General features: G+C 44.0%; 1 protein-coding gene and 1 non-coding gene across 2 annotated transcripts; both read right to left on the reverse strand.

Annotated features, from left to right (window-relative positions):
* Positions 1-6,536: 6,536 nt before the first annotated feature.
* Trnas-cga lies at positions 6,537-6,611 on the reverse strand. The gene has a single exon. It is a non-coding gene; the product is annotated as a tRNA-Ser (tRNA).
* A 45,809-nt stretch (positions 6,612-52,420) lies between these two features.
* LOC124556757 (regucalcin-like) lies at positions 52,421-98,729 on the reverse strand. Its single transcript, XM_047130758.1, has 6 exons — positions 98,594-98,729; positions 80,478-80,713; positions 69,477-69,680; positions 66,689-66,901; positions 60,940-61,052; positions 52,421-52,710 (listed from the first exon to the last, which is right to left on the reverse strand). Exons 1-6 carry the CDS (start codon positions 98,629-98,631, stop codon positions 52,474-52,476), a joined length of 1,041 nt encoding a protein of 346 aa, XP_046986714.1. The 5' UTR covers positions 98,632-98,729; the 3' UTR covers positions 52,421-52,473.
* Between the last annotated feature and the right edge of the window lie 45,450 nt (positions 98,730-144,179).

The raw sequence follows: 144,179 nt of genomic DNA on the forward strand, positions 1-144,179 counted from the left end.
AGGAAACCTAGCAGGCCAAGTAACTGTTCTTCTTTAACCAATCCATCTTGCAGGATACCTTCGGTTCAGAACATGACGTGCACGGAAGGCATTTTGTGCTGAACATCCATCGTGTTGATACCAGCATTCTGGTTCTTAGCGGCACTTTATTCAGAAGAAGAGAAAGAATTCGTCTGAGGTAGTCGGCATATGCTGTGCCGTTTAGACTACCATTGACGAAATAAGGGCCAATAATTGTAGTACCAAGCATCCCACACCAGACGTTAACTCTCCATTGGCGCTGATGTTCCACCTGTCTAAACCATTGTGGATTGTCACTGGACCAATAACGCATGTTCCTTGTATTTACCCGTCCTTTGTTTGAGAAGGAGCATTCATCGCTAAATAGAACATTGGAGAAGAAGTTCGTGTTGGCGAGGATTTGCCGCCGTGCCCACTGACAGAACTGTACACGATTCTGGAAATCATTCCCATGCAATTCTTGATGTACGTGTACATGGTAAGGATGGAACCAGAGACGTGTAAGAATACAATGTACGCTGGTTTTAGGAATGCCAATCTCGTGTTAAAGCTGTCGTGTGCTCACACGTGGATTCATAGCAACGGAAGCGAGAACAGTAGCCTCGGCAACCTCGTCTGTGCGAGTGCTACGACGATTGCGTTGTCGTCGGCTGAAACTTCCCGTTTCCTGAAGCGTAGCAACAAGACGAGAAAACATCCGTCGGGAAGATGGGCTCTTGTCAGGATATCATTCTCTGTACAGTTCCGCTGCCTGCGTAGCGTTTCGCCTACCTTCAACAACTACAACAATATAAGAAACGTTAGGTCGATGCAGTTTACAGGAAGGACAGCCTTTACTGTATGCCTACTCTACACAACAGTATTTAAAAGAACTCAACTATTGTACTAAATGTACCTGTACATAGGAAAACAGTATTGCAGTTACTGTTCTGCTTACTTATATTTCCCACAGATGAGTGGCGGCATTTCTACCTTCTCTTCGTTGGTGTACATTATACTCACACAAATCGTCAGCAGACGATGGTTGACGGAATGACGGGTGTGCATTCTACTTATGTTTACATTTGTCCTCCGTCGGCGTGAGTACGTAAATGAGTTCCATTACCCCGAGTATCTGCACTAAGCTCTGGGAGCGTCAACGTCATTGTTGTGTTATGTAGTTAATAACGTTGTGTTTCAGTGAATGGTACACTGTGATACACTTTTGAATAGGTCTTTAGGAGAGGAAATGAGTTACCGAATAAAAAATACAGGGTGCCATTTAAAAAAGTCATTCCGCTGTTCATATCTTTGTGGGAAACAAAGCTACAACGAAGGCAATCATGCTGATTCATGTCCCCCTGACGGCTAAAGTACATTTGCTTGAAATATTTTGTGATTTGGATCTGGACAAACAGTTATTTAGGGTGATCCAGATGAATGGCACTCCCTGTATAGCAACTGTTGTCTCTAGACAAGACAGCCTAGACACAATGAGAGGAAGCCGAAAGGCACGCGCTACGCTCACGCAGATGGGCGTGAGGTCTGAAACAGGATACGTAATGAATGCTATAAAGAAAAGTACGTAGCTTCTAGAATACTTAACTTTAATCCATCCTCTTGGTACATCTGGAGATTGTGGCGATACAAGTGAGACTCTTTAGATACATGCAATGTTACTAATGGCGCCTTGCTAGGTCGTAGCCATTGACTTAGCTGAAGGCTATTCTAACTATCGGCTCGGCAAAGGAGCGAGGCTTCGTCAGTATAGTCGCTAGCTACGTCGTCCGTACAACTGGGGCGAGTGCTAGTCCGTATCTCGAGACCTGCCTTGTGGTGGCGCTCGGTCTGCGATCACACAGTGGCGACACGCGGGTCCGACATGTACTAATGGACCGCGGCCGATTTAAAGCTACCACCTAGCAAGTGTGGTGTCTGGCGGTGACACCACAGCAACCTTTAAGTGTTCATAGCGGACTTTGTACTTCAACAGTAGTGAGGCGAAAGTGGACTGTATAGGAAAGATTGCACCACAGCACATGGAAGTTTTAGTTAAGTAACTTTTTTATGAATAAAGAACCCAGCTGATAATTGCGTGCAGTTTGTTTATAGATCGAGGACATCGGCCACCAACCAGCATCCTCTCCTTGCTTCCTATGGTACAGCTCTACAGAGACAACGATACGACATAAACCGGCTAACGAGGATTCAACATGTTGCATTACTTACTGATCGCCCCTGTAAATATAAAAGTGAATTATAGGTTGTTTATTCTGAAGTAGCATGTACTGCAGTCTTCATGCAGAAGACTAGAAAGCAAAGAATGTGGAATAGCTGGCGTAATGCTACTCCATTCCTCCAACCGCCTAACGTAAACAAAGAGTGTCATCTCCAGCTGCACAGGTCGTCGAACCTGCAGCGCCAACGCCGCGCCGTGTTACGTAATGAGAGGGAAGCCGTCGCAACGCCGCATCCACTGTCAGTAAATGGCGTGAGCAAACTCACAACAGCTGCGCAGGCTGACAGCAGCGCTTGCCAATTTGCCGTGGACAATCACTGCTGCTATCAATAGCAGCCATTGACATTCAGCGCGACCTATCAGGTCGGGGAACGACATAACTGAGTAGGTGGAAGGAACTTAAGGCTCATAGGACACTGCAGTCGCGCGGAGTGGCCGCGTGGTTTGAGGCGCCATGACACAGATTGCGCAATCCCTCCCACCTGAGGTTCGAGTCTTCCCTCAGGCATGGATGTGTGTGTTGTCCTTAGCGTAACTCAGTTTTAAGTTACTTTAAGTAGTGTGTAAGTCTAGGGATCGATGACCTCAGCTGTTTGGTCTCTTAGGAATTTACACACATAGAACAGTGCACGTTGGACTTAAAACATCTTCTTAGAGCTTCGACAATTCCTAGAGGATGCCACTATCGTTCTATCATTAGAGACTGAAACACATTATGTAAATACTCCGCAATAAGCCGCAAACAACAGATGTTAGAGGAACGACCACGTGACCGTGATCTACATTCAACATAAGCTCTCCCAGTACTGACTTCAGAAACAGCTGCTGTTGCCAGGTCTCCCGTATTTTACATAGATTTTCTCCTGTCTCCCCTTATTTTTGACATGTCTCCCGTATTTTGCAGGTGTAACCGTATTTTACCCGTATAACGAATCTGACGTACTTAATCATTTTTTTTTCTCGTATTTCATATATATACTAACATTTCCTTACTATTCAAGGATTATCGTTCCGTAATCAACAATAAATATTTCCAGTTTATCATCTTTGAATTCTCCCTTTTTCATGTTGGCAAGCTCGAAGCTTTTGTGACGAAACTTTCGTCTTGTCCTTCGGTAGCGCGTAGACTTGGAGCTCTATCTCAAAAAATGGTTCAAATGGCTCTGAGCACTATGGAACTTAACGTCCGTGGTCATCAGTCCCCTAGAACTTAGAACTATTTAAACCTAACTAACCTAAGGACAACACACACATCCATGCCCGACGCACGGTTCCAGACTGAAGCGCCTAGAACCTCACGGCCACACCGGCCGGCGCTCTATCTCAGATCAATGTGCAATTTGTATTGTATTTAGTTCATCTATTTAACAATGGGTATGGAAAGTTAAGGCAAGGATCACTCAGAGACATAAAGAAGAAGACAGAAAGTAATTTCATTGGATTCTATAATACTTCGCACTTTTACTTAAACATGTACTTCGATGCTCAACAAAATATGCCTGTTAATAATTTTCTTTTCCTTTGCCTCAACAAAGAAATTAAGTTCAATGCATTACGGGGTATTTTGAACACGTCTGAATTTGAACAAAATGATGAAGTGTATAATTGATACCGTAGTGTCAGACAAATTTTTTATTGTAAAGTTAATCTTCTTCGTAATGTTTGTCAGAGGTGGGTGGCGCTTTTTTGTGAATGTAAGAACAAAGAAATTCACGTGCCAAATTTGAAAAAAAGTGTTGTGCTTCGTAGTAAGCATTCCAGAATCCAATACCCATACTGAAAGTGTGTTTTCATTGATGACCAACAAATGTACTGATGTAAGAAACAGAAATCCTGTTGACCGTATTGAAATTAATTGCAGATTGTTACAAATTTCAACTTCTGTTTGTAGAAATTTGTTCAGATGTGTAAAAGATGATGTCACATTTGTGAATGAGGGCAAAGCAAATGCTAAATATGAATAGAGCTAGGATCCTATGAAATTTGACGTAATTAAATTTTTTGGTAAATATGGATTGTCCTATGATGCTATGAAAGTTGCTGTAGTTAAATGTTACGGTACATGTGGATAGTGCTATAATGCTACGAAAGTTGTTTTAGTAAACTTTTTCAGTATCAGGTACAATGATAAATTCTCGTTAATTTTAAACCTGTTTTGTAAAAGATGTTCCAATGTATAAACGTTCCGGGGAAACATTCATTATTTATGTACGCTTTTGTGTACAGTTGTATATAAGGGTCTCCTAAAGGTAAAACATGCCGATAATACCACGATGGGACCGGCCGCGGTGGTCTCGCGGTTCTAGGCGCTCAGTCCGGAGCCGCGCGACTGCTACGGTCGCAGGTTCGAATCCTGCCTCGGGCATGGATGTGTGTGATGTCCTTAGGTTAGTTAGGTTTAAGTAGTTCTAAGTTCTAGGGGACTGATGACCACAGATGTTAAGTCCCATAGTGCTCAGAGCCATTTGAACCAATACCACGATGGGATTATTTTGGCCATAATTTCCAGAACCCCAATATTTTTAGTTAGAAAATGTGGCAACCCTAGGAACAGCTAATTCACTGCGTGGAGGCGATGACAGATGCCGTGGAAGGATCCAAAATATCGGTATTTTCACTCAATTACACGAACCTCCCTGTGAAGAAGAGGCTGAATCTATGCGGCGGAAATAGATTAATTTGACAATCTTAAAACTGCAAAGGTAAGACTATGGATTCATCAAGCGTGAAAAAACATTGTGATTAACTTGAGGCTAAAATTTCAATTTAGATTTAAATAGCGTTGAGAATAGGATGCTAATCCGCTTTGGGCACATGCAATATTTCTGCGGCTTTACTTAGATAAATGGCATCCGACCCAACCTTCAGTTTAGCTTTCCTCCGCAGATGTCGCCCCTACCTTGTTTATTCTTCAAATGGTTCAAATGGCTCTGAGCACTATCGGGCTTAACTTCTGAGGCCATCAGTCCCCTAGAACTTAGAACTACTTAAACCTAACTAACCTAAGGACATCACACACATCCATGCCCGAGGCAGAATTCGAACCTGCGACCGTAACGGTAGTGCAGTTCCAGACTGTAGCGCCTAGAACCGCTCGGCCACCCCGGCCGGCGTTTATTCTTCACTGTACCACTGCATGCATCCGCCCTTGTTACTCTGCTACATTTAATTGTATTAGTAATGCAAAACGACAAATCTGGAATCCTTTAGTTATCCGTTCAACATGAAGTTACCAATCTTCCACGTCCAAATCACCAAAACCGGCTAAGCTTCCAAGTTGTTAGGAAAATGCAGTGACCCGTTATTTAAATCATTTGTAAAAATTGAACAAAAGTAAACTTTTCAATAATCGTTTTTGGATTATAATTCGAAACATGGAAAAAGCACAGTCGTAATTCGCTCCTATGTATGGTAAATTCAAAACATGGAAAAGCCATAGTCTTAATTTGTATTGCTTACAACAGTAATGTGGTTCCTTTTCCATTAATTACTTGCTTACCAGTGCAAAGAATACTTTGGCTTATTTGGCATAAAGAATGTGGCTTCAGCTAGTAGCCGAAAACAAGAAACAAACGTCTCCATAGCAAGGAAATGTTGGACTTACTGAATTGCTGTCCACCATAGTCCAATCCGAATCTCCTTATTATGTCCTTTTATACGTCCATATCTCTCTCACATTTCAATGCCCTGTATTCTTTCCCTCTTTAGTCTCCCTTCGTCCTCCAATTTCCACTTTTCTTTTTATTAGTTCAAAGCGATGTTCCCATGGAAGTGGAAGAGAGGGCACACGTCTGCCATAATCTATTTACACCGCAGCAGAAATAACATCTCAGAGGTAGATGGCGAGTTTGCGATGCCAAATGTGATTGTATTTAGCGTTCCATTCCTGTGATTGACAGCTGACGGAATTTACGTCTTGATTAAAGGTACACTGCTGCCAGGTTAATAATATGCAGGCTGAGCCCAAACTCGGTCGACAAAATTTCAGAGGCCATCAGAGGTATATTGGTATGGCGGATCCGAAGTTACCGGTGGCTCTTTACAGAGCAATAATGAAATAAAGTTTTATACGGTTTGGTACCCCATATACCTTTGTGTCTGTAAAACACCATTACAACAATGAAAAAGCCCGTAATATGCAATCAGCAAAACATTCTACACAACATGGAGAGTAATGCAACACAGCAATGTGGTTACCGTTGCAATGTGAACAGACCAGCGCAGTGCGTTGTGCCGTTTCTCCCTTGTACTCAGTAAACCATACACGAGGTGAAACTTCCTGGCAGATTAAAACTGTGTGCCGGACCGAGACTCGAACTCGGGACCTTTGCCTTTCGCGGGCAAGTGCTCTACCAACTGAGCTATCCAAGCACGACTCACGCTCCGTCCTCACAGCTTCACTTCTGCCAGTACCTCGTCTCCTACCTTCCAAACTTTACAGAAGTTCTCCTGTGAACCTTGCAGGCAAAGGTCCCGAGTTCGAGTCTCGGTCCGGCACACAGTTTTAATCTGCCAGGAAGTTTCATATCAGCGCACACTCCGCTGTAGAGTGAAAATTTCATTCTACATACACGAGGTGCTTGTATGCAAACTCTTCATGTGTAAATCTAAGCATAACGCTGTGTATCACTGTTAACGTACGACTAACATTGGCGAAGTAGCTAAACACAGACAGAGCTGAACAGTAACGCGAACTTGAAGACGAGGAGTAAAGTTGTTGTCAACAGCATGTACCATGAGTTCTTTGTTAACGAGGCATTTGCACAGTTGTGCAACTATTTACAGACCAACACAGATACAAAGATAAAAGGGGACGGAAAAAGAAATCAAACCAAATGCAGTTACCGTACTATGTCACGAACCACTAGAGATCACGTGTCCCTCAAATCAAAACACTCAAATCAAGCTTCGGGCTTCATTTGGAAAATCATAGTAATTCCCAGATCGCGGCAGCTTTCCGTCTCGAGAATTCCTCCCACAGTCGGCGCTTAATGTGAATTTGCATTTGGTTCCCATCCATTTCAGTAAGAAGAATACAAAATTGTGCGCTTGATAGGAATTCTTCTGAAGAAGACATACACCATGATGCCAAGGTTTCCGGACCTCAATCTATTTTTGTTCATAAGACATCAACTGATGCTTTACTCTTGGATTTTCTACGGACTGAAGTGCAAAAACATGGAATTGACATGACATCTGGTTCTCACTAATTTTCGTCGACAAACAGATCATCCTCGCCGAGGACGAAGAGGATGTGTCTTATATGTTAGGAACGCGTAAAGAGGCTGATGAGCAGTGGGCTTGAAAATTAACTTTACAAAGACTGAATAATTGGTTGTCGGAGGTATGGGAAGGAATCCTGTTATGGATGATGAATCTATAGCATAGTGTAGCCGTTCATATATGTATTTAGAGATAATCATTTCTGATAAAGGCGGAAGCAACTAGGAAATAATCGGGAGGACGACGGTTCAATCCCGTCTCCGGCCATCCTGATTTAGGTTTTCCGTGATTTCCCTAAATCGCTTCAGGCAAATGCCGGGATGGTTCCTTTGAAAGGGCACGGCCGATTTCCTTCCCCATCCTTCCCTCACCCGAGCTTGCGCTCCGTCTCTAATGACCTCGTTGTCGACGGGACGTTAAACACTAATATCCATCCATCCATCCAACTAGGAAATAAAACCTATAATAAGTAAAGAACAGATGACAGTTAAGCAGTTACACTTCTTATTTGGAATAAAACGACAACAAAAAATATGAAAAGGAGGATACACGAAACCGTAGTTTAGGAGACAAAGATGTGAAGAAACAAGGAGAGACAAAGTAAAAAATCAAGTTCTACGAGAGCTGATGGGAGCAAGAAAAGATATTATAGTCGAAATTGAAAATAAATGGCTATCATGGTATGGACACCTTAGAAGAATGCCATAGGAAAGATGAACCTCTAAAATATGGCACTGTAGACCTCCACGACATAGAGAACGAGAAAGATCCGGACTTTATTGGAACGATGGAGTGAGGCGTGCGGTGCAGGACAGGACCAAGCAAGAACAGGGATGGCAAGATAGAAGAAAATGTAAACTTGGATGCGAGAGACGCTGCATGGTGTAGAAAAAAAGGTTTCAACCATTTAATTACCGTGTAGGACCTCCTCTTGTTACTAACAGTCTTTGAGTACAGTTTTCTCACAATTTTTTTATACACTGAAGATGAGATTTCCTTCCATACCACCCAAAACTGTGGAAACCATGTTACTGGGTGCTGGCACAGATTTATTCAGTACACTAGCGTTGATGCAGCACAACACGCCTTTCGATAAGTTTCACGTCGGTGCTTTGGAGAAACCACTCAAGTGTGTCCACTTGCTTCTCTGTGAACCTCTGTGGACACAGAAATGTTATTGCTGTTGTAGACTGCATTTCGAAGATTTTTAAGTCTCTGCATCTCACCATGAGTTCTACAATCCACACCCATTTGAACCTGCTAACTATATTCAAGTATTTTGTCTTCCTCTATAGTTTTTATCCTTTACAATTCCTTCCTCCGATACATGAACTATTTTTATTTGATGATTCTGCATCTGTCATATCAACCTGGCCGTTTTATCTTGCCAGGTTATGCCATAGAATTATTTTCTCCCCTATTCAGTAGCTCCTCTTTCTCATTATACAACCTAATTCTCGCTTGCAGCTGTCAAATATTGTTTTTAATGTAATACAAAAAATTTCCACCTTTCGTCGTTCCCAAACAACTCAAAATATACCATGGACTGGCTGTATATAAATGGTCACATAAGGAAATAGCATTCCTTGAAAATACAGCTGCTCTTCCGAACTTCAGACGAGCATAAGCGTTCTCCAGACGACACAATATACAAGATCTTACAGCAGCGTAGACGCCTCAGCACAGTTCTGACCTGAGTGGGTATTGGAGTTATATTTTTGGCCATGTTCCTCCCTGTAACTTATATTTGCTTTCGGCAGTTTTAGTTAATTCTTTTTAACGTCACCATGATATGTCATGCATGCATGTTATCCTTCCTGCCGATCATGTTTTTGTCGTTAGCATCACGCCACTCTTATGTAAGGTGGGTGTTATCTGATTCAACTTTTATTTTAAATTAAAATATTAGATTTTTTTAATGTTTTACACTGAGGAAACGTGCTGCTACATCATTCTAGCAGTTCATTTTGTCATTGGATGCGCGTTTTACCTTTACCACATGCTACCTTCTAATAACGTACGCTTAATGCGATGTTACGTTCATTGTTGCCTTCCAGATGCATTCCACAACCCGGTTGTATACATTTAGATCTTAGGTGTTTAAACCACTAACCTTATTTTGTTACATGCAAGATACTGTAAAACTCTAAGATTTCTGAACGATCTGAATTTCCCTGCAATGCACATAACGGAGTCTCCACGCGGGTTTCCTAATCATTTAGGAGATACAGTTATGTGACTGTGTTAGACTGATACCACCATATAACTCCTGGAAATATTGGCCCCTATGGTAATCAACGCACATGTAAATTAATACCACAAGATTTTCGGTTATTAGGAAACGCGCCATTAGATATGAAACGTTTGTCTACTCATTTTTCTTACAACTAGTGACATTTTAAACATTTAACCTCTCTGATTAGTATCTTCTGAAGTCTCTGAAATACGCAATGCCCGAAACCATGTTACACAATTAGTTCAGCACGCTTAGTGAAAACTTTTTTTTTTTTTTTTTTTTTTTTTGTAATTTATAGATTTAGCCAGAATATCTGTGCTCCCTAAGGGCTGCGAAAATTCGAAGTATTCTTGCTTTAGAAAAGATATGGCGTCTTTCAGCACAGCTTCAGTAACATCGTTTTTAGTCTATTTAGTAAGGAAATTCTTCGTACCGAAGACTTCTACCCTGTGACTACAATTCGAAAATGATCTCGCCACAAAAACCACACATGACTATAACACCGAAACTCGTGTGATAATTTTGCTGTCTTCGAGTTCTTTCTCAGCACTTACTAGGTATCAAGAAACAGCATGATTTAAAAAGACTTTTTACTGTGACGTGACATTAATATTGCATCCAAGCGCTTTCTAGAAAGATATTGCAATAAGAAATGCCGTAGTTTTTTTTTTTTTTTTTTTTTTTTGCATTCTAATCGTCTCAGAAAATTTGGAATTTCACTGACATCGATTTATAAATCAAAAGCTTTGGTAAGAATGGTCACGAGTCACAATGATACATACAAAATCTATAGACTTGCATTCGGATCAGAGTAGAATCGGATGAGCACTCTTACACTATTACAGCGTCACGTTTAGAATTTCTATCTCTGTCGAGTCACCTCGCCGAATACGAACTCTTCCTGTTAGTAACAGGAATTCGTTACACGAGTGACGTTTCTAACATTCTATCATACTGAATATAACTACTGTAGTATCTAAGAGAACTAATACCCGCAATACTACCACATAAAGCAGCACCACAGAACATACGCAGCACAATATTTATGTGAACGAGCATTTAGTTCGTGTAGTGATAAGCGCAGGTTTCGCTAACTTTTTATGAAGCATCGTAGCAGATTAAGTCCATTTAAAGTGACCTAACTTGCAAAATTTCTTATTCACATATTATTTTAGGTTTAATTGAGTGTACGGACGAATTACGTGGCAGAATTACAAATATTAGTTTTCCCCATATACTTCTGTCAGTCTTGTTCTGAGCGGTAGCATGTTGGAAATGTTATGAATTATGAGAAATTCCTATTACTAATATTAAGAGTTCGTATACTCTGATGTGGTACACCTCCGCAATTGAGTGGCCAGTGCGTCGATTGCCGTACGAAGGACCCGAGTTCAATTTATGGTACTAGCCATGGAATTTTCCATGGCGGGATTACTGGAACGGTGTCCATCCAGCACCGTGATGCCAACTGAGGAGCTACGTAAATGAGAAATAACGCTTCCAAGGTCTGGAAAAGCCGACAACGGCAGGGAGAGAAGTGTGCCGACCCCATGCCGACACAGATACTACATCCGAATGACGTCATATGGCAGATGATGACACGACGGCCGGTAGGCATCGTTCGATGCTCTGTTTCTGGCTGCAGAGTGATCGAGTGATTCTAATTCGATCCAAATTCAAGTAAGTAACATTTGTAATTTGTATGTAAGTCTATAACAGCTCCAAAGGAACCATTTCGCTTGTTCCTTTTCCCTATTTGTTTGACTGGAACAAAATGGACTGGAATAAAATGGGTAGTTAATCATTTCCTCTGTAAGGCATACAACTTATTCAAAGTGTGTTGCCGTAAACTGCATTTGATATTTTGCTTTCGGGTGCAACGAAGTTTTATGATATCCAACACGCGAACACACAACGTGTAGTTAGCCATGGAAGAAATATAATTCTTTCAAACACACTCCGCAACGTTGAAATGTTTATCCTTACGTTTTATTGAAAGTTATATTGTACCTTAATCTTACCAGAAATTGGTACCTTTTATAAGGCAATGGTAACTTCGCTGAAATAAATAGAAGTTTTGGTATAAATACCGACTTGACTTTATTTCTGGTTCACATTTATGTTGTTTAAAACGCTTATTTAGGCAGACAGTCCGGGAACAATCACCAAATTTAGTAAATCTGTTGACTAGTTTACGTTTTCTTCTTGATCCATTGTATCACTGGATTTAAATATTTTTTCTTCTCCTGGTGTCATATTCTGTATTCTGAGTATTTCCTTTTGAACTAAGTCATTTTTAGCTAAAATTGTTCGCTCACATAACCAGTCTTGTTTACGTAGTTGCTCCCTGTAAGTAGTTACAGTTTTTCGATGAGTCTGTACTGCTTTGCACTACCCATCTGTTAAGATGATTTTGCGGGAGCGCGGATAAGTTCGACGTGTGCCAATTAAAAATTATATTCTAAACCGATCAAGAATGTTCTACGAGGTCGAAACCAATCGTCAACTTTCGAGAATATTCGTAACAACCCAAGAACATTAAAGCACTCTCTCAATGATGGTGATCACCTCGGATATTCGCACAACCACAACAGCTACCACTGCACAACCACTATAGTAGACAACGTGGGACTCAGGAGTAGCCGGCCGAAGTGGCCGAGCGGTTCTAGGCACTGCAGTCTGGAACCACAAGACCGCTATGGTCGCAGGTTCGAATCCTACCTCGGGCATGGATGTGTGTGATGTCCTTAGGTTAGTTAGGTTTAACTAGTTCTAAGTTCTAGGGGAGTAATGACCTCACAAGTTGAGACCCATAGTGCTCAGAGCCATTTGAACCATTTTTGACCTCAGGAGTAGCAGTAGACACGAGAGCCAATGACAGACGATGGACGGAGGATTCGTCAACTGCACATAAGTTATGGAAACGTTGGATAGGTAGTAGTTTTTAGCTTTTGATTCAGAAATTGACCTCAGGCATCAACGTGAGTTCCATACCACGCTAATGAAACCGCTGTAGCACGTTTCTGTCCTTGAGCAACGGTCAGTTATCCTGCTGAAAGTTGCCATCGCAATCAGGGAAGAGATTAAGCAAGATGATATGCATGAAGGGCAGGTGAATCCGTAATAACGCCCCCACCGGTGCATATTTCGAGCAGCCGTTCGTCTGTATTACTGCGTACCAGGGTACGACCATCGACCTGTGTAACAGAAACGTGATTCATCTGACCGGACGACACGTTTCCATTGATCCATGGTCCAGTTTCGATCATCCCGTGTCCACTGCAATCGTGAGACGCAATGTAGTTCGATCAACATGGGAACACGTAGGGATTGCCTGTTGCTGAGTCCCCTGTTCAATAATGTGCTCAGAACGGTGAGCTCCTAAACATTTGGCCCGAGTGGCCGAGCGGTTCTAGGCGCTTCAGCCTGGAACCGTGCGACCGCTACGGTCGCAGGCTCGAATCCTGCCTCGGGCATGGATGTGTGTGATGTCCTTAGGTTAGTTAGGTTTAAATAGTTCTAAGTTCTAGGGGACTCATGTCCTCCGCTGTTAAGTCCCATAGTGCTCAGAGCCATTTGAACCATTTGTTCGTGCACTGGTATTGTACTCTGTCGTCTGATCTCCCACCGGTCACTCTTATAGAAGGAGCGAGCATCCAACCTCCGCGTTCGGTGACAAGGAGTGGGCGTGCAAGACAATGTCGCCTACTCTTGGCTTCACCATCCATCAACCTATTTCCATAGGAGCCGACGACAGTAGCATGCAAACAGCACACCATCTTCTTCGTTTTGTAGTAGGCCTTTTCTAGGTGTCATGCCATTACAATGACCTTGTGTCGAAGACGCTTATGTCAGTGGAACTCCCTACAAGTGGCCCGTACAGCCACTAGAATGATTCTCCATTCATATTTCCTCCGCTTGTACACTTTCCTTTCCGCGGCACATGCTACAGTGGAACCATGTGATCTCGCGGTGTGGAGTGGTACGTAGAGTCGATGCAAATTCTACTTTGTAGCATGCGTAGATATCCGAACGATCTGAATTTGTACTCAACGCGCGTAACGTATCTTTCATGCGAGTTTACTCGCTGTTTGGCAGTACAATTGTGTGACTATGCTTAATTGGTACCACACGTTACCCTAAGGAAACACTGTCCCGAAAGGCTACCAATGCAGATTCAAATTAATAACACGTTATTGCAAATACCAGGAACGTATTTTTAGAAGCAAGACGCTTGTAAAAACAATCTTCTAACAATTAGTGACACTTAAAACATGTTATGACCCTGATTAGCCGGCCGGAGTGGCCGTGCGGTTCTAGGCGCTACAGTCTGGAACCGCGTGACCGCTACGGTCGCAGGTTCGAATCCTGCCTCGGGCGTGGATGTGTGTGATGTCCTTAGGTTAGTTAGGTTTAAGTAGTTCTAAGTTCGGGGGGACTTATGGCCACAGCAGTTGAGTCCCATAGTGCTCAGAGCCATTTGAACCATTTTGACCCTGATTAGGGCCGAACACATAATTAGTTCAGTACACTTAGTCAAAACTAACTCTTTTTGTGAACTGGATATTTTGCAAGAACATTTGGACTCCCAGAATTCCACGATAATTCCAACTACTCTTTCTCCTTACAAGATCTGGTATCTTGCCGCATCATTTCGGTACATCGTTCTCTGGCCCCCCGGATAGGAAAGCTATTCAAACATAAGATGTCTACCCTGCGCCTACAACTCGTAAATGATTTCACCATAGAAGGCACTTAGGATAGTACCGAAACTAATGTGACATCTCTGCCGACTACGAGTTCATTCTCAGCACTTACTAAGCATATTGATACAGCTTAATTTTTGAAGTCATCTTAATATACGAGGGTCATTTGAAAGGTCTTGCACTGGCGCATGCGTAACGGTTGAGGTGGCGTGGTCAAGTTGAAATTCAAGTCAGTTGTGAGCGAGGCTTTAGGCTTGACGGTTGTATATGGGTCCGCTGGCTTGCGTGGCTGTGTCGTGAGCAATTCTGTTTTAAAGCGGAAGCTGAAACCGAGTCATGTCGGACTACATGTAGTGAACAGCGTTCCTACATCAAAATGGAATCCCTACGTGGAAAGAGAGTTGAGTGGGAATAACGCAGTGGATCTTAGCACATTATCACGGTGGTCTGTTCGTTTCCGAGAAGGTCTGGTAAGCATTGAAGACAACCAAGACGTGGCAGGCCATCAACTGCAACAGACTTCACCTCTAACGTTATTGTTCATGACATTTTGAAAGAGGATCGAAGAAAAACATGTGAGGAAATTGCATATGATGCCACTATGTCTGTCATTTCAATTTACAGAATCATAACTGAAAAGTGAAAAGTTGCTGCCAGATAGGTTCTGCATGATGTGAGTGACGAGCAGAAAGCAGGTCGCAAAAGAACTGCAGAAGAATTGCTTCAGCGTTATCGAACAGAACGATAACAGTTTCTGATTGCACTTGATGAAACCTGGATACGAGATTTTGTGCTAGAACTGTAGTCTGAGTCGTCATAATGGAAACGTTTCGACTGAAGAAAAGGTGAAACTGATGATGATCTTCGCATATGACATGAATAGAGTCATAACTACAAATACAGTGCCCCAGGGGATGTCTGTAACAGGGGCGTAGTACAGGCTGTTTCTGCTAAATGTTTTGCGCCCAAAAATTCGTCAAGGAAAGCCAGACATGCTTGCAGCTCCTGTACGCATTTTTCACGATAACGCAAGCCCATACGTTGCCCTATCAGTGAGAGAAACGCTCGAAAAATATGAATAGGAAGTACTTCACAGTCATCATAGAGTCCTGATATGAGCCCACAAGACTTTAGTATGTGTCACGAATTGAAGGAACAACTCCGTGCAGAACATTTTGATGCAATTGATGAAGCTTCAAGTGAGATGACCCGAGTGATCAGACATCTCAACAAGAAGGTCCCCTGTCCGGAATACACCAGTTGCAAACCGTTGGGTAGCTGTCATAGACAAAAGTGGAGATTATACAGAAGGCTCGTAAAGGTATTTTGTTAAATAAATTATTTTATTCAATTCTCTCTTACAGTGTGCAAAACTTTTGAATGATCCTCGTAAATTAACAACAAGAAAAAATATGCAAAATACTCTGGTAACATCACACACAAAAAGAAAAGGAAAAGACAGCTCGCAAGAAAGAAGCTAAAAAAATTAGTTCAATTCATTTAGCTATGGAGAGTTCTTAAACCATGGCACTCTCTGCGGTACATGTGGTCTACTGAGTGTTTATCATGTTTAATATTGGATTCCGGAGCTGCATATAAAGATATAGTGAGAAGGAATACCACAGCTTATTTAGTATTCTAAGCGTTTCACTTGCACCGCCTGGGTTTAGTGACAGTCCCAAACATACGTTTCAGCTCTTCAGTGTTTCAAAACGCGTTAAATGTAGACATTTTTAATACATAGGAAGAGTAGGTAGTTCCATGGTGTAATATTAGAGCTGTAGAAACGACGTTCCAGACAATTCCAATCATAATTGCGAATAATCTTGGACGGTTATAGTCGTGAATATACGACACTTCCGTATTTTAGCTTTGTACGTCATGAACTCTCACTGAAGTATTCGACGTTAAACTCGTGTTTTTATGCAATGGCCTGCATGACATTCGCCAATCGTCCTCCATCGAGCTGCAGAATTGTAGTTTCCATGGTTTTCAGCGGAGATGATACTTGTTTGACCAAGTTTTGATTTACTGATACTGAATGGTACCATTGGAAGGGGTATTGTTTTATTACCAGCTGTAAAGTACGAAGGAAACTGATTTCATTCCTTCTAGTATTCGTGCAAAACTGCGCACGTAATGTTTATTTTTTTACTATGTATATAAATTTTTCACTTACCGTTTACATAGTTTATAATCATTCAGATTCTAGCTAACAAAAAGGAAGGAAGGAAGATCGCGTTTAACGTCCCGTCGACATCGAGGTCATTAGAGAGGGAGAACAAGCTCAAATTGTGTCAAGGATAGGAAGAAAATCGACCGTGCCCTTTCAAAGGAACCATCCCGGCATTTGCCTGGAGCGATTTAGGGAAATCACAGGAAACCTAAATCTTGATGACTGGACGCAGGTTTGAGCCTTAGTCCTCCAGAATCCGAGTCCAGTGTACTAACCACTGCGCCACCTCGCTCCATTTCTTGCTAATCGTTCTGTCCAATGCTGGTTAAGGTATTGAGTGTCAAGCGACAATTTCTCAGCACATTTTTGTTCACATGTTCAACAAGATCTTCTACCAGACTGGTAGACCAGTCACTTTTTTCCGCAATATATAAATTAATTTCCGTAAGTACAGGATTCACTGCAACTGAAGGTCCACAAATTTAGCTAAAAAACAACTACAGTAAGCCCGTTTTATTTACAACTCGAATTACTCGTTGTATTCATGCGGTGCGACATTGTTATATTTGACAGTCATTCTAAATTACCGAGCAAAGAGAAAACATCTATAGCAGGAGAAACGTTCAGTACTGTCGCACGGGAAATCTGTGTGCACGCTGATCGTAGTAAATGTTCATATTTTTCAGATATTCGCCCTGGTCTTGGAAACGATTCTTGTACTTAGCGCATTCTGCAACTGCCACCCACTAACAAGTCAACAGTAATACCGAGTAATGGCTCGACCCCCTCAACTTGCTTATCAATGACAGTTTAGCACGGTCGATATATTTCGGCCTTCGCACTTATCGTACATTTGTAAGACCAGTTACGAACTAGAGCAGGGAGATACGAAATTATGGGCCACTAGCACATGCAAAAAAGGGCAGTTAACGCTGCATGATAACGTTCCCTAACCAATAATTGGTGTGCCGCCAAACTCCCGCGCTTTACTTGATGATACCACTGTAAAGCTCGCCGTGACAACGGATATTACAAAAGTCGCAGGATTTAGGAGTTCAGTCAGCCTTTTAATTTACTGACTAGAACTATGAAATGAAAAAAGGAAAGAAACGGCTGCAACAAATGGTTAGTGACTCTCCTTGAACGATATTGTAATATAGCTAAGATAATACTGATTTGGGCATTACTGAATGAAGTAATTCCATTGTTACATACACTGCTTTCTAACGTATATTTCTTTCAAATCGGTTCCCTTGACCCTAAATCTATAGACTACATGTACACATTAATCGCGCTCTTAATGTCCTCGTAATGAATAGCTGAAAAACACAGAAAGTACACAACAGACAGAATCTCGCCAAAGCGGTCTTTGATACTGTAACGTGTAGCACTGTGACAGATAAATCATCACTGTTCCCTGTCAGAAAGGTAATTCGGCTGAGATCCTCAGCTCGAATTCAGAAGTATTGCAGCTCACGTTCTTGTCCTGTCATACAGATGCAAGTTTTCTGTGATTTTCCTAAATCACTTAAAGCAAATGACAACATCCTTCTCCAATTCCTGCCCAATGCAAGTCTGGGCTCCACCTCTAGTGATCTTCATTCTTACATTCGTTCACATAAGGACGAAGCGGAAACCTCTTTCTGTAGCAGTCATCAAGCAACGGGTATATTACAACATGAACTATCAGTCGAGCTGGGAACGTTAAAACTTGATCATCACCACCTCTATCAGCAACAGCAATAGTCTCTACTGCGGTATAAAGCCCTCCAATAGACTTTTCTGTACATAATGCTCTCCAGCTATACTCATTCATACTGTTCATGCACTTTTTTCTCAAAACATATTTTTGATCTGCTCTGTAAGACAACGCTGCGAAACCGTCTAGACGGCACAACTGTAACTACTCTAGCTGGTGGTTTCTCGACTAGAGAAAGAGGGATCTGGACCACGGAAAAGGAAAACGAATTCGACGTGCAGATCAATCTACGGTGGAATGGAGAGTCTGAACACCACGTACAGACATGCATGTTGAAAAGCACAATACACGACCAGCACCAATGACTGAACAACTAGCACGCGAAACCAACAGCACGGCGCAGTGCGAAAGCCAGATCCGAGCAGGTCTATATCAGTGTAAGCAACTGCTAGCCCACCTATAGCCGCCGGCAAGTAACTACCTAGATCAGCAGTTTTGCCCATATATCACTTGATGCATGCCTTCCGTGACAACTTGCCGTACTGTGTCGTGGGACGCACGCAAGTTCATCTGCGTCCATACCGATGTCTACTGGTGGTATACTAAAACCCGCCCCCCGGAAAGGCCATCGATTATGGCCAGGTATCTGGCGCGTCCTCAGTGGCTAAACCAGGGAGAGCGCCCTATTACCGAAGGAGGCGACGCCGATGCAATTGATTCCACCGGAATGGCGAAACATTGTAAAGACTGACATAATCGCTAGTCCACCTACACAGGCGGGGGCGAGGACGCATCCAAGGGCTGGCAGGGATGGGAGGACACTGCATCGGGAGTCACAGGAGCACTCACCTTCAGAGAAAGTAGGACGTAGGGAGTGGTGGGGGCAGCAACAGGTGCGCACGCATCCACAACTGGGAGCCTAGTACTGGGAAACGCCTGACTGAGCACGTCGCCTGGCTGATGCAGAGAAGGTGGCATCATGGGTGCAACATGTCACAGAGTCAACTGATAAGAATGATGGATCATCTACTCCTGACCGACATGTACCACCAGTAAATGTCGAAATTTGTGGCCCCACTACACCTGGTAGCCACCCCTGATACCGGCTGAAAGACTAGGCCCAAACAGCAGACCCACTAGAGAAACGCGGTGGGCCACGACAGTCCGGGGCATGCGACTTGCGGTGTAAGAAATCCAAGAGACTTACTGGCTAATATCCATCTAACGTTCCGCCGGACTGCACCGTTAACCGACGTCGCCCAATACGTGGCTAGAAACTAGACAGTGCATCGTCGCAGGATAAGGCAGGCACAGTGTTCTTCATTTGGGCCTAGGACATTTGCATGAAGTGCTTCACCTCCGAGTTAGAAGGCCGGTTAATCTGGGTAATAGTCAGATGCTGGGTACCGTTCTAAATGCAAAAATCCTCACTTTCACGTCACAAATTGCCGAGCGTTATCAGATACGAGAGTCCAGAGGGAACCGTCAATAGCAAAACATGACTGACAGTGCACGAATAGTTGACGTAGACATCACAGAACATATGAGAAATTGGATAACAAATCCACAACCAACCAGCACATTCTTCAGAAAAAGTGTCCCACAAAGTCAATAAGGGTACTTCTGGACTGACCAAGGCGAAAATTGACGCGATGGCAGTGCTCGGTTTTGTGCACAGACCGCGAAAGTTCACACAAGATGTTCACTATCGCAATCGATAGCTGGTCATTATAAGTGATATTGTGCCAAAGCCTTCACATGAGGCATAACCCAGTGCGACACATGTATCAACTGGTGTATGCGAGGATGCAATGCCAGAGGAATGACCAACTGACAGCTTTATTTCTCTGTGGTAAGCGTGAGACCCGCTCAATAAAGTTCAGTCCGGCACATAGTAAGCAAATTGTATACCACCCTAAATCCACTCCCAAAGAGGCGCTTTGGTCATCCCATCTGGGCTGCTGAAACGATTTTCCAGAAAGGTTGGTCAGTGGCCATGGCGGTCACTTTGTCCTGCGCCATAAAAAGAAAATTCAGCAGTGTCTGCTGCATGGTATCGACCAATGTAAAAACTATATCCTCCTATCAATCGAAAACTGGATCAGGTACCACTGACCACCGCAATAGTGCATATACATTAGCAGACTGGGCTGTGCACCAGTAACGAATATCATAGTAATAATTACTGAGAAATATTGGCCACCTCTACAGTCATTGTACAATCATATTTGGTAGCATAGAACAAATGCAGAATAGTGAAATCTGTGGCTTGTGGTCGGTGACTATAAGGAACTTAATTCCGTACAGGAAAACATGATACTTTTTAACGTCGAAAATTATTGTCAGCTGCTCCTATTCCACCTGTGAATAGTTACGTTGCGCCACTGAAAGTGCTTTCGATGCCTAAGCATGAAGCCCTCCGTGCTACCTGGGTTGTGGTACCACAGGACTGCACCTATGCTATACAGGGACGAGTCGGCGGCCAGGTTTAATGTTTCATTTTACATACAAGAAACCAAACTGAGAGCAGGAAACGTGTACAGCTCGAGGGACTGAAAAGCCCATTGACAGTCTGCAGACAGTACGAATTTGACATTCTTTTGGCCAAGCTGGTTAGGAGGACGGCAGATATGCGCAGCCTGGGGAATGAACTTAGCGTAATAAGAAATCTTGCCCAAAAGTATTGGAGCTCCTTCAGGTTTTTGGGGCTGGCAGGTTGACGATGGCTTAGATGTGCTCATGCGTAGGGACCAGGCCATCTTTGCTAAGTACATGACCAAAATAATAAATGTAACATTGGGGAAAAGAACTGCATCCAGAAGACACTTGAAAACCATCTGCAGATTCCACAAATGCACCTCTCATGTGAACCTCATGATTCAGATTCATAGACATAACTGGCATAACAGCGAATGTCCTTAATGAAATGCTGTAGATATCTTTGACAAATTGCTGGGGCATAATAAAATCCAACAGACAAGTGATGTAACTGGTAGCACCAAAATGGGAATGTTTAGCACTAAGAAACACTGAGAAGCTGCCTACAATGGCAACTACAGGTGTGCGTTATGCAAAGTCAGTGCAGGAAAAATACTGACCTCCGGTGACAACTTTGCAAAGAGCTCCTGTGATTGCGGAAGGGGACACGAATCCGCTATTCGTTGGGCATTGATTGTGTTTAAAGTCACCAAAGAAGCGCACAGCGTGATTTGGCTTCTGAGTCACCACCAAAAGGATGGTCCACTGACTGGACGAAGTAGGAGAAACGACACCGAAGGCTTGTCAACGCTGCAACTCGGCCTCGATGTGTCACAAATGGCTAAGGGAATGGGGTTGGGCGACAAAATTTGGATATTACTAGAGATGTATGGGAGATATGAATCTCGAAATCTTCTACCCGACCCAAAGTATTCTCGAACAGCTGGCCATATGACCATATTGAAGAGGCTAAATCTTGAATGGGGACCGATTGGGCCACGAAATGGACTTCGTTTACTATCTGGAAGCCAAAAAACAGGAAAGGCCTCTAGCAGAAAACTGTTCTGCAGCAACGCCGGACAAACCTCTAGTAACGAAAGTTGCCATTCCACGTTCTTGTAACACGATGAGACCGAGAACTGCCAAAAAATGGAATACACTGTTTACAATAATATGCAACCTGATATAGCGACCGTTGTAACACAGAGTAGCCAACAACTTGTATGGTTCTAATTGAATTAAGCTGACCCTTGTCCCCGTGTCTATCTGAAACTCAGTCGATCGCCCATCGATGACCATCGTGAGCTGAATGCAATGGAGCGATGCTTGTGAGGCGTCAGAGACAACAGGGAAAACAGTGGAACCTCCGACGACCACCCTGCGGCTCGCCGAATATTCACAAACCCACGCCAAATGTCCCACTTCACGGTATACTCCACACATGGAATGTACATGAAGGCAATTCTGTCTAATATGCAACAAATGATAAACAGGAGAGCACCACCGACTTGCCTATTCAGCGAGAACAGGTGGGAAAGGAGAAAGAGGCCGAGAACCCAAAAAACGTCGCGAGTGGGAATCACGACGCTTTGTCTTACTTGTACCCACCGAGCTCGACACGATCGAAGCGTTATGTTAAATAAATAATTGAGCGCAGTGCGGCGGGTGAGTTGTCTACTATACTGTGGCTCTCGTCCGGTCCCTGCTCGAGCGTCCTACGTGACGTCAAATAAGTGTTTTCCACCTCAGAACGAGGGGCGTTTGGGGGGCTGTGACAGCGGCGCCTTGAAGCCATTAGGGAGGGCTGCGACACTGTACTTTTAGACGAACAAGATGCTTTTGGGGGAAAGCTGTCCTTTTATCTCTATAACTGCTGTTGTATTGGCGAAGCGTGATCGTATCGATACAGGTGGCGGCACAGCCCGCGGGGCTTTCACCTTGGCGCCCGCCAGCACGGCATATCGGCTGGGCGCCACGAGGCATTTCGACTGAGCTGTGATAGCGTGTATTGGCTTCGGTTAGCTGGGCTGTAGGGTGATTTTTAGTAGGCGTGTGTACTGAACTCTGGCATCAAACAGGCATAGATGCTATATGCTTGCAGGTAATACAATTTTTTAAAACTCATCTCTGTCAAACACCAGCATCAAGTCATTTGAACGAATTTACCACCAAAAAGAACAAAGATTGCACCTTACACCCCAGCCTTTTCCCCCTGGATTGTAGGTGTAGGGTAGAATTTGAGTGTTCCTGTCGCTTGTTTCGAGAGGTGTAATTTTTTCCCCAGCAGGATAACACCAGTTGTACGGTATCGTCAGTTCCTGCTGAATATTAGCGCCCATGTGAAGCGCTATGCATATAGTTGTGTAATTAGGTTCGATCTTTGTGATTAATTACGTAATTAGGATCGATATTTGCGTAGTTTTGGAGTGGTATTGCGATATTTTTTTTTCAAGCAGGTTCTTCATCATCATCGCAAGACCAGTCACCTACAGCAAAGTCCTTGTGACGGGGGTCTTTCATCCAGCCTGCCATGATACCTTCTGTGTTAAGTACTGGCGTGCAGTAGGCCTTTATGTAGGATCATTTTGTCACAAAATGCGAGCTTAAACCTGCATTTGCGGGCGTAAATTTGTATTTACGTGCTTAAACGCGCGTGACATTTATATGTAGGTTCATTTTGCCAAGAGAAATAACACAAATTTGAGATTATGAATATATTTACTTATTCATGGTCTACAGCAATACATACCATTGTCATCAAGTTCGAAAAAATCACTTGCTTCTTTTGAAACTTACTGGCAGATTAAAACTGTGTGCCCGACCGAGACTCAAACTCGGGACCTTTGCCTTTCGCGGGCAAGTGCTCTACCATCTTTTTTTTGCGCATTTTGTTCGTTTTTGATCGTTGTGTTCTGACCCTCGGTTCTTTAAACTCTTAGTGTAGCATCATCATGCATTGATAATATACTGTCCGCAGCTCGTGGTCGTGCGGTAGCGTTCTCGCTTCCCACGCCCGGGTTCCCGGGTTCGGTTCCCGGCGGGGTCAGGGATTCTGTCTGCCTCCTGATGACTGGGTGTTGTGTGATGTCCTTAGGTTAGTTAGGTTTAAGTAGTTCTAAGTTCTAGGGGACTGATGACCATAGATGTTAAGTCCTATAGTGCTCAGAGCCATTTGAACCATTTTTGATAATATACTCACTGTTAGACCGTTGCAGTAGATGTCCTGGTAGGAGTGGGACGGAACATATTCTGTAGTCATAAGTTCCTTGATTTATGGTTTTGCGCTAGAAAGTTCATCCCATTCGTAGTCTGAAAACCGAACTTTAATATTTTTAGGCACATTTTCGAGCGCTATCACAACTGACAAGCTACTGTCTTGTGAAACTTCAATTCCTAGATAAAGACGTTTCGAACCGCTAACCGTTAAAACATAGCACGAGGTTAATAGTAAAGGTGACAGTGCACTGGAGATTGGTATCTTCTCATCCACAACAGCGCGGTTAGGCATCTGTTCTTGCACTGATGCTGGAATGTCTCTTGTGCTTTGCTCAATGGAAGGTGTGTACGATGGAGGTCAGTACGATGCAGGACCCTCCAGCGCAGCTTCTCAGCACGCTGGATTGGAGGCAGTTGTCTCTTGTGGGGTGGGAGCTTATATGCAGGTTTCACAAATGACAGACAGTTCCAGCAGAGACAGATGTTTGCATGCGTTGTGTAATGCATATTTAATGCAAAGCATTTATTTGCAGGACCGTATTCTTCCTTTTCTTATGTTCAAGCATTAATACTCGCTTCGATCCTACATGCAGTGAGCTGTGGATGCACTCCTCAGCTGAATACGTGCATGTAATACAGCTATTATAACCCACCCTTTCTGGCACCAACATCTCGCTAATTGAACCCAACAGCTCAACAAGCACTCATATCTTGGCCTCTTGTGGTGGTAACTCCAAACTAAGCCATTACTGCTGGAGGTAGATCATAAATTTAAACAAATTTACACAAATTTAAAGAAATTATATTCCAATTGAATGACATCATGTGCAGCCCTAGTGTGGGCAACACCATACTAACTCCTCTCAGCTGCAGGGGTAAGCTCTTAGAGCAAAATTCGAAATTCCCACCCATTTTCCAACAGGATGACGCGCCAGGACCCCATGGCGATCACACTTGATGGTGGTACTGCCACTAATTGTTTAAATAAAGTCTCAAAATAAAGACTTATGTCCAACACAGGCCGAGACCTTTACCTCCAGTTACTAGGAAGAGGTGGCAGTAGGGTGACTTAGGTTAGTGGAGGCAGTCCAACTGCCATTCCTTTCCCGCCATTTTCTTAGGCTAGTAGAGGTAACCCAAGCGCCCTCTCTTTCCCGCCATTTTCTCAGGTTACTAGAGGCAGCCCAATTGACCTATCTTCCCTCCCAAATTCAAACTTCCCACCAGAGGGGCGTGGCAGGGGGGCACGGCACTTTCCCACAAAAAGCCACCATCTTGGGTAGCGGTACTCGTGTCATCAGGTGACGTCACAGCAGCTATCTTGAATGACGCCAATCGCGTCATCAGCTGACGTCACGTGACGTCACGTACTTGCGTCGTCAGCTGACGTCACGGCTGCCATCTTGGATAACGGTACTTTGGGGTAGTGCTGTCCTAGCCCCCCTACTCATATTATGTAAACTGAAGGTGGAGGGGGAAGAAAGGAAAGTAAAAGAAAGGAAGTGATGGCATCAGCTTCAAGGAGACTTTATACGGAATCAAAGTAGACGAGTGAAACATGTATGCTGGGCCGGGAACTGAACCTGGCTGACCTGGTTGCTAGACATTTGCGTTGCACCCAGATACAGTGTTTATCGCAAATGCACAGACTGTCTCGGCACTCTGCCCGGTCGACCCACAGTCCCACCTAGCACCACCTATCTGCAGTCCCTGTCCATGTCCTCCATGCTCGCTAATTTTAGATTCACGCCGGACGTCGAACGATATTTTGTATTCGCACTGAAGGTTGTGGATTCATGGTCTAACGAGGCGAATCAGTTATATGAATAGGTGGGTCTTCTTTTGAATACATCTGAAATCAAATGTCGTCAAGGACAGAAGAGAGAGACAAAAAGAAGGAAGAAAGACACAAAAAGACAGAAGAGGACAGAGAAACGACGGAAGAGAGAGATAGGATAGCGGAATCAAGAAGGAAAAATGCCGAAGCCGACAGATAAATGTTTAGAAAAGACCTCGACGGCTTTGCAAGGGGAAATTATGAAAGAGTTAGCTCTGTTGATGAAAATTTAGATGAGGTTTCAAAGACAGTAGAAAGCGTTGTGACCAGGCTGATGCAGGCTCATAAAAATTAAAAAATGGGAAAGAGGCCAACAACTCACTTTCTGAGAGGATGCAACCTTTGGAGCAATGGAATGAGTCCGAGATTATGGAGCCGGTGCATTTCTCTGAAACAGAGTATCTTGTGTCACTATAATAAATATTGCGACCGCAACCCGATTAGCCATTACTGCTCCTAACAGAGGATAGGAAAGGCGTGGATAATGAGCAGCATAATTGTGCGAATTCAGAATCATGTGGTGTTCCGTCAGTGATAAAGGACAGGGCAATCACGAGAGAATCGTGTCAGTCGTTGACATCCATGTCGGGCAGGACTTTGATAACAAACATTTATTCCCTCTGAGGAAATTGCTCACGCACGAGTATTCTGCAGGTGGAGACTTGTACATCAAAACCTAGGTTGATGATTTAAAGGAGTCTACTGAACTCTTGGGCAGCCCAGAGATAATTAGATTTCATGACGAATCACGTGAATGGAGAGATTATAGCGACAGGAGACAATTCAATACATATGCAGAATGCAAAGCATAAATAATGAAAGTATATTGGTCGGTCACAGAATAAAAGGCTGTGATTAAGTACAATAAAATCCCCACCACTAGCAGCAACGTACTTCCAAGTCTGTTCTCAGTATTTTCACAGGATCTTGAAGAATAATCAGCACCTCGTCCATCCACACAGACCTGGAATACTCATGCAACTTTTCGCCAGCACAATACAATAATGGCGTGTGACGAGGGCCTCCCGTCGGGTAGACCGCTCGCCTGGTGCAAGTCTTTCGATTTGACGCCACTACGGCGACTTGCGCGTCAATGGAGATGAAATGGTGATGATTAGCACAACACAGCACCCAGTCTCTGAGCGGGAAAAATCTCCGACCCAGCCGGGAATCGAACCCGGGCCCTTAGGATTGACAGTCTGTCGCGCTGACCACTTTTTTAAAATCTAATTTTGTTCGCTTTTGTTCGTAGCATCTGCTCGGGGCGGACGTCGTAAGACACCCTTTTAAGTTCGTTGTTGATCGATTAACTCAGTTTATTATTATTATTATTATTATTATTATTACAGAGGGGAGCTAACCCTCTGACAGAACACGCTGAGCTACCGTGCCGGCACCACTCAGCTACCGGGGGCGGACGGCAGCACAATGCAACCCGAGGACTTTCTTTGCATTGAGAAGACTGACCAGGAGCTTTAAGCTGGTTTTAATCGGGCTGAACGTGTCTACGCGTAGACACGTTCAGAGTACCAGGTAGAAGGACTGGTGGCGCGCGTAAACACGTTCAGAGCACACAGGGACAGGTACAAAGGCGCAGGCGTTAACACGTTCGGAGCAGTTAAGGGGTTAAGTTTTCAGTACGAAGAACAAAAGTAGTGGACATGTAAATTTCTCTTCAATTCTTCTTGTCTTTTTCACATATTCTTAAAGAATTTCTTTTTTAAGTTATAGTACACAGATTTCTGTTATGAGTGGTAAACTCACGCTTCTTTTTTAACATACAAGTTACATGCTATGTTAATGTACGATGTATATCCTCACGTTGTTTCTAGTGATGAAGAGTCAGTTAGGTAAAACTATTTTTTTCCATGCCCATTATTGTAAAGGAAGACTGTAAAAGACCGTTTTATAAGTTTAATGACTGGATGGATTGGAAAATTTTCTGGGATGCCAAGCCCGTCATGAATGAGGATTAATAGTTAGGAATTTTTTGTCATTTTGTTTATGAGAGAGACCATGTGATGATGTGAGTGACGATACCGGTTCATTTCAGAGCAACCTTTTTGCTATTTCTTTGACGGTCTATTGGGCTGTGTGCCGGAAGTTAAACCGTCGCTCCCTACTCGCATTTCCAGGGTAGACTTTTGTGGTGATAGGCAGCCCTTTGGTAAATCTCATTGGATAAACCATGTCGCTGTTGTGGGTGGGCTAACCTTCGCATAAATCGGAAGACCCCACAACATCGACCTTGTGTGTTGGGGAGCGGCGTCAAGATGGGCCGTGATGTCACGCCTGACTCACCTCATCCCGCATATAAATCAAATACGACCACCTGGCTCTTCTGTGCTCACTTCTTAATGCCCAACACCTGTTGCAGGCAAGCTGGCAAGGGAGCAACGTGTGGTGTCACCGCCAGACACCACACTTGCTAGGTGGTAGCTTTAAATCGGCCGCGGTCCATTAGTACATGTCGGACCCGCGTGTCGCCAGTGTGTGATCGCAGACCGAGCGCCACCACAAGGCAGGTCTCGACATACGGACTAGCACTCGCCCCAGTTGTACGGACGACGTAGCTAGCGACTATACTGACGAAGCCTCGCTCCTTTGCCGAGCCGATAGTTAGAATAGCCTTCAGCTAAGTCAATGGCTACGACCTAGCAAGGCGCCATTAGTAACATTGCATGTATCTATAAAGAGTCTCACTTGTATCGCCACAATCTCCAGATGTACCAAAAGGATGGATTAAAGTTAAGTATTACAGAAGCTACGTACTTTTCTTTATAGCATTCATTACGTATCCTGTTTCAGACCTCACGCCCATCTGCGTGAGCGTAGCGCGTGCCTTTCGGCTTCCTCTCATTGTGTCTAGGCTGTCTTGTCTACACACAACACAACGACTCTGTTTTTGCTCCAGAACCTTGGGTCACCCAATGAGATTACGTCTTTTCGCCTAGTGCAGGCTACGCGCGAACCTCACAGTCGAAAATAACACGGTTTAAGTCCAGTAAGAACTTCGTGAAGGTAAAATGTGCATCGTGTATGCACAGAGGGCAAAGTCTGCTTTTTTCTCCGACTTGTTTTAAATTTTATGGCATTTCTCGACAATCACGTTGGCAATAGTACTCGATGATCGAGAGAGACGGGAACTGATGGCCATCCGTGGATGTCTGCAGCACTGTCACGAACTGAAGCATAGGTAAGCTTTCGCAGTCCGCGGTAGCGCGATCCATTATCTGAGTAGTTAGCTTCTCATACGTATTGGATGTGCTGTCAGAAATTCTGACTTAACTTCAGTTTTAATTTGGGTTCTTCAATCTTGCATCAGCGAATTGCGCAGATAAGGATATCTTGCTGCTATAGCATCCATACAATCTTCCTTCCATAGGGCTCATCCCACAGTTTTCTGTTAGCCGAATTCGAGGTTTGATTTATTTTGCACCACTGGTCATTAAAATTGCTACACCACGAAGATGACGTGCTACAGACGCGAAATTTAATCGACAGGAAGACGATGCTGTGATATGCAAATGATTAGCTTTTCAGAGCATTCACACAAGGGTGGCGGGACTGATGACCTTCGCTGTTTAGTCCCCCTTAAACATCCAACAACAAGGGTGGCGCCGGTGGCGACACCTACAACGTGCTGACACGAGGAAAGTTTCCAACCGATTTCTCATACACAAAAAGCAGTTGACCGGTGTTGCCTGGTGAAACGTTGTTGTGATGCCTCGTGTAAGGAGGAGAAATGCGTACCATCACGTTTCCGATTTTGATAAAGGTCGGATTGTAGCCTATCGCGATTGCGGTTTATCGTATCGTGACATTGCTGCTCGCGTTGGTCGAGATCCAATGACTGTTAGCAGAATATGGACTCGGTGGGTTCGGGAGGGTAATACGGAACGCCGTGCTGGATCCCAACGGCCTCGTATCACCAGCAGTCGAGATGACAGGCATCTTATCCGCATGGCTGTAACGGATCGTGCAGCCACGTCTCGATCCCAGAGTCAACAGATGGGGACGTTTACAAGACAACAACCATCTGCACGAACAGTTCGACGACGTTTGCAGCAGCATGGACTATCAGCTCGGAGACCATGGGTGCGGTTACCCTTGACGCTGCATGACAGACAGGAGCGCCTGCGATGGTGTACTCAACGACGAACCTGGATGCACGAATGGCAGAACGTCATTTTTTCGGATGAATCCAGGTTCTGTTTACACCTTCATGATGGTCGCATCCCTGTTTGGCGACATCGCAGTGAACGCACATTGGAAGCGTGTATTCGCCATCGCCATACTGGCGTATCACCCGGCGTGATGTTATGGGGTGCCATTGGTTACACGTCTCGGTCACCTCTTGTTCGCATTGACGGCACTTTGAACAGTGGGCGTTACGTTTCAGATGTGTTACAACCCGTGGCTCTACCCTTAATTCAATCCGTGCGAAACCCTACATTTCAGCAGGATAATGCACGACCGCATGTTGCAGGTCCTGTACGGACCTTTCTGGATACAGAAAATGTTCGACTACTGCCCTGGCCAGCACACTCTCCAGATCTCTCACCAATTGAAAACATCTGGTCAATGGTGGCCGAGCAGCTGGCTGGTCACAATACGCCGGTCACTACTCTTGATGAAGCGTGATATCGTGTTGAAGCTGCATGGACTGCTGTACCTGTACACGCCATCCAAGCTCTGTTTGACTCAATGCCCAGGCGTATCAAGGCCTTTATTACGGCCAGAGGTGGTTGTTCTGGGTATTGATTTCTCAGGATCTATGCTCCCAAATTGCGTGAAAATGTAATCACATGTCAGTTCTAGTATAATATATTTGTCCAATGAATACCCGTGTATCATCTGCATTTCTTCTTGGTGTCGCAATTTTATTGGCCAGTAGTGTATTTTCCAATTAACTTCTGTTTAACATTTGTTTCATTTAAGAGTAAATGAGATACTGCTAAAAGCCTATTACTTTTAAACAAATTTTGTTTCATTTAAAAGTAAAATTATATTCTGTGAAGGGCTAATACCTTTTGACCCATCTTGTTCTAATTTAGAATAAGTAAAAAGTTTTTGAGAGTAGACCTGAGCGACAATACAGGGCTCTCAAGTTGTCCTATGGCTTTCCTGGTTAGGTAGTACAGAGAAATCCTGGTATACCATCAAGTTGTGCTATGTCCTGTCCGTGTTATCCTTTGCGTATTGCGGTAGAAGCAGTTTGAGCACACACGCTCTACCACGTACAGGGTGGAAAAAAATTGTGACACGAAATTTTAATCCTGCATAGCTGATGCCAGTAGGAACCAAAATTACTAATGTTGTATAGGTCGACAACGTACAATTTTTAAACTACGGAAACTTGGCGCCACGGGCTCCGACTGGCCGCGGAATTGCCCTGTAGCCGGATGCTCTGGACAACGCATAACCGCGAATGCTTTGCTTGCCGGAGATCGCGATGTATCCAAGACGGCACGCGCGCTCAGTGGTAGCGCGCCAGCCTTCCACTCCGGGGGCCTAGGGCGAATCCACCGGGACACCGATACATCAAAAAAATGGTTCAAATGGCTCTGAGCACTATGGGACTCAACTGCTGTGGTCATAAGTCCCCTAGAACTTAGAACTACTTAAACCTAACTAACCTAAGGACAGCACACAACACCCAGCCATCACGAGGCAGAGAAAATCCCTGACCCCGCCGGGAATCGAACCCGGGAACCCGGGCGTGGGAAGCGAGAACGCTACCGCACGACCACGAGACGCGGGCTACCGATACATCAATTGTAGTTTCATGATAAGTCGTACCGGGAAGAAACCTATAAACAGCCGTTAGTTCGCGTAAAGAAAGTCTTTTACAAATTGCGTCGGCCCTGAAAAGGGCCTTTTTTGTAGCTAGGACATCGTTTACTTAAAGCAGGTGCTCGAACTGGCGACCCTCTGACGCGACACAAGCTTGGTAACGTCGAACGGTATTTTGCCGAAGTCTCTCAAAGATTCCTGGCATTGCCCTGATGTGACTGGCGGCATGCTTAATGCACTGCATTAATTCCTCTTCGTTCTTAGGTGGTTCGCGTCCGGGTTCGTGAACTAGAACCTTGAAGAATCCTCACAGAAGAATGTCCGGTGGCGTAAGGTCTGGTGATCTCGGGGGCCATGTTTTACGAGCACCTCTGCCAATTACCCGGCTGTCGAAGAGTTCATTTAAATATCCGCGCACAGCACGACTGTTATGTGCGGGCGCCCCATCACGCTGCAACCACATGCGTAGCCGTATGTCCAGGGGAACATCTTCCAGCAGGCCGGGTAGAGTTTCTTGCAAAAAGTGAAGGTAATTTGCCCCGGTAAGTCGAGGAAGTAGAAGTGCCGGCCCAATCAAATGGTCACCCATATTGTCCGCTGAAATGTCGAGCGAAAATCGTTCCTGGTGTCTGTGGACGTACGTGACGTGAGGATTTACCCTTGCCCAGTAATGAACGTTTAGAGTGTTTTAATGGCGATCCCGAAGGAAGGTGCACTCGTCGGTAAACAACGCAGTGGCGGGGAAGTCGAGATCTCGAGCAACATGTCGCAGAAACCATCAGCAAAACCCTAGCCTGTGTTCATAGTCCACCACGAGATTTAGGCCTTGGACAGGGTGGAAACTAAATAGATGGCGGCCGTCATCCCTCACAACCCTCGAGACTAACCGATGAGTGGCCCCCATGTCGTGTCCAACTGCTCGAGTACTTGTCGTAGGTGCTTCCTCGATGCGTCGAGAACAGTCTCTTCAAATGCAGCATCCCGTCGTGTTCGAGGTCTTCCAGTATCACCATGATATCCCGATAACGAGCGTGATTCGCCAAGTCGCCGGTGAACTGCTGTAAAAGTTTGCGGGGGTGGATGGCGTCTTGCTGGGTACCATTCCTCATACAACCGTCGAGTTTCATGCGCATTACCGTCGGCTAGTCCATAAACAAAAACCATATTTCGTTGTTCCTCGAACGAATACTTTGTCGCCATGCATACTGTATGACTAAATCGCACGGGACGTGTGTGTGCTCCAAAGCGAAGCTTAAGTGTCAATGCGTCTGACGTGAGGTGGAGACAAACAGCAAGACCTATTCGACATGTGTGCGTATCACTTTGGAACAGTGAGGTTGCGAGGGACGTTTGTTTGTGTGAACCGACAACTATAGCGCTGCCCGTCAACCGACGGACGGCAACAGGGCAATCCCACGGCCAGTCGGAGCGCGTGGCGTCAAGTGTCGGTAGTTCTAAAATGGTGCGTTGTCGACATACACAGCATCAGTAATTTTGGTTCCTACTGGCATCGGCAATCCAGGGTTACAATTTCGTGAGAGAGTTCTTCTCCACCCTGTATAGTGAGTTTAATATAAGAGGACCGCCCTTCAATAAACACTATGTGATCAGAAGTATCCGGACATCCCCAAAACATACGTTTTTCATATTAGGTGCGTTGTGCTGCCACCTACTGCTAGGTACTCCATATCAGCGACTTCAGTAGTCATTAGACATCGTGAGAGAGCAGAATGGGGCACTCCGAGGGACTCACGGACTTCTAGCGTGGTTCAAATGGTTCAAATGGCTCTAAGCACTGTGGGACTTAACAGCTGAGGTCATCAGTCCCCTAGACTTAGAATTACTTAAACCTAACTAACCTACGAATATCACACACATCCATGCCCGGGGCAGGATTCGAACCTGCGACCGTAGCAGCAGCGCGGTTCCGGACTGAAGCGCCTAGAACCGCTCGGCTTGAACGTGGTCAGGTGATGGGATGTCACTTGCGTCATACGTCTGTACTCGAGATTTCCACAGTCCCAAATATCCCTAGGTCCACTGTTTCCGATGTGATAGTGAAGTGGAAACGTGAAGGAACACGTAGAGCACAAAAGCGTACAGATTGACTCCGTGTGTTGGCTGACAGAGACCGCCTGGAGTTGAAGAGGGTCGTAATGTGTAATAGGCAGACATATATCCAGAACATCATACAGGAATTCCAAAATGCATCAAAATCCACTGCAAGTACTATAACAGTTAGGCGGGAGGTTAGAAAACTTGGATTTCATGGTCGAGCGGCTGCTCATAAGCCACACATCACGCCGGTAAACGCCAAACAATGCCTCGCTTGGTGTAAGGAGCGTAAACTTTGGACGATTGAACAGTGGAAAAACGTTGTGTCGAGTGACGAATCATAGTACACAATGTGGCGATCCGATGGAAGGGTGTGGGTATGGCAAATGACCAGTGAACCTCATGTGCCAGCGTGTGTAGTGCAAACAGTAAAATTCGGAGGCGGTGGTGTTATGGTGTGGTCGTGTTTTCCATGCAGGGGGCTTGCACACCTTTTATTTTGCATGGCACTATCACAGCACGGGCCTACATTGATGTTTTAAGCACCTTCTTGCTTCCCACTGTTGAACAGCAATTCGGGGATGACGACTGCATCTTTCAACACGACCGAGCACCTGTTCATAATGCACGGCCTGTAGCGGAGTGGTTACAAGACCATAACATTCCTGTAATGGACTGGCCTGCACAGAGTCCTGACCTGAATCCTATAGAATGCCTTTGGGATGTTTTGGAACGCCAGCTTTGTGCCAGGCCTCACCGACCGACATCGATACCTCTCCGCAGTGCAGCACTCCGTGAAGAAACCAAAAGTAAATGTGATACAGGAAAATCACTAGCAGGCGAAAAGGTGTTGGACGCCCACGTCTCATTACAGAATATGGAGGTCAGAGGTTTGCTCGCCCTGTAAAGCAGAATAGTCGGCTATTTATAGCAGCTCTGCTGACAGAGACTAATGCTGGTGCAGTGCTTTGGAGCTCACCGTACAGCGCACAATGTTGAACATGGGGCTCTGTAGTAGACCACCCCTGCTTGATCCAAGCGGATGCAATGTCACCGTCAGTTTCGACTGTAGTTGGCATTGGGTGATCGAGATTGGACTGTGGAGCAGTGTGAACGTGTCCCCTGGTCGGATGAATGACATTTCTCATTATACTAGGTCGTTGGTCGTATCTGGATACACCATCATTCAGGTGGATGGCTGTTCGTCACCCACACAACGGACGGAAGCAGGCGGCGGCAGATGTTGTGGGGGACGTTCAGCTAGTCTTCCATGAGACCTGTGATTGTAATCAAATCCACCATAAGAACTGTGGACTATGTGAACAATATTGCGGACGACATGCATCCGTTTATACATGGTGTCGCCCCCATCGGCAGTGCGCTGTTCCAGCTGGATAACAGTCAATGCTACAAGGGCAGAATTGTGATCTGTGGTTTGAGGAGCTTGATAACGAACTTATGTTGGTGACTTGGCCACCGAATTCGCCTGATGTGCAGCCGATGGAACATATCTGAGACGCTGTCGGGAGCCCGCTCCGCGTCCACAAGCACCCGGCCAGTGATTTACAGTAGCTGCACATCCCTCAGGATTCCTGACACGCAGAATAGCAGCTATATTGCTCTCCCAAGGTAGATCAACTCGGTATTAAGTAGGTGATTATTACGTTTCGGATCCTCAGTGTGTAACATAATTATTTCTAAGTGTTGGATTCCCGCTTGATGTACGACCTCATATGTCGTGGGTGATGAATACATATAAGGTCCAGTGACTGGTTATATGGAAGACATGTCCATAAGCTTCCCAGAATAAATAAATTTAACTATCGAGAAACCGCTTTGATGGGAAGATTGCATGTATAGGTCCCTACGATCTAGATTCGTTCTGTGCGGGTTCTCCGCTGTTGTTGCTGTTGCTGCTGTCGTCGTCGTCGTCTTCGTCGTAAGGGGTAACACCACTGGAGATTTTTCGAAAAATCATTTTTATTGGCTTAAAACGTGCTTTGTACCTTCCAAAACATGAGGCAAAAAGTCTAATTCCTGAAAAATGTGTTCTGTGGAATTTTGAGGTCCTCCTCTAGTGCCTTACATGATCCGACGCGGCCTTCCTGCACCAACTCGATACCCCTGTAGTGTCTGGGTATAGTTAGAACCATTTCAAAGCAATAATTAGTTACCTTGGCGTCAGCAAGCATCAGTACCTGTACGAAAAAGACAATTCTTTCGCTTCGAATCTTGATGTGTGCAGTATTGATTTTGGATGGAATTTTTGTGATTTTATAGCTTACAGTTTTGTCTCTCAAGTATTAGTGAGTAGTAAGGAAATGTACTAGGGCAGAAAAGGTACGAACACACGGCGTCGATGTAGTATGTCATCACAGCATGCAAAAAAAGAAATGAAGTAATCGTAGACAACACAACACCCAGTCCACGGGCTGAGAAAATCTCCAACCCGGCCGGGATTCGAACACGGGACCGCTGCATTGGAGGAAAGCACGTTTTGGTTCTATATTGTTAGTTCAATTTGTCCGGGGCGGACGCCCGATGACACCCGTTCAGGTAGTTCGTTGATCTGTTCCCTCAGTTTTTTTACTACAGAGCTAATCCAATCAGCAAAGCAGGCGGACGTAGCATGCAAAGAATAGATATGAGGCTGAGAGCAGTTCAGAAGGAGTCAGTTGCCTCTGCTAAGAAACTGAAAGACAGTGACCAAAATTTTGATATGAATTATGAGTTGAGCTAAAGGACTACAAATTTTCTTGCCGTTCACTCTGTTATTTCGCAACACCTGGAATGTAAAACGTGCAATGCGGACATCACATTGCAAGAAGGATGTCCTCAAGGCTTAGGCTTCATAGTAACTGCTGCTTGTCCATACAGTCCAGTGCCCAGAAGTTGGTATACCAAGTAGTAAGTTTGTACGGAGCGCATATTAAATCAACAGTCGAATCGTCCTAGCAGTGTGCCTGCTTGGAATAGGGCTAAATGGAATTGTTAAGCTATGTGCGTTCATGGAATTGCCACGACCGATATTTCAATCGTTCTTTTATAAACTCTTGAATATGATTTCTATCGCAACGGCAACAGTACGACAGATCAGTCCTGGTAAGAGTTTTCTAAAAGTAGAATTTTTTTATCTGTTCATGTTATAACACATTTCAAAACTTCAGGCGCGTTTTTCTTGGAATATGATCTTTCAAAACGGCATGCACCATGATTCCAACAATTTTCAGACTTTTTAATGAAAATTTAACCAAAACTTTGAAATAACATTTTAAAGAACCACTTACGGATTTTCAATTACTTAATTTAAACAATTTTTATTAAGAAATGACTTTTTTGTGAAAATTGAACGACTTCTTTCAATTACTCGCCAGTTGCACAAAAATCAATATTTTTGAGATCCCCTATGTGGTTTCCTAGCTACACTCAAGTAGATTAGATACATCTTTTGCATTTTCCAGATTCAAATTGGCACCACTTATAGTGCCTGTCGCAAATCACCACAAATTCAATGTGCCTCGGGAGAATTTCTACAGGCTCACCATTTTGTAATATTTTTCGACATTCTGTTTTCCTTTCACACAAGACTATTCTCCAGACCAATATCTTCAGAAAAGACTTTCTGCAATTTGACTTACGTTCGATGTTAACAAATTTCTCTTTTTCAACAATGCGTTTCAAACTATTGGGAGTCTGAATTTCATACTCTTTCTATTTCAATCGTCACAAATGTCATATACCAATTTTAGTGTTTCATTTGATAATCTCCATCCCTCAGCGTTAACTGACTGAGTTCGACCTTATTACGTTACCCTTGTTCTACCGTTGTTGACGTTAATCTTACAACCTCTTTCCAACACACAATCCAAATCCTTTGCCTTCTCTGATTGAATTACAGTGTTATCGGCTTAGCTTTAATTTCTTCCCCCTGGACTTTAACTCCATTCCAAAAGTCCTCCTTTGTTCCATTTGCTGCTTGCTCAGTGTAGAGATTGAATAACATCAATGATAGGCTACAACCCTGTTTCACTCCCTTCTCAAATTCTGTTTTCCTTTCATGCCCTTCGATTTTCATGATTGCAGTCTAGCTTCTGTACTAGTTGCATACAACCTCTCACTTCCTGTGTTTTATCCCTTCTACGCTCATAATTTCAGCGTATTCCCGTCAACACTGTTTAAAATATTCTTGATATCTACAAACGTTCTAGACGTAGGTTCGCCTTTCCTCAGTCAGTCTTCTAATATCACGCATAAAGTCAGTATTGCCTCTCGAGTTCATACATCTTTCTGGACCTAAATACGATATTCCTCTATGTCGGATTCTGCATGTTTTCCTTTCTTCTGTGCGTAATTCGTATCAGTATATCGCAATCATAATTTACTAAACAGATAGTACGGTAATATTCACATCTTTAAGCACCTCACTATTTTGAAGTTTGAATTATTACATTTATCTCAAGGTATGGGGATATTTTGCCTGCTCATAACTCTTGCACACCAGGTGGAATAACTCTGTCATGGCTGATAATCTTCATCCCTCAGCGTTAACTGACTGAGTTCGACCTTACTCTGGCGTGAGTATCAGTAGCTGTGAGGGAACGTTCTCCACTCCAGGGGTCCTATTTCGGTTTTGGTCGTTCAATGCTGTCAAATTATTCTCGCAGTATTATGTCCCCATCTCATCTTCATCTAATTGGGCTTTCCTATCCATTATATTGTCTGCAAGTTCGCTTCTCTTGTACAGCTCCCTGTGTATGGGGTGGTTATTAAACTTTCGCTATCAGAGACTGTGTATACGGGAAACTATTTACCGTACATGTATCCAGCTTTACAGGAAAGTTTTTGTTTTTACTGACACTCAGCCATCTCAATATTGGAATGTCAATTATGACGATACAAACGTAAGGGCAACACAATACCCAGTACCAGAGCGAAGGGAATCTCCGACAAGGAATGTTGTTCAGACTAGGGACGGGACGGCGAGGCGCGGTGACTCGACTGCACTGGGAATTCTTCAAGTTTCCAGTTCTCAAGCTATTATCCAGAAGTTCACAAGAAACCGCGCCGCGGCACGTGTCGACTACATGCGCCGGGGTTGTTATCTGAATTGAATGCTGACACTACACAAACACGCTCGCGGCTGGCTGTGCTCGTAACTCACATGTCTCCGGTTTCATTCGAATGAAGTTGTGATTCAAATCAACATGCAAACACGAAAACGAACGTCACGGAACTGGCAATACTTTACGGAGAACGGAGGTAACGTTTGTTGCAACATCTATTTTAAAAAAATATAACAGGCGTGATTAGAGAGCTTAAATTACCCAATTTATCGAGCAATAAAACACCAACGTCCATGCATATAGAGGCTCGTTATTCTAGAAATGCGAGTCAGACAAAATACCCGGGTATCTATGTTATACATTTAAATCGCACAAAAATGAATTCCGTCAAAAAGGTCGGATAGTGCGCCAAGCAGTCCGCCAAAATCAGATTTTTTATATCGGATTCCGATAACATACTAAATACCCCAAAATCAAAGGCATCCAAGCTTTTACACGGTACGATAGGTTATATTACTGGACTAATGTTCGAGAAAAACTTAGATCCTTCCAGGAGCACTGATCTAAATCTTACGTTTCGCTTCATACAGGGAAGTAAACGGCAACAAGAACTAGATGTAGCACTAGTGGCCATAGTAAAGCACTATTTTCAAACACTCTTAACGGTAGAGGGGAGTGGTTTTCACGTTTTGTTACACTGCTGGACCCAAAATTTTCCCTACAAAATCGAAAAACATTATACCACATGACTGAAGAAAATTATCAGAGAGAGACTGTAAACTTGAAAGTGAGAGACTAACCTGTTTCTTTAACGATCGATATTTGGACCTCACTGAATTGTGAGGCACATATGTCTATAACTTGTCATTTCGTGAACGGTAATTGGGCCCTGAAAGCTTTAGTCCTGTAGACAGTCTGTTCCCCAGAAAAGCATACAACGCTAAATACCGAGTGGTTATAAATGGAGTGCAGTTACCCACGGGGGTCCAGTGTGAACTGTAATTATCGTATGGCAGTGACAGTTGGTAGACACGCTAATGCGTTAGTGCTGAACCGATTTACGGCCGGAAAAATATGAGTTTCAGTTTTGGCCAACAGGTGCAAATCTGGCGCTGTAAACTGCATGCAAGATGGTATAGCATCCACGCTGATATTTGACAAGCCTTAACGTGTGTGAACAGATTGGCTATCGAGAAGAGAGATTGTGTTTTGTTAGTGAAACTGTTTTATGTGAACTGCAGCAATTACAGTGCAGCACTGAGAGAGTATCGCAGAATGAAAGGTCTGAGGAGACGCCCGATGTCATTAAACGCTTAATGATGGTAGTGAAGTTAATAAACGTTAGAGAGCTTGCTGTGGCACCTGGAAGAGGTCCGCCCCGGTAGCTGAGTGGTCAGCGTGACAGACTGTCAATCCTAAGGGCCCGGGTTCGATTCCCGGCTGGGTCGGAGATTTTCTCTGCTCACGGACTGGGTGTTGTGTTGTCCTAATCATCATCATTTCATCCCCATCGACGCGCAGGTCGCCGAAGTGGCGTCAAATCGAAAGACCTGCACCAGGCGAACGGTCTACCCGACTGGAGGCCCTAGCCACACGGCATTTCCATACCTGGAAGAGGATGGCGCCCTATTCTTGAGGAAGTTATTGACGATGTTGCTATTGCCTTAACAGAGCATGTAGTACGTGCCTTCGGGAGTGCTAGTGCTGGTACAGTATCGCGAGAGTTGTCTATCCCGTACTCAGCAATATGTAAAGTTTTGCGGTCTGTTCTACAATGGTGACCGGACAAGATTAAGACGGTGCAGCAACTGCAAACTCTCGATCGGCAGCAGTGCTCTGAATTTGCTCTTCGGTTTCTGGCATGGAAGCTTATGACATGTGATCCGGTAACATTCTTTGAAGTGACGAAGCACATTTTACACGACAAGGTGCAGTAAATACACAGATGTGCCGAATCTGGGGTACTGTTAAAAACCGCGTGTTCCACTCGCCATATGTGACTGTGTAATGTGGATTCGTAAGCTCCTTTCTCCTGGGTTCGTTATTTTTTAGGAGAGTATACCCAGAGGCCTGTCAAGTGTACCGAGAAGTCTGCACGTTATCGACACCTCCTTGTACAGCATATGGTTAATGCTTTGGAAGAGCGCCGCTGTGTGGAAGCCATTGGTGTTTCATGCAATAGGAGGCTCACCTAACGAAAGATTTGCTTAATGCAATCTTTCGCGAACTTGTTATCTCCAGAGGTTTCCAAACGCATGGGCTGCTGGATCAAAAAATGGTTCAAATGGTTCTGAGCACTATGGGACTCAACTACTGAGGTCATTAGTCCCCTAGAACTTAGAACTACTTAAACCTAACTAACCTAAGGACATCACAAACATCCAAGCCCGAGGCAGGATTCGAACCTGCGACCGTAGCGGTCTTGCGGTTCCAGACTGCAGCGCCTTTAACGGCACGGCCACTTCGGCCGGCGGCTGCTGGATCGCTTGATGTGTCCATGTGAATTTTTACTCTGGATCTATCTAAAATAGACGCGTTTACCAGGGAAATGTTCGGTCTCTACCTGATCTGAAGGCCAGTATAAAGGAACACATTTCTCAGATTCCACCAGAACCGTTGCGACGACCTGTTTATCACGTCGTTTTTATGCATGTAGCATCTCGTCGTCTCCGGGCTCATACTGAACCAGTTGTATAGGGGATGGTTAATCATAAACCAACATTAAGAGTCTCTCACTTGTTTAACGTTTCGCCGGCCGATGTGGCCGTGCGGTTCTAGGCGCTTCAGTCCGGAACCGCGCTGCTGCTACGGTCGCAGGTTCTAATCCTGCCTCGGGCATGGATGTGTGTGATGTCCTTAGGTTGGTTAAGCTTCAGTAGCTATAAGTCTAGGGGACTGATGACCTCAGATGTTAAGTCCCATAGTGCTGAGAGCCATTTGAACAATTTTTTTAACGTTTCCAGCCCACGTCTCGTTCCTAATCCATTACATATGTAAACATTTCTGTATGTCTTTCTTGCATTCACAGCGCCAGATCTGCGCTTGGTAGACAAAAATGAAACTATTTTCTTTAGGATAACCCGATTCCACATTAACAAATTATGATATCTACCAAGTTTCGGTGCCATACTATAATTACAACACACACTGGACTTCTGTGCGTCACTGCACTTCAGTTATAACTACTAAGTACTAGGGAGGCGTTAGATAACGTGGTTTGAAAATGGAGCATCGAAAACAAAATGGTATGCATCACAACTGACAATGCCAGTAACATGGCGGCAGCCGTAAAGCTTATTCACAGTGGTAGCAGAGATATGCGACAGGTGTCTTGTTAAGCACTGTGAAAAGTTCTTTCAATAGTAACGTTGAGCTCGGCATTGTGTGGGAAAATTCCAGAAAGATGGTCAGTTACTTTAAAACTTTCTAATGAGGAAACCTGTACATCAGTTAATTCAGGAAACCGAAACCCGAATAAATTGTACGTTTTACGTGCTACAACACCCACTGGAGCAACAGGAGCGCTTTGCAGCCCGTTCGTCATCTTTGTAGTCAGGTGTTCAGAACGTCATAGTGGACGAGTGGCGAATTTTGTACGAATGTTTACGTTTGCTGGAGCCTTTTGAATTGGTAACACGTAGTATCTCAACTGAAAACTATACCTCTCTTTCGAAAATTCGCCGGCCGCTGGTGGCCGAGCGGTACTGGCGCTACAGTCTGGAACCGCGCGACCGCTACGGTCGCAGGTTCGAATCCTGCCTCGGGCATGGATGTGTGTGTTGTCCTTAGGTTAGTTAGGTTTAAGTAGTTCTAAGTTCTAGGGGACTTATGACCTCAGCAGTTGAGTCCCATAGTGCTCAGAGCCATTTGAACCATTTTTTTTTCGAAAATTCTTCGAATAATCAGATAGCTAATACGAATTTTTTTCCAAAGGAAAGTGCGTTACCATAGCAGCGCAAGAGCTGCAGCAGCATCTACACAACTCACTAATAGCCAGGTTAGTATGCAGAGTATATGTAGTTGCTACCGTGCTCGATACAAGATTCAAAACGTTGCCATTTACGAATCCGACGGCGGAGGTTCGAGTCCTCGCTCGGGCATGGGTGTGTGTGTTTGTCCTTAGGATAATTTAGGTCAAGTAGTGTGTAAGCTTAGGGACTGATGACCTTAGCTGTTAAGTCCCATAAGATTTCACACACATTTGAAAATTTTTTTGAACGAATCCGATTCATTAAAACAAAGCCGTTGCAGGCCTAATTGCAGAGTTCTCGCACGTGCCGGTGACCTCAAGACCTACTCATTCACCCTTTAGCGATATTAACAACGAGTGTCATTTGGAGTGAAACGCCAGTAATTCCTTATTGACTTCTTACGATGAAGAACTTTCTTGTAAAAATCTAAAGAAAAGCGGCTGTGATAATGCAGACCTGTAGGTCTAGTGATATTTGGAAAAACCGTACCTGCAACGCAAAACAATCCTATACAGTTTTGGAAGGAAAATGAGAATAGTTACCCAGTTCTAGCTGTTGTGAAAAATACTTCGCAATACCTGCAACTTCTGTTCCCAGTGAGAGAATATTCTCCAAAACAGGACTACTTTTAAACAAACAAAGAAACAGTCTAAAAGGCCAGTTGGTTAATAGAACGATATTTCTAAACAGAAATCAATGGCAGCAACGGGAAGTAAAAACGCGTTATGATGAACTGTAGCTTTTTTGCTTTTTTTTGCAATAAGTAAATGTTTGCCAGCAGTTCCTGGGTATAACAGCTTATAGCAACGGTTTTCCAACCCATGGACCGCGGTGCACTTGTGGACTATATACTTACCTGGCTGTGAGCGTCGATCGAAACCGAAGACAAGATAAAAATTCTCGGGAACTTTTTTTTCTTTTTAAATTTGGAGGCTTAGTTCAGTGACCGTTTACAAATTAAAGTTAAAGCAATTACAGCCCTCGTTCAAAAAATTTAAGTCTTACATTTTGTGACCGAGGACTGTAATTGCTTTAACTTTAATTATCGGGAGCTTCAGATGTTTCACTCATCAGTCGTCAAGGTCAGAGAGTACAGAATGAAAAAAGAGGTGAAACACCCTCCCGCAAGGGTATGGTCCATTCTGTCATGTCGAACCTACGCAGTTTTCTTGGATCAAAAGAAGCTGCTAAGAAGGACTGCCAGTACTTTATTTATTAATGTTGAAAATTACCAATGACGTGTTCCACCAGGAGTGTACCTCCCTGATGACTGCGCTACGGAGCTGGCGCGCGGCCTTGGCTAGCTGCTCGTGGCGTAAACTCGTAACGTGCCACAAACCGATCGTAATTTGTCGACTTGGTATTTTCTCGGACACAAGCGTCCACAAGAACGACTTTCTTTAATATTACACTCTTAATATCCTCACGCAAGAAGAAGGAAGGACGGTTGGTGTTTGACCACGGCTAAGATTATGACAGATGGATCTTTCAAAAATGGCTCTGAGCACTATGGGACTTAACTGCTGTGGTCATCAGTCCCCTAGAACTTAGAACTACTTAAACCTAACTAACCTAAGGACATCACACACATCCATGCCCGAGGCAGGATTCGAACCTGCGACCGTAGCGGTCACGCGGTTCCAGACTGAAGCGCCTTTAACCGCACGGCCACACCGGCCGGCCGATGGATCTTTGCTCGGATTTATTACTGCTGGAGGGGAAGGAAGTGACCATGGCCATTTCAAGCAATCGTCCCAGAATTTGCATTGGAGTGACCTGCGTGACCGCAAAAAACCGGTATGTGAATGGCCGACCCGATAATTGAACCCAGGTCTCTCGAATGCACTTCACCACTTCGCCCGGTCCTAGTGGTGATATCACTGAATTAATATTCATTGAGACACTTGGTGGACTTTTCGAGGAACTGACTATATGAACGAGCCTTTTCTTCTTTACTTTTTTTGGAATATGAGTACTGGACTAGATTAAATGTAGATATTCATCTTTCTTGCACAGTATGTTTTACTAATGAAGCCTACTGACACACGCTCGGGCACACACGCATATTACATATACAGGGTGATTTTTTTCCACCATGTGCAAACTCTAGGGTTTGATCCATCAGATGATAAGGAACAAAAAAACCTCTAATGAACTTCTACGGAAATGCATGATTTCCATGCTAGAGACAATTTATTCAATCGTACAGTGTTACAGAGACTGCGGTTTAACACATGCTGTACAATGCAGCAGAGTTACAGTGTGTATTGAAAATGGTTTCCATGTTCCTCAACACATGCGTGTACGCGCCGTAGATTGGTCTGTCTCACACGTTCACGTCGGCCAGTGTCAAAGGCGGCATGAATACGCTACTCCAGTGTTCCACATCTGGAATGGGCTCTGCATCCACGATACTTTTGAGACTGCTGCATAACCAGGAACTGCTCGGGTTGAGATCTGGTGAACGAGCAGGCCATGCAACTGGATCCCTCGTCCGATCCATCTACCAAGAAAGATAAGACTGAGATGCGTCCGGACGTTAACGGCAAAGTGGGCTGGAGCATCATCGTGTAGCAGACACATAACCCTTCGGATCATCAATGGTACTTTACAAGCAGGAGAGGCAAAGTTACCCGCAAGGAACGCCGATGGTTCCGCCCTGTTAAGCGACGCGGAAGGAAGACTGGTCCCAAAATACGGTCGCCAATTATCCTGACCACACTTTCCGGCTGCACCGATGCTGATGATTCGCTGTCACCATACCATGGGGTTTCTGCATACTGTCCCACAGATGACTCTAATGAAAGCTGAAGATATCACTCCGCGTAAAGGGGGCCACATTTGTGAATAGGATGGGTAACGCAGATCCCTGAAACGTGGTTGTCTGGTGAAGAAACCAGTGACAAAACTGCTCCCGATGGGGAAAGTCTATCACTAGTAAGCCCTGCACAAGCTATAAGTGATAAAGGTAGTAATAATTGTCATGGAGAATGTTCCACACGGTCATCTGGGTTATCCTGTACTGGCGGGCAAGCTGCCTGGTACTGACACATCTGTCGCCTTCCTCAGTGTTAATCACATTTTACTCCAAGTCTGACGTCCGAATATCTCGGGTACGTCCTTCACGATTCTGTCTCAGACAAATGGCGAAACACTGTTTCAAACATTGAATGCTGTGGTTGTTGACGGCGGGGATAGGTCTCCTGCCCGCCGCCCGTTGCCATTTGCCTTTCCGTAAAGCTACGTTTTCCTAGCTGCAGGAATCTGTCGCAGCGTGCTGCGGAATACGCTCGTGTCTTCCGCTGTGGGATGCGGGTCACATGGTGCTGTGTGAAACGTTTTCCTAAGCGCAGCGCGGTGCGCGTCAGAACCTACAAAAATTAAACTTTTTTTTAGAAATTGGCAACTGCGCCTGATAGAGTGATACGAGAAATACCTCCTGATACCTTTTTTTTAACTCAATGAAAATTTTGTGCTATTGAAATAGATACATATTAATGATTTTAAGAAAATTTGATTTTTCGCGCTACTCGATATTTATCACGCCATATCTCCTAAACTAAGTGTCGTACAACAACATAATTTTATAGTTGCCTTCAGTAGCATGTTTCGATAACATCTGAAAATTTTCTCGCCAATAGAGTCGGTAATAGTGAAGTAATAAATTAAAATGTAACGTCTGACGTGGAACTTCTACCAAACCAACGTCCAAAATGTAGTAAGTAACAAAGTGTTTCCCGTTACATTTTTTTTTTTTTGGGGGGGGGGGGGGGGGTGAAAGCGATAAAAAGTTTCAGAAAGGTTTGAAATAGTTTAGACGAGAGCAGTTTCGTGCGGTTCGCTGGCGCGACGCTATTCCCAGCTCACTGCGAGGAGCTTTCTGCTAGGCCCTGGGCAGTGCAGCAAGACATTAGCAGCGAAGACAGTAAAGGACAAACATGCAGCGCACTGCTCGCGCTAAAAACTTAATTTTGGCCCTCCGAAAGTACATGGAAGTTAGGGAAGAGGAGGAGGACTGTATGTTATTGGAAAGAGTACTCAGGAAGCACAATGTAGTGAGACGAATGTTCTAGCATCGTGAAGAAGAAGCATATAAAATTTTAGTTGCAGAACATTTGTTCGACGATGCGGAGAAGTTTATGGCATTTTTCAGATTCACACTCAACCAGTTTCATTATTTTCTTTCGTTAACTGAAACAAACTGAGAAGTAATTCCTGTAACAGAGTGGCAAAAGTATTACATTGGACATAATAAAAAACTTTTACATTTATTTACATCATACTCCACAAGCCACCTAATGGCATGTGGCGGAGGGTTCTTTCTCTACCACTATCTCATCTCTCCAACCCTGTAGCACTCGTAAATAATTTCATTCATTTTTCTTCCGATTTCTGACAAAATTAAGTCATTTTTTCCACTCGACGTCGGCCATATTCCACAAAGTTTGCTTTTCGAAAACCACTTCATCAGTTGTTCATCTTCTGAGGCAGAGAAGCGGTCAGCTGACATTTGTGGTGATTGTTAAAATTTGCCTGTTGCTGCCTGTGCGCTCGAATAAAACAGTGGAGCTGTCGTTTCGCTGCTGGACAATTCGACTACACCCGCTCCTCCGGCCTAGTAAATCGATGAGACGTGCGGGACAGACTCCTCCCGAAGTACGCAAACGTTTCTCTCAGGTGGAGCCCGCTGCCCCTCCGTATTGTCCGCACCGTAGGAAAACGGTCTCACATGTTTACATTGTAGAGGGGATGTTGAACGGGGATGGAAACTGTCAGGATGTGCCGTATTAAAACTCGTCCGAGATTCCCAAGTGATTTATTATTTCCAGCTACAGTGCCCCCATTCCTCTCGGTCTGCGTCACCGGATCCCACAATGCTGAGGACACCACTATGCTGTCTACGAAATGGCTTGGTGAGGAATGGCTGCCTCAGCGACCTGTGCAACGCCCAGCCTTGTACGGCTGCGGAGTTGTGACGTCAGGATGCGTTTGCAGTCGACTCGGCGGTCTTCGCCCCTGCCGCTTCAACGACCTGCTCAGAAGCTGCATGGCGGCCCACGGCGTGATTCCTTGCCAGCGTGGCTAAGATCGCGGTGACAACAAGCCCCTGCGATCCGGAGTCCGAATCTGCGGCCCTCGCCTCAGGATTCCTCCAGCGTGTGTTGGGAGCCAAAACGACTGCCAGCACTAGCGAGCCACTTCGTGGTCTGCCGCTGGCTGGCTGTGGACCCCGCGTTGGCCTGAGAGGGTCGAACCAGAGACCTGCCGTGGACTGGAATGCTGGTGCCCCATCTGCTGCTGCGCGTAGCCGGTGGTGTGACACGTCCCGCTGTCCAGGAGACCTTTCACACTTGAATGACTCATTAGCGAACCAGCGCCTATTTTTGCGTGGCTGTGCATCTCAGTTTTGCTAACGCGCCGCACCAAGTCACGTACTCTTAACACCTAGGTTGGACCACTGGGCCCCTTCTGCTTGTAACTTGTGCCATGCAAACCTCTGCATTTACTATTTTCAGCAGGTCTACGTCCCTGTGACCTCCATTCTACTTGCAACCGCTGGAAGTGTAACCTACTGTCAACAGGCCCGCGCCTGGCTGTAACTTGTGCGCTCCGAAATCTTGCACCGAAGCTAACTTTCTCCCATCTTAAACGGTGGTATTGCTACAGCACTGTGCAAGTGAGCAGCGGGGTTTCGCACGCATTTTACGCAGCATTCTGCGGGAAATTCCCGCATCTAGGAAATCGTAGCTTAAGTAAACACTATGTCGGCAAGCTCCCAATTCGAATAGGGAACTATTGTTACTGGGTCTAACCTTCTTCTTAGAAAATATGTGGTCCGCAGAGATTCGAATATGGAACCATTTCCCATTTATCTTGACCACTCTAAATAACTGTTTGTCCAGAAGCAAATTACAAAATGTTTCAAGCAAATGTTCTTTAGCCGTCAGTGGACATCAATCAGCATCATTGCCTTCGTTGTAGCTTTGTTGCTTTTTTTTACAAAAATATGAACAGCGGTACAACTTTTTTTAAATGGCACCCTGCATTTTTTATTCGGTGATTCATTTCCTCTCCTAAAGACCTATTCAAAATTGTATCGCAGTGTACCATTCACTGAAACACAATGTTATTAGTTATATAACACAACATTGATCTTGACACTCCCAATGCTTTACTGCAGGTACTCGGGGTAACGGAACACATCCATGTACTGATGTTGACAGAGAACAAATGTAAACATAAGTAGAATGCACACCCATCACTCTGTCAACCATCATCAGTTGCAGAATTGTGAGAACACAATGTACACCAACGAAGAGTACGTAGAAATGCTACTCATCTATAGGGAATGTAAGTTGGGAGCACAGTAATTACACTACTGTTTTCTTATGTACAGGTACATTTAGTACAATAGTTTAGTCCTTTTAAATACTGTTGTGTAGAGTAGGTAAAGGCTGTCCTTCCTGCAAACAGCATCGACATAACGTTTCTTTTATTGTCGTTGTTTTCGTTGAAGGTAGGCGAAATGCTACGCAGGCAGCGTAACTGTACAGAGAGCGATATCCTGACAAGAACCCACCTTCCCGATGGATGTTTTCTCGTCTTGTTGCGACGTTTCAGGAAACAGGAAGTTTCAACCCACGACAACGCAGTCGTAGCACTCGCACCGAAGTTACCGTTCTCGGTTCCGTTGCTATGAATCCACATATGAGCACACGACAGCTTGAATACGAGATTGGCATTCCTAAAACCAGTGTACATCGTATTCTTACAAATCGCTTGTTCCATCCTTACCATGTACACCTAAATCGTGTACAGTTCCGTCAGTAGGCACGGCGGCAAATCCTCGCCAACCCGAACTTCTTCTCCAATGTTCTATTTAGCGGTGAGTGTTCCTTCTCAAACAAAGGACAGGTAAATACAAGGAACACGCATTATTGGTCCAGCGACAACCCATGATTGCTTAGACAGGTGGAACATCAGCGTCAATGGAGAGTTAACGTCTGGTGTGGGATGCTTGGTTCTACAATGGTAGTCTAAACGACACAGTGTATCCCAACTTCCTCAGACGAATTCTTCCTCCTCTTCTGGATAAAAAAAAAAATGTCGTGTGACTGGGGCCTCCCGTCCGGAGACCATTCGGCGGGTGCAAGTCTTTCGATTTGACGCCACTTCGGCGTCTTGCGTGTCGATGGGGATGGAACGACGATGATTGGGACAACACAACACCCAGTCCCTGAGCGGAAAAAATCTCCGATCCAGCCGGGAATCGAACCCTGCCCCCCTTAGGATTGACATTCTGTCGCGCTGACCACTCAGCTACTGGGGTGGACCTCTTCTGGATGACGTGCCGCTAAGAACCAGAATGCTTATGTGGTATCATCACGATGGATGTTCAGCATATAATGCCTTGCGTACACGTCGTGTTCTGAACCGAAGGTATCCTGCCAGATGGATTGGTCGAGGAGGAACAATTACTTGGCCTGCTAGGTTTCCTGATTTAAATCCTCTGGCTGCGTTAGAGACGAGGTCTATCGCGATATTATAACAAGTCCAGAGGATATGCAGGATTATATTTTGCTTGCTTGTAATTCTCTTCAGTAGGCAACACTTGAAGCAGTAAATCATTCTTTCATTCAACGAGTGCACCAGTGTATCGGCATCCAGGGTCACCACTTTGAGTACCTTTGAATGTTCTACTCCTTGGAGATGATACAGACAAGTGAAAGTCAAATTTTGGTTCTGATTTTACTTGGTTTTCATTTGTTTTCTGAAACTCCAGCAAGTGGACGAGTTTGTGATCCCAGGCTCAAAGTTATTGTTGTGTTATGTAATTAATAACGTGGCGTTTCAGTGAATAGTACACTGTGATACAATTTTGAATAATTCTTTAGGAGAGAAAATGAATTACCGAATGAAGAATACAGGGTGCCATTTAAAAAAGTCATACCGATTGTAAAAATAAAGCTTCAACGAAGGGAATCGTGCTGATTGATGTGTCCCTGACGGCTAAAGAACTTTTGCTTGAAACACTTTGTAATTTGCATCTGGGTGATCTTGATAACTGGGACACCCCGTATATGCATAGTTACTGGGGTCTAACCGTTTTTACAAAATAGGTGGTCCGCAGATCTAAAATAATTGGGAACCGCTGAGTTACAACATTCCTCTTTCTTTTTAGAAAGTTTAGATACGTGCAGAACGTGTGATTGTTTTGAAGTAAAAATTCAATGATTTTTGTTTTCTGGGATACATATTTCTAGTTCAGTAAAAATTGATAAAGGTAATACACTTTGAGCCAATGCAGGAATTGCAATTTCAAATTCTTCCTTGCACTTAAGCAAGATAACGATTACGACTGCTCTGGCTCAACGCTTCGTTGTTCAGCAGTCCGTGCAGTCTGTCAGTGTGTAGCAACGTCGTTAATTTCTCGAGAGTGCCCGAGAAATTCGCGAGAATTTACCTTAGAGTCGCGCGTTTCTCGAGTGCGATCACAGTGCATCCCTAGTTCAGACTGTGCGCTTCAGTATTTGCATTGTTAGTGGTGGTAGTGTCATGACTTGCCGTTAGGCGTCGGTACTGTTATGGCGATGTGGGGTTGAAACACAACCATCAATGTGCGTTACAGTTGCTGACAGCCAACATGGGTCTGGACAAGGTGAGCTAGTCTCTACTCGTAAAGCTGTTTTATCAAAGCTCTTCGCGGGTATCGACGCACGAAAGGAATACAGAGAGATCCTATTCTGCACCGGCGTTGAAGATCCTGATTCGCATTAACTGGCGATTTTCGAATTGCTCCTGGGAAAAGCCGACGTCGGATTAAGCCACAGGCTGTTGAAAAAAGTTCAAATGGCTCTGAGCACTATGGGACTTAACTTCTAAGGTATCAGTCCCCTAGAAATACTTAAATCTAACTAACCTAAGGACATCACACACATTCAAGCCCGAGGCAGGATTCGAACCTGCGACCAAAGCGGTCGCGCGATTCCAGACTGTAGCGCCTAGAACCGCTCCGCCACCACGGCTGGCACGCTGTTGAAGTTATTATTGCTGTAACTGCGAATGCTGGACGCAATGTGCTACCTGCAAGCAGTGCACGAGCTGTGTCACGACAGTTGAACATTTCATGGCCCACCGTTGTGTCGGGCAGCATGAGAGCAATCTGAAGCTCAAGGTTGTCGCGGATGCAGATGGCTGTCACACTGAGTAACGTTTGTAACCTCGAACGTAAACATTCTACGCAATTAAAGAATGTTAAAATGTGTTTCTTTCAGCGATTTATTGGTTATTTCTCTTCTCCATGTCCATATAAATGTTTCCACAAAGTTTCATTGTCCTATGATCTCTTTTTTCATGGGGGGTCCTCTCAAGTAGCGAAAGTTTAATTATAACCACCCTTACTCTTCCACTTTTCAGCCCCCCTCCTTTTTTGCTTATTACTGGCTGTCAACCTGAGCTCTTGATATTTTTACATTCGCTTCTCTGCTTTCCGAAGGGTCTTCTTAAGTTTCCTATATGCTGTATCTTTCACTTTGTCATACATGCTTCTACAGACTTGAGTTTCTTCTCAGACGTTTTATACCGCAATGAAATAAAGCTTATCTTTCCACAGTGTGTGAAATCTCGTGTGACACTCGATTAAATATTATGACAAAACTGAAATGAATTCAGTATCAACGAGGAAAGGGTGGTACAGGCAGGTAAGAAAATACAATCAGGCTGCGTTAATGTTATAGGGAAGAGGTTTTATTATTTGTACAGTACGCTACACAGAGAGTTAGACGTCGCGCACAGCGTTGTACTGCGCACGGCCCTTCACGCCGAGCCCGGTGACTCGCCAGGTGCAGCCGGCCAGCGGCTGCTGCGCCACTTCCTCGTCGCTGAGGCCAGAGCGGGATGACGTCACGTACAGCTGGTCGAGGTCGGGGCCGCCCCACGACACGGACGTGGGCCGCTGCACCGGCAGGTCCAGCTTGAACTCTACTTTCCCAGTCCGCGGGTCCATTCGGATCACCTACACAAGCGCCCAAAGGATTAGTCAATACGGGGGATGGCCACAGAGGGCACTCCTACTGCACAATGTATATTGAATTCGCTAGCAACCGTTTAGCGCCATTATTAAAAATAAATACGGCCGAAAGAAGTAATTTTAGACTGAACGCTCCCCTAGTTCACTCATGACGTCTCAGAACGAACTAGCCTGGTACTGTTTTTAACCCTGTTTAATCCCAGTGCTTGACCCAAACGTACATGCAAAATGTTGGGATATCACCCACAAACAACTGACTGATAGCGTTGTTGACATCTTACTGCACCGTACATCCTGGACATGATGTTATGGTTTTTAACTGCGGATATTCTAGGTGTATTCCGCAATTCATTTTAAGTGACATCATATTGTTGTCGTAGATATTTTTGTACCATGGATTTTTATCATATTGACTTTCAGATCTGAAGATGATCATCACACACCGAAATTGATAATAAATTGACCAAGTTTGAAATAAGGTCCTGGAATTAAAGAGAATTACAGCTTACGTTCCCAGATTCGCTGTTTTTCCTCATTTCCTCATTTCCACAATGCCACAACTAGTATATCCTGATAATCACGGAAACTACAGAAAACTAACTCAGTTCTGATAGCAGTCTCACGTCTGATTTCAGGTGTGGCTATGTTGCTGCGGAAATGGAATTTCTGCAGTGGAGAGGGCTATAGATAAGCCGTAAGGGAGCGGCACATCTCATTAATCCCTAAATCCACCCTTTTGTAGGACTGCACTTACATTAAGTAGCATATTACAAATACATGAAGTAACTTGTGGTTGTAACTTCGCAAGAATGAAGCCACTATGAAGGTTAGAGGCGGTGATGCATGATATTGGTTTGTTGCTAGCAAGTCTCAAGGCTGTGGGGCATGAAAGGACCAAATCCATAGAGCATTCTCAACAACAATAATACAAATGCTGAAATTCTCTCTGATAACTTGTTGTGCACCGTACTATCCACCCGTTAACTTTGGCAAAACCTATTTTTACAACTGTCTGCAAGAACGAAAATTAACCTCATACTGGCAATAGACAACAGTGTTAGGATTAACAACAAATATCCACCGAATTCTTTATCATGTTTGTGTGCTTGGTATATTCGTGTGGAGAAATCTTAAACGTTACACCTGATACATACCACCCAGACTTTTACAGTATAAATGAGCATACCTTAAAAAATTACCTCCTGTTACGAGATTAATTATTATGAAACATTTTCATTACACCATCATTCAAGCATACGCAGATCTTTGCTGAATTATGTCCTATGGAAGCAGTTCCATGCTTTCAGTACTTTGATATACTGAGAAATCTTTCTACCAGCAATATCAACGTCTTTGCAACTGCGTTGTGTTACGATGAAGAATGAATAAAAGGAAATGAGGGTCACGATGAACTTCTAAAATCACACTAACTAGTGGGGTACAAATCATGGGTCCGGCAAATTTCCATCCGCGTTTAAATCAGAGTGACAAACACGAGGAAAAGACAGTGCCAGAACTAATTTCTGGTGACAGATTCCTGTATGCATTTCAACAACTAACTATAAGAACACCCATCTTGTTTCCTCAAAGCTGTCTTTCGAGACACAGCAGGTTCATCCTCAGACGAAGAGGTACAATACGTTTTATACAATGTGGAGCTAGTCGCTGGGATCGCAGATATATTGTGTAGTTCGTGTAGTTGTAAGTACGGCACTTAAAAGCACTCCTATACACACTAGCGCAGAAAAAAATAAGACTTAAATGTTGTTAAATCAGGTGCACCTAACAAGGGGTTCATCAGACATGTTAATCATGGATTTAGGTGAGTCTTAGGTATGATGTAGAGGGACCTGTCTTGAGTACCTGGCCAACAGATTTTTCGTACGACTGCCCCGAGTTTCCACCAAAATCGACTTGAAGTTTTATGCTTATCTCCTATACCTGTAACATTAGTCACGCCAGCGAGCGTAGTGCAGCGAATAAGGTTCACGACTCCCGCACTGGTGATCCAGGTTCAGACTGCTGTGTACGACTTCGTACACAACGGCAAGGAGAGGTGGGCAACAGAGTGGTGCGGGAGCTGTCGTCGTAAGACAGCTGGACAAGAAGAGAAATCATTAGCGAACAAGTTAACATAGTTAACAGAAGATTTACTTAACTTGTATTTTTCCAAGTGCGCCAAGACTCATTACAAATAATGCAGCAAGAAACAAGAGTCCTCCTGATACCATAGCAACAAGCGTAAGGCTCTCTGATCTAAAGTCCGAACGATGGTGTCAGAGTCGCGAATAGTGGCACGTGTACGGGTGGGTTATGTAGCTGCCACCTCATATGTCGTGGTGACAGAGGAAACTCGCAGTCCAGGGCCGCTGCAGCGGGCTTGCACCATTACGTCCGCCGGATCCCGCACGACCGTTATCGGCGTCTGACGGAAACTTGCAGTTCCGTTGCCAAATTTGAGACGCCCATACATTGGTATAAACACATGGTACCGCACAGACCCTGCCCGTGTAATTTTTGTAATTTTTTTTTTTCAATTTCATTGTACAGAATATCATTAAATAGCGTAGGTGACGCAAAATTACTCAAAAATAGTCATTTTCGCCGTAGTAATGTCATTATCAAATCAGTCATTACGGCAGACTTTCTTCAAATGTTTATTCCGTTAGTAGTTACTAGTTAAACTTCCAAATATTTGGACTACGTTCTCTTCATATGTTTCCTAGATACGACTTCGCCTCTTGTTTTCCCGCATTCTTCATGGACCGTTATGGGATCCCCAGGAGCTGAAGCAGTCAGCTGGCAGGTATCGCCAACATCAGTTGTTCACAACGTGACATCACTGCAGTGTGTCTCAACAGAGTACAGTGAAATAAAAGAAGAAAGCTTTTCTACAGAAGGACAACCACAAGGAGATACATCAGAAATAGGGGAGTCTTATGAGCAATCAAGATGCGAAGTCACTAACGCCCTCAGAAACACCGAAAAATTCCTTCGCAGTTTGAACCTTCTTATAAATATACCTCTGATACGATTTCCGCTAATTCCACTGCAACTGGAAATGCTACATCCAATGCAATACACCATCTGTTGGCCGAAAGACGAATCATGGTTGTGGGTGATTTAATAGGCATAATCCATTCTTCATCAACGAAATTACTAATGCAAAAAAGATTATTTTTGAATGATTTTGCTTTACATATACCATCTAATGATATTCTGTACGATGAAAATGAAAAAAAAAAAAAAATGTACACGGGCAGAATTTAAACACTGACCGCCAACGTGTTCGCGCTGAACTTTAGCTGCTGCGTTACGCTCGCTTATCGAAACCTGAGTAACGTTATGGATATTGGAGGTACGCATAAAACTTCAGCATCGATTTTCTCGGAAACTAGAGCCCATCGCAAGAAAAACCGCTAGCCGGATAGTCGGGGTCGGAATACATCCCTCTACAACATAAATGCTGTACTTACAACACATAACGTTGTCACGATCCTAGCGACTAGCTGTACCTAATATACACCGAGGTGTCAAAAGATCTGAGCTGCAATAGCAACATTTAGAATTCATCTTCTACAAACACAGAAATGGGGCATTTAAATTACGTAGAAGGAAGACACAAAGACGATGTTACATTCCCATAACACTTCGAAGATGCAGGCTTCCAATTAGTCTAGGTAGAAGGAATATGTAATGGTTGTCAGAAACAGCCTGAAAACCTTAGGTTGTTTCCCGGGAGGTTGTGCTAAGAAGTAACCGTTAAGGAACAATTCGATACGTTGCCCCGTTTATGAGTTATATAGCATTGAAGTTAGCCAATGAGGTCGCTGCGCGCGCAAATTCAAGCAGTTGCACGAACTAAAATGCGGCAATGTGCAGAAATCTTTGGTTCATGAGTCACCAATTATTCAAATGCTCATTACCAATTGAAAGCTTCCATTTTCGGAAGTGATAAATTAAGTTAGGTTTGAGGAAATCAAACGAAGAACAAGTTTGGAAACACTGTCTGGCAGGTTGCTTGAATTCGCCCGCGTGACAATCTGGTTGGTTAACTTCAATGCTAAATAATTCGGAAACGGAGCGATGTATCGAATTTTTTTTCTTAGCAATTATGTCCCAGCACTACCTCCCCTGCAACATCCTTACAAGCTTTTCAGACGGTTCTGACTAGCCTGTATAGATGGTTTACGTATGGGGAACAGACCTGAGGACAATGCTGTAAAAAGAGAAGTCTAAGCAGGTTTACATGGGATGGGATATACAATGCTGCGAGAAGACTGACAGGGCACTGAAATGCGTAACTGGAAACAAGGCCCCTGGAGTAGACGACATTCTCTCAGAATTATAAAGATCATTAGAAGATTATTCTACCTAGTGTGCAAGATTCAGGAGACAGGCGAAACAGCTTCACACTTCAGGAAGAATACAAGAACTCCAATTCCAAGGAAGACAGGTACCGACAGGTGTGAATACTACCGAACCACCAGTGTATAAAGACAATACTGGCACTACAACTTACATGAGAAGTTAGGTTGAAGGTGGGAAAAGAAACCTGGCTGCAGTTACAATGATGACACAATACATTAAGACTACCTGCTTAATAGCTTGTTTGCCTGTCTTTCGAACGAAATACATCACTGATTCTGCGTATCAGAACTCCGACAGTTTGTTTGTGGGTTTGTGGAGGCATGTGGCATTACATGTCTACACTCAGGTCATGTAATTCAGTAAATAACGGGACGCTCACTTGGGTATGTGGTGATGGCGCCCGATAGAGACGCAGATGGGATCCGGAGAATTTGCATCAGGCAACTTCGGTCTGCAACACATCAACGTGAGTTCACTATTGCTCCTCAAACCACTGTAGCACGCTTCTGGCTCCGAGACACGGACAATTATACTGCTGAAAAATGTCATCGCCGTCGGGGAAGACATCAAGCATGAAAGGATGCAGGTCCCATGCAAGCGGAGGAGATTGTCCCGCACAACATAACACTGCTCCCACCATCCTGCGTCCGTGGCGCGCTGCACGCCTCGAGCCGCCATTCACCTCGATGACTGTGTATGTGGGGGCGGCCATCGACCTAGTGTAGCAAAAATTTGATTCACCCGAAGAGCCGACGCGTTCCCGTTGTTCGACGGTAGAAATCCGATGGTCCTGTGCCCACTGCAGTCGTAATTGGCGATGTCGTTGGGTCAACATGTGAATACGTAGGGGTGGTCTGCCGCGGACCTACGTGTTCAACAATGAACGATACACCCGAAGAGCCGACACGTTTCCATTGACCGACGGACGTATCCTGATGGTCCTGTGCCCACTGCAATAGTGATTTACGATGTCCTTGGGCCTTGTTCAACGATGTACGATGAACGGTGTGATCCGAAACACTTGTACATGCACACCAGCACAACGGTCTTTCGGCAGAGATGCCACAGATCACCATTCATACTACTTTACAGAGCAGACAAGTCTCCGTACCTCACGTTCTTTGGAGTGGTTCAGAAGGGAATGAGGCAGTGTCGTAGCGTTCCATAGCCATATTTTGGGAGTTCAGCACAGTGAATTTTGTGTACAACATAACCACATATAAACTGCAAGCATGGGGACGCGTAGGGGCGTAAATTTCGGACCTTCAGAACATTATGACTTTAGGCTGAGCTGTGGAACTCGCTGTCGATCTGTCTAACTTCTACCACAGATCTCGACCATTTCTACTTCTCTTAAGGAACTTACTGTTTCATGCAAATGTTGGTAAGGTAAACAGGTATGTACAACTAAAAGTTATAACCATTCTTTATTTTTTCTGTTTAATAACTGACGCCCTACAAGCAATCAAAGTAGCACAAAGGGTTGCGTGAGGTGTGAGACTTGGTGCAGTATATGCTCCAGTCTATAGCTCACACCTATGATAAAATGTCATATACTAATGGATTTTAATTTGCTTAGGATACCTTATGTAATATACAAATTCGACGGGAGTTACTTATATCCAAGGCATTTGACTACTGCCATGACAGGTAGTTCTTACAGCCCAAGCTTCAACATCTACTTGTAATAATTTCTGTGGCGCTGAAGAGTCCAACTGGAAATGTTCTTGATAGAATACCCAAACTAATTTCATCCATGTGTATGTGCAACCAAAATATGGCTGTAGCCACCGTCTTTAAGCCACCAGGAAGAGAACTATTCACTGTACACGTACGACGGATGTCTGCGTAGGTTAGAAGTGGGTACCGTAAGATTTTCTTTTAACGAAGCCTTTCTGGAAATGATTCCCATTTACAAGTTTGTTTTCTTTTTGTACCATGCCGTTTTTACAAAATGTGTTAGATATATGCATTACGTAAGAATCTCGTGGTACAAAGAGAAAAAACCCTGAAAATGAGAACCATTTTCTCAAATGTGTTGTGTAAACTATGAAGAAAAGAAAATCGTGAAAGGTAGCAGAAAAAATATTTATAAACAAAACCCATGTTTTCACAGTGGGAAGCTTTCAAAAAAACATTTATAATGGACTAAATCAATAACTTACAGTGTGCCACACATATTCTGTTCACCTCACATTTCCCATCACTTATGGAGCTTGGAAACAGTTTGCAGCAGCTAGGGGCCTAAAGAATAAAAGCATATCGCTTTCTGAAAACAAGTACTTATAACTGTCAGTGTATGATTCTTAGAGACGTTGAGATCTTTCTTTATCTGTTAGGTTCAGTTTCTGTGGCACTCTCATTGCAGTCTAAAAAACCTGATCCTTTTAAAAACGTCCTTCCTTACGTCCTTCGATGTCCATTTACACACATTGCATATATCAAAACAATTTTCCAGTATATCACTCAGCTGTGCTGCAAGTTGTCGTATTGTGCAATGAAGCAGGTTGCTAGCACTTTAGCAACGAACGTAAACTGTGCACTTTATACATTGACAGCTGAAAACGCGTTATTTTACGATTTTTTTTTACTATCACACATTTCTCTCCCAGGATGCCTATCCTTGTCACTGTTTCTGAACTGCAAATTTCGCAGTGAAAATTGTGCTGCGATTCTACAGTTTAACTTTGAACTTCACTTGCAAAATGGTTAAAATGGCTCTGAGCACTATGGGACTTAACTTCTGAGGCCATTAGTCCCCTCGAACTTAGAACTAGTTAAACCTAACTAACCTAAGGACACCACACACATCCATGCCCGAGGCAGGATTCGAACCTACGACCGTAGCGGTCTTGTGGTTCCAGACTGCAGCGCCTAGAACCGCGCGGCCACTTCGGCCGGCCTTCACTTGCACCTCTAATCAGATTGGTCTATTGTCTTTAACTGCAATCGCGTGTGATTTATGATTCCAGAGTGGACAAAGTGGTACAGTATGATCACACAATTACTTGTGAGGTACAGAGCACAAATCCAAGCCCCGGAACTTCAATTTTTTCCTAGTTTCTTAAATAGTTCCTTGAATGAGGCCCTAGTAGTTTTCATTTTCCATACCTGATCATCTGCTCTAGGGTTCAGTCGCTAATGACCCCAACACCGACAGGATTTAAACTTTCTTTCCAATTTGCTAACGAGGCGAACAAAAGCTGAGTTTGGTAACCTACATTTAAATAATACAAGCACCTGCCGTTAATATGATTTCTTCGACCTTAAAACTTAGCCCCCCCCCAAAAAAAAAAAAAAAAAAAAAATGTGCAGTAAAATAATCAGTGCTATATTATCAGTATCCCTTCAACTCTTCTCGTACGCCGTGATGAATGTAACTGGTTTCTATTCGAAGGATAGGGATGGAGTTCTAAGAAATTATTTTTCTAAGTACTATGCCCCTGAGAAAGCCGTCAAGACATGCGTTGACAAAAGTTTTGCAACAAAAATCAGTCTCTCATGGTCAGTGGTTGTTATTCTGTGATACGAAGTGATAAAACGAATATATCTATAAAACAGTGGAATATCCATGCTTAGAAATTTCTACGGATATTCACGAGAACTTACGTGGATAATATTCGTGCCAAAGCATTTTACGAAATTTATCTGAAGTGAAGACAAAATTTTATCTTAGCATGCATTTCAAAATCAATACAGTGTTGACTCCAAATTAAAAAATGTACCCAGCTTCTACTCTTACCAACTCTTGAATATAAATATACTCTCCCTGAAGAAGGAGAGGGTCATACGAGAGACAGAATGTGGTCCTATGAAATATTTTCATTCAGTTAAGGTACTCACGCGCCAGCCATTGAAGAGTGCGATCCACAGTTTCCCTTCACTGTCAATGGTCATGCCGTCCATTACACCCTCAATTCCGGCTTCGGTTATGTTGAAAACAATCCTTCTGTTACCTGCAACATTAATGAAAAATAAATTTATTATCCATCCCAACGTATTCGGCATATGAACGAATGAAACAATTGGAGTAAAAATAACATTACATACCGCCTACAAAAAAGGAACGGAAAATTTAGGGAGAGAACTTAAGACATTTAAGGTTTTTCCGTCTTCAGTTTATTGTAACCCATGATGGAAAAGAAACTCTAGGTTTGTCTTAAGTTGTTTTAAAATAATTAATATAATTTACGTAAATTTTGCGTAAAATATTTGAAACTTACGAAGACAAACGTAACGGCATAGAAACTTCTCAAACGTCAAATGCGCACATTTCCAGCGTGGAGCAATATAGCTAAAATTATTAATACATTTATTTTACTGACCGCTGCTAACAAGGAACTCCTTGAGTGTGAAGTCGCAAAAGGCCAATGATGTTTATGGCAACATTGGCTGCTAATGGCAGCAGGGCACGAGACTGGAGATATTCAAATCTGAGCACAGCACGAGGATATGGAGCGTAGTCGTTCTGCTTAATCCAATAGTAGCTCACAACAGTGTTACAGTGGTAGTGGTGTTAATACAAAGCAGAGCAATGGAAACGATAAAAAAAAGCAAACATTGCATTATATCTATCACAAAAGTTTCCGAAGTTGACATTTCGTCAGAAAGGAATTCGAGGAATATCGCAGAGTTAGAAAGAAGTGGCAGATGAAATATTAGGGTTTCTGTAAGATGAGTCAGTGGAATGTGTGGTGTCATATACGCTGGACTGTGCGGACAACACACACACACACACACACACACAACACAACTTTGGAAGGGGATACGCAATAAAGTAAGAACTAGCATTTTTCACGTAAGCATGGACATGTAGTGTTTCATGGTATTATTAATTGTCTCTTTTACTATAAACATGATAGACTGTCAAAATTAAGCAGCGTACACTCGGTGCTCATTACGCACGAGATTTATTACTTTTCCACGTCGATTTCAGAGAATTTTTCTTTTCTAGGGCTCCGTACCTAATTCGACGAAATCGTAACCCTTAAACACTGAAGCGCCAAAGAAACTGGTATAGGCATGCGGATTAAAATAAAGAGCTATGTAAACAGGCAGAATACGGCGCTGTGTTCGGCACCGCCTATATAGTACAAGTGTCTGGCGCAGTTGTTAGATCGGTTACTGCTGCTGCAATGGCAGGTTATCAAGATTTAAGTGAGTTTGAAGGTGGTGTTATAGTCGGTGCACGAGCGATGGGACACAGCATGTCCGAGACAGCTATGAAGTGGGGATTTTCCTGTACGACCACTTCACGAGTGTACCTTGTGTATCAGGAGTCAGGTACAACATCAAATCTCCAACATTGCTGCAGCCAGGAAAGATCCTACAAGAACGGAACCAATGACGAATGAAGAGAATCGTTCAACGTGACAGAAGTGCAAGCATTCCGCAAATTGCTGCAGATTTCAATGCTGGGTCATCAACAAGTGTCAGCGTGCGAACTGTTCAACGAAACATGATCGATATGGGCTTCCGGAGCCCAATGCCCACTCGTGTACCATTGATGACTGCAAAGCCCTACGCCTCGCCTTGGTCCATCAATACCGACATTGGACTCTTGATGACTGGAAACATGTCGCCTGATCAGGCGAGTCTCGTTTCAACGTGTATCGAGCGGATGGTCGTGTATGGGTATGGAGACAACTTCATGAATCCATGGACCATGCATGTAAGCAGGGGACTTTTCAAGCAGGTGTACATCTACATCTACATCTACATCTACATCTACATCTACATCTACATCTACATCCATACTCCGCAAGCCACCTGACGGTGTGTGGCGGAGGGTACCTTGAGTACCTCTATCGGTTCTCCCTTCTATTCCAGTCTCGTACTGTTCGTGGAAAGAAGGATTGTCGGTATGCCTCTGTGTGGGCTCTAATCTCTCTGATTTTATCCTCATGGTCTCTTCGCGAGATATACGTAGGAGGGAGCAATATACTGCTTGACTCTTCGGTGAAGGTATGTTCTCGAAACTTTGACAAAAGCCCGTACCGAGCTACTGAGCGTCTCTCCTGCAGAGTCTTCCACTGGAGTTTATCTATCATCTCCGTAACGCTTTCGCGATTACTAAATGATCCTGTAACGAAGCGCGCTGCTCTCCGTTGGATCTTCTCTATATCTTCTATCAATCCTATCTGGTACGGATCCCACACTGCTGAGCAGTATTCAAGCAGTGGGCGAACAAGCGTACTGTAACCTACTTCCTTTGTTTTCGGATTGCATTTCCATAGGATTCTTCCAATGAATCTCAGTCTGGCATCTGCTTTAGCGACGATCAACATTATATGATCATTCCATTTTAAATCACTCCTAATGCGTACTCCCAGATAATTTATGGTATTAACTGCTTCCAGTTGCTGACATGCTATTTTGTAGCTAAATGATAAAGGATCTATCTTTCTGTGTATTCGCAGCACATTACACTTGTCTACATTGAGATTCAATTGCCATTCCCTGCACCATGCGTCAATTCGCTGCAGATCCTCCTGCATTTCAGTACAATTTTCCATTGTTACAACCTCTCGATACACCACAGCATCATCTGCAAAAAGCCTCAGTGAACTTCCGATGTCATCCACAAGGTCATTTATGTATATTGTGAATAGCAACGGTCCTATGACACTCCCCTGCGGCACACCTGAAATCACTCTTACTTCGGAAGACTTCTCTCCATTGAGAATGACATGCTGCGTCCTGTTATCTAGGAACTCCTCAATCCAATCACACAATTGGTCTGATAGTCCATATGCTCTTACTCTGTTCATTAAACGACTGTTGGGAACTGTATCGAACGCCTTGCGGAAGTCAAGAAACACGGCATCTACCTGTGAACCCGTGCCCTCTGAGTCTCGTGGACGAATAGCGCGAGCTGGGTTTCACATGACCGTCTTTTTCGAAACCCATGCTGATTCCTACAGAGTAGATTTCTAGTCTCCAGAAAAGTCATTATACTCGAACACAATACGTGTTCCAAAATTCTACAACTGATCGACGTTAGAGATATAGGTCTATAGTTCTGCACATCTGCTCGACGTCCATTCTTGAAAACGGGGATGACCTGCGCCCTTTTCCAATCCTTTGGAACGCTACGCTCTTCTAGAGACCTACGGTACACCGCTGCAAGAAGGGGGGCAAGTTCCTTCGCGTACTCTGTGTAAAATTGAACTGGTATCCCATCAGGTCCAGAGGCCTTTCCTCTTTTGAGCGATTTTAATTGTTTCTCTATCCCTCTGTCGTCTATTTCGATATCTACCATTTTGTCATCTGTGCGACAATCTAGAGAAGGAACTACAGTGCAATCTTCCTCTGTGAAACAACTTTGGAAAAAGACATTTAGTATTTCTGGCTTTAGTCTGTCATCCTCTGTTTCAGTACCATTTTGGTCACAGAGTGTCTGGACATTTTGTTTTGATCCACCTACCACTTTGACATAAGACCAAAATTTCTTAGGATTTTCTGCCAAGTCAGTACATAGAACTTTACTTTAGAATTCATTGAACGCCTCTCGCATAGCCCTCCTCACACTACATTTCGCTTCGCGTAATTTTTGTTTGTCTGCAAGGCTTTGGCTATGTTTATGTTTGTTGTGAAGTTCCCTTTACTTCCGCAGCAGTTTTCTAACTCGGTTGTTGTACCACGGTGGCTCTTTTCCATCTCTTACGATCTTGCTTGGCACATACTCATCTAACGCATTATGTACGACGGTTTTGAACTTTGTCCACTGATCCTCAACACTATCTGTACTTGAGACAAAACTTTTGTGTTGAGCCAACAGGTACTCTGAAATCTGCTTTTTGTCACTTTTTCTAAACAGAAAAATCTTCCTACCCTTTTTAATATTCCTATTTACGGCTGAAATCATCGATGCCGTAACCGCTTTATGATCGCTGATTCCCTGTTCTGCGTTAACTTTTTCAAATAGTCCGGGTCTGTTTGTCACCAGAAGGTCTAACATGTTATCGCCACGAGTCGGTTCTCTGTTTAACTGCTCAAGGTAGTTTTCAGATAAAGCACTTAAAAAAATTTCACTGGATTCTTTGTCCCTGCCACCCGTTATGAACGTCTGAGTCTCCCAGTCTATATCCGGCAAATTAAAATCTCCACCCAGAACTATAACATGGTGGGGAAATCTACTCGAAATATTTTCCAAATTATCCTTCAGGTGCTCAGCCACAACAGCTGCTGAGCCAGGGGGCCTATAGAGACATCCAATTGCCATGTCTGTTATGGTGTGGGGCGTGTGCAAATGGTGCAAATGGCTCTGAGCACTATGAGACTTGACTTCTGAGGTCATCAGTCCCCCAGAACTTAGAACTACTTAAACCCAACTAAGCTAAGGGCATCACACACATCCATACTCGAGGCAGGATTCGAACCTGCGACCGTAGCGGTCACGCGGTTCCAGACTGTAGCGCCTAGAACCGCTCGGCCCCACCGGCCGGCGGACGTGTGCAGCTGAAGTGATATGGGACCTCCGATACGCCAGATACGACTCTGACAGGTGACAGGTAAGTAAGAATTCTGTCTGATCACCTGCATCCATTCTTGCCCATTGTGCATTCCAGCAGGACAATGCGACATCCCACAGGTCCAGAATTGCTACAGAGTGACTCCAGGAACACTCTTCTGAGTTTAAACACTTGTGCTGGCCACCAAACTCCCCAGAGATAAACATTATTGAGCGTATCTGGCATGCCTTGCAAGGTGCTGTTCAGAAGAGTTCTCAGTCCCTCGTACTCTTACGGTTTTGTGGACATCCCAGCAGGATAAATGGTATCAATTCCCTCCAGCACTACTTCGGACATTAGTCGAGTCCATGGCGCGTCGTGTTGCGGCACTTCTGCGTGCTAGCGGGGGCCCTACACGATATTAGGCAGGTGTACCAATTTCTTTGGCTCTTCTCTGTATTATCACTTTGCTGTCCGTCCGTCTCTCTGTCTATCTATCTGTCCATATGTGTGTCTGTCGGTCCGTCTGTTAAGATCTATTTATGTTAGAAACCGGCAGAGTTATCAAGTTGAAATTTATGCCAAATAGAAAGGTCTACGGTCCCTTGGCGGTATAAAAGATTCAAGCTCCTAAGTAAATGGAAACAAAAAAGAAGGCCGTCTGTTAGGCCCCTTTTTCTCAGGAACGAGCAGAGGTATTAAGCTGAAATTCATGTCTAACACTATGGCCTATGGTTCCTTGGCAGTATAAAAAATTTAACCTTTATCAGTGCAATCAAAGAATATGGCCATGTATGTCTCAAATTTTGATACTCGAAAACTCACCCATCAAAACCTAGAGTTGAACTAAATATATACATAATTAAGTTTGTATAGAACCCTCAGAGCCCGAGTACTAGTCGCATATGTCCGGATCTTGTTGAAGCGAGGAATCCGTGAATAATCAGTGTAAAACCGGGAAACAACGGTTCTTGGTCATAGGATCCCATGTACAGTAATAGTCTACAGCTGTTCACCGTCATTACTGTGATTCGAGAATGCCCCACATGTCTGCGACTTGAGAAAAATTCTGATTATTGTCCACTTATGCGTAGAAGAATTACTAAATTACGAAGGACTTCTAATTAAGTATCACTTACTGATGTTGCCAGTATCGACGTCGTAGTCGTACGCAGCAATGACGTAGCTGGAAGTGTCGGAGTAGTACATGACGTTGCCGTTCCAGGCAATCCCGTTGGACACAGAGACGGGTGACACCTTTGGGACAGCTGTGCGGGAGTCTGTGTCCAGCAGGTACAGGGTAGCCTGATCCGGTGTCACTTCGCCAACAACCGGCTCTGGGCCCATCGTGCCTGTGGTAAGAAAATTATCTCATCGCAGTGCGAGCAAAAGATTACCAACAGTGTCTGTAGTATAGCACACAGTACAGTTTTCGGGTTGAACACTTGCAAAAGAGTCTTATGCGCTAATATGTTAAAGGAAAGTTTCAACCACTAGTTTCACTACAGCATAAATTTGACACACAATAGAAAGAATTAAAGTCTGTTACCATCTGGACGGAAACTTAGCTGCAGATTTAATTACACATTTTCGAAAGCGTTAAGTACCTTGGATCAGTCTATCATTTTCATAACTGAGTGGCGAATGCCACAGCATTCTGATAGTTTCGTCGAATCTAGACGATTTCAGAGTTGCAAAAAAGAACCAACTGAAGATATGTTTACTAGATTCTAACAACAGTCGTATTATTGAAGTGCAGCCCTGGAGCCCTCTATTCACAGTTCACACATACCTGCTGTGGTAGAATGGACGGCCAATGGGTACACAACACGATCACCTCAGTTGGCATAGTTGGTAATTTAGACAGCACTGCTACATTCCTTACGTGTTGAAACCGGTCGCTTTGGCCTATCTATGACGTCTCCGTGATGTTAACTCTCAGCAAAATAACGCAAAACCACGTTTCGCTCATGAAAGAACGCCGCACCACAATACAATGGGTGTTCTACTGCTTCCCCGACCAGTACGTTTGCCAGATCTGTCACCCACTGAAAACATTTTATCATAGTTTGCCGAGAAACTGCCACGCCACTATTCGCTAGCGGCTACAGCTGATTACATCTGTTATAGAGTTGAAACAACATGAAATGGCGTATCCCTATCTGTCATTCAAGCTCAGTACAACTTGATGGTAAGCCAGGTTGGAGCCATAGTCGTTCCAGAGATCACAGCTGTGTGTAGTAAATTTATCACGCTGTGTACCCCAAATCCCCTACAGAATTACACTGTCCAGTTACATTTTTGTGACCTCTTGGCAAAATCCTGAATGAGCACCTTTTGCAGCGCTTACCGCTAAGAGGCATTATGGAAGGTACCGACAGCGATGTGGAGCCCTGCCGACTCCAGGGCCGTGGCCAACTGCGCTAGGTTCCTCGGTTGCATTGATCAAGCTGGTAGACGTGATCGTGCTGGGTAAAAACGAACTGCATGTATGGGTGGGCGTGGTTCCCAAGGATAGATGCATACTTATGTTGGCCGCTTGTGCCTTCCAAAGTGACATCACTGAGGGAATGTCGTGAAAACATTCCGCAGACAACAACGCTCTCTACTCCGGCCAGGTATGCTTTCAAACGTTTCACGCCGTACACGCCAACGACCATCTGTCCGACGGAGCATAAAACGTGATTGACTGAAAAGGCCACCTGTCGCCACTCAGTGGACGTCCAGTTGCGTTCGTTCCAGTGAACAGCAGTCAGCAGTCTGCATGGTTCGTTGACCAGGCGCCTGATGTGGAGGCCCATTCGCCGCAATGTTCCTGAACAGTTGTTGAGGTGACACTGTTGGTAGCTGCCTGGTTCATCCGGACGGTCAGTTGCTCAACAGCTGCTCGTCTGTTAGCCGGCACTCGTCTCCGCAGCCGTCGTTCATCCCTGTCATCTATGCTCCGTGGTGCACCACAAGTAGCCTTGGCGCATGTCTTGAATAGCACCATTTTGCCATACACAATATACTTTAACCACAGCGGCACGCAAACAGTTTACAAACTTAGCCGTTTCGGAAATGTTTGCACCCTTGGCCCGAAAGTCAATGATCACCCCTTCGGGGCGTCTGATAAATCACTTCGTCTCCGCATTACGACACCGACTGCTCTGTTCTTCGCGTCCCAAAAAATGGTTCAAATGGCTCTGAGCACTACGGGACTTAACTTCTGTGGTCATCAGTCCCCTAGAACTTAGAACAACTTAAACCTATCTAACCTAAGGACATCACACACATCCATGCCCGAGGCAGGATTCGAACCTGCGACAGTAGCGGCCGCGCGGTTCCAGACTGTAGCGCCTAGAACCGCTCGGCCACTCCGGCCGGCTCTTCGCGTCCCGCCGACACGCTTTATACACCCTGCACTGCTAGTACTGCTACCTTACAACTGTGAATAATTATTGCACGTTGACGTCGGGCATATGCGATGGTCATATTAATGTGATTGGACCGTGTAATAATGCATTCTTACTGCTATAATGTATACAACCAATTAGTAAAATTCCTAGCACTGCAGTTTTAGCTGCCAGCAGTATAGTTATGTCGAAACTGAAAACAAGCGTCGAAGATAATCATTGTAATTGCTGCCAGTTACATGAAACAGGTAAGTCATTGGAATAGCTGTTATATTTATGTCCGCTAATGGGGGAAGACTATCGTAGTACTTCCTAAAAAGACTAATTTTTATTTTGGATGTATATTCAGACACTTCTTGACTACTTATGTTTTAGAGAAGTTTGCAAGACTTCTAAAGACGATTGCGGGCTGTCAGTAGGACCTCAGTAGAGTTTCCCCAAGCTGAGAGTCGCTACTACGGTGTAACCTGCCATAAAAGAACAGGCAGGTATCGAGGTTCTCGCTGTCAGCCGCCCATCGAATCATACTCACCCGCCCAGACGCGCCCACGGATGTCAGCCTTGCCGTCGTTGAAGCGGTTTCCCGGCTTGTCCTCTTCCACGGTGTCTATCTCCTCCAGGCTAGATGGCGTCTCGCTGACTCCATCCCAAGTCATCACTGCCAGCGTGTGCGACACAGTAACCACGAACTTGTCAGTCGAGTCACGCAGTGGTATAACCAGCGTCACGTTGTTTGCTGTAATACATACGATCAGACATTTAATGATGCGCTACTTAAATAACGAGAGTTCATTTCAGGGAAATTGTTACTGAGTTAAGAACGTAAATGCTCCTGAAACAGACGAAATTGTAGGCAACGTGCCTACTTTTATTTTTACTTTATATCTTTTAAGATTTTTCGGTTTCCATGAGGCCATTGAGCCAAATCCACTGGTTCATATAACACTTACGGCATCACATAAGTAACAGCATGAAAATAGAACGATTTTCATGCGATAAAGTGAAAAAGAAACTCTACAGACTATCTCCTATTCTAGGTAAGAGATGTAGCCATGTTTCGGATCTAGTCTTTCGAGATTTATTCCATACGCACAATTTAACATATCTATTCGAAACGTATAAATCATTTCTGTATCATCTTCGCTACGGCTATCATTTGATTACCTTATTCTTACTAATATTCTAAACACTGTTCGAATTCTACGAAACGCTTGACTAACCCCATCTGTCAGATTATCCGCGTTGCTCACTGAAGTGGTATAAACGCAAAATCTTGTCTTTCCCTGGCAGAGGTCATTAGTGATACGTAGAAACAAAGATTAGAGTCAGTCTCCTGTTTGTGGATGTGAAGTGCTACGTAAATAATGTGGGATGGTGTAATTTAGCGCAGAAAGAAACAGGACGTACCCAACGTCATGTAATCATCAAAAATGGTTCAAATGGCTCTGAGCACTATGGGACTTAATTTCTGAAGTCACCAGTCCCCTAGAACTTAGAACTACTTAAACCGAACTGACCTAAGGACATCACACACATCCATGCCCGAGGCAGGAGTCGAACATGCGACCGCAGCGGTCGCGCTGTTCCAAATTGTAGCGCCTAGAAGTGCTCGGCCACTCCGGCCGGCATATAATCATCAACAGAGCCGTGAATGTGGACTGAAATAACAGAATTAAAACAAGAATATACTGTACATTCACTGGAAAGTGACTTTCAATAGTGTTCATTTAATGGATAGTTCACTTTGGTAAAGATCTGGTGCTCCGGAACATTTTCCAAGCTACGCAAAGTGTGGATAATGCAGTGAAGTGTTTCGCACAGACTGTCTCATACTGAGATTTAATATTAGTAATTGTCTGTTAAAGTATCAACAGAGAGCCACATTAACTGCGTTTATTTGAACAGTGAATTAGTTTTCCTTTAAATTGGGCACGTAGCTTTGCATCATATCTACAGCCAGTCCTAGCGCCCATGTGCCAGTTATATTGAAATGTACACCCAGGGTGACTGGAAGGAACAAAACGATCACATGCCGCAGACAAGTGTAATTTAAGCACCGGTCATAACATCTCCATCGTGATACTTACTGCGGGGCAGGACGCTGCTATTTGGTGAACTAACTTCCCGCAAAAACCTTAATAAACAGTGTGTGAACACTCACCGAGTGAAATCCTGTCTGCTTACACACACCACATAGTAATTTATACGACGGCGAGCTGAAAAGTGATGTCTAGGGATTTTTTATGCCAAAACTCTCAAAGGCTTTTCAACAGAACAAACTTTGTTAATATTCTACATATTTATGCTTCATGTCTACATATTTATTTCTCAACATAATCACGCTGGCGACGAACAAGATTCACCCAGTGTGAGTCCAGTTTGTTGATATCTTCACTGTAGAATGTTTGACTTTTTTGACGGAGCCACAACCTCATCTCTTCTTGCACCGCTTCATCACTATCAAAGCTAAGTCCTCGAATGTTTTCTTTAAGTTTCGGATACAGATGAAACTCGAATGGGTCCAAGTCGGAACTGTATGGAGGTTGTTCAATGGCAGTGAATCCAAGGCGTCGGACTGTTTCAGGTGCCGCAGCGCTTGCGTGTGTTCTGGTATTGTCATGTTGAAGGAGAGGGTGCTCCTTGTGTGGACGAGTTATTCGAATTCGAAACCCTATTACAGCACGCTGTTTCTAACACAGAGACAGCCGGCTGCGGTGGCCGTGCGGTTCTAGGCGCTGCAGTCCGGAACCGCGAGACTGCTACGGTCGCAGGTTCGAATCCTGCCTCGGGCATTGATGTGTGTGATGTCCTTAGGTTAGTTAGGTTTAAGTAGTTCTAAGTTATAGGGGACTGATGACCTAAGATGTTAAGTCCCATAGTGCTCAGAGCCATTTGAACCATTTGAACACACAGACACAGTTAGATTACACACCGCGCTAGAATTCGGAGCCCTCTAACGGTAGAGGGTTGCAAATATGTAGACATGAAGAATAAAGATGTAGAATGTGGATAACGTATAATTTATTTAAAAATCTTAAGTCTTTTCACGTACAAAATTCTGAGGCATTACTTTTCAGCACGCCTTGTGTGCATGCTGCACAAACTGCACATGTTATTCATACTAGATGTGTTTCCACTGTCCGCCTGCTTAGCTGGATGGTAACGTGCTCGCCTCATATGCGAGCGGGCTCGGGTTCGATTCCCAGCCGGAGATTTTCTCGTGGACTGGGTGTTTTGTTGTCCTCATCACCAGCGTGCAAGTCGCCCAATGTGACGTCGAATTAAGACTTGGACTTGGCGGTCGAACTTCCCCGAATAGCGGCATCCAAGCCAAAGATACGATACGCTTATTTCAATTTTTTTTCTTTTTGTGTGTTTCCACTGACTGTCTACTACGTTCTTCCTATTCTGCTTTCAAACATGCATATGAGCAGTGAGCAATGAGACAGCTTTAGTCCAGTACTCTTACGGGTTTGTGCACTTACTGTTTTAGGGAAACAGGTGTTCCTAACGTTGACCATGAAGGCTGCGTGTGTAAGGTACCATTTCAGGATATTTGCGCGCACGTTCGATAAGTGTGAAATCCAAGCAAGTATATACACTTAGAGTTTGTCGTTATAGCTCAGTATGAAGTACTAATATGATTCTTATCTGACACAGAAGTTGGCTACGGAATACGTTAGCTATAAAAGATCTTTGATCAAACTGTGCCTGATAACTGTGGTGTTGCACTAAGCTAAAATAATATTACTTTGCAAATTAATGTTGTCACATGGTACAGTATTTCTAAGTAGAATCTTTGGAGATAAGTCACGAGGAGAACACGGCAAGTGCCATAAACCGATTTCCCAGTAACTTCGCTCAGTGAAAGAGGAGTCAGATCAAGCGAAAATGACTCTCGGCGTATTCGCAGATACTCGACCGCTTCTGAGAGGACGAAGGACAAAGTTTTCAAGGTACTTTATGTGCCTTTCAGCTAGCGATAGAAACGGCCGAAATTGTGGGACAATGGTTAGCGTTGGGGCTGCGCAGTTTTGCGCTCCGTGTTCGAAAACCGATTATTGTATTTATTTATTTTCTTTTATTTATTAACTTCATTTATCTGCTCACGTCTGCAGAAGATTACTACAAGAATGTTTCTTATCAAGTTAGGGTATGCAAGGTAGTTACATTAAGTGAAAAATTACTACTGAGTTTCACAATAAGTGTCATTATATGGGTATTTTAGGGGGTTACAATCTGTTTAAATTTTCATGCCCTTATGTTTCATTCTTATATAGATTCTTATATTAGTTCTTATATTTTATTCTTCAGGAAGATTTGGTACATTCGCTTGGGTGCTACCGATTGTAGAAACCTTGGAAACACAGGAATTCGAAACACCACAAGCATCGCGCGAAGGCAGATTTGCCAAAGCGACATTTCAGCGTACGAATGCCAATAAGATTATTGATGATTTTCCGCGCTGACAACAGTTCCTTAAAATATACTGCAGGAATGTCACCGAAAACAATATCTAATAATTTTCTCATTTGTATATTTATTTATTTTTTAAATTCAGTCACCGGACGTACAATTAGCAGATGAGTAACAAGAGCGCTACTCCAATGTACATCGGAAATACTTGTGTAGTAATCTTCTATGAACATGGGTAGATAAATGAAAAAAAATAAAAATAGGGTTTCGAAGACGGGTCGCAAAACTGTGAAGCCGCGACGCTAGCCACTGTGACAACGCTTTGTTGTACTATGTACTCGCTAAATGGTAGATAAAGCACCTCGAACACTTCGAACATCGTTTTCTCAGAAATGGTTGACTTTCTACGAATAACTCGAGGCACGTGTTCCTTATTTTAAGCCCTCTTCCATCTAGCGAAGTTTCTGGGAAATCAGGTTGTGGCATTTGCCGTGTTCTCCTCGTCAGCGGTAGAAGTAAAGTGTTAGGAAGTTTGATTTTAAATTATCTTACTGACTGGCAGGCGCTTAACAGATGAAGAGTCGTTTCGTCTGCTATCATTCCCTACGACAGTGCTGAAAAGACGGACAATTTGTCAAGGCATTCATAGCACTACGTCTTCTTAATTCTCGGTACATAAAATGGATACATACAGGCCTACACATTTCTGGTCGTCATCATCGTCATTATTTATTGCATTAACGGGTCTTTAAGGTCTACAGCAGGAAACAAAAGCAATAACCACTCTACAAAAGGAGAATATATATATATATTAAATATTATGAAAGAACATATTAAATGGCTCAAATGGCTGTGAGCACTATGCGACTTAACTTCTGAGGTCATCAGTCGCCTAGAACTTAGAACTAATTAAACCTAACTAACCTAAGGACATCACACACATCCATGCCCGAGGCAGGATTCGAACCTGCGACCGTAGCGGTCACGCGGTTCCAGACTGAAGCGCCTTTAACCGCACGGCCACACCGGCCGGCCGAACATATTACAGTACAAAGGAGGCATATCAGTCACAACAGAGGAAATACCTACTGCAGATGATAACCCAACTTTTGCCAGTCTCCAGCTTCATCCTCCACTGTTGTCGGCCTCACTTCTTTAATGATTTTTAATAGTCGATCCTTCCATCGCGTACTTGGACGTCCTCTTGGGCGCTTTCTTGCAGGCTGAGAAGAGAGGACTCGGGGTGGGAGAGCTCTATCAGCTCGACGGATATGATCAAATCACTGTAGCCTCTTATGCCCTAATAATCGGCCAATGTATCACTTTCCAAACCGTTGGTATAGGTCGTCTTTCGTTCTTGATTCCCATTTACCTTCCATGATATTGTATCGTCCAGGTTTCATAACTATATAAAATTACCCGGGGTACTAGTGTCATGCACAGCTGGATCTTATACTTCTTTGATATCTGTGGAATAATACATGATACCTAATTGTTGTCGTCTGATAACACTATCCACTACACTACCCGGGCCGTCAGTGGCATACGTTTTCTTATGGTAGGTTAATTTGTATCGGTATCTAACGGAGCAAATGTCATAATATTTTATGCTTTACCTGTGACATTTTTTATCCGCAGAGGACGTTATTGTTTCAGAATCGTTCAGAATTCAGCGCTCAGCACTCGTCGCTTAAAGTCTCCACGCCTTGCAGCTGTTTCTTTAATCGTCAGGTCGAGTGGTTCAAATGGCTCGAAGCACTATGGGACTTAACATCTGAGGTCATCAGTCCCCTAGACTTAGACCTACTTAAACCTAACTAACCTAAGGACATCACACACATCCATGCCCGAAGCAGGATTCGAACCTGCGACCGTAGCAGTAGCACGGTTCCGGACTGAAGCGCCTAGAACCGCTCTGTCACAGCGGCTGGCCAAGTCGAGTGCAGATTCACTCCCTAGGCTATGTTTTTTTAAAGATATATGCAAATATTACCCGTGATAGAACTCAAGCTTACCAGACCATTTATCTGCGGCATGACAACAGCTGGAACCAAATTTGTGATCACGATGTTTAGATGGGTTTCTTGAGAGATGAACTCGATAATGATTGAGGCATCACCACGTGACACTCAATGGAAGAATTATTGTACGGAGGACGATCTCATTTTCCATAGTACTAAGTTGTTGGCTAAACGCTAATGAAGTTGCCGTGATCTCTTTGTGAAAACTGCGATTCCGTCCAGTCCAGAAGTGTTACGGAAAGGGATTCAGCTAAGCAGTTCATCTCAAATATTTCCGGAACAATTTATGATATCTTAGTTTTTTTTCACCCACATGAATTGTGAGGAAGTCCTAATCAAACAAGGTATAGAGTCTGTTCATAGCTATTGTAATTACAGAAATATCTGTACTCTAATGATTTCTGATATTAGTATTGTAGAATTCAACGGCGTTTCACTCTTTACATTCCGTTTACTAGTTTCGGGATATTTACAGCTTAGAATCTATCCGTTTTAAACTGGAGCTGCTGCTCATAATGCATCTGTTAGCTTTCGAGAAATTGCGAGTGCTTCTGGAATAAGGTAGCGCAACGTTGTTCGCTCTTTGCGCGCAAACAATTCCAATACACGTCATGTGTCACTTCTCCGACACGTACGAGAAAGACAGACCGCGACGCGTACGACACGAAGGTAGGCCTGAGCTCGCTCGGTTGCTCATCTCAGCAGAGAAACTACGTTTCTACACTTGTTAACTCGTAACTCGGTGTGTACGAACAAACGATAATTGCATCTTCTACTGGAATCTGCTAATACGGAGTCTTACTGTCATTAGTCCTACAATGATCGGAAGTCCATAGGCCTACTTATAATTTGTTACGGCTGTACTGGGGCGCGATAAAATTAAAATCATGCCAAAATGATTGTTAGTTGTATAAGGCACCAGCTCTTGTATGAAATGAGGACTGTTAAGCACCGGATGGTGTGGTTGAGCGGTTCTAGGCACTACAGTCTGAAACCGCGCGACCGCTACGGTCGCATGTTCGAATCCTGCCTCGGGCATGGATGTGTGTGATGTCCTTTGGTTAGTTACGTTGAAGTAGTTCAAAGTTCTAGGGGACTGATGACCTCAGAAGTTAAGTCCCATAGTGCTCAGAGCCATTTGAACCATTTTGAACTGTTAAGCAGAAGAGACTAAATGCTGCAAACAAGCTATTATACCATTTATATCGAGTCTTTTGTTGTACTACCGTTAGTCAGAAAGACTCCATAACCGCAGGTTCCAGAAGAAAATGCAATTATTGTTAGTATGTACAAGCCCAGCTGCGAGGTAAAATGTTTAGAAACACATTTCGTCTGCTGAACTGAGCGAGCGAGAGATTGTAATGTGATCCTTATATTAGGAGAGGAAATTTTACTGTGCAGGTGAAGGTCACTGGTGAGAATTATAAACTGTAAAGGAAAACGAGTTTCCGGCTCGAAATTTAAATCTCTCACTACTTTTGCCTTCGGCCAGGAGTCTGGAATGCGCCCGGGTACAGTCTTTTGAGGTACTGAACCATATGTTTTGTGGGAGTCACTGGTATTGAAGATCCTTTTGGATCACAATGAAGTCCTTAGGCAGACGGCATATAATGAATCTCTTAAGTTTGCTGTGCGCTGCCCTGTTCCTGAATGAAGGAAATTGGCGTACATCGGCAGCACTCACGTTTAGCAAAAGTAATGGGCAAGTGTACTCAGTGGTCAATACGTCAAACGCAGGTTGAGAAACCTTGCCAATAAGTGCCCTGTAGTATGAGTAACGGACTGGCTCAGAGCATGGTGTAACCGGGACTAAACTCCCCCTCAAATCGAAAACCTGACAATTGACCGAATGATCACCGACTGACAGAAGGCTACGATATGCGTAGCTTTCAGTTGCAGCGTGGAAATAACCAAGCGCGCAGAAACACATTAGAAATAGGTTACTTCTGCTAGATGCCACAGGAGAACCACATCAGGCGTATGATGCCTTACGTCCCAAGTACCAGTTAAGCTAAAAACCGATGTGGAAATTCTGTATGGAAAGCGTACGCGGTTTTGGAAGCCAAGGATGCTGGAGGGCTTCAGATCCGGAGACGTGGAATGTGACTAAAGTATTGCCTCCATGATCTGAATTTTTAGTTAAGCAGAACGAATCTGTTTTACATATTAAGGGTTGTGTTGTTACTACAGCGTAAATGAACTGGGTGGTAGCAGTTGAGTATATTTTGATAGCGATTCGTATCTATCTGGTGACTGCTCACGCGTGCCACTACCCACAAAACGCCTGTAATTTTCTATCAGCTGCTGCTAGCACGCATTATCTGTACACTGAAAGTTTTTGCAGACAGTGATTCTGCTCTTCTTTTCCCGTACCGCACTTCAGAATACTCTCAATGCGGAAGGATATGGACACATTTTACAGTATTGTGTACTGCGTACAGTAGAAGAATAATTCGGAAACAATGATTATATCGGCATGATAACGCAACCTGTCCAAAAAGAGCATCAGTGAGGCAATGATCGTCGACAGTAACATTCCTGAAATGGACTGGCCTACACAGAGTCCCACCTTGAATCCTACGGGACACCTTTGGGTTGAGTTAGAGTATCAAATTCTATCCATTCCCCAGCATCCACCATCATTATGTTCTCTGGTTTCAGCGCTTGAGGAGGAATGGACTTATATTCCACCACAAACACAAAGACATATCACTGGAAGTGTCTTCAGCAAAGTTCAACCCGTCATAGACTGTACACATCCCATATTGAGAGGAGTAGGACGTTAAACGGGCCGACTTGTAGCAGGGGAGGCACCACATGGCATTTTAATTTCCGCTGGCTACACTTTTACAAATAAATTCATAAAACTTTGTCAGCATGACCTGGAAGAATTTAGGATTCACATTCATAGCAACGGAAGTTCAAAAAAATAGCAAAATAATTTTTTTTTTACATGCGAAATTTAATCATTTTTTCACTAACTATTGGCTGCATTTGTTGCTGTAGGTACACTTTTCTTCAATAGTAAGAGAGATTCTTCGATGAATTTTGCGCAGCATACAAACCATACTTACAGGTGTGTGAAACTCTAGAATTTATTAAGTTATGAAAAAATGCGTAAGCTGTTACATTTTAAACTTCATGTTAACAAAAAACTCAAATTTTATAATCAATTATCTCAATTTTCACCATAGTTTTTACTAGATTTGGAAAATTCTAGAGTTTTGCATTAAGGAGTTTGTGTTTAATAAGCATACCAAGTTTGAAAGTAATAGGATATCAACTCGCCCTGCTAGCCGCTCGGTCTAAAACGCTGCTTCCCGAGTCGGAAGGCGCGCCGGTCCCCGGCACGAATCCGCCCGGCGGATTAAGTGTCGAGGTCCGGTGTGCCGGCCAGCCTCCGGATGGCTTTTAAGGCGGTTTTCCATCTACCTCCGTGAATGCGGGCTGGTTCCCCTCATTCCACCTCAGCTACACTGTGTCGGCGATTGCTACACAAACACCGTTTCCACGTACGCGTACACTATAATTATTTTACTACACAAACATTTGGGGCTACACTAGTCTGGTATTAGACGTTCCCTGAGGGGTCCTCTGGGGGCCGAACCGCACAATATCCCTGGGTTCAGTGTGGGACGGTGGTAGGGTGGGTGGACTGATGTGGCCTATTGTGGGGCTGTGAATCACTGAGGGTTACGGTGGAACGAAGCCTCTCCGTCGTTTCTAGGTCCACTCTTTAATTTATACATACAATAGGATATTTATTTTGGATGACACATATACCTAAGTACAGAAATTTGTGTTTTGCGGAAAATGGCCATTAAAGTTTCTGCTGTTGTCATTAATTTAGAACTGTCCAGCAACATAAGCAGGTTCTTTTTCATTTTCTAAATCAGTTTTCTTACTTTTTACAGTCATATGATGCGCTCTTCTTGATTTTATCACCTCCAAAAATGATTTATCTGCTTGCACTACACGCTCTCTGTCTACCGCATACAAAGCTTTGGCGCAGTTCACTCTGGGCTTAGTTCCCATTTTCTCGAAAACCTATTTCATGCTTTGCACACCATCATTAAAACATGAAACTGCTTCATAAACACCAATAGCAAATGCATTTTGTCCCACAAAAATGGTTTCTGGCAGTCTTTTCCACACACACATTGGTTAAAACTTTCATTTGGGTTTTGGGTACCATAACATTTCCAATATTAACGGAGACAGTATGTTAACGTCAACAATAATATTAGACGAACCTTCAGATTCATAGCCTCCATTTTCATTAGTACCAAAAACAAGTCTCCTTCTTGAAGAACTCGGCGGTGGTTTGTTTACCGGCTCTGAGAGGTTGCAGTCTTGAGCCGCTGGTGTAACATTTGTCGTAGCACCATTTACTATGTGTCTGTTGCCCTGGTGACGTTGTTTACGGTTTAAGCAACGAATTCTAGGCATATTGTGCGATAATATTGCACAAACGAACACAAAACAACACAGCCAAATGAAAATCTTTTCTAAATTCACAACACCAAACTGCAAGCCTTTCAAAACAGAGAACAAACAGAATCGGCGATTTAAACAATGCACGTCGATAGCAGCAGAGAAAGTATCGATTTCAATAGTCCTTTATTTCACGTATAACAATCTCTGGTGCAAATATAAATATTCGAATTCCACAGAGCGAACTACACTTACGTATGACAGAAGAATGCTGTGCAAAGGGGTGTGGCGCTGCATCTTGATACACTTAACACCAAATAACGTGCCTTATAATATCTCAAATATGTATGTTCTATACATCGAACTATTCAGGAATATGTACGCTACTAAATAGGCATATTTCGGAAAAACCGTTTTTTTTTTAATTTTTGACGTCCTGCCCTCGTTAATGTCCGGTAATAGATGCCAGGATACTTTTGACCACATAGTGTGTGGACAATCTCTCTTCTCTCCAAACACAAATAGAATTAAAAAAAGGCAGCATCCTGGTACAAAGCAACGTTCACTTTTCGCTGTGAGGTGTCTTAGAGAGTGTATCTGTTGATGTAAATGTCATTAAATTTATATAAAATTAGCTTACTTATCACGAGATGGGTACTCACGAAGCTCGACTTTGTAGTCCTTGCCGGATCCGGGATCGTAGCGGTGGACGTATTTCCCAGCGATATCGACGAAGTAGAGCTGCTGATTTTCGACGTTCCAGTGCGGACCCTCGCCGTGTGTGGCGGGGCTGGTCACCGTCGTGGCAACGACTCCCTCCTTCGTGGGCCCGTGATGGTGGCCTCTCTGATGCTGCGACCGGCGAACGTGTTGCGGCCGCGGGAGGTGAGCCGCGCCACTAAAAACAGCCATCCATCACACGCTTCTCACAGTATCTGCCCGTCATTTAACGTGCAATCAAATCCAAAGTCATTAACTACCAATTTCTCTAAATTACTACGACTGATTTACACACTTAAACTAAGGTGGCAGAAGTCATGGGATACCTCTAATTTCGTGTAGGATCTCCTTTTGCCCGGCGTAGTACAGAAACTCCACGTGGTAGGCATGGACTCAGCAAGTCGTTGGAAGTCCTCTGAAGAAATACTGAGCCATTCTGCCTCTACAGCCGTCCATAATTGCGAAAGTGTTGCCGGTTTAGGATTTTGTGCACGAACTGACCTCTCGATTATGTCCCATAAATGTTCGATGGGATTCATGTCGGGCGATCTGGGTGGCCAAATCATTAGCTCGAACTGTCGAGAACGTTCTTCAAACCAGTCGCGAACAACTGTGGTGCGGTGACATAGCACATTGTCATCCATAAAAATTCCACCGTTGTTTTGGAACATGAAGTCCACGAGTGGCTGCAAATGGACTCCAAGCAGCCGAACATCCAGAGGACCCAGTTCATTCCATGCAAACACAGCCTACACTATTATGGAATCACCACCACCTTGCACAGTGCCTTTTTGATAAAGCAGCTCTTACGAACTGAAATCGGGACTCATCATACCAGGCGACGGTTTTCCAGTCGCGTAGCGTCCAACCGATGTGACATTGTCACAAGACAAAAAAGGCGCTGCGTTCCATTTCGTGCTGTTATCAAGGGCACTCGCGTCTGTCATCTGCTGCCGTAGCCCATTAACGCCTAATTTCGCAGCACTGTACTAAAGGATGTGTATATCTTACGTCCCACATTGATTTCTGCAGTTATTTCGAGCAGTGTTGTTTGTACGTTAGCACTGACTTTTCTACGTAAACGCCGCTGCTGTAGTTGGTCGTTAAGTGAAGGCCGTCGGCCACAGCGTTGTCCGCGCTGAGAGGTAAAGCTAGAAATTTGGTATTCTCGGAATACTGAATTCTCTAACGATTTCCTAAACTGAATGTCAAGTGCGTCTAGCTCCGACTACCATTCCGCGTTCGAAGTCTGTCGACTCCCTTCGTGCGGCCAGCGTAGATCCCGCAGAGTGGTTGGAGGATCACGTCGTTCATAAACAGCACTTTTCAATCTATCCCAGGCAAGTTTGATAGAGATCAGGTCTGGAGAACATGCTGGCCACTAGTCGAGCGATGTCATTATCCTGAAGGAAGCCATTCACAAGATATGCACAATGTGGGCGCGAATTGAAGACGAGTGCCTCGCCAGTATGCTGCCCATATGGTTGCACTATCGGTCGGAGGATGGAATTCACGTATCGTACAGCTCTTACGGCGCCTTCTGTGGCCACCAGAGGCGTACGTCGGCCCCACATAATGCAATCCCAAAACAGCAGGGAACCTCCACCTTGCTGCACTCGCTGGACAGTGCATCTAAGGCGTTCAGCCTGATCGAGTTGCCTCCAAACACGTCTCCGACGATTGTCTGGTTGAAGGCATATGCGACACTCATCGGTGAAGAGAACGTGATGCCAATCCTGAGCGGTCCATTCGGCCTGTTGTTGGTCCCATCTGTACCGTGCTTCATGGTGTCGTGGTTGCAAAGATGGACCTCGCCACGGACGTCAGGAGTGAAGTTGCGCATCATGCAACTTCTTGCGCACAGTTTGAGTCATAACACGACGTTCTGTGACTGCACGAAAAACATTGTTCAATATGGTGGCGTTGCTGTCAAGGGTTCCTCCGAGCCATAATCCGTTGGTAGCGGTCATCCACTGCAGTAGTAGCCCTTGGGTGGCCTGAGCGATTCATGTCATCGACAGTTCCTGTCTCTCTGTCTCTCCTCCATGTCCGAGCAACATCGCTTTGGTTCATTCCTAGATGCCTGGACACTTCCCTTGTTGAGAGCCCTTCCTGGCACAAAGTAACAATGCGGACGTGATCGACACGCAGTATTGACCATCTGGGCATGGTTGTACTACAAACAACACGAGCCATGTACCTCCTTCCTGGTGGAATGACTGGAACTGATTGGCTGTAGGAACCCCTCTGTCTAATAGGCTCTGCTCATGCATGGTTATTTACATCATTGGGCGGGTTTTGTGACATCTCTGAACAGTCAAAGGGACTGCGTCTGTGATACAATATCCACTGTCAACGTCTATCTTCAGGAGTTCTGGGAACCGGGGTGATGCAAAACTTTTTTCGATGTGTGTATTAGGCCTGAGGCAGATAATTGCTCCTTGAACGGAGAAGAAATCCAACCGCTGTTAGTGGAGTACAGTTGTTGAGATACCAGTTGTTAGTCAACATAGGTCTTGTTTCACACCTTCGTAAACTGGTTAAATAGGCGCAACGATGCGTGAGATGAAACAGATTAAGACACTAAGTCGGGTTACTACGAAATATCTATTTAATGCACTATGATGATCTAGCACACCATAATTAGCTGCAGTGAAAACAAACCGATGTATAATCACTGTACACAAAACGTACAGAATTATTCTATTCCTCTATGTCAACAACAGCGGGTATGATTGGAAATTGTAGTAACGCTCAATAGTTAATTTCAAAGGGTCGTTATTACCACAGTCAGAGTAAATTAATGTCCCTATTGAACATATCAGTCGCAGGAGAGCGGAACACTTATCTGAAGCCTTTTAAATTTCCAGATATGGTTTCCTAATCAAAGTAATACCTACCAACCGTTATGTACATGACCTTGGAGGATTTAGCAACAACATCATGACAAAACTTATAATTGGGTACGCCGAAACAAAATTCCAATCTTCCCGCTTACTGATAAATCACTTCAGCAGTGAAGCCAACAAATGGAACAACTATTAATACACGAATGACACTATGACAGTAATTTTTAATGAACGAACACAATTGCAGAAATACCTGATTATTTTTTGTGGTATTGGACAACTCCAACCAACAACGTATTAGTGAGCGAATTGCCTCTTTCCGCAGTGGTGGTACGCAGCCTGGCAGCAATGTTCGTCTCAGTTTCTTCCTCAAGCGGTCTAGGAACCTAAATCTGGATGGTCAGATGGGGATTTTAACTAATGCCCTTCCGAATGCGAAGGAAGAAAGAAAGGAAGGAAAATGAGACTAACGTACCATCGACGAAGTCATGAGAGACGGAGAAAAAGGAAGGATGTGGAAGGAAACTGGCCATGCCCTTTCGTAGTAACCATATCAGCAATTGCTTAAGCAAATGAGGGAAATTATGGAAAACCTTAACCGGGATGTCGTGACGAGAATTTTAACTGCCGTCATAACGAACACGAGTCCAGAAACTCGGTATTATAGATATGTAGAACCAATATCTGTAAGTACAAAATGCATAAAAAACCAGGATAAAGTAACATTAGGACGTTGACTTCCCGCTCTTTTATAGCTGTAGCACCACAATAGTGCATTTTCGACCTATTGTTAGTTTTTAAATTCGACGTCTCCTACCTAGCACCGATATTTATCAGACTTTTTCAGAACGCGAAATAATAGCAAAAAAAAAAAAAAAAAAAAGGAATATAACGTTTGTTTTCGCTAGCAACCAACCACTCAAATCGGTACAGTCAGCCAAATACTGTGGTATGTTCGCTAGAACCGATTAACAGTGAAATGAAAACATGATGCAAAGAACCGATAGGTCTGTTGTTGATAAACGCTAATTTCTTTGCACGATTATGTACATGTGTAATTCACTGTCGAAAAACAAATTCAACACGCTCAAGGACATGGTCGTGTTACTGACAAGTGCGGTGACATGTCGTTCATCACTGTAGGAGTATATGATAATAAATCCAGGGCCGGCCGCAGTGGCCGAGCGGTTCTAGGAGCTTCAGTGTGGAACCGCGCGACCCCAACGGTCGCAGGTTCGAATCCTGCCAAGGGCATGGATGTGTGTGATGTCCTTAGGTTAGTTAGGTTTAAGTAGTTCTATGTTCTAGGGGACTGATCACCTCAAATTTTACGTTCCATAGTGCTCAGAGCCATTTGAACCATTTAATAAATCCAGACCAAATGAAACAAACATGTCGGAGTAAAGGGTGCCCAAACAGTTTCATCACCCATCGTTAGGGACAGCTCGGCCCGAAACGAGGATAAACAATAAAATTTCAGGGTAGTAAAAGCCAATAGGATTGCTTCGTTTCGGATGAGCATTACAATTTTGTATCTTTGTGGTTCTGTGGGCGCTATGGAAAACATAACGAAAGCTGAATGTTTGCCTGTGAATCACTGTGGGAACAATTTTTCGGCAAATGATTAACGGAATAGTGTATTTTTAAACTTAAGTTATTTTTGAGGGAAGGGGGAGGAAATAACACCTTGTCCATATTTCGAACACGTGAGTTTTCATGTTGCTGGCTTCTGATTCTGGAACACTGATGCATTGTAAAATTCACCGAAATTTTTTTTTTGGAACTTGTAGCACAATTTGTATTGAATAGTGATCTTGGGGAATAGTGTTGGATGCTAGAACTGAGTACTCAGCGAGACGTAAAACATGAAGTATGGAAATTATAGTACAAATCACAGTCGGGCACTATAACATAGATGCCCATTATCCATTTTGCACAAAGTTCATTAGCGCTCTTTGCGTGGTGCGATATTAATCTTGATCGCTGAATTTACGAATGTGTTGTTAACCATTAGGTCAAAGCTAAATATTTGTGACCAGCAAGAATATGAATATCATTGCTGCTCGCTTTCGTCGTAGCAATTTAAATTGTGCTCTTAGGTTCCTGCCTGAGCACACCCTTGGAAATAGCGACATATCTGAATCAACACCAAAGTATTTCTAACAAGCTAGGATACAAACAACTTGGTGGTCGTTTCATCACGACGTATTCAGAATGAACAGCAAAGTATTCGTAACAAGCTAGAATACAAATACCACTGCTACTCGTTTCACTTGCAGAAGTTTCATGCTTCGTTTTTTAATTTGACTGAAGTGACAAAATCGAAGAAACTCGTTCCTGAGGGACCACGCCCTTGTAAGGAAATAACGAGCATACTTCTATTACATGAATAAGAACGAACCAAACCTGTTAAAAACGCGAAAAGTGAACGTACTTTCTATGATACCATAACCACATTACTCTAGCCACAAGACTATGTCATTCGCAACCATATTTTTTCCTAAAGACTGTTTATGTTTGGATTTCGTAGACGCTCCTTATGGCCGATGTGTCGTTACATGACATTTAATTGCAATAAATCGCACCTAGAGTGACGTTCGTGATAAATTTTCGATGCACTGCTATAACACGCAGGTTTTAATACAGAACCAATAGAATATGATGAAATCAAATACGGAGTCTCCGAAATAGCAGGCGAACTAAGTCACGTCACCCGACCTGAATGCCGTGAATTGTTATTAATTATTCTTGGTTGGGGACGAGTTACCTCTATTTATAAGTGTTACATCAATACACAGTGTACGCCCCTCTGGTGGCAACACAGACGAGTACTCTCGCATGCTAACGATCGTAAAGATGTCGAATGGTATCCTGGAGAACAAATAAGTTCCCGCTTTATCGTATACCATTGGTGTTCAATTGGCGAGAAATGTGGTGATCTTACTGGCGATGGCAGTAATTGTACTCCGCGAAGAACACGTTGAGTCGCAGCAACTGTATGTGGATGTGAACTGTCCTGTTGCAAAAGCACGTCATCTTCATGTCGAAGAAATGGCAGTATATGGGGCTAATAGCCCGTGAAATGTAGTGGGCACTCGTTACTGCAGGGTAAGGAGCAACAGCAAATGTGACCGCGAGTAGTAACTGGTGGCCACCCGCCCTGAAGCCTGTGATGGGGCCTGTGTGTAATGGGTGAATGCACTGTGGAATAGGCAGCTCAACAGTTCGACACCGTACACGTGTACGTCCATCACTCGCTTATAGATAGAACCTACTGTCATCACTGAAGACAACAGAGCGCCATTCCACTCTCCATCAACTCTGTCACGACACCAGAGTAGGCATGATCGTCGGTATCGTGGTGGCGGTGGTACCATGGCCAGAGCCACAGGTGATTTTAATCCAGCTGCAAGCATATGATTCCCAGGGGTCTCTGATGACACGGCAGGTGCAACATGTGCTCAGATTTCGTCCCTGCATAATGTTCGGTCGGTCTCCGCTGCCAGCACAATGCGTCACTCTTAACGTGTTTCTGTACTACACCGCAGTTCAGCACCTGGTGTGCGGGTGTGGAAATCTTCCACAGTTCACTGAAAGCAGCGACACACCACCGATACGTTATGCCCAAATCGTGGAACAATCCGTCGATACGTCCATCCAGCGATCCCTTTCAAATGGCTGAAGTCCTTTAACTGGAGTAGGTACTCGGAGGTGTTACATGATTATACCCTACAATGAATGTTGCACACGTTGCTCACCTCTAATCTCAGCTTACACAGTCACAACGGAAGGTGTACACTCAAGCCTCCTGAGCGCCATCTGATTGCCGATGAGCGTGGCAAACTACAATCTCGCAGTATGCACATATAAGGGGCGATCAAAAAGTGTCCGTCAGCGGGTTTGCTGCGCCGTAGACGCAACGGAGTGAGACTCCACTGCTGGTATACGAGCACCGACATACAGGCAAGGGATTAGTGTGGCACTCTTGTCTCACGAGCATGCGTGCGGTAAATGTGGATATGTGAACTAAGGCGACGGTATTACCAAACGCGGTTCTCTGTGACAGGTTATACGGCCACCAGAACGCAGAGTGTTGTTTGCGTTTAATGTTGTTACCAGGCCTGCTAGTGTAAATAAGGCGTGTGGACAGTGTCTCACTGAGTGAGCCCTGAAGGACACCGAGATGCCGCGTACTCATGAGAGGCTGAGTTATCAGCACTTGACACAGTTTCAAAAGTGCCTCATTGTAGGTCTCCATTTGGGTCACTGATCGAATCATGCAATATCCATATCTGTGTGGCATTCGAATGTGACAGTGGCCCAGTGTTGGCCTGCATGGGATCATGAGGCCAGGAACATTCGTCGTCAAGGTTCCGGTCGACTACGACTGACTACGCATGGGGGGTCTTGGTAATGTATCCAAGCACATCGTAGCCCCTCACATCTTCGACTAGCGCCCTAAAACAAGTAATGGACTCTTTGCAACACTTTGTCATCCCCTACTAATGGTCGGAGATTAGCAGCAGCAACACTAGGGAATTACTGTCCCATGAGTAAGCTGCCTTGACCACCGGAACACACGCGGCTGCTCTTGGAGCGGAGCCGTGACAGGGAGACATGACTGCTAATGTGTGGCGTCGCACTATGTTGAGCGATGAATAGTCGTTCTTCACTACCCTGGATGACCATCATCGGTGACCATGACGGCGACCTTGGCAGAGGTCCCTTTCTTTCAATGTTTTGGTAAGCTACAACGCTGTTATTCCTGCGTCAAGGTGTGGGGAGCCCTTGGTTATGACTTCAGGTCACAAATGGTGATGATTGAGGGTACTGTACAGGTAGAACGGGACGTCGCAGGCGTCCTGTGACCTCATGTGTTATCTCTCATGTAACTGTATCTTTGTGCCACTTTTCAATAGGACAATGATCGCCCACACAAGGTACGTCTCTGAACTGTCTGCGTGATGTTGAGGTATTCCTGCGATCCCAGGATCTGTCCCAAAATCATGGACGACACCTCAATGCCAGTCGGAGTATCTAGGATATTAAGTACACTAGTGGCCATTAAAATTGCTACACCACGAAGATGACGAGCTACAGACGCAAAATTTAACCGACAGGAAGAAGATGCTGTGATATGCAAATGATAAACTTTTCAGAGCATTCACACAAGGTTGCTGCCGGTGACGACACCTACAACGTGCTGAAATGAGGACAGTTTCCAACTGATTTCTCATGCACAAACAGCAGTTGACCGGCGTTGCCTAGTGAAACGTTGTTACGATGCCTCGTGTAAGGAGGAGAAATGCGCATCATCACGTTTCCGACTTCGATAAAGGTCGGATTGTAGCCTATCCCGATGCGGTTTATCGTATCGCGACATTGCTGCTCGCGTTGGTCGAGATCCAATGACTGTTAGCAGAATATGGAATCGGTGGCTTCAGGAGGGTAATATGGAATACCGTGCTGGATCCCAATGGCCTCGTATCACTAGCAGTCGAGATGACAGGCATCTTATCCGCATGGCTGTAACGGATCGCCGGCCGCGATGGCCGTGCGGTTCTAGGCGCTTCAGTCCGGAACCGCGTGCCTGCTACGGTCGCAGGTTCGAATCCTGCCTCGGGCATGGATGTGTGTGATGTCCTTAAGTTAGGTGTAAGTACTTCTAAGTTCTATGGGACTGATGACCTAAGATGTTAAGTCCAATAGTGCTCAGAGCCATTTGAACCATTTTGTAACGGATCATGCAGCCACGTCTCGATCCCTGAGTCAACAGATGGGGACGTTGCAAGACAACTACCATCTGCACGAACAGTTTGACGACGTTTGCAGCAGCATGGACTATCAGCTCGGAGACCATGGCTGCGGTTACTCTTGATGCTGCATCACAGACAGGAGCGCCTGCAATGGTGTACTCAATGACGAGCCTGGGTGTGCGAATGGCAAAACGTCATTTTTTCGAATGATCCAGGTTCTGTTTACAGCATCATGATGGTCGCATCCGTGTTTGGCGACATCGCGGTGAACGCACATTGGAAGCGTGTATTCGTCATCGCCATACTGGCGTATCACCCGGCGTGATGGTATGGGGTGCTATTGGTTACACGTCTCGGTCACCTCTTGTTCGCATTGACAGCACTTTGAACAGTGGACGTAACATTTCAGATGTCTTACGACCCGTGGCTCTACCCTTCATTCGATCCCTGCGAAACCCTAGAGTTCAGCAGGATAATGCGCGACCGCTTGTTTCAGGTCCTGTACGGGCCTTTCTGGATACAGAAAATGTTGGACTGCTGCCCTGGCCAGCACATTCTCGAGATCTCTCACCAATTGAAAAGTCTGGTCAATGCTGGCCGAGCAACTGGCTCGTCACAATACGCCAGTCACTGCTGTTGATGAACTGTGGTATCGTGTTGAAGCTGCATGGTCAGCTGTACCTGTACACGACGCCCAAGCTCTGTTTGACGCAATGCCCAGGCGTATCAAGGCCGTTATTACGGCCAGAGGTGGTTGTTATGGATACTGATTTCTCAGGATCTATGCACCCAAATTGTGTGAAAATGTAATCACATGTTAGTTCCAGTATAATATATTTGTCCAATGAATACCCATTTATCATCTGCATATCTTCTTTGTGTATGAATTTTAATAGTCAGTGGTGTATCAGTTGCGACAGTTGTGGGCCACCTTGCCTCAGGACAGAATACGATAGCTATAGAGCTTCCCATGCCTTACACAAATGCCCAATAACCTCGCACGGGAGACAAAGGAAGCCACACGTCAGACGAGTCTATGGAAACGTTTTCCTTATAGATATGTTATACAGCAAGCATACACATTAGCGCCGGCCGCTGTGGTCTCGTGGTTCTAGGCGCGCAGTCCGGAACCGTGCGACTGCTACGGTCGCAGGTTCGAATCCTGCCTCGGGCATCGATGTGTGTGATGTCCTTAGGTTAGTTAGGTTTAAGTAGTTCTAAGTTCTAGGGGACTGATGACCACAGCAGTTGAGTCCCATAGTGCTCAGAGCCATTATACACATTAGCACTGACGTGCAGATAATTTGCGTACAGTCCAGTCACAAAAATTGTTAGGTTAAGAAACATAATGAACTACAATTGGCAAGCAAGCTTAATCAACCAGGGTGAATCTTTCACTATGCACCAGAGTGTACACTTTTTAAACACTTCCTGACACGACAAGTCTCGAGTGCCAGATCATCACTCGTACCCGGTCCATTGCCGTCGCGCATTACCTACTGAAATATCCTGGCAAGGCTGGCATAACTGAAGCTGAGAACAAGGTCGTATTTCGCACCTGAATGGCTATGAAAGGAAGAGCAATGACCACGAAGCGCAGAGATGGTATGAGTTCCAGCCCAGCACATAGCTTAAATCTGATGAACATTTAAGAAGATGGAGGTAGAATTATAATTTACCCTGTATACATTTCACACAAGAAACAACATAGTGTGATACAACAAATAGATGGATATGGAAACTGGGCAAAAGCAAGACGAGTAAATGAAAAGGAGCCACATACCTTCCTCCCTCGCCCCCGCGTCCCATTCACAAATATAAAATTAATCCTATGGACCAGTCTCACCGAAGAACACTGAAAATACTAAACGGCGCCAAGCCCAAAATGGCGACGCATTATCATATTTGAACAGCTGGAAATTGACACGAACAATCGAGAAGTTCCAGTATTTCACTATACCTACCATCCTTAGGTCTTTCTCCTCAAACAAGACGTTTGATCGGACTCATTCATATCTCCACCATTTTCACGTTAAATAAGGAATTGTACTGCTCGCGGGCCCTATACAAATATTCTCATCTAAAGTTATTTCATCGGTTTGTGTGTGTGTTAGTTTGTTTGCTTATTCGATCAAGGAAATGTCATTTTCCTCAGCAACGCTTAGAGAAGCCCGTGTCCGTGTCGAAAAATTTCGAATTCTTTATCTGAGATCGAACCGAGGACCACGTCAGTTACCAGCTCGAGAACACAGCTGAGGCTGTTTTGAGCTGACCTCAATCTGGTGTAGCGATCCGTCCGCTGCGCAATCACGCCACATATCCAGGCCGGTTGTAATGCCCTCGGTGCGAGAAAACTGACGAGGTAACAAATTCGTGTGTATACAGTCCCTCACAGCCTCCTCTTTTCAGAACTCTGCTTACATCGAACTATACTACTTAAGGCATGGTTGCATCCGAGGAGGAGGCTGTATATTCAGCTTTTGTCATTTATATTATAACAGCTTAAGATTTCAATCATATTTCACTGATATTCGTTCCCATTTTTTGTTAATCGAATAATTTTACTGTAAGATAAACCCATAATTACAGCACTAAAAGATGCAGTGCATTCGCGGCAGTCGCAGGACATCTGATATCATCGAACACTGTTTTGGTTGTTTGTTTCATAGCGTAGGAAGTCACAAAATTTTAATGTTATGGAGGGCAGTTACGCGATTTGACTCCATAGGCAGATAGTGTTAATGCAATTTTCTCGTGAGAACTGTGAGAAAGTGCAATTTCGTCCCTGGTTGTCAGGTTAATAACAAGGATATTTATCGTCTGTGACGTTTTAATAGAAAGATGTAATGAACGTAACAACCTTAGATATATTATATCTGATAGAATGCGAAGTGTTAGCGTTTCTTCAGACGTTTGCTGCGTTAGTGTTAGAAAGCGCGGGATCATGGGCTGTATTGTGGGAGCCCAGTCAGGAGGAACAGATTTGCACTGGCAGCAGTGAAAGCGTAGCAACGCTTCAGAGAGTCCAACGTGAATCAGGTATTTCCGGTATATTACACTTTTTATTCCCAACTACACTTTTACGTTCGATACTAGTGCACCTATGAGGATGTAGTAACTAATTATTTTCTAGAGGTGGCTGTGGGATCATTTACGAAATAGCTGCATTAAGTTTTCTGTGTGTGCACAGCATATTAAGTTTAATTTTTTCTCCAGCTGCGTTTGCACTTCAGGTATACGTTCCTGGATCACGCTGTCTAGAAATCTGCGTCTGGTCCAAAACAACTCTACGTTTTCTGGTGCAATTTCACTCTCGGTTTATCAGGCTGTCTTGTTTTCTATCCAACAGCGAATCAGTATTTGTCACATTTGTCAACACTTTCGCAAATTTCTTCATCCTTTTCTGTTTCAATTTTTTGTCTGTTTTCTTGCAATACATGTGCTAACTTTACTGTGTTATTTCTCACCGTCTCCACACCAGTTAACATCTTGTATAGACTTGATCTTTCTGTTGTGCTGCCAATATTTTCGTAAGTATATCAATACCTTTATTCGCCAGCACCGTTTTTCCTGAGAAATTTATTGAACACGATTCTAGAACAGAAATCACTGTAATACGTATGTTCACAGACTTTCAGAGAACACAAGGAAGTTACTGAGACCCTTAAACTTACTAGGTAAAACAAATGAGTGAAAAAGACGTGTCATTCAGTATCACGCTCTGTAGTCAAGGAAATCAGTGTTGACGGAGATATCTCCCCTACGTAACAGATAAGTGGTTTCTTCACAAAAATGAGACTGATACTGGTCCTGTCGGATATCGGGAACGACGATGAATGAGAAGGCGTCTCAATTGGCTTGCATTTACTTCGAAGAAAACGATTTATTGACAAACATCCAACGTGGTTTCAGAAAATATTGTTCATGCGAAACACAACTAGCTCTTTATTATCACAAGTCAATTAGTGCTGCATACAGGGTATCTCAAATTGATTCCATATTTTTAGATTTCCAGAAGGTTTTTGGCATCGTTGCTCAAAAACGGCTTCTAATCAAACTACGAGTCTATGGAATATCGTCTCAGCTGTGGGGCTGGATAGGTGACTTCCCATCAAGAAGGTCACATATCGTAGTAACTGACGGAAGGTCATCGAATAAAACAGAAGTAATAGCTGGCGTTCGCCAAGGAAGTGTTACAGGCCCCCTGCTCTCCATTATCTACAAAAACGATTTAGGAGAGAGTCCTCTTAAATTGTTTGCTGATAATGCTGTCATTTACCATGTAATGTCATCAGATGATCAAAGCCAATTGCAAAATGATTTAGAAAAGATATCCGAATGGTAAGAAAGGTGGCAATTGACTCTAAATAATGAAAGGTGTGAAGTCATCCACATGTGTACTACAAGGAATCTGGTAATCTTCTGTTACACAATTAATAACGGACATCTAAAGACTGTAAATGCAAGTAAATACTTAGGGATTACAATTACGAATAACTTAATCTGGGACAATCACATAGATAATGCGTAGGGGAAAGCCAACCAAAGACTGAGATATTTAGAAAATGCAGCACGTCCACCGAAAAGACTGCTTATAATACGCTTGTCCAACCACATCTGGAGTACTGTTGTGCGATGTTGGATCCGCATCACATAAGATTGACGGAGGACGTCGAAACAGTTCACAGAAGGACAGCTCGTTTTTTATAATCGCGAAATACGGGAGAGGATGCCACGGATATGACACACGTATTACGATGGCAGTCATAAAAACTGCATTTTTCGCTGCAGCAGGACCTTCTCATGCAATTTCAGTCAACTACTTTCTCTTCAGCGTGTGAAAATATTTTGTTAGCCCCAACCTCCATAGGGAGAAATCATCATCATAATAAAATAAGGGAAATCAGAGCTCGCCCTGAAAGATTTAAGTGTTTCATTTTCCCACGTGCTGTTCGAAAGTGGAACGTTAGAGAAATAGTTTGAATGTGGTTCGAGTAACCATCTGCCAGGTACTTAATTTTGAATTTCAGATTAATCATGTAGATATTGATGTAGTGTGGTTCGGCTGTTTCTCACGTTCCTGTAGACTAAAACTGGGCTTACTTTCCATCTCTTCTACGAACATCATTCAGGACGTCCTTCAGACAGGAGTTAAAATAGCCATATATGCTATCGAAGACTATTGGAGATATGACGTAAGATATTCCTTTGAAGAGTTACAACTATAATCGCGGAGTAACAGTCCTTCTGTAGTTGCAAACACTCACATATCTGCTGCTAAGTATGGAACAAATTTCTTTCTGGACGGTGAGCTCGTCGAAATATCATCTAGTAGCCTCGCGTTACAGGAACATTCATATGCGTTAGACATATCCTTCAAGAATGTCTCTGCGACGTGAAAAGCCAATATAATACCCAGATAAAATGTAAGAACATGCTTATACGTTATCATTGGTCTTCCTGCCGATGGATTCTGCTGTAAAATAACGTAGTAATTTGTAACTGGTTGTTATGTTTCCCGTCCCGTTTGCGGCAGTGCGAGAAGTCAAAGAATGATTTCCAATAAAATGTAACGTCCGCCCATTGCTTTTCTAGATACTGGACCTCATAACTGGCTTGCATTAATCTGAAAATAATTTATCAGCATTCGTTTGTCCCTGCGCCAAATGGACCAGAGGGATCTCAAAGCTTCCCAGCACGAGAGCTCTGTGCCCAACGGCCATAAGCGCTGAGGCATGATAGCTCCGTTCTCTTCTTGCTGTATTATTCCGAGTTTCCACAGTGAATGTTGTGTCACTTTTTCTCTTATGATCTGGGGTCTCAGCTCCAATAGTTATCACTCTTTCCTAGTAGTGACCTTGTTAGTACATCTCTTACCCATCTCATAGCGATTGGCGATGGCGACGTAAGACGTTCAAATGGTCAGCATGTAGGCATGTGTAGGAGTGGCTTCAGTAGAAAAAAATGAAAGGGAATAAGGGAAAGAAAAGGAAAGATGCTTGCAGTTGTCGAAAGTGAAATAGTGTTCCGCGATTACCCTAAATGACTACATTCGAATGCAGACATGATCCATTCACCATCGCCCTCTACCCTAGATCCCAGCCACTTCTAGCCTTAACGTCGACGGGACGTTAATCACTAAGATTGCTTCCTCATTCCCGCCGCAGAGTGTGCGATAGACGTATGTTTCTGACAGTCTGCCGAGCTGCCTATTAACATAGCAACGTGAATAGGACTCGTTCGCCGCCACCGACCCTGGAGCGGACATAAGAACTCCTCAATCTCAGTACTGTGGTCACTTGCTGGAGGCTTTATTCCTTTGTTCTACTTCCAGTGTGCCGTCGCAGCAACTCGAATTCCTTGTAGTTAGCCTTGCCAGGTCTGACCTTCGGGGCGCCTCGCGCGTTCCCAACAATTACAAGTAGTGCACCTTCTCGCAGGTACTGTTTGCGAAGTTCTTTTAATTTAAAGTCTAGGAAGAAACATTCGTATTCCACAGGCAGCAAAGAAGAGAACAACAGTTAGTTTCTGCATGCTTGCGGTTACTTTGATCTCCAAAGGAGTCTAAACATATTGCCATTCACAGTGCATTGAAACAACTACTACTGTTTGTACAAGTATTGTTTAACACTTCTGGATGCACACACATGTTTGCTTATAAACTGTTAGCAGAGATCCTTGAACTGTCTTAAATGAACAAATGTTCTGAACACTGGGAAACTCAGTAAAGAAATATCACGACTTAACATTCTTTCCGCAGAACGATAAGCTAACAACGTTGTTAGTAAGGTGTTTACCAAGCTTCGTTCGGAGAGCAGAAAAATCGCTTTTCTGAATGTGCAGTCAATCATATCGGAAGTTCCATCGACTCTTATCTTAAGGGTGATTAATATTTCAATTGCTTCTTATCAGATGTTATCGAGATGGAACCTATCGTGCCACAGGAAAAAAGAGAGATCTCTCAGCGCTTATTTCGTGAAAAACTACGTTTAATAGTGTATAAAGAAACAACATACACTAACGTTAGTGGAAATTCCAACACCTAGTGGGAAGAGCCATAGTTTATTCAAACTCTGGGTAGATTTTAGGGATTTCACGTCATACTGAATTATCATAGTCAAGCGTTATGTAAACTTCCATAATCTGAATAAATTCTGCATTGTCATCTACTTGATGTTTGGTATAAAACTGATTTCAGTCACATGTATCCTGCTTGGTGGGAAAATCTTTTACAAGTGCTAGTGCAGATTCTACAGATACATGATTATAATTTTTTACATCCTCGTTCTACTACCACATGTACTGACATGACGTACAGTACGATTGCTTGAATCATGAGCCAACAAACGCAAAACGTTTTTTATCTTTTGGATAAATTAAAACAGATAGCCATGCCCGCCAAGAAGGCTATTCGGTAACCAAAGACCTCTTCATTGGGCGATACCAAGGCTGTAGTCCGTATTCTCGTCGTATATTCATTGTGTTACAGAGGTAGATGTGGTTGGTACGGTATACCCAACTAAAAAGCCGGCCGAAGTGGCCGTGCGGTTAAAGGCGCTGCAGTCTGGAACCGCAAGACCGCTACGGTCGCAGGTTCGAATACTGCCTCGGGCATGGATGTTTGTGATGTCCTTAGGTTAGTTAGGTTTAACTAGTTCTAAGTTCTAGGGGACTAATGACCTCAGCAGTTGAGTCCCATAGTGCTCAGAGCCATTTGAACCATTTGAACCCAACTAAAAACTTCCGGTGTTGAATCATGGTAGAGAGTATTTATTAGGCATTGGACTGACTTGCAGCGAGCAGCGGAAAGTTGTGAAACAATCATGAATACAGTATCAATCTTCACCATACAGCGGGGTATGCGCTGTTTTGAAACCACGCAGCAAATTAAAACTGTGTGCTAGGATGTTCCTTTCATGATTATTATCTAATACCTCTGTACGACCAGTTTGGATTTATATTAACGTTGATAATTGCCGGAAAGTCGAAGAATGGTTATTATGTTAAAGTTAAAAGCCTCGACATTTGCGATGTTTCTTGTTATTATGTGCTTAGATGGTATAAATGACTATAGCGATATTAGTGGCGATGAAACAAAAACTTAGTCTAATTTAAATCGTGTTACGGTTCAAAATGGCTCTGAGCACTATGGGACTCAACATCTTAGGTCATAAGTCCCCTAGAACTTAGAACTACTTAAACCTAACTAACCTAAGGACATCACACACACCCATGCCCGAGGCAGGATTCGAACCTGCGACCGTAACAGTCCCGCGGTCCCGGACTGCAGCGCCAGAACCGCTAGACCACCGCGGCCGGCTCGTGTTACGTATCTGAATTTAGTTTACGTGCAGATCATGTCTGGAAAATAAGGAACTTAATACCTTTTCTGAACTGGGACCACGTATTTTATTCTACTATATCCAGAAGATACAGCTTACGGCAGTGGTGCCATCCGCATCAGTACCGATCATGAGTTTTTAGTTTCAATTTTCCGATTTAGTGTTACTGGCAGTATATTATAATCACCTAATCAGAGACAAATTTGAATCCGTGGAATAGCAGGACCATTGACAACTGACACAAATTCTATTCGGTATTTATAATTACACACATAATCAGAAGAGTATGTTAAAACAGACCGTGCACTCTGTCACAAGCGATGATATATTTTGATATCTGTATTGTGAACAAACACTCTCAGTTTTCACAATGCCAATTAATACACTACAAGTAACGCAATATTTTAAGCAACGAAAACATTCTTTACGTTCTTCTTGTCTTCATAAGCTTCATTATGTTGTTAGCTTCTTTTTACGCTGTAGTCGAGAGTAAATCTGATGAAAAGCTTCCTTCGAAATTGAAGTTCGTTAAGTACAAATAAACTTATCGAGAAAAATCCTTACTTTAGGATTATACGCAATTTACGACGCAACATCATGGTCAAATAACGTCTATAAATGATAAATTTACTGGACATTTAAACCGGAAGCGTTTGGATAAAATTCATTTCCAACTTTCTTGATGTAAGTGTGTCTAAAGGGTTCCTGGTGGATTCCGGAGTTCTTTAATTATTTATTAATTTTTAATCCTGATCCGACCTCTGAGTACAGGACTTGATACACTCTGAGTTGAGAGAAAATATTTGTTGTAACAGTTAGTAGTTGGCAAGAACGTTTCTAAAACGTAACTGTCATTTTATGTAAACGGTAAATAAATAATAAATTACATTCCCTAATACAATATTTCCTACGAAGTAACACAGTAGAACGTGGTCGAATGGCTGAGGGTTTATTTTGCAGTTCAAAAAACATGATATTACGATCTAAATGACTTACCAGTATAACATTTTCTACGACCTGATTAAGAGGAATCTAATTAAATTGACGTCAGCAGGAGCTATGATCAGCAGTAGCACGCAGTGGTGCAGCGAAGTCGGCCGTGCCAGCTTACCACAAGGTGCAGAGGAGCAGGAGGTAGCCGACGAGCATGTTGGCGCGCTGCGGCGGGCGACTGGAGAATGCGGGCAGCGCCGAGCCTCGCGCTGCATAAAAGCGGCAGCGGGTTCCCCCACCTGCCGGCTATCGCCGACGACGTGCTGCTAACCTCCGACGAATAACACGCCCGCACGTCCTTCCCCTGTACACATGTCTTATTTGCGCCCGTGCTCGAGGTCAGAAAACCACAAACGGGCGGTAGTGCTGCAGCGAGGTGTACGTAGTTCGAGTGCTGAAAGTACATATCCAGCGGTCACAGGCCTTGCAGACCACGCGCTGCATCCACAAACTGTCTACATTCCTTTCTGTTCTGTGCTCGGTTCCTCCATACGTCTTCAGTTTCCAGGGCTGTCAGATCCTCTGCCCGGTTGTCCATTCAGCGCTGCCTTGGTCGTCCCATGGGGCTTGTGATGCTTAGTTTCTCCTCAAATGCTTTCTTCACCTGCCTTTCTTATGACGTACAGGCTACATGGCCTGTCCAATGGATTCTTTTGCTTCTCAGCTTCTGCAGTATTGTTGGTTGTTGCAGCAAGAGGTAGATTATCTCATTCCTCCTCCTCCATTCTCCTTTATCTAAGATTAGTCCCAACACCTTCGTCATAACTATTCTGTCAAATAGTAATAGATTTTCCTTTCGCATTTTGTCATGCTTCAGGTTTCTGAACTGTACATGGCTGCTGGGCATATTACTGTGTTATATACTCTCATCTTAGTATTCGCTGATATTGATTTTGTGCTGAGAATCTCCTTCAGGGAATACATACATTTCATTCTCACTGGTATTCTTTTCTTGATGTCCATTTCTATGTTGTTGTTGCTGGTAAACCGAGATCCCAAGTACTAGAACTGGTGCAATCTCTTGAACCTCATGCTATCTATCTCAAGAAATTCTTGCTGCTCTTGTATACTTCCTAATTGCTTGAACTCCGCTTTGACTTGATTCACCTTCAGTCCAACCTTCTGCGCGTAGTGGTCTATTTCCTGGTACATTTATTTCAACATCTGGATTGATTCACTCAGCAGTACTATATCATCTGCATATTCTAGACAACTGAAATTACCATCCATCTATACTCCAGCCCATTCCTGTTGCCTACAGTCGCTTATAACTTTCTCAAAGATTACACTGAACAAAACACATGACAGAGCATCCCCTTTTCTGAGACCTGTCTCAATCTCGAACCTTTATGACGTGATCCCTCGGAAACGCATTGCTGGCCTTTATCGATGCATACAAGTCAGCACCATTCTAACTAGCTTCTCAGGGATTTTGAAGTCACGCAGTGCATTGCATAGGCTATTCCTGTGGATGCTGTCGTATGCGCACTGAAAATCGACGAACAGACTATAGACGCTTTTATTATATTCCCAATGTTTTTCAAACAATTGTCTTAGGATGAAAATGTGATCTGCGGTTTGATCAAAAGCCAGCGTGGTATTCCTGTATAACGTTCTCTGTGAATGATTGTAATTTTCTCGGGATTACGACAGCACATTACAGGTTACATCAAACAAGCTGATACCTCCGTAGTTGCCACATTCCGTTTTTCTTCCCTTCTTGTATATAGAGCATACACTCCTGGAAATGGAAAAAAGAACACATTGACACCGGTGTGTCAGACCCACCATACTTGCTCCGGACACTGCGAGAGGACTGTACAAGCAATGATCACACGCACGGCACAGCGGACACACCAGGAACCGCGGTGTTGGCCGTCGAATGGCGCTAGCTGCGCAGCATTTGTGCACCGCCGCCGTCAGTGTCATCCAGTTTGCCGTGGCATACGGAGCTCCATCGCAGTCTTTAACACTGGTAGCATGCCGCGACAGCGTGGACGTGAACCGTATGTGCAGTTGACGGACTTTGAGCGAGGGCGTATAGTGGGCATGCGGGAGGCCGGGTGGACGTACCGCCGAATTGCTCAACACGTGGGGCGTGAGGTCTCCACAGTACATCGATGTTGTCGCCAGTGGTCGGCGGAAGGTGCACGTGCCCGTCGACCTGGGACCGGACCGCAGCGACGCACGGATGCACGCCAAGACCGTAGGATCCTACGCAGTGCCGTAGGGGACCGCACCGCCACTTCCCAGCAAATTAGGGACACTGTTGCTCCTGGGGTATCGGCGAGGACCATTCGCAACCGTCACCATGAAGCTGGGCTACGGTCCCGCACACCGTTAGGCCGTCTTCCGCTCACTCCCCAACATAGTGCAGCCCGCCTCCAGTGGTGTCGCGACAGGCGTGAATGGAGGGACGAATGGAGACGTGTCGTCTTCAGCGATGAGAGTCGCTTCTGCCTTGGTGCCAATGATGGTCGTATGCGTGTTTGGCGCCGTGCAGGTGAGCGCCACAATCAGGACAGCATACGACCGAGGCACACAGGGCCAACACCCGGCATCATGGTGTGGGGAGCGATCTCCTACACTGGCCGTACACCACTGGTGATCGTCGAGGGGACACTGAATAGTGCACGGTACATCCAAACCGTCATCGAACCCATCGTTCTACCATTCCTAGACCGGCAAGGGAACTTGCTGTTCCAACAGGACAATGCACGTCCGCATGTATCCCGTGCCACCCAACGTGCTCTAGAAGGTGTAAGTCAACTACCCTGGCCAGCAAGATCTCCGGATCTGTCCCCCATTGAGCATGTTTGGGACTGGATGAAGCGTCGTCTCACGCGGTCTGCACGTCCAGCACGAACGCTGGTCCAACTGAGGCGCCAGGTGGAAATGGCATGGCAAGCCGTTCCACAGGACTACATCCGGCATCTCTACGATCGTCTCCATGGGAGAATAGCAGCCTGCATTGCTGCGAAAGGTGGATATACACTGTACTAGTGCCGACATTGTGCATGCTCTGTTGCCTGTGTCTATGTGCCTGTGGTTCTGTCAGTGTGATCATGTGATGTATCTGACCCCAGGAATGTGTTAATAAAGTTTCCCCTTCCTGGGACAATGAATTCACGGTGTTCTTATTTCAATTTCCAGGAGTGTATGTAAGCGCAAGCTCTCAACTCCTTTCTTGATTAATTCTCCTGTTATTCTGTCCTCCCATTGGGCCTTGTTGTTTCTGATGTTTCGATTGCAATTTTCACATCTTCTTTAGTCACTCCCCATTCTTCTTCATCTTTTCTTCCGAAGGAAATTTCGTATTCGATGTATCGTCAACCAGTGAAGAAGATAAAACTTCCTGATTATCAAACTCTGCCCCAGTTCACTGGTTTGTGTTCCCTAGTGTAAGCAGTGTTCTATAGAACAGAACGTAAGGCAAAGTAATTCTTACTGTCACAACACGAGCACCGAGAAAGAACTTTGATTTCAGACTTCACTATGAGATATACACATCCCAGCCCTCATGAGGAATAGTAACCTACTTGAAATCGAAATAATCATGGTCGCAACACAAACCAAAATCTCGGGAAGATAGTGAAATTTCTGTGAATCAAAAGTAGGGCTGACATTAAAAATAATGAAATAGTTGATAGTTCAGTGAAAGCATGTGCTGAGATGGATATTATAAAAATAATTAAATGCACAAGCAAGAACAAAAGACCATTCTTTTCGGATGAGCGATAAGATTATGGGAAGAATAAGGTCATGTACTGAAAAGTGGTTAAGGTAATTGTTATCTGCAATATAGAGGAACATACGATCGAATCCCTGCTTCTACACTGATAATTTAAAGTAATACTAAGTTCCACAATCCAAGGAATATGCAATCAGAAATCTCTTAAACGGAATGCATGCACAGACGACAAATCAAAACTGTTCACGCGTCTTGATTAGCTCAGGTACCTTCGGTTTTATACAGCACGCACCAGTCGTAACGCAATACGCACTGGCAATAGCGGCAGCACCACGTTTGGTAAGAAATGATGATTAAATCAAGACACTAAGCTGTCGACAGGCGTTGATATATATCAATGGGGACAGTTGAAAATGTGTGCCCCGACTGGGACTCGAACCCGGGATCTCCTGCTTACGTGGCAGAAGCTCTATCCATCTGAGCCACCGAGTGCACAGAGGATAAGGCGACTGCAGGGATTTATCCCTTGCATGCTCCCCGCGAGACCCACATTCACAACTTCATGTCCACACACTACATTCGTAGTGCCCCTGCCCATTAAACTCATTAATCGCGGCAGAAAATCTTACCGAGTCCCGTAAGAGTTCGGGCAATGCGTGTGCATTATGTAGGAAATGTGGGCCTCATGGGGAGTGTGCAAGGGATAAATCCCTGCAGTCGCACTATCCTCTGTGCCCCTGGTGGCTCAGATGGATAGAGCGTCTGCCATGTAAAGAGGAGATACGGGGTTCGAGTCCCAGTCGGGGCACACATTTTCAGCTGTCCCCGTTGATGTATATCAACGCCTGTCGGCAGCGTAGGGTCTTGATTTAATTCTCATTTCATTCTAAGAGAGCTGCATGGTCACCGATGGTATCTATTCTTTACGTGTGGTAAGGTCTCATGGGACCAAACTGCTGAGGTCATCGGTCCCTAGCACCAATTGTAACACACTATTAGCAGTGAATATTTTCCCGTCTTATTGTAACGATGTTACACATAGGTATTTTTAATTATCCGTGATAGCGTTTGACTACCGCATATTACTTTAATATCTATTACGACACCTTTATCTGTCTGAAACGTCTAGATGCTTCTGCCATGAATAAATAATTTAGAGAAGATCTGTGTAATTATGTGGAAGCCGGTTGGGAGCGTTTGAGGCTGTGGAAACGACAGAATTAATTAGGTAGAGTTCGCTTTTCCTCCATAATATATGTAACTTTACTGCTGGTTGATGTATTGCAAGCGTAATACAAATATCGTCGAAATACGCCAGCCATGATTCCAGGATGTCGCAGCATACACAGGTCACGAGAGGCAGCGTCCTGTCTCTCGTCCAGTGCAATGATTTCAGTGCACGTGAAGCGGCAGTGAGGTCCGGCGGTCAATCCCGCTGTGCCCGGAAGTCGAAAGTATTGGCGCGAGAAAGGGATAATTGGATCGCTTCGAGGACCGGCCTGACGAAACGGGTCGATGTCTCAGCAAGACAACGTGTTAGTTGACGCTGGTACAGAACGTCCGTTTTTAAATTCCGTCCAACTCAAGAATGAGACCAATTTCTCTGGAACAGTTCTCTACCGCTTACGGGATGCTGCCCTTCGAGCCCATAGGACTACTAATTAAGTGGCCCTTTCTAATGATCAGAGACTTTATAGGCTTGTCTTCGCTGAATGGAATGTAGACCGTGACTGGCACCTCATCACAAAGGCGCACATATGATCGTTTGTAAGAGGTAGGGTGGGGGGTTAGACCTGGGGATGTGGTGTATTTTTAATATTTTGGTAGACAAATGACGACTTGGAAGTAGCCTTAAAAGCGTTCCATTTCCGACTCTGTTAGAAACCTGAATAATTCAGATATTAACACATATTCTTGAAAAAAAAAATTCTGACTACATTATATTTTTTCCTTTCTCTGAGACCTAGGGGAGGGGGCGCTCCCCCCCTCCCCCCCCCCCCAACTTGTTACCTACCGGTTATGGGCGCCCTTGCCACGTCATCTTTTCAGATTAGTCAATATTTAGCTCAGTGAATGAGGGTCCGGTGACGGTCTACATGCCACGGTGAGCATGTTGTGACCCACAGTATATTACACAATACTCACGTGGTGTTGCCGCCACGCAGTCTCGTGCTGGGGGTGGATGTGATCAGATGGGACAGGGATATTAATCAAATTTATCGTTATCTCGCAGCGGATCAGTATGTGCACATCATGAGAGATACTATGGCAAGGAATTTGAGGATGCGCTTTCTCAGTAGAGTGATCCAATTGCAGCTGGACCACTCACCAGCTCACACGAGGTGAACTCCTCAGCAACCGTTTTCACAACACGCTGACGTCGACCTGATCGACTGATTTCATCGAGTGCCTGACTTCAATCCGATTGAAAATATGTGGACCAAAATGAATCGTCATGTGAACACACACTGGCCGACACCGGCCCCAAAAAGTCCTGACCAGCTGTGGAACGAGGTGTTGGGCACTTCCGAGAGTCTCGCAGATGATGTGACGTGTTTTCAGAGGCGGACCGCCTCCTTACCTGCGTACGAGGCAGGTTATGGATGCCTATGATGAATGGACGTCACACTAGTCCCATTCCTAAAGAGAAACTTTCCTCGTCTCACATTACTACACTTTATATTACAAAATTTGATGCAACTGTTTGTTAATTGGAAATCTACGTGAAACCACTGTATTTTAAATACTCATGGTATTGCATATTAGGGATAAGCCATCTTGAACTATTAAACATAGCCTCATAGTTCAGCTGTTCGGTTTCAAGAACAATTCATAAGGCCGTACAAGCACGTACACACAAAAGAAAAAGGCCGTTGTGGCCGAGTGGTTCTAGGAGCTTCAGTCCGGAACCACGTGGGTGTTACGGTCGCAGGTTCGAATCCTACCTCGGGCATGTATGTGTCTGATGTCCTTAGTTTCGTTAGGTTTAAGTAGTTCTAAGTCTAGGGGTCTGATGACCTCATATGTTAAGTCCCATAGTGCTTAGAGCCATTTTGAACTCAAAAAATTGAAATTCAACACTTCTAAAATCAAAGATTCTCGACAATATCTAGCTCTGTAATGGCGTTATTGTCACTGCTCTATGCCTCATTCAGTGTGAGAAATAAGTTCTGATACTTTCCAACAGATCTGAGCACTTACTTTAATCAGAGTCCCATCTCACGCGTTGTTGAGATCTCCCATAATAGGCACCTTCCTCTATACTTAAAATCATTTTCAGTAATAATAGAATCATTTGGGTATACTAAAAACAATTTCAAATGAGGATATAAGTAGTAATTTTCTCAAATTAAATTCTAATTGCAGTAAGGTAAAGCGAGGTGCATTCCGTCGTCTGGCGTCTCAAGTTTGATACCTATTTTTCTCAAGAATTAAGGAGTAACGAACCATAATTTCAGTTGGAAAACCATATACCGCATTAATCGTGTCAGCTAAAACGTCCTTGAATTTTAGTAGCTGCTTATCTCTTTCGTATCATTACTACGCGTCCACCCTAGTTATATTAAATATTGTCTGACTGAAATTAGATGTCTTATTTAGACCCATTACGCCGAACAGTTGAACTTATTTTTTCCGGCATTTTTGATGCTTTATTTCGAGACCACAATTTATGGACCATCGTTTAACATTTATTCTCTCTTACTAAATTTCATCTTAATGATTTTTTTCCTACTATATCCGTTTCCTGTTGTGTCTATTGCTTCTGTGAATTGTTTTATACGTACAGAAAAAACTTACTCTTCGTTTGATTAACTTGTCCCTGACTGTTATCGAAACTGAGTGTCAGTGTAGTTTAGTGTTCCAGATTAAAAGAGGAAAGGGATTGTTGTTGAGTTTCGCGCTCACATCTGACGGCCTACTTTGAAAATAATTTGCATAATAATTCGACCAGTGGAAAAATGCCCTCATCGGATCACAAGACAGGTTAATATGCTCCTGTTTTAAAACACTCTGATTGAAAAGTAGGATACCATCTGCCTCATTCTACCTTCCTCAGCATCTTTAAGAATTTTCACTAAAATTTGGCATGCGAACATATTCGCGCTCTTCTTAACATGCAACCCAATTCTCACTTCAACAAGCTTCCCTAACTGTAACTCTCTCACACCCACTAGTCCATCACTGTAAGTCGCTCATATCCATCCACTCCCCCAATTTCTCACTCTCACTTCCTCATTCAGCTCAATTTATTGCCACCATACCTTTGTGTCTCTCTATCTGTCACTGTCTCCTGTCTCACAGACTCAGTCTTTCTGTCTTGCTACTACTGTCTCCTCTCACTCTGTCCTCCTATTGCTCTCTCTTACTGCGAATAGCACGTTCATTCCTTCCCACTGCTGCTGTGTCTCCTCACTGTCGCTTTCTCTCTCTTCCTCTTTGTCACTGTCATAGACTCTGTCTCTCATTATCACTGGCTCTCACCCACTTCTACTTTCTCCTTCTCTTTATTCCTGTCCAACTGGCACTGCCCCCTTCACAAATGTCCTAACACTATTCTGTCACTGTCAGCTATGTTCCACTGCCACTGCGTCCCTCTCTTTCTCTTACACTGTCACTGTCTCCTTAGCTCTTTATATACCACAACCACTGTCTGTCTTCCAGTATTTATTAGCCTTATGTCTCTTTCCCACTGCCATTGTCTTCTTCTCCCTCAGCATAAAAAAGCGCAAATATGTTCGCATGCCACAATATTTCAAAAATCCTTTAAACATGCTCAGGAAGGAGGTGGAATGAGGCAGCTGGTACCCCACTTTCTGTTCAGGGTCTTTTAAATTAGGAGCATATTAAGCTTCCTGTGCTCAGATAGTAGCATTTTTCCACCGGTTAACCCTGTTTTTGCTGCTACGGCGGGTCATGTCACTCGTATGAAAAGAACTTTATGGTCTGTAAGGTTTTGATAGTTTACTTTTGTGAACAGAAATAGCTCGAAACTAATTTTATACCTCATATTGGAGTTTACGTGCACAAAAATTTTGCTTATGCTTCATTCCTATAATATAAGGTTCCCAGAACCCTTCTGATAACAATGGAGATACATTATAGCCTATTTCTCCTACCTTTTCGCCTCACTCCGGATATTGTATGCGTATTTTACGTGTACAAGTTGGATAACTTTGAAGCTCGGAAAACGATAAAGATATAAAGAACATTTTTAAGGTTATTCGAGATCGGGATCTTAGGAATGTACAGTAAAAATTTAATCTGTGTTCCGTGAATAGCCGTCTTGGAATCCGCATTTTGGTTTTGATACCCAAAAACCATGTTCATCGGGTTTTCTCAAAAACAGCCAATGACTATGGTATCTCCATAAGCCCCCTACGGCGAACTATAGACCACATCTAATGCAAAAACAAATAATGGTTCAAATGGCTCTGAGCACTATGTGACTTAACATCTTAGGTCATCAGTTCCCTAGAACTTAGAAATACTTAAACCTAACTAACCTAAGGACACCACACACATCCATGCCCGAGGCAGGATTCGAACCTGCGACCGTAGCAGTCCCGCGGTTCCGGACTGCAGCGCCTAGAACCGCATGGCCACCGCGGCCGGCTAACAAATAATGTCTCCGAGGAAAGTCGGCCTATGTCATATCTTTGTGTTAAGTTCTTTGTACCAAGTACCAGTTGTATAGCACATGCTGGAAGCTGCAAAGTTTCGTAATCACAATGTACACGCATACATATCCTGTAAAAGTAAGAGATGAGGTACCAAATGGCCATCACAATGGAAACAGACAGATGGATATCAACAACAAAAGCCGCCCATACTATCACAGTAAGTTAAAAACTAAATTTTGGATTCAAATCGGCAGATAAACAATACTCATGGCGATGAATTAAAGTATATTGCAGCTTCTTGTCACAGAGACAGCACCCAGCATAACGCTTTTAATAGACATGTTACTTCCCGTACCCTGAAAAGGTTTGAAATCTTATTCATGGCATAAATAAATAACTATTTCAAAAAAGTTACTGGCTGCAGTTTTATGTATTTATAAAGAACCAACTGATGTGCTCCATCGGTCTAAGATGATGAAAGCATGTAACTTTTAAAGTTCGTCATTGTAGACAAACTGCCTGCTGGCTTCTGTCTCTGGTTCTTCGGCCGACGTTCATCTAATGATTTTTCTGACGTTTCGCCAGCACGAGTGGCTGGCATTGTCAAAGCTTCACCCTCCATTGCCGGTGGTGAACTGGAGCCGAGCTCGCGGGTGCAGACTCAACAATTTCGTCACTGTACTTCGTGATAGTTACAGTAAAACGTTCCCGCTGTTGGCTAAACAAATAATTCCTAGTTTAAAGTTCTCCAAAACATTTGACCCTATCTTTCTATAACCAATGAACCCGTTTTTGTGTGTGACGTTTCGGGACATACTAGGTAACGAATGTTGCCGCATGCGTACCGATTAATTACTATCTTCTAAATTTGTAATACGGATTTCGTAAATGATGAGGTTTTGCTAAAAATGTGATCACTCACTGCTATAAGACGAATGCCCCTAAAAGAAATTGGGTGCATTTTGTATTAATTTTTTTTTCTAATACAATTTTTGGAAGCTCGTACTACAATAAATTTCACAAAAGCTACAAAAATATAATCCAGTGTTGTACTCATCAAGACAAGAAAAGCTATCACAGAAAGGCTGTTCGGTGCTACCACTGCAGGGACATAAAAGTTATTGGTCATACAGCGGCATCAAACTTTGATCCTACGTGTGAAGACCGGGCACTTTGAATCGCCATTCTGATCTTCGCGGACTGGTTTCAATGCCATTTGTGTCCAGGTTTAGTCCATGTGTGTAGGTTTTTTTATGACATGACCTTCGCTGCACGGGCACAGTCGCAGCTCGGCTTCAAGTTTGTCTTTTCGAAGGTTTGGTTTCCGGTTTACTTCGCAATCATTTCCTGGTTTGTCCTGTGCTTTTCCGCTCTCTGTTTTTTCCAATTCAGCTTCTCGCATCTGTGAGTGAGCCACTTGCCCCATTCTCAGCACTTCCATCCTGGTTGCTCCAGATGATGAGGAAGGGACTCTCCTGCGATACTGTTTAGTACTTTGTAACAAATTTTGTCTTGAATACTGACTGGAACTCAAATGTTGCTACATTAATTAAAAAGAAATGAATTCAGGGTTCCTGTTGCCATAGAAATGAAATTCTTCCATACATTCCTCAGAAAATATACCATGTTATTAGGGTACCAAATGGCTCTGAGCACTATGGGACTTAACATCTGAGGTCATCAGTCCCCTAGAACTTAGAACTACTTAAACCTAACTAACCTAAGGAAATCACACACATCCATGCCCGAGGCAGGATTTGAACCTGCGACCGTAGCGATCGCGCGGTTCCAGACTGTAGCGCCTAGAACCGCTCGGCCACCCCGGCCGGCAAGGTACTAAAAATGTGGTATGCACCCATAGATAAAAAGGCTTTCTGATAATTTAAGCAAGGTTCTTAGGCAAACATAAAATAATATTGAGGTTATAAATCTTTTTTAAGGATCAACTGACGACATAAAGTCTCTAAATGAGTCCGCGTGCATATTATGGCACTTTATCTGTAAAAGTCCATCTTGATCACATAAATTATACAATTCAGAATTATTGTTTTCACCCATTGCCGTCTTCAGATCATAAAAATATTGTGATGTCAGTATCGACGTCAAAATCTATATTCTAGTCACATAGTAAGTGCTCATAGTAAGTGCTTTCTTTTAAGATTGGCCTGTTTCTGTATAAAATTTCTTCTATTGTGCTAGAGGTAAATAAGATAGAACTATAAACATAAACGGCGCTCATTTTAGTGTCACTTTTCGTTAAGAACCACCGGTAAATACACACCTATCACTACTCTCCATCTTTTATGTTAAGAGACTTTCCCATACTCTTGCATGATGTCGTACTGAAATTCCTGTAGTGACTTGCTCTTTCTTCCCAAACAGAATTCACGGAATTTACTCATTAACCAATTCGGTGACAGTTCTGTTCTGAGATGGGTAAGCCACCTCGTCGGAACTAAAAGTTCCTCCAAAACTTTATTTTTGCTTGATGTGGTTCATAATGTGAAGCTTATGCTTTGTCCGTTGCCATATCTCGTTTGCTGCGTAGCTAGTAAAACAAGGAAGTATAGAATCAGTCTGTTGACAGATAAAGCATTTGTCAGTATTTGACAAGCAGATCCTGAATAGACGCTCGTTTGTAGTTATGGTGGTGTATAAAGTTCAATACCACATAGTTTTCATGTTTTATGGTAAGGTTTTGACATCAGTATTTTACCAAACTCTATTCCAAGCGGTTGTATGGAAGTATTTCTCTAATTTTCATGTACATTTATCATCTGCCAGCACATTACAGACTTCCTTTATTGTGCAGCTCCTCACCCTTCGCATATAGCTGTTCTTAATCATATATGTTTTAATTTGTGGCAACTTTATGGCTGACCATACCTGGCGCCCGGTTTTCTGGAGGTTTCACTGCATTAACAACGTACGCTGTGAGATTTACGTGTCTTGATGTTAGTGCTCTGCATTTGTTTCTAACGTTGGTGAGTCTCAAATCACCTTTTGTTTCAAGTAGGGTCATGGTTGGGTTTCAACAATAAGGATACGCCCTCTTCATATGAACGACGCAAGAACAGAGTCAAGACCGTGAACTACGTATACAGTGACGCTAATACCTTATTCGGACCGCACCTAGCGCTGCCGATCAAATCACTAATAAATATCTCGCGACCGCTGTCGACTTCCTGTACTCCAATGTACAACATTTAATTGGCGTTAATTTCAATTGTTGTGTCTAGTACGTCTCGCTTGTATGATCATATGTTGCCGCCATAACCCAACATGGGCGAAAGTGTTGCCACAATTTGTAACGTGTCTGTACATGCCTAGACTGTCCAGTGTGGAACTTAAGGAGGGGACCACGCATACTCGTCATTACCGATTTCGTCAAAATTTATGGTATACCCAGGGCTTAGTCATAAGTCAAGGTGACGGGAGTGGGAGCTCCAAATGGTCAAGCGTTTAGAGACAATTATAATTTTGGCGCGGGTCGGGTGAGGCAAAAGTCATGTAAGTTAGCGTAGCTTCCACACGGCGCTTGGCGCAGTGGAAAGTGTACAGAACTGTATTCCGAGGTCGTGGGGTCGAGACCCTGTGCGGGAAAGCTTTTTTTTATTTTTAATTTATATGCCACTTAAACCGCAAATAAAGCGAAATGTGTGAGTAAGGTGCAAAACATAGGAATGAGGTCAATACTTCATCAAAATCTGATAAACTTAACATCCGGAAATGTTTAGACATGTGATGAAGCCTTATGCGCAGGAGAAAAAATTTCTTCTTTTAATTGATTCGTGACAGGAAGGGGGAAAGCGGGACAAACAATTCCAAAATTATTATATTTTTTAGGATGAAGAGGGGCTGTTATTGTACGGTATTAAACTGATTCTCCCCAACAGCGACCTCTATTTATGCTGCCGGATAAAGAATTTGATCAAAAAGCTTTGAACTGTTCTTATTTCACTGAGAGATAGAAAAACAAATCGCAGCCAGAGAAAACTGCTTCAAAATACACTCCTGGAAATTGAAATAAGAACACCGTGAATTCATTGTCCCAGGAAGGGGAAACTTTATTAACACATTCCTGGGGTCAGATACATCACATGATCACACTGACAGAACCACAGGCACATAGACACAGGCAACAGAGCATGCACAATGTCGGCACTAGTACAGTGTATATCCACCTTTCGCAGCAATGCAGGCTACTATTCTCCCATGGAGACGATCGTAGAGATGCTGGATGTAGTCCTGTGGAACGGCTTGCCATGCCATTTCCACCTGGCGCCTCAGTTGGACCAGCGTTCGTGCTGGACGTGCAGACCGCGTGAGACGACGCTTCATCCAGTCCCAAACATGCTCAATGGGGGACAGATCCGGAGATCTTGCTGGCCAGGGTAGTTGCCTTACACCTTCTAGAGCACGTTGGGTGGCACGGGATACATGCGGACGTGCATTGTCCTGTTGGAACAGCAAGTTCCCTTGCCGGTCTAGGAATGGTAGAACGATGGGTTCGATGACGGTTTGGATGTACCGTGCACTATTCAGTGTCCCCTCGACGATCACCAGTGGTGTACGGCCAGTGTAGGAGATCGCTCCCCACACCATGATTCCGGGTGTTGGCCCTGTGTGCCTCGGTCGTATGCAGTCCTGATTGTGGCGCTCACCTGCACGGCGCCAAACACGCATACGACCATCATTGGCACCAAGGCAGAAGCGACTCTCATCGCTGAAGACGACACGTCTCCATTCGTCCCTCCATTCACGCCTGTCGCGACACCACTGGAGGCGGGCTGCACGATGTTGGGGCGTGAGCGGAAGACGGCCTAACGGTGTGCGGGACCGTAGCCCAGCTTCATGGAGACGGTTGCGAATGGTCCTCGCCGATACCCCAGGAGCAACAGTGTCCCTAATTTGCTGGGAAGTGGCGGTGCGGTCCCCTACGGCACTGCGTAGGATCCTACGGTCTTGGCGTGCATCCGTGCGTCGCTGCGGTCCGGTCCCAGGTCGACGGGCACGTGCACCTTCCGCCGACCACTGGCGACAACATCGATGTACTGTGGAGACCTCACGCCCCACGTGTTGAGCAATTCGGCGGTACGTCCACCCGGCCTCCCGCATGCCCACTATACGCCCTCGCTCAAAGTCCGTCAACTGCACATACGGTTCACGTCCACGCTGTCGCGGCATGCTACCAGTGTTAAAGACTGCGATGGAGCTCCGTATGCCACGGCAAACTGGCTGACACTGACGGCGGCGGTGCACAAATGCTGCGCAGCTAGCGCCATTCGACGGCCAACACCGCGGTTCCTGGTGTGTCCGCTGTGCCGCGCGTGTGATCATTGCTTGTACAGCCCTCTCGCAGTGTCCGGAGCAAGTATGGTGGGTCTGACACACCGGTGTCAATGTGTTCTTTTTTCCATTTCCAGGAGTGTACATTCAGTTCTGCAGTTCTACATCACCAGCTATGCTCGCGAATATTTGGCGAAATGACGCGTTGCGGTTGGTTTGCTGCAAAACCATGCGATGAGAGAGAAACTTCCATGAATATAAATTAAGTTAGTTTTTTTATAGAAACTTTAAACTGCTAATGTGCGACGTAACTGCAAATATGCAACGTTTATAACGTGTGCAAAATGCCGACAAAATTCCCCTGTGTTTACGATGACCATCGCACACCAGCTGTAAAATATATATGTCTAGTTTTATATCTGATGTTCTCGTAACGCCTTGTAATACCTTCCTGGAAATTTATTTGAAATCCCAAATTTTCCTTTGCCCTTCCTTTCTATGCATTTTGCTGAGCATTATTTCGGTTTATTTACGTAAAGGTTCGGTTTGTTTACGTAAAAATTGAAAACTAATAAAAACGATTCCACGTAGGGACTCGACAACACGAGTCTTTCCGCTGAGGCAACCGCTGCGTCGAAATTACACTATCATGAATGGCTCATGCCTTGCCCGACACGAACCAGAACGCTACTTTAGAAGCTTGGCAATCTGCAGCTTCCACTTCCGTCACGTTAATTTCTGGCCAATTTGTCAGTTATTGGGAGCGTCAATGTTGGGCGGGTCATGGAGCCCCTCAGGAACATGTGGCTAGGGCGGGGAAGAAGTCCAACGTTCACTCAGTGTGCTTGCCGGGGGGCCTTGTCCAGAATATGGAAGAGGTTCTTCCCGCGGCTATCGAGCGTGCGGGGTGCAGCCAGCTGCATATTGTAGCACATGTCGGCACCAACGATGTCTGTCGTTGGGGATTCGAGGAAATCCTTGGGTCCTTTCGACGTCTGGCTAAATTGGCAAAGGCGGCCTCCATCTCTCGAGGAGTGGAAGCCAAGCTGACGATCTGCAGCATCGTACCCAGGGCGAACCGGGGTCCTCTGGTTTGCAGTCGAGTGGAGAATCTAAACCAGAGGCTACGTCGACTCTGTGACGAAAGTGGTTGCAGATTCCTCGACCTACGCTATGGGGTGTAAGGTTGTAGGACGCCCCTCGATAGATCAGGGGTGCACCACACACAGGAAGCAGCTACATGGGTTGCACAGTACTTGCGGCGTGCACATGGGGGTTTTTAAGATTAGGTTCCTCCCCACGGGAAACAAACAGTTGGCCTGAAAAATTGCCAGTTCATGACACTGATGTCGGTGTGCCAACTGTAAAAATTGTTAGTTCGTCTAAACAGGTCATTCCAAAGGATTTAAATATACTAAATCTCATGTTAGTAAATTGTCAAAGTGTCTGTAGCAAGATCCTCGAGTAACTCTCCGAAATAAACAGTAGAAATGCCAATATTGTATTAGGTACCGAAAGCTGTTTAAAACCAGACATAAATAGCAGTGAAATCTTGAACTCGGATTGGACAATGTTTGGGAAGGATAGGAGTGATGCTATGGGAGGTGGTGTGTTCAATACAGTTAAAAGCTGTTTAAACGCAGTTGAGATCGATACTGGGTCAGACTGTGAAATAGTCTGGATAAAGCTGTCAATCATACAAGGATTGACCATTGTATTAGGAAGTTTTTATAGACCGCCAGCATTCGCAACAAACGTCGGAGAATGTATAAGGAAAGTCTTGACTACATAGGAAGTAAATATCCATATTATGCATTAGTTATAGGTGGAGACGTTAATCTGGCATCCACTGACTCGGAAAATTACACGTTTATCTCAGGGGCAGAAGCAAAGACTCGTGTGAAACTATTCTAGGAGCGCTCTCAACATACAACCTTGAGCAGTTGGATAGAAAACCAACTCGAGATGGGAACATATTAGATATCTTGGCCACAAACAGACCTGATTTTTTGGGGAAGTTAATCTACAAGAAGATATTAGCGACCATAATGTCGTTGTGGCTTCTGTCAGTGGAATCTGCAAAGAAACCAAAGAAACAGTGTAGAGTTTTCTGGTTTGGCGAAAACAAATAAAAGTGTCATTAATGTATATCTTCATAGTCAGCTCCAAGCATTCACCACGAGACACAAAAATATTGAGTATCTTTGGTCGGAATTTAAAGGTATTGCCCACTACGTACTAGAGAAGTATGTGTCTAGCAAAAATATAGGGGAGGGAAAGGATCCAAGTTGGTACAACAAACATAATAGGAAGTTGCTAAGCAAGCAGAGAATTTTGCACGGTCGTTTTAAGCATAGTCACTACCCCGCTGACAAACAGAAATTATGCGAAATGAAAGCAGCTGTCAAGAGGTCAATGAAAGATTCTTTTAACGAATTTTAAAGCAATATTTTATCTACATTTTCTAAAAATAACCCCAAAAAATTTTGGTCGTGCATAAAATCTATGAACACTGCAAATAATTCTATGTCATTACACGGTAGTAACAGACCAATTAAGGTTATTGTAATGAGAGTATTTGTACTGAGAGCTCAAAAAATACTTATCACTTGATTCCTAAACATGTTGGGTTACTTCCCTGGGTGGCTTGTGCGAGGCAAGCATCGGAGGACGCGGCACACGGCATTTCCGGTTGGGGGCTGCACCTCCCTGAATTCTGAGGGGCTTGTACAATAGGCTTAAGCACCTGGAAGAACGATTGATGTCGGTCGAGTTTCGCGTATTGTATGCAGGGTGAAATGACCTGCGAGGCGTCAGAGTGTCGCCGCAGTTTATGTGTTTACCGTTCCGGCGCGTCCGGAACGAAGATTCTTGGCACCGACTGACTGCATTGTCCTCTTGATTCTGAGAATACTTGTGGATCGTGCCCTGCTGGGTGCGACTGTCTGGCGCTGGACTGCCGGTGGTCTAGGCAGGTTGTTTTCGTAGCCGGTCATACGGCAAGTTCAGTGCTCTCACCTGAATAGCAGAGGCATGATTGGCCAACTTAAACTGAGGCTAGTTGACGTCATAAAGCCCTGCTCGATATTGGAGGGAACGGTCCCTATTGGCGCGAATGATTTTGCGAGGCAGTGTGGGGGAATTTTGGAATCCGCACTGAATGCTGATTCGCGGTTTTTGGAGGAGAGTAGGGAGTTGAGCAATGCTGGCTTCACTCTTGCATCGCATCACAGAGAGGGATTCAGGATCTGATCTTCGTTGAAGCCGCAGTCTTGCGACTTGGTCGCTCTTTTTCGGAAGAACTTAGAATTCTCGGATAGCCTTAGAGGGCCAGGGGTTGACACAGAGTTGCTGCACAGCAGAAGTCGGCGCCTACATCATCAGCACGCTGCCTACCGACGACGTGCAGCAGATTTCAGTGCTGGTACAGTATTTTGCGGTTCTGGCGTTGTAGACCCTTATCAATTATATACTGAATCCCCCAGCAGCACGCAAGCTCGCATTGCTACAAGTCCACCTTGCTTGTTTCTCCATGTGATCCTATTTGAGCACTCACTATTAATTTCCATACTGCTATATAGTCAGAAGATTAATATTTGATTCATTAGGACCTCCAATCATTATCGTCGATCTATTGCATCACAGACAGTACGAGGCCCTTGTTCTCGAGCCAACTCTTATTCTCATAATATTTCAGTACACGCTATCCTTTAACCTACTGTTTGTGTCGATAATCATGTGCATTTATGTTCTGATGTATAATAAATCTCATTGTAATATTTAATCCGCCTAACATTTCGTAGATATATGCTGAATGCCATTTCCTGTTGTTTATTATGATAAAGTTCTCTTTTTTCTGAGTAGATTACGATTTCTATTAAATTATTGTGAGTGTGCACTCCATATTTTAACAACTAGCAAGGTCCACCACCATTTTCTTCCGATACCGTTGTGCCCATAATTAATTAGGTGGTAGATAAGGAGGGGGTCGAGTGCATGTCTCGTTCTACATCTACATCTACATGATTACTCTGCAATTCACATTTAAGTACTTGGCAGAGGGTTCATCGAACCAAAATCACACTATCTCTCTACCATTCCACTCCCGAACAGCGCGCGGGAAAAACGAACACCTAAACCTTTCTCTTATTTTATTTTGATGATCATTCCTACTTACGTAGGTTGGGCTCAATAAAATATTTTCGCAATCGGAAGAGAAAGTTGGTGACTGAAATTTCGGAAGTAGATCTCGCCGCGACGAAAAACGTCTTTGCTTTAATGGTTCAAACGGTTCAAATGGCTCTGAGCACTAAGGGACTTAACTACTGTGGTCATCAGTCCCCTAGAACTTAGAACTACTTAAACCTAACTAACCTAAGGACATCACACACATCCATGCCCGAGGCAGGATTCGAACCTGCGACCGTAGCAGTCGCGCGGTTCAGGACTGCGCGCCAAGAACCGCTAGACCACCGCGGCCGGCCTTTGCTTTAATGACTTCCATCCCAACTCGCGTATCATATCTGCCACAGTCTCTCTCCTATTACGTGATACTACAAAACGAGCTGCCTTTTTTGCACCCTTTCGATGTCCTCCGCCAATCCCACCTGGTAAGGATCCCACACCGCGCAGCAATATTCTAACAGAGGACGAACGAGTGTAGTGTAAGCTGTCTCTTTAGTGGACTTGTTGCATCTTCTAAGTGTCCTGCCAATGAAACGCAACCTTTGGCTCGTCTTCCCCACAATATTATCTATGTGGTCTTTCCAACTGAAGTTGTTCGTAATTTTAACACCCAGGTACTTAGTTGAATTGACAGCCTTGAGAATTGTACTATTTATCGAGTAATCGAATTGAACGGATTTCTTTTGGAACTCATGTGGATCACCTCACACTTATCGTTATTTAGCGTCAACTGCCACCTGCCACACCATGCAGCAATCTTTTCTAAATCGCTTTGCAACTGATACTGGTCTTCGGATGACTTTACTAGACGGTAAATTACAGCATCATCTGCGAACAACCTAAGAGAACTGCTCAGATTGTCACCCAGGTCATTTATATGGATCAGGAACAGCAGAGGTCCCAGGACGCTTCCCTGCGGAACACCTAATATCACTTCAGTTTTGATCGATGATTTGCCGTCTATTACTACGAACTGTGACCTTCCTGACAGGAAATCACGAATCCAGTCGCACAACTGAGACGATACCCCATAGGCCCGCAGCTTGACTAGAAGTCGCTTGTGAGCAACGGTGTCAAAAGCTTTCCGGAAATCTAGAAATGCGGAATCAACTTGAGATCCCCTGTCGATAGCGACCATTACTTCGTGCGAATAAAGAGCTAGCTGCGTTGCACATGAACGATGTTTTCTGAAACCATGCTGATTACGTATCAATAGATCGTTCCCTTCGAGGTGATTCATAATGTTTGAATACAGTATATGCTCCAAAACCCTACTGCAAACCGACGTCAATTTTATAGGTCTGTAGTTCGATGGATTACTCCTACTACCCTTCTTAAACATTGCTGCGACCTGTGCAATTTTCCAATCTGTAAGTACAGATCTATCGGTGAGCGAGCGGTTGTATATGACTGCTAAGCATGGAGCCATTGTATCAGCGTAATCTGAAAGGAACCTAATCGGTATACAATCTGCACCTGAAGACTTGCCCGTATCAAGCGATTTGAGTTGCTTCGCAGCCCCTAAGGTATCTACTTTTAAGAAACTCATGCTAGCATCTGTTCCTGTTTCAAAGTCTGGAATATTCCATTCGTCTTTCCTGGTGAAGGAATTTCGGAAAACTGCGTTCAATAACTCCGCTTTAGCGACACAGTCGTCGGTAACAGTACCATCGGCACTGCGCAGCGAAGGTATTGACTGCGTCTTGCCGCTTGTGTACTTTACATACGACCAGAATTTCTTCGGATTTTCTACCAAATTTCGAGACAATGTTTCGTTGTGGAACCTATTAAATGCATCTCGCATTGAAGTTCGTGTCAAATTTCGCGCGTCTGTGAATTTTAGCCAATCTTCTGAACTTCGTATGCTTTTTCCGTTGCCTCTGCAACAGCGTTCGGATCTGTTTTGTGTACCATGGGGGATCAGTTCCATCTCTTACCAATTTATGAGGTATGAATCTCTCAATTGCTGTTGCTACTATATCTTTGAATTTGAGCCACATCTCCTCTATATTTGCATAGCCAGTTCGGAAGGAATGGAGATTGTCTCTTAGGAAGGCTTCTAGTGACATTTTATCTGCTTTTTTAAATAAAATTATTTTGCGTTTGTTTCTGGTGGATTTGGAAGAAACGGTATTGAGCCTAGCTACAACGACCTTGTGATCACTAATCCCTGTATCAGTCATGATGTTCTCTATTAGCTCTGGATTGTTTGTGGCTAAGAGGTCAAGTGTGTTTTCGCAACCATTTACAATTCGCGTGGGTTCTTGGACTAACTGCTCGAAATAATTTTCGGAGAAAGCATTTAGGCCAATCTCGGAAGATGTTTTCTGCCTACCACCGGTTTTGAACAAGTATTTTTGCCAACATATCGAGGGAAGGTTGAAGTCCCCACCAACTATAACCGTATGAGTGGGGTATTTATTTGTTACGAGACTCAAATTTTCTCTGAACTGTTCAGCAACTATATCATCGGAGTGTGGGGGTCGGTAGAAGGAGCTAATTATTAACTTAGTTCGGCTGTTAAGTATAACCTCCACCCACACCAATTCGCACGGAGTATCTACTTCGACTTCACTACAAGATAAACCACTACTGGCAGACACAAACACTCCACCGCCAATTCAGCTTAATCTATCTTTCCTGAACACCGTCTGATACTTCGTAAAAATTTCTGCAGAACTTATTTCAGGCTTTAGACAGCTTTCTGTACCTATAACGATTTCAGCTCCTGTGCTTTCTATTAGCGCTTGAAGCTCAGGGACTTTCCCAGCACAACTATAACAATTTACAACTAAAATTCCGACTGTTCCTTGATCCAAGTACGTCCTGTATTTGCCATGCACCCTTAGAGATTGCAGCCCAACCCGTACTTTCCCGAGGCCTTCTAACCTAAAAAACCACCCAGTCCATGCCACACAGCCTCCGCTACCCGTGTAGCCGCCAGCTGAGTGTAGTGAACTCCTGACCTATTCAGCGGAACCCGAAACCCCACCACCCTATAGCGCAAGTCAAGGAATCTGCAGCCAACACGGTCGCAAAACCTTCGGAGCCTCTGATTCAGACCGTTCACCGGCTCTGCACCAAAGGTCCGCAGTCGGTTCTGTCAACGATGCTACAGATGGTGAGCTCTGCCTTCATCTCGTAAGCAAGACCGGCAGCCTTCACCTAATCAGATAGCCGCTGGAATCCAGAGAGAATTTCCTCAGATCCAAAGCGACACACGTCATTAGTGCCGACATGTGCCACCACCTACAGCTGGCTGCACCCTGTGCTCTTCATGGCATCCGGAAGGACCCTTTCCACATCAGAAATGACTCCACCCGGAATGCACACGGAGTGCACACTGGATTTCTTCCCCTCCTTAGCCGCCATATCCCTAAGGCGCCCCATTACGCGCCTAACATTGGAGCTCCCAACTACCAATAAGCCCACTCTCATGCAAAATTCGTCAGAATTAAAGAGGTATAAACTCTTCTCCACCCTGGCACCTAGCACGGTCTATGATACAGTTTTTGTTTTGGCAAAAAACCTAAAACCAATACAAATGTATCGTGAACTGTGCGAAGTGTACGGAAACAACGTAATGAGTGAATGTTTCGTTCGGAAATGGTGCATTCGGTTTAAAAATGGCCGAACCAACGTTCATGGTGAAGACAAGTGTGGACGCCCGAGCATTGTGACTGCCGATCTTGTCGCTAAAGTTGATGAAACGCATCTCGAAAACCGTCGCTTCCCAATAACGGAGCTTCCCGTTTTTTTTCCACAAGTTTCACGGACTTTGTTGTTTGAAATTGTTACTCAAAAGCTAGGCTACCACAAATTTTGCGCACGATGGGTGCCCAAAATTCTTGCAGAGTACCATAAAGAACAGCGAATGGGGGCAATGTTGACCTTGCTGGAGGCCTACCACAAACATGGTGATTCATTACTGGATCGAATCGTAACCGGTGACGAGACTTGCGTGAAACACGTCAATTGTGAGGCAAAATTACAGTCCATGGAGTGGGGCTACACAAGGTCTTTCCAAAAACCAAGAAGATGTTTGCAAACCTTGTCAGCAAGGAAGTTGATGGTGACAGTATTTTGGGATAGGCAAGGTGTGCTTATTATTGATTTTATCGAACGTGGAGCAACCATAAATCCTGCCCGGTACTGTCAAACTTTGCACAGCCTTCAAATAGCAGTTCGTCTAAGGCACTGCAGTCATGGACTGTGCGGCTGGTCCCGGCGAAGGTTAGAGTCCTCCCTCGGGCATGGGTGTGTGTGTTTGTCCTTAGGATAATTTAGGTTAAGTAGTGTGTAAGCTTAGGGACTGATGACCATAGCAGTTAAGTCCCATAAGATTTCACACACATTTGAACATTTGAACAGAATAGCAGTTCAAAACAAACGCCGAGGAAAGCTGACATAGCCGGCCGGAGTGGCCGTGTGGTTCTAGGCGCTGCAGTCTGGAACCGCGACACCGCTACGGTCGGAGGTTCGAATCCTGCCTCGGGCATGGATGTGTGTGATGTCCTTAGGTTGGTTCGGTTTGACTAGTTCTAAGTTCTAGGGGACTAATGACCTCAGAAGTTGAGTCCCATAGTGCTCAGAGCCATTTGAACCATTTTTTGAAGCAAAGCTGACGTACAAAATTTTGTTTATGCACGACAATGCCCGATCGCACACGGCAAACCGCACAGAAGAACTCCCTAATTCATTCAAAAGGGAAATTTTCCCTCATGCGCCCTACACCCTCGATCTTACACCAAGCGACTTCCACTTGTTTCCCTAGATGAAGAACTGGCTTGCAACGCAGCGCTTTGATGACGACGCGGAACTCCAGGCGGGCGTGACTCACTGGCTGAAGTCTCAGGCATCAGAAATTTACGACGGAGGTCTTTCAATGCTTGTCCACCGCTATGATAAGTGCCTCAATGTGTTTGGTGACTATGTGGAAAAATAGTATGTCAGTCGCTCTTTGAGATGTTTATAATAAAATGTATTTCTTGTACATAGTTTTTTGTTTTTTAGTGCCAAAACGTTCCCTACTTTCTGAACAACCCTTCTACAATCGCCCGCTCGAAGGAAGATCCATACCCAAAGGCTGGAAAGTTGCACAGACCACACGAATATTCAAGAAAGGTAGTAGGAGTAATCCATAAATTACAGGCCCATATCATTAACATCGATATCCAGCAGCATTTTGGAACATATATTGTTTTCGACTATTATGAATGACCTCAAGGAGAACGGTTTATCGACACACAGTCAGCGAGGATTTAGAAAACATAATTCTTGTGAAACACAACTATCTCTTTACACACACGAAGTGTTGAGTCCTTCTGACAAGGAATTTCAAATTGATTCCGTGTTTCTAGATTTCCTGAAGGCTTTTGACACTGTGCCACACAAGCGGCTCGTAGTGAAATTGTGTGTTTATGGAATATCGTGTCAGTTATGTGACTAGATTCGTAACTTCCTGTTAGAGAGGTAGCTATTGACAGAGTCATCGGGTAAAAAAGAAGTGATTTCTGGCGTTCCGCGAGGTAGTGTTATAGGCCCTCTGCTGCTTCCTAATCTACATAAAGGATTTAGATGACAATCTCAGTAGCCATCTCAGATTGTTTTTGTATGGTGCGACAATTAGTAATTGACCCTAAATAATGAAGCGTGAGGTCATCCATATAAGTGTTAAAAGGAATCCATTAAGCTTCATTTATTCGATAAATCAGTTAAATCTAAGTGCCGTAAATTCAACTAAATACATGGCAATTACAATTACGAGCAACTGAAATTAGAAATAACACATAGAAAATGTTTTGGGAAGGCAAAGCAAAGACTGAAATTATTGGTAGAACATTTAGAAAATGTAGCAGATCTATTAAAGGGACTGGCTATACTACGCTTGTGCGTCCTCTTTTGGAGTGCTGTTGCGCGGTCTGGGATCCTTACAAGATAGAATTAACGGAGTACATCGAGAAAGTTCAGTGAAGAACAGCACGTTTTGTATTACCGCAAACAGGAGAGAGAGTGTCACTGACGTGAGCCAGGGTTTGGTGTGGACATCATTAAAACAAAGGCGTTTTTCTTTGCGTCGGAACCATCTCACGAAATTTCAATCACCAACTTTCTCCTCCGAATGCGAAAATATTTTTTTGACGCTAACCCACATAGAAAGAAACGATCATCATAATAAAATAAGGGAAATCAGAGCTCGCACGGAAAGAAACAGATAGGAGTTAGTTTTTTACGAATGCTGTTCGAGAGTGGAATAATAGACAGTTGTTGTGAAAGAGTATCGATGAACCCTCTGCCAGCCACTGAAGTGTGATTTGCAGAGTATCGATGCAGATGTAGATGTAGATGGAGATGCACATAGGCGGTTGTCACATTAATGTGATTGGACCTTGTATTTAATATTGCGGTGCGGCATTTTTCGGTTGACGCGACTCTCTTCAGTTGGGCAGAATCATGGTGATAGCGCTGTTTACCATTCACTATTTGTGGGTGGTATAAACGAAGTTCACAGGTTCACGTGCACAAAAAGAGGCAATCTAGCGACCTATCCTGAGAAGCCTTTAAAAAAGAATGTGAATGGCAGAAGAGAGGGATGAAAATTCCCAAGGTCGATTATGCAGTCATATAATCGATGGACATTGCAAAGTTGCTATGAAGCTTCTTACAACACCTTGCAGAAAAATTTAAATATTTAGTTGACAATAACAGTTCAAAACATTACGATGATCGACAGAAGGGATTCATGATTCTGTACATCTGTGCTAAATTTGCAGTCATGGAGCTTGTGCACAAATTGGTGATGCAAATAGTAAATTTTCTGAAGTCGCACTCATTAATCCATTGTCAGATGCAAGAGTTTTCGATGGAATTGGACGAAAAGCAAAGGGACTTTATATCGTAGTGCAAAGTAAGTTAGTTAAGTCAAGGGGGATGCCTGGAACGATTTTTCCGTTTGAAGCTCGCTACTGTTGAGTTTATGAAGGAAAAAGGAGTGCGAGAACGAAAATTCGAACATCCAAGATGGATTACAGCCATTCCATTTTAACTGGACTTGACAGCACACTGCACACAGAAAAATATTGCAAGGTGATAAACAACTTATTTCTGATTTATTGGGGATGCATTTAAAAAGAAAATTGCATAGTATAGGCGATAAATTCCGGCAGAAAACAAAGTGCAGTTGCCTAAACTCACTGGCAACAAAGAATATGCCGGTTTCTAAGAATTCATTGTGACCTTGAAGAAATTACAAGGATATTTTCTAAATGCTTTGAGGACACTGCCAGTTTTGCACCTGTTTTCGAGACCTTTTGCTGTTTTAGTTGAAGGCGCACCTGTGCATGTGCAGATGGAACTGACTGACCTGCAATGTACACTCCTGGAAATGGAAGAAAGAACACATTGACACCGGTGTGTCAGACCCACCATACTTGCTCCGGACACTGCGAGAGGGCTGTACAAGCAATGATCACACGCACGGCACAGCGGGCACACCAGGAACCGCGGTGTTGGCCGTCGAATGGCGCTAGCTGCGCAGCATTTGTGCACCGCCGCCGTCAGTGTCAGCCAGTTTGCCGTGGCATACGGAGCTCCATCGCAGTCTTTAACACTGGTAGCATGCCGCGACAGCGTGGACGTGAACCGTATGTGCAGTTGACGGACTTTGAGCGAGGGCGTATAGTGGGCATGCGGGAGGCCGGGTGGACGTACCGCCGAATTGCTCAACACGTGGGGCGTGAGGTCTCCACAGTACATCGATGTTGTCGCCAGTGGTCGGCGGAAGGTGCACGTGCCCGTCGACCTGGGACCGGACCGCAGCGACGCACGGATGCACGCCAAGACCGTAGGATCCTACGCAGTGCCGTAGGGGACCGCACCGCCACTTCCCAGCAAATTAGGGACACTGTTGCTCCTGGGGCATCGGCGAGGACCATTCGCAACCGTCTCCATGAAGCTGGGCTACGGTCCCGCACACCGTTAGGCCGTCTTCCGCTCACGCCCCAACATCGTGCAGCCCGCCTCCAGTGGTGTCGCGACAGGCGTGAATGGAGGGACGAATGGAGACGTGTCGTCTTCAGCGATGAGAGTCTCTTCTGCCTTGGTGCCAATGATGGTCGTATGCGTGTTTGGCGCCGTGCAGGTGAGCGCCACAATCAGGACTGCATACGACCGAGGCACACAGGGCCAACACCCGGCATCATGGTGTGGGGAGCGATCTCCTACACTGGCCGTACACCACTGGTGATCGTCGAGGGGACACTGAATAGTGCACGTACATCCAAACCGTCATCGAACCCATCGTTCTACCATTCCTAGACCGGCAAGGGAACTTGCTGTTCCAACAGGACAATGCACGTCCGCATGTATCCCGTGCCACCCAACGTGCTCTAGAAGGTGTAAGTCAACTACCCTGGCCAGCAAGATCTCCGGATCTGTCCCCCATTGAGCATGTTTGGGACTGGATGAAGCGTCGTCTCACGCGGTCTGCACGTCCAGCACGAACGCTGGTCCAACTGAGGCGCCAGGTGGAAATAGCATGGCAAGCCGTTCCACAGGACTACATCCAGCATCTCTACGATCGTCTCCATGGGAGAATAGCAGCCTGCATTGCTGCGAAAGGTGGATACACACTGTACTAGTGCCGACATTGTGCATGCTCTGTTGCCTGTGTCTATGTGCCTGTGGTTCTATCAGTGTGATCATGTGATGTATCTGACCCCAGGAATGTGTCAATAAAGTTTCCCCTTCCTGGGACAATGAATTCACGGTGTTCTTATTTCAATTTCCAGGAGTGTAGTTCCCGTTTTAAAGACAAATTCTTTTACGTTACAACCATCCAGTTGGTCCATATTGTTTTCCTCAGGAATAGTTTCCACGTCTCAATGACGAGTACACAAAGGTGATAAAATGTTTCACTCAACGTATGTGTGTGAATGGCCTTTCTTCGATTATGGAACAAAATAAATAACAATTATGTAGTAACATGAGTGCGAAAAGCTGCGATATTTTCCGCATCTGTCCGTACGCCAACAGTTTGTACCAGATATAAACTATATTATGTCTTCAGTGCGCCAAAGCCGGCCGGAGTGGCCGAGCGGTTCTAGGCGCTTCAGTCTGGAACCGCGCGACCACTACGGTCGCGGGTTCGAATCCTGCCTCGGGCATGGATGTGTGTGTTGTCCTTAGGTTAGTTAGGTTTAAGTAATTCTAAGTCCTAGGGGACTGATGACCTCAGATGTTAAGTCCCATAGTGCTCAGAGCCATTTGAACCATTTTTTCAGTGCGCCAAAAATAATTAAATAATACTGAAAATTAAGTTCATTTGTGATCTATGTTGTTGAGAAATATGAACCTGAAACCAAGTCTAATGCAATAGGACTGTATTACCATCTAAATATGGTGTGTTTGAGGTTTCCTTATCTTTCCCCTCCTTACGCTCATACAGGGTGGCGTGGCGGTGGGAGAAGTGTGCAACCAGTTTGAGCGCTATGGCACGAGAGCCAGGGCAATGCTTGAAAACCGAAAGATCAGCCGCCCCTGCTGTACATATCAGCGAGAAGGTGATGCAGTCAGTGAGTTGGCTGCAAAGTCGATCGGCCAGTGAAATGATGACAGCAGTAATTCGGCAAGGATGCCGAATGTAGCAGCGGGCAGCAGCCCATGATGGCGGCCACACATTCTAGAGCCAGCTACGCAAATTGAGGAGGGGCGCACCGGGGTACGGAGAATCACCCAGCATGGAGGAGGAAGCTCTCAGCAGCAGTGCTTGCCAAAGCAAGTGGAGGGGGGAGGCAAGGAGCTTGACTTCACAGGCGATGGCAGCTGAACAGCTGTATGGACCCAGCCTTGAACTGTTAGACTACCACTGTAGGAGACCACTTCTGCTGATTCAGCAGCATCAGACTCGCTACGAATAGCAGGGCCGCAGCTAACAGCAGCAGAGTCCAGGTGTGCAGTTAATCTCAGTTAATTGATCCATGCATACTTGTGAAATGGCATGCACCCCCCCCCCCCCCCCCCCCCCCGCCCTCCCTGGCCAGGGAGCTGCTGGTTGTCCGTTTTGCCAAGCCATCGATTCCCATCAAGTGATTCGCAACAGAGCCATGGCTCGGACGTGAAGCAATCGGGTCAGTCATACGCCTGCAGCTTTGTTTTTCTGCTGTGTCGACGACATTACAACTCTGGTTCTTTTGCGGGGCCAGACTATGTTGTAAAAGAGTCCCTTGCATTACTCAAGATGACGTCTTTATTTTATTCAGCCAAGCAACGTAAATTAGTTGCGACCCAGCAAATAATTCTGTCATACTGAATAAAACTTCAGACAGTCGTCCATTTCTGATGCGCAACAAGCATTAAAATCTTAAGAACGAGCAAATGGATATCTAGACGTTTATGCTTTTAACTGTAGTTATAAGCATAAAATTTTGTTAACATTAAGCTTCCAAAACAGCTTATGATTCATATACGTAATTACGAAAGCTGTTAGGTTGTTTATTGATAAAGTACAACACTGTGGATCGATTGGCCGCTGGTTCGATTCATGGTTAATTCAAGGATTTTTATCTGTAACTGATCACTTCTTTCATCTCTATCAATGTTTGTTGATGTGAATAATGCCGGGTATCACCGTGTTTGGGAAACCCCGTTGAATTGTAGGCCCCCTGTAACTGATTCGGTAAGCCCGTTCTTCGGTAGAAGGAAGGTAACGGAATACCACCTCCAATAGGACAATGCCTAGTAAAGCACTGTTGTATTTAACGCTATCTTTACGTCTGCTGTAGTTCATTTACAAGTAGACCCGTGAGTGCCAGTTTATTCTTTAGCACGGCTCATTGGAAAGTTTTGTGGTAACAGATATGACAGGAAAAATATTAGCTGCTCATGACTCGCTATGTGCACCAGTAGGACGACAGAAATCGAATGTCCGGGAAGTGGAGAGATCAACCTTCCGTGGGATCTCTGTATTATACCACAAAATATGGACGTAGTAGACATTCGAGAAATGTTCAAACAAACGATAAACTTGCACCATGAACACCGAATGAAAAATGATCGGCCACAGTGATCACAAAGGTTCGCACCATCAAAATCGAAGACGAACTCCTCGGGAGTTACAAACCGTACAGGACGAACAGCTAGGTATCCACTGTTTAAGAATGCATATAGACTCATATTGGTGTAACGAGGTGATGAGAACTGATGGAATGTGATGACATGCACACGAATGCGAAACAATCTGTCGTGGAACTTATCGTAAAACTGGCCATCCTTTAAGGCGTAGCTGCACATAGTGGAATAATATGATTTACAGGCACGTAAAAAACAAATATCCAAAGGCTGAACTTGTCCAGTGGTTTCAGGTGTTATTAACTGCAATTTCACGTACTTTTCAGGACGAATAGTTTGCTTTAGATGAATATGATTTTTATACGTAGATCAGGAATCAGACAAAAGCTATTAACCAACAGCAGTGCTCATATTATAGTTGTAATTCTCTTGCGCCCATTTTCCCTCTCTTGCCTGCTGTGACGCTAATATTCTCTACTGCCCTATCAAAATCACACCCGCGCGAAATAATCATACGGGGCAGAGCACCTCCAACTTCTCGCAGCACAGTTAATAACTTTCCAACTAATTTATCATCCAGATTAACAGCAGTATATGAGTGCTTTAAAACATTGATGTTAGTTGATCTTCATACAACCCTCATGGTGCTTCTAATTCCCATGGTTTCTTTCGCATGCACTTCCTCTTCAAATCGCGATGGGTCGGAGTTGAAAACAAATTACTTGCTGGCCGATGGGAAAAGTTTGTCTATCTCATCTACAAATATTCGGGCTGATTCCACAGCTTGCTGTGCATCGTTAAGTTGACGCTTTGTTTGAAATTTCGTTATCTGACTTCCAATACCGTAGCACTGTTTAAAGTTACACAACCATACACTGCTTCTCTTGAAATCAGTCTTATCTACCTCGCCCACAATTTGATGTGTATAACGTAACGTAGTAGGTCACTAACATGAACATCCTGTAAATTATACCGAGCATCCTTGAAACGCGAAAACGCCAGTTTTTGTAACAAGTGCGCCTTGAATATCCGTAGTTCTTCCTATCCATTACACGGTCATACGGCTGCGGACGTATCCGAAACCTGTTCATAATTGCTTTGTTTACTATGGTGGGGATGATCTTCCATGTGCGTAATTATGGTTAGTACCCGCTCCTTGGACCACGATTGCCATTTGCTACGTTTCCCTGGAGCCGGGATTTGTGGCTCCCGGTCCGTTAAGGATGGTGAACTACATCAATATCACATCTCCTTGTTAAGCACGTATCGCCATCACAGTCGGGCGTATACGACACCGCACATTCCACTGACTCATCTTGTTGAAACGCTATTATTTTATCTGCCACTTCTTTCTCATTCTGAGAATTTCTTTGGGTTCTTTTCTGACGAATTGTCAACTTCGGCAACTGTTGTTGTGGATATAATGTAATGTTTGCTTGGTTTATCGTTGCTTTGCTCTGCTTTGTATCAACACCTCTAGCACTATATCACTGTTGTGAGTTTCTCGTCGACTAAGAAATTCAATTACGATCCGTAGGCTTATAGTGTGTTCAACATTGGGTACCTCCAGTCCCGCCTGTTGTCGCCGTTAGCACCCAATACAGTGGTTTCGTGGTACGCAATACATGGGGCATCGAATGTCGTAAACATCATTGGCCTTCTGCGATCTCGCACTCAAGGGATTTCTTGTTAGTAATGATGAATTACTGTATCAGCATCGACCTATATTGTGGTCTGCTTGTTTGAGATAAACGACGTTTATTTCTGTGAACCTTCAAAGTATGCTAAATGTGAAGCATGAAATTGTTGGATTAACGCATTTTTTTGTTACTCCATGCTTTATATCACTCATGAGATCTAAATTATGTAGTAATTTCTTTCACCTCTAAAAATGACACTTTTTCATAAATCTTCAAATTTATTTCCATGTATTTGTGTCACTAATTGATGATTCTTCATAATCGTCACTCGTGACAGCCTCATCAAATGCAAAAATTTTCCCTTACAGGTATTGATCTTTGAGGAATTCTACGGCTACCTTTAGAGCATTGATTTTTGCCTGCTTGTTGATGATCTCCAACATAAATCGTTTTCATACGTCCGCAAGAGTCGACGGCTTTCAACTAATTGCCTTATTTTTCCGTGGTTTTATCGCTAAACAGTTATCTATTACACGGTTCACAAACAAGTTACGTATACCAACAATCTGTGATCCAGAAGTTTTTGAATCATAACTGGAACAAAACTGATCATTTTTCGTAATTTAACAAAAACAATTAGTCTTTATCGCGAATTGTGTTCATATTTTCGATAACCGGTTTCAATAGCAGGAAGACCATCTTCAGACAAGTTTTCAGCTCTGATAATAACAAAGTATGGCAGGAATAATCAGCTATTCACTCTACATAGCATTAAGTCAGCAACATCATTACAAAGTAGAAATACTACAATGTGTGTGTACCCATTGGTGACAAGTCAATTGCTGGGTAGCACAGGAATGCTGCGGGTTATAAAGACAGAGCTCGGGCCATCGTTCCATGCGTGTATAGTTGAAAAACGATTGAACATTACGACACAAAAAATAGCGGGTGTGTGAGTACAGAAATGTCATATAGTACATGTGCACAAATATGATGTTAGTTATAATAGACAGTTACACTCAAATTATATTTAAAATAATTGAAAAAGAGATTAAATGTTAGAGAATCGTAATTAGAGGCTGAAACATGATGAGCTGCCCTCTGTGCGCCATAGATGACACTAATATGTAGTGCAAGTCTTGCCAAAGATTGCAGGATAAGCAATACGGACACCGAAGCTGAGTTGGGCAGGACGCGGCTGGTTACCATGGGGACGGACGATCGATACAGCCGCCGCCCACGCGGTAACACGAGGCAGCTGGCAGCACGTGGAATGAAGTGTGTTCCGCTGCATACCCGTGGTTTTGTTACGAAACATTTGTACGCACATGAGGACAGTGAATTACTCCCAGATGAAGATTAATATTTAAAAAGTTTTAAAAATAAATTTAAAAAAACTGATTTAGAAGTCTTAAACGTGACTGTAATTCAGCAACTGTTCGACAGTAAACCAAATGAGGCTCATAAAGAAATTTCTTTATTGAAACAAATAGCAAGAATAAACGATTACAGTGCTGGCGTGGTTGACACAATATTGAATAAGGTGTCAAAGCCGGTAATGTAATAACGGAATTGAAATCTGCGGCCGGCTGTGATCCTGCTGTATAAGCGAATGGGTTAGTACTGTTTCTCATTTTTAGGCCAATATTAGCATCCATATAGCTTTATTCTTAGCCTTTTCGACACATGCTGCTTGTAATGTTTTTGAACCTATTTGAATCTGGGATTTGTTGGCTGCTCTGCTTCATCTACTAATTGTCAGCTTCTTCATTGCTAACCGGTAGTTTTGTACAGTTCAACAATAAGGCTTTAATAAATTTTAATTCATGTTGACCGCTTTTCAATTCTGTTTTTTTTTAATAGCACTTTTTACTACGTGCATCGCGAAATGTCTTCGCATTGTGACTCTGTTATAGGATTATTGTCAGATTCCATTTTTACACGCACTTTTATACCTGTTTAATTTTGATATCGCTTTAAATTAGGTGTGCCGTTACATAAGGCATGATTTCCGTTTTCTGTTTGGATGTACAAAAGCCAACCAGTCGAGTCTGAGCACATTCCTTGTGCACATCATTCAGCGCCGGCAGGGGTGGCCGAGCGGTTCTAGGCGCTACAGTCTGGGACAGCGCGACCGCTACGGTGGCAGGTTCGAATCCTGCCTCGGGAATGGATGTGTCTGATGTCAGGTTAGTTAGGTTTAAGTAGTCCTAAGTTCTAGGGGACTGATGACCTTAGAAGTTAAGTTCCATAGTGCTCAGAGCCATTTAAACCATAATTCAGCGGTCCTCTGCATGTAGCTTTCCTTATCGATATACTCATAGGTCTGGACAGTTGATTTCTTTTTTCATATGAATACTGCTACAATCCAACGCCATCATTGTGTTTTATTATATATGGGGTGGTCCATTGATTGTGACCGGGCAAAATATCTCACGAAATAAGCGTCAAACGAAAAAACTACAAAGAACGAAGCTTGTCTAGCTTGAAGGGGGAAACCAGATGGCGCTATGGTTGGCCCGCTAGATGGCGCTGCCATAGTGCAAAGGGATATCAACAGCATTTTTTAAAAATAGGAACCCCCATTTTTTATTACATATTCGTGTAGTACGTAAAGATATATAAATGTTTTAGTTGGACCACTTTTTTTGCTTTGTGATAGATGGCTCTGTAATAGTCACAAGCGTGTAAGTACGTGGTATGACGTAACATTCCGTCAGTGCGGACGGTATTTCCTTCATGATACATTACCCGTGTTAAAATGGAACGTTTACCAATTGCGGAAAAGGTCGATATCGTGTTGATGTGTGGCTATTGTGATCAAAATGCTCAACGGGCGTGTGCTATGTATGCTGCTCGGTATCCTGGACGATATCATCCAAGTGTCCGGATCGTTCGCCGGATAGTTACGTTATTTAAGGAAACGGGAAGTGTTCAGCCACATGTGAAACGTCAGCCACGACCTGCAACAAATGATGATGCCCAAGTAGGTATTTTAGCTGCTGTCGCGGCTAATCCGCACATCAGTTGCAGACAAATTGCGCGAGAATCGGGAGTCTCAAAAACGTCGGTGTTGAGAATGCTACATCAACATCGATTGCACCCGTACCATATTTCTATGCACCAGGAACTGCACGGCGACGGCTTTCAACGTCGTCTACAGTTCTGCCACTAGGCACAAAAGAAATTACGGGACGGTGACAGATTTTTTGCACAATCCGCCAGGTTTGCCGAGAGCGCTAATGCGCTGCTTCTTGGACTCGGGTAGGCGTCCCGGCCCCGGATCGAATCCGCCCGCCGGATTAACGACGAGGGCCGGTGTGCCGGCCAGCCTGGATGTGGTTTTTAGGCGGTTATCCACATCCCTCTAGGTGAATACCGGCCTGGTCCCCACGTTCCGCCTCAGTTACACGCCTCACAGACATTTGAAACACATCTGCACTTTTCCATGTTTTACACTAGACACAGACAGACCCCTTCAAATTAACATTCCAATTCCGATTTAACCACGCCAACCCCGCGCAAAATGCGGGACAAAGGCGCAAGCGATAGATAGACAAATTTATTGTACGCATTCTTTTTAGTGGCGAAGCGTCACTCCCCAACAGCGGTAACGTAAACCGGCGTAAATGGTTCAAATGGCTCTGAGCACTATGGGACTTAACATCTGAGGTCATCAGTCCCCTAGAACTTAGAACTGCTTAAACCTAACTAACCTAAGGACATTACACACATCCATGCCCGAGGAAGGATTCGAACCTGCGACCGTAGCGGTCGCGCGGTTCCAGACTGAAGCGCCTAGAGCCGCTCGGCCACACCGGCCGGCTAAATCGGCATAATATGAACTATTGGGCTATGGCTGCGACAAGTGATACATCAGCGTCCTTGGCGGGTTAATGTATGGTGCGGCATTATGGGAGGAAGGATAATTGGCCCCCATTTCATCGATGGCAATCTAAATGGTGCAATGTATGCTGATTTCCTACATAATGTTCAACCGATGTTACCACAAGATGTTTCACTGCATGACAGAATGGCGATGTACATCCAACATAATGGATGTCCGGCACGTAGCTCGCTTGTGGTTGAGGCGGTACTGAATAGCATATTTCATGACAGGTGGATTGGTCGTAGAAGCACCATACCATGGCCCGCACGTTCTCCGGATCTGTCGTCCCCGGATTTCTTTCTGTGGGGAAAGTTGAAGGATATTTGCTGTCGTGATCCACCGACAACGCCTGACGACATGCGTCAGCGCATTGTCAGTGCATGTGCGAACATTACGGAAGGCGAACTAATCGCTGTTGAGACGAATGTCGTTACACGTATTGCCAAATGCATTGAGGTTAACGGACATCACTTTGAGCATTTATTGCATTTATGTGGTGTTTACAGTTAATCACGTTGTAACAGCATGCGTTCTCAGAAATGATAAGTTCACGAAGGTACATGTATCACATTGGAACAACCGAAATAAAATTTTCAAACGTACCTACGTACTATATTTTAATTTAAAAAACCTACCTGTTGCCAGCTGTTCGTCTAAAATTGTGAGCCATATATTTGTGACTATTACAGCGCCATCTATCCCAAAGCGAAAAAAGTGGTCCAGCTAAAACATTCATATTTCTTTACGTACTACACGAAGTTGTAATAAAAAATGGGGGTTCCTATTTTAAAAGAAAGCACAGTTGTTATCCGTTTGACCTATGGCAGCGCCATCTAGCGGCCCAACCATAGCGCCATCTGGTTTCCCCCTTCAAGCTAGACAAGCTTCGTTCTTTGTAGTTTTTTCGTTTGACGCTTATTTCGTGAGATATTTTGCCCGGTCACAATCAATGGACCACCCTGTATATGTCAACTTTAACTTCGACAAGAGCCTTACGTTAATGCTCTACCACACTTGGGATCTAAACTTAACATCTGAAATGGTATCTCGCTACAGTCGTAAACTACGGCTTGAGATTTTTTTGTTCTAAAGATGAATGTCTCATGTGACAAGTGCCATTTGGCTTCATTCAGTGTACAATATCGGCATGTGACGTAACAAGTGAGTACGCTTATATTACATTTTTTTTGTCTACAGCTGCTACTTTGTTATGTTTAAAATATTTTTGTAACCACCAATGTAAGTTTTAGGGTCCATTACACCTTCTGAAGAAGATTAATTTTATAACCATCGATACCTGCTCAAGGGTTCCAATAAACCTTTATTTGCAACTCGTTCGTTGATGTAACCAGCTTCTCCAAGTTTATTTAAAAAGAGTGGAACTAACGTCAGTCAAGAAGTTCCTTGAGCTGATTGGTAATAACTTAAAGGTATTAGTAGCTCACAAAATAATATATCAGAACTAGATGCGAAGAAATGAAGGAGTATAGCACTGCTACTTGTTTTACAGTATAGAAGAATGTCTTTTTTGTAAAAGATATGTATTATTATGTATTGGTGCACAAGCAAAAACATGCTAAATGTGAACACAAGTGTTACGATAAAGCTATGTTGAAGTAAGTCGTGAAATCTCAAAGTAATTAGAAAGTTGATAAAATAAGAGCAGTAAGAACATTATTAAAAATGTTCAAATGTGTGTGAAATCTTATGGGACTTAGCTGCTAAGGTCATCAGTCCCTAAGCTTACACAATACTTAACGTAAATGATTCTGAGGACACACACACACACCCATGCCCGAGGGAGGACTCGAACCTCCGCCGGGACAAGCCGTACAGTCCATGACTGCAGCCCCATCAGACCGCTCGGCTAATCCCGCGCGGTTGAGAACAGCGTCAAATAGATCGCAAGAACGTTTTTCTTTAGAATCGATTTATTCATTCAGTAGTCTTTGTGGCCGAAATGTGCTTCTTTAAAATTGATTTATTCATTCAGTAGTCTTTGTGGCCGACTTTTGAATTGATTGTAAATCTCAATTTCCTTAAGGGCCTTAATAAAAGAGCTCGAGAAGCGTTATACTTACATTGTCTTTGATTGTCCCCACTGACCGTTTACTTCGTAAAATTGTTCAAATAGGGACTTATTGCATACAATTCAAGTAGTATGTTCCTTAAAGTTAGTATAGAAGTTGCGGCCTGCCTGCCGTGTGTATTGCTTATCACACTCACTACACATAGAGTTGTAAATAACAGGCAATAAAATCTGTTATGGTGGTTGCCTACTGTATGTTTCAGGTTTTTTTTCTGAAGAGAATCTCTAATAACGTAACTGATAATGTCCTTATTCCTAAACAATCTAAATATTTTGTCTGATACGTGGCTCGCATACATCATACTGACAAAACTGAGTCTTGCTGTGGATGATATATTTGGAGGTTCTCGTTTCATCTTATTCAATATTGCGTAAACCTCGTCAGCACTGTAATCGTTTATTCTTGCTATTTGTTTCAAGACAAAAATTTCTTTTTGAGTTTCATTAGGCTCTAGCGGTAGCTTTAACACTCCGCGAATCGTAGAAGTGAAATTACTTTTATATATTTATATGAATGACAAGATTTGGCCTTAGCCTGCAGCTGACAATAGGTATCTCTTATCGAGTTCGATGGCTCTGCGCCTCGGCTCCGCGCGTCATCAAAAATGGTTCAAATGGCTCTGAGCACTATGGGACTCAACATCTTAGGTCATAAGTCCCCTAGAACTTAGAACTACTTAAACCTAACTAACCTAAGGACATCACACACACCCATGCCCGAGGCAGGATTCGAATCTGCGACTGTAGCAGTCCCGCGGTTCCGGACTGCAGCGCCAGAACCGCTAGACCACCGCAGACGGCCGCGCGTCATCAGTGGGCACCCATGATGTACAATGAGGGATATACCGGAACTATCATTCAGAGCAATAAAGTGTAGTAAACATGGGCTCTAAAATGTATACCTTATGAGTTATGAGGACTTCTTCATCGTCGATACTGTGAAACACTCTCTTCCACAGATCTCGTCTTCTGAACACGTGCTCACAGCTATTAAGGTATGCATTTTAGAGACCATGTTTACTAGACCATTTTGTTCCGAATGATCGTTCCCCTCATATCTCTGAATACTGACCGCCCGTTTGGGATACCCTGAATACACGTATTTTTGGTTCCAATGGCTCTGAGCATTATGGGACTTAACATCTGAGGTCATCAGTCCCCTAAAACTTGGAACTACTCAAACCTAGCTAACCTTAGGACATCACACACATCCATGCCCCAGGTACGATTCGAACCTGAGACCGTAGCAGTCACGCGGTTCCGGACTGAAGCGCCTAGAGCCGCTCAGCCACAGCGGCCGGCACATACTTTTGTTTTGTAACTATGTTGCTTACTTAATGCTATGTAAGGCGAATAGCTGCATTATTCCTGGCCTGACTCGTTAATTTCAGAATTAGATACTGGTCTGATGATTATCTTTATATGACTGAAAGCAGTTTACATAATAAGAAACACCATTTGCGATCTAGACGAACCGTATTCGTTAAAACAGTGTTATAAATTTGAGACACGAATACTGAATTTTCACTCGGATTCTCTTGTCTCTGAATTCATTCACGTTGGAATATGACCTTTACGTTACTCAACAGCAGAATGAGCACTGCAGGACCACGTAACCCCAATAGTTCACAGTTAGTAAGCAGCTAACTGCGATACTGTTTTCTCCTCCTTGTGTACCAAGATATGAAACAGTTTGTTATGTGTGTAGATAGGTTTAAGAATCTTATTTTGTACGTTCTCAGACGTATATGAGTCATTTTAGCGTAATAATATATTTACAGTTACATTTGAAAGCAAACGATCATGTGTTTGAGAATTTACGGCGCGCGATAATTGGACAAAAACTTAAAAGCTTTATCTTATTTTTAGCAATATAATAAACTCCTACTTTCTTCTTTAGTTCAAATAGAAAAAATTCTAGAGCAACCTAGATTTATCGACTACTTTCTGAGCAACACAATTAGTTGTCTCCTAAACAAGTTCCTAAGCTAAAACCTTGAAGTGTCTGAATATTTTTGTATTCATTATATTTATAGCACATGACACAGTTAATCGGCTCCCGCTCTAGCTTGAGTACCTTGGATCTTTGAGAGAGTGACCCTCTCTTACTCGATCTCACAGCACGTTACCGTTGAGCAAACAACGATATCTGCCTCCGCGAGAGGAAGTGGTTTGGTCTGTAGCGATAAAAGATATATATGGCGCAAACAAAACAACAGATGATTAATCTGACTGGTTAGTCAAGCCTGTATGTTGTGCCAGTTCTTGATACAACGGAACTCAAATCGCCTCAGAATAAACACCTTTTTTGGGGAGAAGTAACTGCATTATTGTAAGGTCTGTTTTAAATCACTTATCGTAAGGTGATATTATAGAGAGAATTAATTTTGTTAGTTCCTTGTGTTTGAGACACACTGGGCAGGTTCGACATAGGGCACTGTGCCCACCGGTAAAGTGAATATATGTTGGTTGACTGCCTCACACAGACATCACTACTGTGTGGGTACGCGCAGCACGCACTTCTTGTATTACTTTTGCACTGTTTGCTGCCATGTCCAAATCGCAAAAAGTTACAGTATTGTAAGACGGAGGGTACAGACAGGTCGACTGGACAGCGAGCTCCAAGAATATAAACAAACTGTGAGAACGTCTGTGATTTAAATGTCGCAGCACAAACTGGAGACGTCTTTGTTACCTTTTGCCCATTCAGATTATAATTTTGATAAATCTGCTGATGGCAATAAGTTTGCAGCAACACATCATTTCCGGTAGTAATTCGTTCAGAGGTTTCGACATTATTGATCACGTCTTGTTTAATAGTGAAGACCTTCGAAATATGGTCCTCCAAATTTGTCTCGTCTGTCAAAGAGTTTTGAGCCAAGTAACTGGCAGGTAATCCTGACACAGTCTCAACTTTCACACGGTTTTTCTCTGTCACCGTAATATTGACTATACGTTTCAATAACTCACATTCCTCTCTGCTTAGTTTTTTTCTCGTGCCACAAGCTGGAACCTGCCTGTGTTGCTGTTTCTGCTTTCAACAAATAAGATGAAATGCCCTTTGTCGGTATTGCGTATATGTTAGCAGCACAACTTACTTGTTGGTGGGAGATAGTACCTTCTTGAGTGGCGTCGACACGTAGCTCTCTCTCCACTTTGTCTCGTTGATCGCCTGCTTCCTCTTCCGTGCGGTGCCGTTGGCGTTTCAGCGAGGGCTACAAGTCTGTTGCTGCAGCTGCGTCGACAGTTGGAACATGTTGGTATGTGTCTGCGTTGTGCGACGGGATGACTGCGTCGCTAATCGCTTCTCTGATGCGTGCATGAAGTGCACCAGTATCCACTGCGACACTGTGTGGCTGCTTTTGTGAGGAGCAGGGGGGCTGCAATCGCCACCGCCCATAGTAGTGATCGCAGTGTAGAAAAAGTTTTAACGATTTCGCAAAGCCTACGAAAGTTTATCGAATACCGGAACGAATGATCACTGTTTACACTGCGCGAACACGAGCCGGTTAACAAGTGTTTACACACACTGAGTGCACCGATGTTCACATTTCCGTGTCCCAGAGCGAACTGACAAAGGACTTTGCAAACCCTCGACGTCAACATGGCGTTTCCGACCACAGATACTTCAGTCGTACCTTTTTCGACTTTCAAAGAAAGGCGCAACAGTGGGGGAGGCTCTGATCCGAAATACAACTGTGCAAAACTGGTTGGTCGGAAGTGCCACGGTACTTGTAGCTCCTACAAAAAGGGTCGGAAACGCCGCGGTCCGAAAGTCCAAGGAGCCGAATTATACGCATTAAAAAGGAAAATTCAAAAATGAAAACATCAACAGTAATATCAAAACATCGCATGAAGTATACACCAGCCTATACACTGACTCCAAAATCGGTTTTGACCTCGACTACATTCTGTCTAAACTACACACACTGTGCACTACTGTTTCAGCGAAAAGCATTTTATGATCTACTTATATTCTCCGTCTATAAACATTATTAGCGCCTATACACAGAACCATAGGTAGGTGCATCTTTTAAGTCATTACGAAAGGAGAAAGAGAGAGATATTACCGCAAAATCACAGTTAAGCAGTAACAGATAGCTCTAATATTTTGTTTGAATAATAATGGTTAAGGTGTCTCCCAAATAACGACATATGCACAGCAGTGGCAATTTTCTCGTAACAATGAAAAACTGAGCTTCGAAATTTAATATCCTGGGCATATGCAGTAAGTAAAATCAGTGAAGGAGCAGCTGAAAGACTGCCAATTAGTGGAACATACTAGCAGGTGGACTATTAAATTTAATCAGTAATTACTCAGTCCATGAGCAGTTCATGTCGGAGATACGTCATAACGTTTTCACTAGCTTTCACTAACCTTCATACGTAAAAAGAGGAAAATAGTCGACTCTCCTCATGAATTTGTGTATAGCCGACCATTTGGTATCTCGCCCTTATTGTTATTCCATGAGAAACGCCATGGATTTAGTACAATCGTTTCAATGCCTATCTGAGACACCATTTCTCTAAATTTATCTAAGAACATTTCCCGTGAAGAACGTCACTCTCTTCCTAAAATTTGGACTAACTTCCGTCAGAAGGTACTGTACATCACGTTATGGATAAGACTATGATGACCAGCATAACTGAAAACTTCTTTGGGTGAATTGCAGCACTTGTGCGTAATAGAAAAAGAGGTCGCGTGAAAGTTCCGCTGAGAAAATATGTAGTGTTTTCCGGCATTTCAAAACAAATACAATCCTTCTGTTCGTCGCTCTTACAGTTGATTTAACATATATTATATCGCTTCATAACTTCGGCATTATTTATTCAACATACGGTATCAAGATCCTTATTCCTGTCGCCGTAATGACGGGAGTTTCTCATATCCCTTACCTGGCTTTTATGCGCACTGAACTGTCATCCTGTCTAATGCGTTCTGGATTTCCCTATAATTATGTAGTAACTACACATCCTTTCAGACAACAGAGTCAGCTGGGAACAGTCTCTAAATATTGCCCACTGGGGCTGACTTTGGTCATATCAACGCAGCTCTCGAGCACGCCTCCCCCTCGCCCTCAGTGTAGACATCTAGTTACTAGTTGAGAGTGCGATACGACGTCTAACTTCTTCTGGAAATTGAAGGACACGCTATTTACATAGTCATCAGCACCCATACATTGCGAGATTTTTGTGTGTGTGAACTAGCTGTATTTCACAGGAATTTGGTTTCCTGAATCATTGTTAACATAGTTTGCTGCTGCATATTTTTCCCTAGTTGAAATAAGAAGCTGCCTCGAAATTCAAAATTTCCTTGAAGCGCTTTTCACTTCCATTTGTACGAGCGCGAGTTTGTGGTGAGAAAAGGAGCAATGACTATGACGATTATGCTTGACAAAACCCGACATCATTCAGATTACTGCACATTTGTTTCAATCTGTCAGAAATTTTATCACCTCAGGAATAAGTTATAACTTAAATATTTAAAATGGGTGGAGCGGCTTGCCTAGTAACTTGGTCGATAGCAAAAGTGATGGCATTTGGTAGTGGTCTTGATCTGAGTATTACTACGGGCCACATCAAGATGTTTCGTTACAGCGTACACTTCAGTGAAGGATTTATTCTCAAGCATACGCGCCCTTTAAAATGTGGAGCGGACGACATTCCATGAACTGGGGTGTCAAACTAACTGACACCATAGATTGTCCGCCCCGATAGCTGAGTGGCAAGTCGGCTCTTAGCTGTGTTATGAAGCGGACGCGCGCGGGGCTCTGTGTGTCGCTCCGCAAGTGGGCCGTGTTAACTCGCGCGGGCAGTGGTATTGCAGTGTAAACAAATCACCTAAAACGACGATGGGGCTTTGTTATAGAAAGGCAACGATTAAAGTAACGTTCGATGCCCAGTACGCACGACCTAAGGCATACGAAGTAGAGCGTTTCCTGTGTGAAGTAATGCACGTCGATCCACAGTAACTTATCGGTATGCATCTTTCCATTATCTCCAGTACAGTTTACCTGAAACTTGTAGATGAAGCAGCGTGCGAACCACTTCTTCGACGTTCCACCGATGGGTATCGTTTCCACCACTCGGACGGCAACGTGGGTGTAGTGACTGTCGACCGTGCAGGACTCGGCGTTCGGAACATACGAATCTTCGAACTGCCGTTTGAAGTTCCGGCCGCGCATGTCGTAAACGTGCTACGGCCTTACGGGCAAGTACTAAGTCACGTGGAAGAAAAATGGCATACGTTAAAGACGTGTCCTGTACTGAATGGAGTATGTCAGGTGCGAATCGAACTGCGTAAACACATCCCATCGTACGTGAACCTTGGTGGCTGTCGAGCGATCGTCAATTATGACGGTCAACCGCGGACTTGTTCAGGGTGCGTGCAGGGAAGGCAAGTACGCTCTGAAAGCCTGCAGCGACGCCCAGTCCAGATAACACGTGCAGACACGACGCCTACATCGCAACCGACAACACTACCTATTACATACGTTGAGGCACCGAGGAACATGTCGGACGCGCACATAGTTCCATTACAGTTGCCGACTCCCGCGGTCTCGGTTTCTGCGCCCACGACGACGCAGCCTCCATCGGAACCGTCGTCGTGCTCGACAGTAGCGACCACGTCTGCACCCCAGGCGTGTGAGGAAAGAGAGCATCAACAAGCTGATTCGAGGACGCGTAAGATGCCTACTGTTTGCCGTGAACCACAGGGCGCGGACACGCGTTCTCGCAAGCAGAAGTCGCCCAAGCGACGAAAGAAGAGAACGCTGTCTGCAGGAAATGATTCTCGAGATTGTGACACGTTGCAGGAGGATGAGGAAAATCCATCTGCGGCCAGGGCTGTGGACCTGACACAAGCGGTTCCTGGTTAGCTGCTGGCAACTTCCGCCCAAGGACAGAGCCGAGTTGACGATGCTCAGCTCACCGACGAGCCCCCAGGCGATTTTGCGGCTAAGACATCGGAAGAACGTCATGCGTCGCCTAACGTACCACATCTTCAGCTTGGTGATTGGGCGTCCGAGATGGAGATGGAAAGAATGATATCAGACTCGAGTGACAACCAGATGCCCGCGGCCGGCGGAACGTCGGACGGACATCATGTCTCAACCGATCAATCTAATTCTATGTGATTACTCTGCTATTCACAATAAAGTGTCTGGCAGAGGGTTCAATGAACCGCCTTCAAGTTGTCTCTCTACCGTTCCACTCTCGAACGGCAGGCGGGAAAAACGAGCACTTAAATTTTTCTGTGCGAGCCTTGATTTCTCTTATTTTATCGTGATGATCATTTCTCCCTATGTAGGTGGATGCCAACAGAATGTTTTCGCAATCGGAGGAGAAAACTCGTGATTGAAATTTCATGAGAAGATCCCGTCGCAACGAAAAACGCCTTTGCTTTAATGATTGCCACTCCAGTTCACGTATCATGTCTGTGACATTATCTCTCCTATTTCGCGATAATACAAAACGAGCAGCCCTTCTTTGTTCTTTTTCGATGTCATCCGTCAGTCCCACCTAATGCGGATCCCACACCGCACAGCAATATTCCAGAATATGGCGGACAAGAGTGGTATAAGCAGTCTCTTTAGTAGACCTGTTGCCAATGAATCGCAGTCTTTGGTTTGCTCTACCCACAATATTATCTATGTGATCGTTCCAATTTAGGTTATTTGTGATTGTAGTCCCTAAGTATTTAGTTGAATTTACAGCCTTCAGATTTGTGCGACTTATCGCGTAATCGAAATTTAGCTGATTTCTTTTAGTACTCATGTGAATAACTTCACACTTTTCCTTATTCAGGGTCAATTTCAACTTTTCGCACCATACAGATATCTTATCTAAATCATTTTGCAAGTAGTTTTGATCATCTGATGACTTCACAAGACGGTAAATGACAGCATCATCTGCAAACAATCTAAGACGGCTACTCACATTGTCTCCTATGTCGTTAATATAGATCAGGACAAATAGAAGGCCTATAACACTTCCTCGGGGAAAGCAGGATATTACTTGTGTTACACTCGATGACTTTCCGTCTATTACTACGAAATGTGACCTTTCCGACAGGGAATCACGAATCCAGTCGCACAACTGGTTAGAAGACGCTTGTGAGGAACGGTGTCGAAAGCCTTCTGGAAATTTAAAAATATGGAATCAATTTGACATCCCCTGTCGATATCACTTATTACTTAAAGAGTATAAAGAGCTAGTTGTGTTTCACAAGAAA

Source organism: Schistocerca americana, chromosome X (genome assembly GCF_021461395.2).
Source record: "Schistocerca americana isolate TAMUIC-IGC-003095 chromosome X, iqSchAmer2.1, whole genome shotgun sequence".
In the NCBI taxonomy this organism is placed as follows: Eukaryota; Metazoa; Arthropoda; class Insecta; order Orthoptera; family Acrididae; genus Schistocerca; species Schistocerca americana.

Coding starts and splice junctions, on each gene's coding strand:
- LOC124556757 (XM_047130758.1), bottom strand. CDS start 98,631: ATGCTCGTCGGCTACCTCCTGCTCCTCTGCACCTTGTG. Junction 66,902..69,476: donor CCGTGGGCGCGTCTGGGCGG/GTGAGTATGATT, acceptor TTCTTACCACAG/GCACGATGGGCCCAGAGCCG. Junction 52,711..60,939: donor CACTCTTCAATGGCTGGCGC/GTGAGTACCTTA, acceptor GCGCTTGTGTAG/GTGATCCGAATGGACCCGCG.